At 41.8% G+C, this 144,179-nt stretch overlaps 2 protein-coding genes, 1 non-coding gene and 1 pseudogene across 3 annotated transcripts; 2 read left to right on the top strand and 2 right to left on the bottom strand.

Moving 5' to 3' along the window:
* Window positions 1-14,858: 14,858 nt before the first annotated feature.
* On the bottom strand, window positions 14,859-15,125 carry LOC118974840 (ATP synthase subunit f, mitochondrial-like). The gene is given in 2 exon segments (XM_037028420.1): window positions 14,859-14,908; window positions 14,911-15,125. Coding segments are annotated over 2 exon segments (261 nt in total). The 5' UTR covers window positions 15,122-15,125.
* Window positions 15,126-50,094: 34,969 nt separating this feature from the next.
* LOC118974835 (protein S100-A10-like) lies at window positions 50,095-50,424 on the top strand (annotated as a pseudogene).
* Window positions 50,425-54,878: 4,454 nt separating this feature from the next.
* Window positions 54,879-140,027, bottom strand: OTOA (otoancorin). The gene is made up of 28 exons (XM_037028424.1): window positions 139,940-140,027; window positions 139,563-139,591; window positions 139,437-139,467; window positions 139,292-139,319; window positions 137,488-137,575; window positions 118,286-118,417; window positions 114,958-115,193; window positions 112,115-112,218; window positions 105,799-105,899; window positions 104,100-104,239; window positions 102,133-102,256; window positions 100,596-100,811; window positions 97,846-98,013; window positions 96,932-97,072; window positions 95,865-95,923; window positions 95,583-95,700; window positions 93,613-93,686; window positions 90,666-90,801; window positions 89,346-89,536; window positions 87,652-87,745; window positions 86,947-87,076; window positions 83,402-83,589; window positions 81,040-81,195; window positions 63,954-64,096; window positions 63,565-63,701; window positions 62,978-63,075; window positions 59,955-60,147; window positions 54,879-55,439 (listed from the first exon to the last, which is right to left on the bottom strand). The coding sequence occupies exons 1-28, from the start codon at window positions 140,025-140,027 to the stop codon at window positions 55,372-55,374; spliced, it is 3,411 nt and encodes a 1,136-aa protein (XP_036884319.1). The 3' UTR covers window positions 54,879-55,371.
* Window positions 99,399-99,502, top strand: LOC118974846 (U6 spliceosomal RNA). The gene has a single exon (XR_005063963.1). It is a non-coding gene; the product is annotated as a U6 spliceosomal RNA (small nuclear RNA).
* Window positions 140,028-144,179: the final 4,152 nt, after the last annotated feature.

The following is a 144,179-nucleotide window of genomic DNA, read 5'->3' as shown; positions in this document are numbered from 1 at the left end:
CAAAGTTCATAGAAAATCCACCCAGCACTATCTTTACAGACTCAGAGCTGTCACAGTCAATGGCTCTGCCAAACAACATTGACCGCATCCTCAGGGAAGGCAAGGTAGTATCCTGAGAGGAGCGCAGGCTTCAGCAAGTCAACTTCAACACACAGCACAGGAACCTGCAAGCTGGGAGCCCAGAACAAGCCCATCTAACCCAGTTCATTTATTTGTAAAATGGTAATTGATAATACTGACCCCATAGTGCTGTGAGATGCAAATGAGAAAAGCAGCTAGAAAAGAATCTGCCATAGAAAAGGAACTTGATTCACGGTGCTTTCCTTACCACATTTCTTTTAACTTCCTTCTTCTGGAAAGAGGAAAACCAATTATTAAAGGCCAGTGGAAGACATTCATGTTTTCCCAATACTCCATGAATTGTCCACAGGAGGGTTATCCAAGATAGAATTTGGAGACAGATGTTTCTCTTTGTTAATCTTTTTGTAAGGTGGCTACCACTGAACAGACTCTTACCTCTAATCCCAGATGCCATCCCAACCAGAAAGCATCTCCCGGAACTCGAGGCTAAAGGTAGAAAATGGCAGATATGGTTTTTGCTACTGTAACCTGGGTTATGGGCACAATCTCTGTGAGTCCCACATGATCAAATACTAAATTATATAGGATTCAAATTAATCACACAGACAGGCATAAAACACCAGACTCTAAATATTTACCCTGCATCAAACAGATGTTTGTTTCCAAAGCTACAATCTCCACTAATTGGCCAAAGCTGTGCTGCATAGACTCTAATGCAAGCTTATGTTCTCTAATGAATGACAAATGCCTAGAAGAGTCCTCTGTGAATTGGCAGCCTCCCCTCCAGCATGCAAATTACATCAAAATTCCATCAGCAAACACAGATAAGCTCATCTGCATGATGGACAGATGAGTGGATAAACATACCCATAGATTCATTGTCCAAATTCAGTGTGGTTAGTTCATTTCTGCTTTGAATAATCATTTCTTTGGTCATTTATTCATTTGGCCAACATTTATTGAGGAGCTCTTCCAGCAAAGGCACTGTCTTGGACTTTAGGAATATATCCTATGGTCTCTTACCTCAAGAAGTGCACAATGAGAAAAAGGAGACAAGACTGGTTAAGTAAAACAGAAGATGTGAAAGGTGCAGAGTAGAGGCATGAGCAAGCATCCCTGGTGAGACAAAGAGGGAATAACCACTTCTGCTCTACAGACTTTCAAGACAAAACTTAAGGGAAGATTTTAGAGTCAGTTAGACAGACAGGGCATAGAAAGGGAGGTTACAATTAAGAGGCTTGCAAAAACATTTGAAAAAAACACGTCATGTTTTGGGACCCACAGGCAGTTTGAACTTGCTGAGCATAGGTGTAAACATCTGCTCCATTTTAGCTCCTTAAAAATGCACGCAGGTAGGCACACAAACAGCACAACCCCTTTGCAGGGCAATATGGCTATATCTACTGAAACCTCAAATGTACATGTTTTGCTTGCAGTAGCAAATGGTAGCGGGAAAAGTGATTCTCTATAAATGACTGGTTAAGTACACTGTGGTACATCAACATAAATACTACACAAACAAAACACCTTGTAAAAAGGATGGGTATGTGCTCTGTATAGAAGATTAAAGGTTATAGGAAGATCTCTAGAATATATTGACATATACACATATCACATTGTTTTTTCACTTGTCAATATATTGTGTAAGGAAAGAAAATAGAAATATATATTCTTCTTTGCTTTATTTTTATAAAGAAACACTGAAAGCATAGATAAGAAACTAATAACTATAAGGTGGGAGAGGGCAAAAGAGATTAGGAAAGAGGTGGGAGAGAGTTTGCAATGTATACCTTGCATATTGTTTTTGAATTTTGAATCATGGCATAGTCAAAAAGTAGGACTGAATCTAAAAATGTATCTGCCTCATGGCCTGACAAGTCTAGTCTTGGTGTCAATCACAGAGAATCACTCATACATGTGCAAAAGGGGGTATGTATAAGGATATTTGTTGTAGCACTGTTTATTGTGGTGAAAAAAATGTTCATTAACAAATGTCCATATTAGAATAGTGTACAACAGTGAAAATAATTAAGTAGATCTATGTCTACTAACATGGACAAATCTCCAAGACCTACTATTGCCTAATTTAAAAAAAAAATACAGAAAGACATAAACCTTTACTGGAATACACACATACCCCAAATACTACAGCGGTATATAAGCTGAGAGAATTCACACCAAACTGGTAACAGTGCTTAATCCTACAGCAGTGGTCAGTAATCCTCTCCTGCATAGGGAGAAATAGTTAACATTTTAGGCATTCAGGCTTTATGGTCTCTGTTGTGACTAATGAGCTCTTACCTTGGAGTATAAATGCAGCCACAGACAATTTACAAATGAAAGAGATGTGTACCAATAAAACTTTATTTCAGAAACAGAGCCAAGTGAAAACAAGGCCCCTCATTGTTATCCTGGCTGCTGGCAACCTGGGGTCTACAGGTTTCCCCTTCAAACGTGGCGGTCTCCACCCTTATGAACTCATTTAACTTAATTACCTTCCTAAAGGCACTGCTTTCACTCACAGCCTAAGAATTTGAAGGGGACAGAACAGTGGGTCAAGATGTATTTCCTATAATAACAATACACTCAGGCTCCTCTTCCCAGAAACCTGGAGAAATCAGTCAAGATCATGATGGTTCTCAACACCAGGAGGCCCCAGCCAAGTGTTACACCTTCCTCCCCCTAAGAGAGTGCTCTGTCCTGCTTAGGTAGGAAGTCTTTACCTCTCCTTACTCCCTCTCTCTGGATTCCTCTTCATCTGTCTAACGTGCTAGAAAGGCAGGTGTTAGGAGAGAACTATGGCAACAGATCCAGAAACCCCTTGGGACTTACATATATATGTATATATCTATAACTATATATTTATAACTATATATCTACAACTATATATCTATATCTATATATTTTCTATTGAAAGAGAGAGAGAAAAAGATTATAAGGGGGGACTTGTGTAATTAAAGAGCATAAGATGCCCAGAAGTTTGGGCCTAGGAGAGTTAATGATATAGTCCCAGTCTGAGTCTGAGTTTGAATGCAAAAGACTAATGTCCCAGCTTAAAGACAGAGAGGCAGAGAGGTGTGTTAGGAACTGCTCTGCCTGGTTTCAGGAGCTGTAACTGCCCCCCATGGCTAAGGCTGAGTGAGTGACCTCCAGAATGTGAGCCACTAAGGAGACAAACCTTGTCTCTGCTTCATCCCCTGCCCCCAATGCTTGGTCAATTAGTCAGTGACGGATAAGACCCCTCAGAGGAGGGGCAACCTAAACCAGACATGATCACTCAGGAGGCCTTCAAGGAAGGACTCGGGGGGCTGCAGCAAAGAGGGAGTGATGGACCCTTGCCCCCCTCCTGGCTATTCTGACATAGCCTGAGTCCCCATTTCTGTCTGGGAGAAGAGCTTCCTGGCTCTAATCCACTTAAGCCTAAAACCTATGATGGGGGGAGGCAGTGCAGCCCCTTCCCAGATAGGGTTCCAGGGTGATAGGGCATAAGAAAGAGTTCCTAAAATCCTGTGAAACCTGCTTTGCTAAGAGTGATTTTCATTCGTATGATAAGGGTCCAAGCGGGAAATGAGTATGCCTCCCAAAGTTTTTGCAACCCCCTTACCTGACAGACACTGACTCAGATTAAGCCCTTAGATTTCTTTGAAATGTTGTCTATTGTTTGATCCTTGTCACCTGGCATTGATTGATGAGCTTTACCTATATTCTGTGTACTATAACCCAATACAAGCTGTCGAGGAAGGGGCTCTTGATCTTCTGAGACATTAACCACCTCTCCTCCCCAAGCAGATCATGTCTTGGTAGTTTCACTTTCATTCGTGACATAAGGGGGGACTTTGCAGGCAAAGTTGCCCCCATAGAGGTAGATATAAAGATAGGTAGATATGGAGAGATATAGAGATACATAGATATATTGATATCTTTCTTAAGCATTCTTTTATTCTCTTCGGGACTTCAATGTGACTGGATAAAGCCCACCCACATTTGGGAGGGCAATGTGCTTACTCAATCTACTGAATCAAATGTTACTCTCATCCAGAAACACCCTTGCAGACACACCCAGAAATATTTTTTCACCATATATTTGGCCCTTGTGGCCCAAATTGACACATAAAATTAACTGTAAGAGCAAGTGGCTGTAAACAACTCCAGTGTCCATTTGTAAAAGATAAGTGAAATAAATCATGGGATAGCCACACAAGGGAACACTGAGAAATTGTGGATTTAAAAAAGAAAACAAATGAAGAAGTTCTCTAAACACTGTCATAATCAGAAGTGAAAAAACAAAGTACAAAATATGTGTACAATATGGCACATTTGAGGGGGAAATACCATTTATATTTTCTAAGAACACCTGGAAGGATTCATAAGCAACTAGCAGTGATCTCCTACAAAGATACAAACTAGACAGGTACAAGACAAAGAAGGGAGGGGGAATTTTTGCTGACTATGTTTATACTGTTTGGATATTATTTATGAAAAAGTAGTATCAATTCAAAAAAATTTTAACTGACTGAGTTGTCATCACACAGCCAGCCAGTGGTGAAAGCCACAACGATGAAGTCGTCCAGGCAGGTGGAGAGAGAAGGAAAATATATGAGAAAGAGATCCTGGAGTACACTGACACTCAGGTGGGGAAGAAGGAAAAACAGCAGAAACAACCAGAAGAGAACAGGAGGAGCAGGTGGTCTCAAAGGGTATATACACAATGGTCTCACGCCAAGAAACAAAAGGCAGACTAAAGCATCAGTGGTTGCATTTCTGGGATGGTATATTTAATGAGATTATCTGTGTTATGTTTGCATTTTTACATTTCTCCCCTGAAATTCCTTTTCCTGCCATCAGTTCAACCTGATTTGAGATGTAAATACATACCCTGCAGAGACAACCCCAGGATATTGGCTGACTCAGTTCTGCCACCTCCCCAGACAGGCATTGATGATGGATGGTGCAAGACCACTGCATAATTTCTCCTTTTTTAATAATCAATTATCATGTCCCTCATCTTCCCCCAAACCAATACTCAATACACTAAAACCTCTTTGTTCTTTCTTCAATGCTTGTATCTCCATTGTATCTCCTTTAATATTGTTCATTATTCAGATGAACACAGAAAAACAATTACCCAGGTGGCAGCAGGAGTTGGGTGCATGCCCACTCAGCCACACTGAGAGCCTGAGTCCCTGGAGAGATCAACAAGAATTCCTCACCACAGCCAAGCCCCTCACTTCATGTCAGGTTCCTGGGAGCCACCCTGATCAGAACACCAGGCTTTAGACAATGACGTGCAGTTAATTCAGTGCATGCTTGTTGTCACAACGTGCTATGAGAGGCCCAGCATGTCTGAAATGCCAGGCCAGGTAGCTGTGAACACAGCAGTTAAGAGCACAGACACGGAGAAAACCTGAGCTCAAGTCGTGGCTCCACTAATAAAGCTGTGTGGGTTTGAACAGATTCTTAACCTCTTAGCACCTCAGATCCTCCTTTGTGAGGTGGAAGTAATAATTGTACCTGGTGCCCTGATCCGTGTCCCTCAGTTGGTTGGGCATCATCCCCCAAAGTGGTAGGTCACCAGTTGGGTTCCCAGTCAGGGAACATGCCTAGGTTGTGGGTTCAGTCCCTGGTCAGGGTACATCCAAGAAGCAATTAATTGATGTTTATCTTCTTGCATCTATGTTTATTTCCCATTCTTTCTCTCTCCCTTTCCCTATCTCTAAAAATTATTAATTAAAGAATAAAATAATTGTACTTGGTTAAAATCATGTTTAACTGTGGCCCCAAAAAAGATACAATGATGTCCAAATTCCTGGTACCTGTGAACGTGAACTTTATTTAGAAATAGGGTCTTTGCAGATGTCATTAAGATGAGGTGATACTGGATTAGACCCCTAATGCAGTGACCAGTGTCCTTCTGAGAAAAGATTTGGAGCCACAGAGACAGACACTCAGGGAAGAATACCATGTGGTGACAGAGGCAGAAATCGGGGTGATGCAGCTACAGTTGTCCCCCCCCCTTATTCACAGGAGATATGTTCCAAGATTCCCTGAAACTATGTGTAGTACTGAAACCTGTATATACTATATATTTCCTATGTACACATATCTATAATAAAGATTAATTTTTAAATTAGGTACAGTAAGATAGCAACAATAATAACTGCTAATAAAATAGAACAATTATGAACAAAAGTTCTGAATGTGCTCTCTCTCATGAACAGAACATTTACCCTCATTGCGATGATGTGAGATGGCACAACACCTACAAGTCAATGAGGTGAAGTGAGTGAATGACATGGGCATTGTGATAGACACATCAGGCTACTGTTGACCTTCTGACAATAAGGGTCACTTGAACACAAGTTCTGCCACATGACAGTCAATCTCATAACTGAGGTAGCTACTATGTGACTGAAGGTCAGAAGAATCTACAGTGGGCCAACCACACAAAAGGATGATTCACATCCTGAGTGGCAAAAGCAGAACTAATGAGATTTTATCATGCTACTCAGAAGATGCACAAGTTCAACTTCCAAGTTGTTTATTTATGTAATTTTCCATTTCATATTTTCAGACTGGATTGACCACAGGTAATGGACATAACTGAAGGCAAGCTTGCAGATAATTGATGATCACTATATGAGCCAAGGGACACCAACAACCACTGGGAGCCAGAAGAGGCAAGGAAGGATCCTCCCCTCCAGCTTTTGGTGGTAGCTTCACCCTGCTGACCTCACATTTTCAGCCTCCTGAACTAAGAAATCTTTTTGTTGTTTTCAGTCTTCTGTTGTTTACATTTGTGGCAATTTGTGAAATGAATACACTCCTTCAAAGAGTTATGAGGAATAATTAATTATACATGCCATACATACAAATTGCTTAAGAGGTGTCTAACATCTAGTGAATCATATAGCTATGTATAGTAATTGTTGATGTTATTAGTATTATGTTGCTTTGTCCCATAAGAAGGCAAGTGTCCCTAGTCACCTGGACAGACTAAGTGCTGACATGGACAGATCGGGTGCCTCCCACCTTCACAGAAACTTGGACTTTCTGGTTAAGTAGGTGCTCAGTAGTCCACCCTGGTGCACCTGAAGCAACCAAGCTCTCCTCTCTACATTACTTGAGTCACCTTGGCAGGGATATTGTGAGAGGGAGGTCATCAAGAGCACTTGCACAGGTTGACAATTTTCTAAAATTGGGCTAGTTTTACACTGAATCATCCAGAGTGACGAACTAATTCCTACCCAAGCTAATGGGGACAAAGGTGGCACTGTAGTCAGGTATGTGGATCTTGGAGTCAGAATGTCAAGTTCAAATCCCACCCCCTCCATTTACCAACTCTGTGTCCTTCCACATTCTTAAACTCTTTGGACCTCAGTTTACTCATTGGCAAAGTGGGCAAAGGCTAACATAAGATGTACAAGATGAACATTTGAGGGATCAAAGAGGATGGGAAGGGCAGCTCCTGCAGGACCAGCACAGTCTGTACTCTGAACATGCATGCACACACATATGCACATGCACACATGTCCAGTGGTACTTCTTTGGTCACTCTCAGCACTACTGCAATCATCTGTTCTTTTGCCTATTTTTCTGCTCTGTCACCAGGTGGTGCCACCATATTATTAATCTTTGAACTTTTATTAACTTTCTTGTGTACTCTCCACTATATCCCTTGACAAAAGCAGGTTGTACTCATCAAAAAAAAAAAGAAGAAGACAAAAATTCCAAGGAACTTGTTGGGAACCGTTCTGCCTGGTTTCAGGAGTTGTACTGCCCGCCTCTCCTCCTGTGGCTAAGGCTGAGTGAGTGTCCTTCAGAATGTGAGCCACTAAGGAGACAAAGCTTATCTCCCTGACAGTAACACTGCTGTTGCTTCATCCATCTCTGCCCCCAGTGCCTGGTTGGTTAGTCAGTGATAGGTAAGACCCCTCAGAGGAGGGGCAACCTAAACCAGACATGATCACTTGGGAAGCCCTCAAGGAAGGACTCAGGGGGCTGCAGCAAAGAGGAAGTGTGGACCCTTGCCACCCGGCTATTATGACATAGCCTGAGTCCCCATTTCTGTCTGGGAGAAGAGCTTCCTAGCTCTAATCCACTTAAGCCTAAAACCTATGATGGAGGAGGCAGTGCAGCCCCTTCCCAGATAGGGTTCCAGGGTGATAGGGCATAAGAAAGAGTTCCTAAAATCCTGTGAAACCTGCTTTGCTAAGAGTGATTTTCATTCATATGATAAGGGTCCAAGCGGGAAATGAGTATGCCTCCCAAAGTTTTTGCAACCCCCTTACCTGACAGACACTGACTCAGATTAAGCCCTCAGATTTCTTTGAAATGTTATGTACTGTTTGATCCTTGTCACCTGGCATTGATTGATGAGCTTTACCTGTATTCTGTGTACTATAACCCAATACAAGCTGTCGAGGAAGGGGCTCTTGATCTTCTGAGACATTAACCACCTCTCCTCCCCAAGCAGATCATGTCTTGGTAATTTCATTTTCATCCGTGGCAGACAGCGGAACTTGCTGGCAAAGTTGCCCCCACAGGGACTTCCAGCCAAGATGGAGGACTAGATAGATACACTTTGCCTCCTCACACAATCAAAAGCAGGACAATGACAAATTTAGAAACAAAAAATTACCAGAACTGCCAGAAAATCAAATTGTATGAGAGTCTGACAACAAAGGCACTAAAGAAAAAGCATTCATCCAGACCATTAGGAGGGGCAGAGACAGGCAGCCAGGGTGGAGAAGACTCATGGCAAGGCAGCACCTGGAGGACAAGGCAAGGAGGTAACTAGTGGAGCAGGAGGTCCCACATTTCCATGCAGATAAAACAGCAGGAACAACTGAGAAATGAGACAGTCTTCACAACTCAGGGTCCCAGCACCAGTAAATAAAGCTTCAAAACCTGACACTGAAAAAACCTGTGGGGATTCAGGCAGCAAGAAAAACCATGAGCCTCACAGGAGAGTTCATTGGAGAAACGCACAGAGTTAGAATGTACACAAAACCACCCACTCTGGAATCAGCACCAGAAGGACCCAACTTGCTTGTGGGTAGCAGAGGAGGGGACTGAAAGCCAGCAGAGAGCTGAACAAGCAGCACTGTTACCTCTCAAACCCTCTCCCCACATACATTGCCACACGCAGTGACACCTATTCCTCTGCCCTGATAAATACCTAAGGCTCTGTTCCTTACTATGTAACAGGGGTGCTGAGACAAACAAAAAAGGCCCAAGTGAAAGAACAGATCAAAGCTCCAGAAAAATTACAACTAAGCAATGAAGAGATAGCCAACCTATCAGATGCACAGTTCAAAATACTGATAATCAGGATGCTCAGAGAATTGGTTGAGTATGGTTGCAACATAGAGGAAGAAGTGAAGGCTATGAAAATTCAAATAAAGGAAAACGTACAGGGAACCAACAGTGAAGGAAAGGAAACCAGGACTCAAATCAACAGTTTGGAACTGAAGGAAGAAATACACATTCAGTCAGAACAGAATGAAAAAACGAGAATTCAGATAAACAAGGAGAGGCTTAGAAACCTCTGGGACAACTTTAAACATTCCAACATCTGAATCATAGGGGGGCCAAAAGGACAAGAGGAAGAGCAAGAAATTAAAAACTTATTTGAACAAATAATGAAGGAGAACTTCCCCAATCTGGCAAAGGAAATAGACTTTCAGGAAGTCCAGGAAGCTCAGAGAGACCCAAAGAAGTTAGACTCGAGGAAGCACACATCAAAACACATCACAATTACACTATCCAAGATTAAAGATAAGGAGAGAATCTGAAAAGCATCAAGAGAAAAGGGGACAATTACCTACAGAGGGGTTCCCATAAGACTATGATCTGATTTCTCAAAAGAAACCTTGCAGGCAAGAAGGGGCTGGAAAGAAGTATTCCAAGTCATGAAAGGCAAGGACCTACATCCAAGATTACTCTATCCAGCAACGCTTTCACTTAGAATGGAAGGGCAGATAAAGTGCTTCCCAGATAAGGTCAAGTTCAAGGAGTTCATCATCACCAAACCCTTATTATGTGAAATGTTAAAGGGACTTATCTAAGAAGAAGAAGATAAAAAGTATGAACAGTAAAATGACAGCAAACTTACAACTATCAACAATCAAACCTAAGAAAACAAAGACAAAAACAAACTAAGCAAACAACTAGAACAGGAACAGATTCACAAAAATGGAGATTACATGGAGGAATACTAGTGGGGAAGGGAGAGGAAAATGGGGAAAAAGGTACAGGGAATAAGAAGCGTTAATGGTAGCCACAAAATAGATAAGGGGAGGTTAAGAATACTATGGGAAACAGAGAAGCCAAAGAACTTATATGTATGACCAATGCACATGAACTAAGGTGGGAAAATGATGGTGGGAGAGGGGGTATAGGGCAGAGGGGAATAAGGGGGAGAAAAATGGAACAACTATAATAGCATAATCAGTAAAATATGTTTAAAAATGAATAAATAATAAATAATTAAAAATCAAAATTCTAGAAGGTATACCTTGCCAAGTGCTTGAGAAAACCTTAAGCTTAGCTAGTTGAGGAAGTATCAAGAAATAAATGCATTAAGCAAGTTCTGTATTCATTGCTTTTACTTTTATGTTTGAACATACATGGGACTTTAAAGCCATAGTGGTTCTGAGAATGCAAATTACTGGTCAATTGGTCTATAAACAAACACAGCTGAAGGAGCACCTTCCCTCACAGCATCCCCATGTGGCCTTTTGCAGTGAGAAGAAAGTTGTTTTGGAAAAGGATGGAGCAGCACCTGGACTTGCTTTTCTCCCACCCTAAAGCCCTATCTTGGAACATTTCACAATGTTGTCTCTCAGGTTGCCAAACCACAGAGTTTCTGTGCTACAGGGAATATCTTGGAGAAGGCCTGTGCCCAAGTGATGATCAAACTGGTTGATGAGTTGGAGCAGAGATCCCCATAAAGAGGCACCTCCATCAAATAACTTCACTTACTCTAAGAGATTATCTTTTTCCTCCTGATACTTGACAGCAGGATTTGCAGCAATTCCCTGTCCCTTCAGGCTGCAATTGTATGAAACTGCCAACACGGTTCACCTATTATGTGCACTCTGGTGTCATCTGAAGGAACATTTTATTTTGGTGGGTCCCTGTGGAAACATTAATGGCTGAAGAGTTTATTTTTTTCAGCTACAACTTTAACTGAGAAAAATGTCTGAACATGGAAGGAGTGTCTGGCATGCTTGACCACACACATGACATCCTCACTTTGGTGGTGACATTGTACACTTCAGAACTGTCTGCATCAGCATCAAAGATTTGACCCAAATCTTGTAAGGAGTCCTGTCTAGCATTATAAAAGCTGGTCTTCAGAAGTGATTTTGTCACAAAATGGATGCATAATACTATGTTTTTCTTATTGAAACCCAAGTTTGTTGCCTTTCCAAAACACAAATCCCCAAGCTATTGACTGAACACTGGACAGAATTTACATCTTTATGAGGGAATGGAAGCCCCTTGCAGGAGAGTTTGGCAGCAAATTCTTTCACCGCTGGACTTACTTGGAGGGCAATATTGGCCACATAATGAAGCAAATATTTCCATTTGGCATCCTTCAGTGCCATTACAGACACTGCAGAAAAACCATGAATTTGGCCAAACAAGTACCCTGCAGGTGGACAACTCTCCAAACTTTGAAAGGATGAAGGAAAGTTCTTCTGAAGATTGGCATTGAAAATGATTGAGCCTGATTCATGTCATTCTGCATCAAAATTTGAAAACACAAAAAGCATGACAAACCCACTTGAGTGTTACTTGCACTAAGTCTCTCTTCAAATTTAATTGTGATTTACATGTCTTCTCTCATTGACCCAGGCTTATTAATGTAAGGACAAAAGAAAACAAGCAACATGAAATTCAATTAAAAAAATCTTTTGGAGATTGCTCCAAAATGCTCTTTTGGAGCATTTTGTTTTTACTGACACAACCCCACCCTTAGCTGGCAGAGTGTGTTAATTTTTCTTTTCCTATGCATTTTTGGGGTTCAAGGTTTTGACTCTTGGTACCACTTAAATAAAAATCTGAAATTAATTTGGTATTGGAATAAAAGACCACTCACTCCATAATTCCAACTTTTATACCAGCCAACCAATCACTGTATTCTCATTAAAATGTGATTATAAGAAGATTTGAAAAATTTTGCATTAGGTGCAATTTTAGATCTGTTCCCTCTTTCACTCAAATAGACCTTGAATCTTAAAATAAGTTACAAACAAATGAGACCAAGATGTTTTAAAAACGTGCTTTTAACTTCTCTGTATGTGCAGGCATTAAACACCTTTGCAATGTATAAAAAATGTAAATGCAAAGGGTTTGGTGTATGTATTTCTGGGTGGGGTATTTTTCTGGGGAGGAGGGGCACAGCTTTCTTCAACTTTTCAAAGGAGTCAGTGATGATCACAAAGAAAGGAACTGTAGCATGTGGCCATTTTGGTTGCTCCAACTTGTTCCACCTAGCTCTAGTTACTTTCAATCATTGCTTGGGCTGTTGAGTCCCTAGCACACCTTTGCACCCCAAATAGCTACCATTTTAAAACAAAAAATGTCAGAGAGGTTAATCAGTCCAGTCTTTGGTCTTTAGATCAATAAGCCCTTGAGTTGCGCATGGATTTTCCAAAGGTAAACAGATTTCTATTTAATGTTACCATTCTCATAAGCATCAGCCATGTTTATTATAAATGTGCTGAACTGTTCTTTTCTAATTTAATTTTTAAATTATGCTTCTCACTTCCAGATGTTGAGCAGAAAATTTGGGGGGTTCCCAGTGTCCTTTATTTTTATGCCTTTATTTACTCAGTCTGTGAGAAGCCTATATGGCCTCTCTCCACGGCCCCTTTGCCTATGTTCCTTCCCTCTGATTCCCTGCTCCTATAAATCCTGGTTCTTCTCCTGCCTGAGTGTTTCTTCTTTGACGCACTTGCTGTCATCTTCCTCTTTCCACATGCATACACAACTGTCCTTCAAGACCCCTCTGCTTGTTTGTGTCCACATTTGTTCCTGTAGAGCCAGTCTCACCCTGCCACCTCCACCAGTCCTACTCATGCAGCTCCACTGAAGCCTGGCTGCAGGAGGTGCCATGCATTCTTTCAGCTGGTATGTGGTTTATTTTAGTAGTTACATACTTATCTGATTGTTACCTTCCATCCATGGCAAGAAATACTGGATTCAGTTCCATTAGTTATATAAAGTTTCCTATTTAAAAATACAATTAAAAAATGAGTTGGAAAACAGAGGTCGACAAAATTTTATGTCAAGCGGTCAAATGGTCTTGGTTGCAATCACCCAGTTCTGCTGTGGTAGATCAAAAGTAGCCACAGACAGTTCATATAGGAAGGGTGTAGTCACATTAGGCTTGCAGGCTGTCACCTATGGGATTCTCATTTAAAGAAAATTACTGAATTGGCCAAAATTTCCGTATGCTTTTTCCATAAAATAAAAGACACATTTTTCATTTTCATCAATAACTTGACTGATTTGCATATTTTGAGTATGTCGGCTATCTCCCACCTGGTAGAATGTTGATTGTTCTCGGTTAATGTCTCAATTACATCACTATCAACTTCAACTAGTGTGCCCAACCATGGAGCATTGTCCAGCAAGAAATTTCCAGAATGAAATCTCAAAAACCACTTTTGACATGTTCCATCCATCATAGCACCTTCTCCATACACCGCACAAATCTTTTTTGTGTATGTTTCAGTCAAATATTTTTGTGTGTGTGTGTTCCAGTTGTGTTTTCACCTTTCTTGAAACAAAGCAAAATATTCCAAATATGTGTATTTTCTTCCATCTTTAATACTAAAATGGCTGCACAAAAATTCACCAATTTTGATAAGTTCTTTAAAAAGGCACACTAATACAACAACTGTCACAATACGACCTAACAAAATTGTTTCAAATGAAGTTAAAGACAACTGTTACTAGAGTCATCTTACAGAAAAAAAAACAAGTGAATGTTTTGACCCATCCAATGCTATCAAAATAAGAGTTCAAGAAGTGAGTGTATGTAGCAGCAATCATAGGCTGGAATGTACATTCATTAAGACTTGGTCTAAGCTTCACTGTGTTCAACTCTTTTTTCAACTACTATGTGTCTTCAGAGTGCTGGGAACATGTATCCCCTGTCTTGAGGTGTCACCCACCACTGTGGGTCGCTCTGCCCAATGTCACTCCCAGCAACAGGATGGAAGCAGATCAGAAATGTGATTCTTTGGCCAAGGGATACAGGACAAGCTTGGGCTCAAGGGTGCCTTTTTCCCAATTCTGGGGAATTAGGAGAGTCTTAAAGGGTTGGGGCTAGGCAGGTTCAGAGGTGGTGATTTCTGAGAAAAGAATGAAGAGTTCTTGGATTTCCAAGAGAGAATGTGCCGTTCCCAGACATGCTTGGGACATGCCTAGACATACGTCGACCATCTCATTTTAATGTTAAATCTCTACCCTCTGTGCAAGTCTGTTAGTATGCCAATGAAGAAAAGTTTGTCTATCAGGTATTTGGGAAGCAGTTTTAGGTACCATCTTGGATCTTTATGGTGCAAATTTGTTTCTTAGTTGTGGTCCTTGGGGTTTCTTATCAGTTCCTGAAAGCAGGCCTACCTAGCCACCTTGGAATTTTCTTTCCAGTACCAGTCATCTTTTATTAGGTGTTAGTTACAACATGAAAGGATTCAGAGGTGCTGTGCAAAGATAATGGTAAGGAATATGGAGTCCACACTTGTGGTCAGTGTGGTACTTCAGTGGTACTTGCGTTGCCACTCATGTTTGAGCTACTTATAAGAATGCAGTAGTTAAAAAGCATGTAGCTGCCAGCACCATAGACTCCAGCAACATTCCCTTTCTTCACATTGACATATGTGTTGTAGTACTGGTAGTAACCTCTTTGAAACGCTCCACCAATGCCTTTAAGGATGAAATCCTGCATCAGTATCCAGCTTGGCAGCTCCCATAGTTTGATCTCCATGAGTGTCTTCTCCTTCAATGGTATGACTGATGCCATCTTGAAGTTCAGGGTCAGAATTTTGAAAAAAATATGCTTTATTGACTATGCTATTACAGTTGTCCCATTTTTTTCTCCCCTTTATTCCCCTCTGTTTGTTTTTGGTTTTGTTTTCTTAGGTTTGATTGTTGATAGTTGTAAGTTTGCTGTCATTTTACTGTTCATACTTTTTATCTTCTTCTTCTTAGATAAGTCCCTTTAACATTTCACATAATAAGGGTTTGGTGATGATGAACTCCTTGAACTTGACCTTATCTGGGAAGCACTTTATCTGCCCTTCCATTCTAAGTGAAAGCGTTGCTGGATAGAGTAATCTTGGATGTAGGTCCTTGCCTTTCATGACTTGGAATACTTCTTTCCAGCCCCTTCTTGCCTGCAAGGTTTCTTTTGAGAAATCAGATCATAGTCTTATGGGAACCCCTCTGTAGGTAATTGTCCCCTTTTCTCTTGATGCTTTTCAGATTCTCTCCTTATCTTTAATCTTGGATAGTGTAATTGTGATGTGTTTTGATGTGTGCTTCCTCGAGTCTAACTTCTTTGGGTCTCTCTGAGCTTCCTGGACTTCCTGAAAGTCTATTTCCTTTGCCAGATTGGGGAAGTTCTCCTTCATTATTTGTTCAAATAAGTTTTTAATTTCTTGCTCTTCCTCTTGTCCTTTTGGCCCCCCTATGATTCAGATGTTGGAATGTTTAAAGTTGTCCCAGAGGTTTCTAAGCCTCTCCTTGTTTATCTGAATTCTCGTTTTTTCATTCTGTTCTGACTGAATGTGTATTTCTTCCTTCAGTTCCAAACTGTTGATTTGAGTCCTGGTTTCCTTTCCTTCACTGTTGGTTCCCTGTACGTTTTCCTTTATTTGAATTTTCATAGCCTTCACTTCTTCCTCTATGTTGCAACCATACTCAACCAATTCTCTGAGCATCCTGATTATCAGTATTTTGAACTGTGCATCTGATAGGTTGGCTATCTCTTCATTGCTTAGTTGTAATTTTTCTGGAGCTTTGATCTGTTCTTTCACTTGGGCCTTTTTTGTTTGTCTCAGCACCCCTGTTACATAGTAAGGAACAGAGCCTTAGGTATTTATCAGGGCAGAGGAATAGGTGTCACTGCGTGTGGCAATGTATGTGGGGAGAGGGTTTGAGAGGTAACAGTGCTGCTTGTTCAGCTCTCTGCTGGCTTTCAGTCCCCTCCTCTGCTACCCACAAGCAAGTTGGGTCCTTCTGGTGCTGATTCAGAGTGGGTGGTTTTGTGTACATTCTAAGACTCTGTGCGTTTCTCCAATGAACTCTCCTGAGAGGCTGGAGTTTCTTCTGCCACCTTAACTCCCGCAGGTTTTTTCAGTAGAGGTTTGAGGCTTTATTTCCTGGTGCTGGGACCTGGGTTGTGAGATTTATCTCATTTCTCAGTTGTTCCTGCTGGTTTATCCACATGCAAATGAAACAGCCCAGTCTACCAGCCACCAACTCACTCACCCCAGTCCTCCAGATGCTGCCTTGCCATGAGTCTTCTCCACCCCATCTTCCTGTCTCTACCCCTCCTGCTGGTCTGGATAAATGTTTCTTCTTTAATGTCTTGGTTGTCAGACTTCCATAAACTTTCCATAAAGTTTGATTTTATGGCAGTTCTGCTAATTTTTTGTTTTTAAATTTGTTATTGTCTTTCTTTTGGTTGTGCAAGCAGGCAAAATTTTTCTACTTATGCCCTCATATTGGCAGGAAGCCCTACCTTCTATAATTTCTACCAATAAGAAAATAACCTAGCCATTGATCTGTAATGATTGTAATCTCATGCATTCTAGTATGTGTTAGAATCCATTCAGAACCCATGCTATAGGGATACAAAACCAATCTACACACTTCTATCTTTGTATTATAAAAATTCTTTTAGTAAATTTTGAATTTCCAATTAGGCCAAATTGTGCATCTCTATTTTAGTATTTTGCTCGCCACTCTCCAAGTGTTGCCATTACTTGGTGGTGACTAGATATACTTCAGGGAGGGGGTTTTCTCCACCCTTTTCATATTTAAAAATTTCTTCCTTGAGAGAACCTCAAATTAGCATCATTAGAATTAGAAACCTCCCCCATGGGAATGGTGGCATTATTGTGTTTTGGAACACAATGTGTAACCTAAGTGCTCAACTTTATAACAGAATTGTCAGACCTCTTGTGCTAATAGCAGATACCTCATATCATGGGACCTTGGAGCCAACCATGAAAAGCACTAAGTGAAAACATAGAGGTTGATTATTTCCTGATGGAGAGAGAAAGTTTCACGTATCAAGCACTTATGAAAGATTTGTTGACTTAATGGCCCCAGGATACGATATTTGATAACTGATTATATAAAAGGCAGAGAAAAGGAACAAGTTAAAAACATTTCAGAAATCATGAATGAGAAAGTTTCCCTGATGTCTTTTATCTGCACCTAAAAAAATTTGTGATGAAGAAAACCATATTTAAAAAAAAAGTTTGGGTAGTGAGACATTCAGGAAATCAAAATATAGCAAGCCTGTCCTTGTTAAGACAGTGTGTAGAAATAATTCTAAAAAGATTAAAATCAGTGCTGAAACCAAAGAATCATTTTTTTCTATATCACATTGATTATTCCAAGTGGAACTGTTAGCTCTCTTAGAAAAATTGTGTTTCTGAATTGCTTTTGCCTCTAACTCTGAACCTCTGTTCCTAAAGGATTATTTCCTGAAGGAAACACTCAACTGGAAATTTTTGGCCCATCAGAATCTCTCTGAAGATTAAATCTCTGTGAGGGCCCAAATGTCTAAATTGAAGATTTTTTGCTGTCACACTCAGGTAGGAGTGAAATACTTCATATCCTCGTCCTTTCTGTCTGTCATTCACCTATGTCAACTATTCCCTCAGAAGTAAATAAAATTAAAGCCCATGACACTGACAGTTAATTATGGAGGAACATGTCACCATGTTTGCCTTTGCTGATGTGTTTCTAGAGATACTTGTCTCACACCAGGTCTCCACTGTACTTCCTTTCTACTCATTTTCACATAACCCAACAGTCACATCTCAGGTTCCCAGTTTCCATTGGTCCTGGCCACCTCTGTGCCTGCTTGAGAGGTGTCTTACTTAAAGGATCATCCTCCTCTCCGGACTGTGTGGACTGACTTTCTTCCCATGTGGGGTTGCTTGGAACAAAAATAACTATCTCAGCTCCTTGTCACTAAAGTATGAAAAGATGGAATTTAGTTTCTTAGGACAGATGTCATTACAAGTTTTCACTATCAGCTACAGGTAATACATATTTGGGTGGCCATACTCTGCTGACCTTGCTACATGGTCATCCTAGGTCTGGCATCCCAGATCCGAGAGTGTCACCTGTACAGGGACTCAGAGTATGGCAACTTAATGATGATGAAACACAGGGATCTGGGCTCCCAGCTTTAGGGACTCTGTGGGTAACTTTTCATAGCTCTGCTTCCACATAAGGAATGTAGAATTTCAAAGCGGAGGCCAACCTTCCCTATTGTTGGTTGATCTGAATATGTTAAAACTCATCCTGCAACAAGTGCTCAGCCATTAACTAGACTTCAGGTGCTGAGGAGGGGCCAAGCTGGCCTGTTCCCTTTGGAATGCCATTAATATCACAGGTGAACCTGGGAGTATAAGAGATGGAGGACATCAGATTGAGAGGCTTTTCTAATCTTCTCTCTGTCTTGTTTCTTCTTTGGAACCAAGATAGTTTCCCTGCTAAAAGAGCTAAGGCATGTCCGCCTAACAGGCTAGGTAGACACACCTTAATTCAGTGCTTTCAAATTCTCATTACATAACACCTTCACTGTTTTGATTGTGTACCAGTTGCCTTATTTGCTTCACATTGTTCTTTTCTTTTTCTTTTTCTTTCTTCTTCTTTTTTTATTTTATAATATGTTTTATTGATTATGCTATTACAGTTGCCCCATTCCCCCTTCATTCTCCTCCACCCTGCACACCCTATCCCACCAACATCCCTCCCCTTTAGTTCATGTCCATGTGTCATAAGTTCTTTAGCTTCTACATTTCCCACACTACTCTTGTCCTTCCTCTGTCTATTATCTCCCCACTGTCTATGTTACTTATTCTCTGTACCTTCTCCCCCACTTCTCCTCCCACTCCCCTGTTGCTAACCCTCCATGTGACCTCCATTTCTGTGCCTCTGCTCCTGTTTTAGCTGTCCACTTAGTTTGCTTTTGTTTTAGGTGTGGTTGTTAATAACTGTGAGTTTGCTGTCCTTTCACTGTTCATCTTTTTTATCTTTTTTTCCTTAGATAAGTCCCTTTAACATTTCATATAATAAGGGTTTGGTGATGATGAACTCCTTGAACTTGACTTTATCTGCCCTTCCATTCTAAATGAAAGCTTTGCTGGATAGAGCAGCCTTGGATGTAGGTCCTTGCCTTTCATAACCTGGAATACTTCTTTCTAGCCCTTTCTTACCTGTAAGGTCTCTTTTTAGAAATCAGCTGACAGTCTGATGGGAACTCCTTTGTAGGTGACTGTCTCCTTATCTCTTGCTGCTTCTAGGATTCTCTCCTTCATTTTTAGTTTGGGTAATGTAATGGTGATGTGCCTTGGTATGTTCCTCTTTGGGTCCAACTTCTTTGGGACTCTCTGAGCTTCCTGGATTTCCTGGAAGTCTATTTCCTTTGCCAGACTGAGGAAGTTCTCCTTTATTATTTGTTCAAATAAGTTTTTCACGTATTTCTCTTCCTCTTCCCCTTCTGGTACCTCTATCATTGGGATGTTGGAATGTTTAAAGATGTCCTGGAGGTTCCTAAGCCTCTCCTCATTTTTTTTAATTCTTGTTTCTTCCTTCTTTTCTGTTTGGTTGTTTCTTTCTTCCTTCTGGTCCGCTCCCTTGATTGGAGTCCCAGTTTTCTTTCCATTACTATTGGTTCCTTCTGCATTTCCCTTCATTTCACTTAGTGTAGCCTTCATTTTTTCATCTAATTTGTGACTAAAATCAACCAGTTCTGTGAGCATCCTGATCACCAGTATTTTGAACTGTGCATCTGATAGGTTGGCTCTCTCTTGGTTGCTTAAAAGTATTGGCTCTGGGACTCTGATTTGTTTTTCTGTTTGAGCCATAATTTTTGGTCATATCATGCCTGTTACATATGAGGGGCAGAGCCTTAGGTGTTCACCAGGGCAGGGCAACCCAATAGCTGGGTTGTGATGCTGTATGTGGGGGCAGGGTCAGAGAGGGAACAATGGCACTTGCTCACTCTCTCTCGGATTTCAGTCCTCTCTGCTTTCCACAAGCAAATTGGGCCCTTCTGGTGCTGGTTCTTGGGTGGGTGGGCTTGTGTATGTTCTAAGATCCTGTGGGTCTCTCCAACAAACTCTTCTGTGAGGCTTGGAGTCTCTCCTAGCACTTTTTCAACTGGTACTTTAAGGTTTCACTTTCTGGCGCTGGGGCCCTGGGTTGTGTGGTTTGTCTCACTGCCTGTTTTTGCCTAGTTTATCTGCGCACAAATGTGTGACCAGGGTAAACCAACTGCCTCGTACGCTCTGCTCATTTACTCCCCACACCTGGAGTCTGCTAGCCCCATGCTTCCTGTGCTCCCAGGTCTGGCAGCCACCACCTTTTCCTGCAGTGACCCCTCTCTGCTGGTTGCCGACTGCGCCCCTCTTACCGGTCTGGTTGAATGGTTGTTGAACTTCCATACAACTCAATTTTCTGTCTGTTCTGGTTATGATTTTGTTTCTAAATCTTTGTTGTCCTTAATTTTGGTTGTGTGAGGAGGCACAGTATTTCCATCTATGCCTCCATCTTGGCCAGAAGTCTGTTTCACATTGTTCTTTAATTCAGTTCATTCTTAACTTATTTATTTAATCTTAAGCAATACTATATAACAGCTAATGAGTTTAGTGTGTTCATTATCTATTTCTTTTCATAATTCACATTATGCGAAATAAATACTTATTCAAATACTTTTTTTTGCTTGTTCAAGTTTTTTTATTATTATTTTTATTTAATTCTTATTCAAGTACAGTTTTCTATTTTATATTCCCTGCCCTGCCCCCAGTGCTCCCCACCTCCCTCCCATTTCTGCCCCCCACCTTAATTATTGTCCATGTGTCCTTTATACTATTCAAATACTTTATCAATGTTCAACGTGGTATCATTTAAAATAATCTTATACACCATATGTAACAGTCAAGATTCAGGCAGAACAACAGAAACTGCACACGTTTATTTTTGTGGCACTTTTTAAACAGTATGGGAGAACTAAAAATGCAAAAAGGGTACACTTGAGTTAGCACAGAAATAGTAATTGTATGAAGTAGTTACCCTCCTGAAGGACAGAATATGGGGTTACTGGAACCTAGAAGCTTGAAAAAAGAGCTCCTTGGAGGTTAAACTTCTGAGAAGGAGATTGTGCCCAGACAATGCTGGCTTCTCTGAGGGCCTCCTGAGGCTGGTTTTGCAAAGGTGGGTGTAGAAATGGGAATTGTGTCAACTGCTGGTGTAAGTTACTTTCCCACCAAGGTATACAACCACTGCAGAAATGATGCTAACTAGGAGAGCAAGCAAATAGGAAGGAAAGCATTCCTTCTCCTTCCCCTCCCTTCCAGTCTCCCTACTGACAAAATGCCCAGCTGCCAGAGGAGAAAGGTGGTCCACAGATCCCCAACCCCAAAGTCACAAAATACAGTCTAGACAGATGGATTCGTTTAGAGACAATAACTTAGCAACCAGCACACCACACTTGGAAAAATAATGCCCTAAAAGATGCTGAGAAGAGAAAGCCCAGTTCAGGCAATTACGGTTGTGTGTTGTTAGAGAGTTAAGTTAGGACAGGCTTTTCAGGACTCCTCGAGGCCCAACAAACAAATTATAATTCAGGCAAGTCTGTGATTCTTCATAGCTCAGCTTGTGGTTAAAGTGTTAGCTTCACAACTGAAAATAAGCTAAGCTGTCTATAAGGAAACCCTCTCAACAACACCTTGCTGAGGAAGCCTGGAGATGCTGAAAATAAATCTTTCCATTATTATTTCCAGCCAACGGGAATGAACTGGCAGATAGGCACTGGGTCCAGCCAGACCAATGAAAAGGATACTACAGACCTACATCCAAAAACTCACACCCAAGATAACAAGGTAAGACAAACCCTCAAGACATAAATGGCACAGCCCCAATCACCTTGGTCATGTACCCTGTTATTACTAGTTCCTGCTTAAAAATCTCCTGTGTTCCAATCACACAAATTTCTTATATGATTCAAAAATGTCCTCAACTGCTCACCCCTCCCTGTATCTCACTCTTTACAATGGAACTTTGCAGCTCCTTCCACCTACAGGTGGATATTATTTCTCTGTTCCTGGGTTGAGCTGGCTGTGTGACGTGCTCTGGCCAGTAGAATATAGCAGAAATGATGCAGTGCCAGTTCTGAGCTTAAGTCTCAGTGACCTTGCCTGCTTCCACTTCCTCCTAGAACCCTGCCACCATGTGACCAAAACCACCTGATGTAGCCTAGTGGAGTGTGAGAGGCCACATGGAGCAGAGCTGTGGTACCCCAGCAAACAGCCAACTTGCCCCCACAAACAGAGGCACCTGCTGATCCATAGCTGACTGCAGATGAAAAAGGGAGCTCAGCCTAGATCATAAAATGACCCAGCTGAGTCCGGCCTACATTGCAAAGCTGCTGAGTCATAAATGAATAAGTTACTGTCATTTCAAGCCATTACCTTTTGGAGTATGCAGCTAAGTAATGCATATGGTCTGTAAGGCTATAGGACATCTTTCCCTGCCTCTCTCTCAAGCCACATACTTCATTTCTCTCCCCCTCATTCACCGTTCTACTCCCTCCACCTAATTCACTCTTTCCCTTCCCTTATCCACCAGGCAACTCCAACACAAGGACTTTTTAGGTCTCTGTTTATGTAATATTTACCCTGAGACCTCCCTCAATCTCTAATATAAGTTAGATCTATGCCTCACGCTCCTCCACAAAATAATGTGCTTTTTCCTTCAAGGAGTACATCATAATTTGTAATTATATGTCTAGCTGTGTGGTTCTTTGACTAATGCTTACTTTCTCCATTTTCCTAGAAGCTCCATGAGGATCTCTCAGCACCCAGCACCTAGGCAATGACTGGCAGGGACTCCATTGTCTGTCCAATGACTGACTGGCTTTCACATCACAAAACTGGCCATCCTGGATACCAGGCTTGAATTATCAAAGAACAAATTGGTGCCAGATCCTCTTCCTCACTATTTTGCCCATTCTTGGGACCAGTTTAGGATACTTAGAATGGATGGAACTGATGACAGATGAAAAATTATTATCTTTCTGTATCTGTCAGACTCTGAACTCAGGTGGCAGAGATGGCTAATTCCTCCAATATCTACTCCTCCCCATCCCACCAAGGGTTTTAACAGGGTACACAGCCACAATATCAGAGTCTTACTTCTCAGCAACTAAATATAGCCGTATAAGTAAATTCTCACCAAGGAAATGTGAATGAAAGGGATGTATCAGAATCTGCATCATTTTCCTTAAAAGGAAAAGTAATGGTCTTAACAATTGTTGGTTCTCAACTTCTTCTCATCTTTCCTATGAACTAGAAAAGGGATATGGTGCTGATGAGTCAGCTTCAATCACATCAATAAAAGCCAAACCTCATGGGGAAGGCAAAGCAGTAAGACAGAAGGAACCCGAGACTCTGGATGAGTTCATGGAACCAAGCTTCCTACCTTGCTCTTGACCAACCTGAACTGCAACACAGAAAAAAATTTAATCATGTTTTTGAATCATTGTATATTAAGGTTTCTTTGTTACAGAAGCTCAGCCTCTAGTCTAACCAACATACCTCACGAAATTTTTTGCTCCTGGAGGAGTCAAGAAAGGAAACTGAGTCTCAGAATATCATCTGAAACAAATGGATATAGAACATCAATTATGCCAGCCTTGTCCAGAGCTCAGAATCTTCCAATGTTTCTTCCCCACATCCCCCCATCCTAATCCTGTGATCAGACAGGTCAAATACTCACTGGTCCTTTTCCCTCATGGCTGTTGCATTAGAAATGGAAGCCTGGGTCCCCTTAGGACCTCCTCAGGAAAGTGGGACATGCAATCATTCCTGGTACAGCCTTTTGTCTTGCTGGGATGGACAGAGTCTAAGTAATGATGGAAATTAATACATCCTGATCACCAACTCATATTAGCACAAAAAGAAATTATTTTCACTCATTATACATTTTAAACTAAAACAGACTTAGTATCTTAACCTAAACAGACTCTGTACTCAGGAAATTCCTTACACTGGTGAACAACTGCTGTCCTGAACTTTTACCCAAAGGTGTCTTAGAATTTTGCACAAAGTAGCCCTCCACACATGGGGGATTTCTTTAAAGTAGTATATATTTTTCTTCAAAATGCCAATGGAAGTTGTTTATACATTCTGCTTGTTTAAATATAAGGCCACATTTTTTGTTTGTCATCATTTTTAAGCAGTTGAAAATATGTTCTGCCTAGCTTATAATAAAAATAAAAGCAAATTAAAACTACGATGACATATTTTTCACCTATAAAGTTGGGAACATTTTTTAAACATGATCCTACACTGTGTTGACAAGGGTGTGAGGAAACAATTGTCCCCTCCCTGCTGGATGGGACTGCATACCCACACGAGGGGAAGGGAGTTAGATGACATGTATCTGAAGCTTACAGGCAAAATTGGAATTGACTCACAATGCAATCTCTGGGAATCTATTCTCCAGATATTCTTATACATGCGTGCAGACATGTATGCAAGGATATGCATTCAGCACTACTTGTAAAGCAAAAGACTGGAAGCAATTTTGGTGTCAGTAACTAGAAGACTGAAGAGATGACATGAAGATCCCAGGACAGAGTACAGAAGGTACACGAGGAAGTAACAGCTGTGAAGGAAAAGGAGAAGGAACAGGATTGGGTAGGGCAGCAGCCATTAGAGCACAATTTAGAGCTGGCAAAGTCCCAGCCAGCCCTGAGGGAGACAAAGACTGTCTGATGGAAAAACAGGCAAGGCTCTTGCCCCACTGCATTGCTCAGTCATGGGCGAGGTTGCCTGAAAGGAGCATGACCCCAACTCAGAAGTTGAGGGGGGCCCTAAGAGGGCTGCCAACTTCAGGCTGTCAGCCTCCCATTCCTTGCAGCTGAGCAACAAACTCTTTATTAAAAGAGGGTCAGAGCAGCTCATCCCAGGTCTGGCACAACAGTAAGCCACAGAATAAGGAAAAAAGAGAGAAATCCGTATTTCATAGTATGGAGGAATCTTCAGAATATATTGCTAAGTGAAAAAAAATAATGGAGTGCAAAAGAGAGCATGATGTTTTGGAACTAGATAGAGATGGTGGTTGTACAACACTGTGAATATGCTTAATGCCACTGACTTGTACAGTTTAAAATGGTGAATTTTATTATGTGAATTTTATCTCAAAATTTCAAAGATTTTATTTATTTATCTTTAGAGTGGAAGGAAAGGAGAAAGGGAGAGAAATATTAGTGTATGGTTGCCTTTCATGTGCCCTGACTGGGAATCAAACCATGATCCTTTAAGTTCACAGGCCTGTGCTCAATCCACTGAGCTACCAGCCAGGGCTCAATTTTTTTTAAAGAGAGAGATTATAGCATGCTCCCATTGTGTTAATCAAAAAAGAAAACACAGTTATGTGCATGCATACACAGAAGGGTGTGAAAAAAATCTGTGGGAGGAACTACAAAACCCTGGTCTGTGGTCACCACTGAGGAGAGACTTAATTTTCACTAAACACGTTTGGTACTACTTAAATTTTTACCATATGCATATAATTACCCCCTAAAAAGAACATTATTAAGGTTGATTAATTATTCTGATGAGTAAATAAATTACTTACCATCAGGAAAACAAATAAAAATTTCTCTGCAAGATTATTATCAGCAAGACACTGATATATTGATCTTTCAACTTCTAAAACTTCAGCCTTTCCAGATGCATAAACATTACATGTCAGGTTCCTTCTGTTCCCCTCTCTCTAGGTCAAAGTACTTAGGAACTTGTACTTGAAAAAAAATTGTTTCATGCTGAAAATTCTGAAGGAATTTTCCCAGCTGCTACACCATTCAGCATTGAGCAAATTAGCACACCTTCACAGACTGCATTATTTTAAAGATGGTAAAAAAGCCAAAACACTGACATTTCCCCTTGTATCACAACTTAAAGGTCTGGCTGCCCCTGGGACTCTCCACCAATTGCTCAAAGCATACCTTTTGAACCCATTTGGTGGTGTCACTTAATAAGGGCACCTTTTTCAACTTAGCTGCCTCTTTTTGACCCAAAATAATTTCAACAATTTCTATAGCTCCAGGCTCCACCAGGGTTTCTATCATTGTATCTAGCTTCCATGGTGATTCTAAACTGACCTTGAATGAAAAGACAAACAGATTATTATCTGCTTGTTTGATTGTACTTCCCAATATACTGTTCCAAATCAGGACTTTTCTTAAGAGTTGCAAAAAACACTAGTGTGTGGCCTCCAAAGTCACACAGGTGGCTTTTCAATGTCTCTGCCAGTGTTGTGCTTCATGTAATCCACGCTCAGACTATTCTTGATGAAGAGACATATGGTTTGGGACCATTTCAGCAATGCTATAATAAAAGCCATTATATAAATAAGCAGCTAAGAATATCTTAAGCTTTTAAGATTGACACCACTGCTCACTACTCTATTGCTACTTGTGGCTAGTGGTGAAGTTGGCCTTTTTGTGGTCAAGTTCACTGTGGCAAACTCAAAGGCAATGTCATATCACAGCTCAAGGACATTGGCTGTGTGGAATTTGTTCATTACATGTCATATAGCACTGATTTCAAATTTGTGCTTCAAACTCTTACAACTTTTAAGTGAAAGTACAACTTTAAACTTACTGCTTTTTGAGAAAGTAAATGAAAAATGATACTAAAAGCCAGACTTGTCAGCAATCCTATACAGATTCAGTCATTCATACATTCATTCAGTAATTCATTCCTTTGAAAAATTTTGTCAAGTACCTGTTTACATGCCAGGTACTGCTTGGGGCCCTGGAAATACAATGGTGAGCAATAAGAACAAGTCCCTGGCCACATAGATCTTATGATGTAATAGGAAAATATAGTTATTAAGTCAATCATTGAACAAACATATAATCACATATTGCAAATGTGTTCTGAAGAAACATATACTACTTTAAATGAGTATAGGAGACCTAATTGAATTTTGAGAGTTTGAGAAGTGATATTTTAGGTGAGTCTTTGTCTTACTTTATTTGGGCTGCTGTAACAGAATACCAGAGACTTGGGTGTCTTGTAAGTGACAAAAATGTATTTCTCGCAGTTCTGGAGTCTGGAAGGCCAAGATCATGGTGCCAGCATGGTCAGGTTTCAGTGAGGATCCTACAGATTACCATCTTTTTGTTGTGTCCTCATGTGGCAGAGAGCAGGGAGAAAACTCTTAAGGGCACTAATCCTATTCATAAGGGCTTCACCCTCACGATTTCACGTAATTCTATTTGCCTGACAAAGGCCCCACCTCCTAATACTACCACATTTCTGGGTAGGGTTTTAACATAAGAGTTTTGGGAGAACACAGACATTCAGTGCACAACAGATCTGATTTCAGTGGTGAGAAGTGAAGGAAATGTGTTCTAAGTAGAGGCAACAACAGATGTGAAGATCATAAGGAAGGAAAGAGAGGATGTATTTGGAGAAATGAAAGACAGTTCCATGGCTGGGAGATAATTGAAGGTGGTGTAGAAATATCCATGCAGAAATCTGTAGGCCACAAAAACGGTTTTGGATGTTATGGTCACTTTAAGGAAGGCTTCAAAGGGAATTGCTTTAGCAGATACGTATTTGTCCAAGGTTCCTCTGGCTTTTTTTAGAAGAACTGTCACCATTCTCCTAGGCAGGAGGCAAAAAAGAAGTGAAAGGATGAGCTGTTGCCAGATACAATTGAGTTGTGATGGTAGCTTAGAATGATGACAGAGGAGATGAAGAAAAGCAGATGAGTTAGAAGCATGCTTTCAGAGACTAGACTATCCTGGGAAAGAGAGTTGACTGCATAACAGAAAAATGAGAGTGTCAAGAATGTCAATAGAATAGCTAACCACATCCCCTGTTTGAAATGTATCCTTCTCTGACCACCTCCAATATTATATTCAAGCCTCAGCTTCTTCTCTATGAGGTAAGAACACTACTACTTACCTTCTCAGCTTGTTGTGTTGACTGACAGGGATAAGACACAGAAGCATCAATGGGCAGTGATCAAAAATGGCCCTCTTGATTATCCCCTTTTTGCCCACATCTTCAGCTTTGCTCTTTGTATTATGGCTATTCTTCAAGTGGGCTAGTTTTTGCCCTCTCTTTGCCCATCCACTCAGTGCCACCCAAAATGCCTCTTCTTTCCTTTGGCATAATACTAAATCACTCCTTCTCAGTCCCTATAAGTCACCCAGTCATCAGCTTTCACATGCAGGGCAATTCCTTTCATACATGGAGAAGCTGAGCAAAGAGCTGGGATCTCTTCTACTATCAGCAAGTCTATTAAATATTATTGTCAATTTAACAGTCCCTCATCTTTTATTATCTTTGATGATAGTGGGATGAGCTTGACATAATTTTCTTGGTCCGCATCATGGCTGCTACTGCATTTGCTAAACAAAGGATGAATAAAATACCCTCTAGCAAGCTTGTCTGGAACCACAATCATGGTTTTCAAGAAAGAGTGGCCATGGTGAGGAAATCCACACATACCCCTCACCATTAGGGTGTCACCATGGCAATTTCTAAAGTATAAACTCTTGGCTATTTTCATAGAGCCTGATTGCACCTTTGTGGGCCAGGAATTTCAAGGTTTGAGATAGCTGCTTCTGGATAATGCCCATATTAAACCAGTTAAGCAATTAATAGGTTAATTGGAATAGTATTATGCCAACATCCATTTCCTGGTTTTGGCAATAGGGTTATGTAAGTATTATTGGGGGAATCTGAGTAAAGAGTATACAGAAAAGGTGTAAGTCCTGTGCATCTTACACTATTTTGAAATAAGAAATTATAATTTTAAGAATCAGATGCAACTTAAAAATTAATTATGGCAATCAGTCTGGAAACACTCTGTGTCATACTTTGACATGCTTCAGGGAGGAGCAAAATGCTCACAATTTATCAAAGCTGCAAGAGCAGAATATAAGTCATATGAAAAGCCAGGTAGACCCAACACCTCCATAGACAGAGTCTGAGTTGCAATTTGATTATCTCAGAAACCCAAGTGGTAGCTAGTCCCCATCTCTTGTGGCAAAGTTATCTCCTATCATGGGCTCTCCTAGGGCCCTTAACTCCTTCCTCAGCCTAAATCCTTAAAACTTCACTGAGCCAGAAAGCCAACCATGCATTTATTGTCCTATAACCTTTGGAATACACATCCTCCAATATACTGGGGAGCTTACAGCAGTCCTGATAATAAATAATGACAGTAGCTAACACTGACTGGATCTTTGAAGATGTTTTTATTTATGATCTTGCTCAATTCTGATCATGGCACCAAAAGTTACATAAAATAATCAACTGTTAAGCCAACAATCTGATCCCCACAACACTCCCACATGGTTTCCTGCAATTAGCGTCTCTCTCCCCAACCCCCACCTTCATTTCTAACCCTTCTGGAAACTTCTGCCCCTCCTCCTCTGAGATTGAAGACTTTATAAGTGAAAAATCTCCCATGCTTCTTGTTTTTTTAAAATATATTTTATTGATTATGCTATTACAGTTGTCCCACTTTTTCTCTGCTTTATTCCCCTCTGCCTGTAACTGCCTTCACCCCATCATTCCCCCACCTTAGTTCATGTTCATGGGTCATACATATAAGTTCTTCGGCTTCTTCATTTCTCATACTACTCTTAACTTCCCCCTGTCTATTTTGTACCCATCATTTATGCTTCTTATTCCCTGTACCTTTCCCCCATTTTCTCCCTCCCCTTCCCCACTGATATCCCTCCATGTGGTCTCCATTTTTGTGAATCTGTTCCTGTTCTAGTTGTTTGCTTAGTTTGTTTTTGTTTTTTTTAGGTTCAGTTGTTGATAGTTTTGAGTTTGTTACCACTTTACTGTTCATATTTTTGATCATCTTCTTTTTCTGAGATAAGTCCCTTTAACATTTCAGATAATAAAGGCTTGGTGATGATGAATTTCTTTAATGTGACCTTATCTGGGAAGCACTTTATCCACCCTTTCATTGTAAATGATACCTTAGAAATATTCCATTCTAAATGATAGCTTTGCTGGATAGAGTAATCTTGGATGTAGGTCCTTTCCTTTCATGACTTGGAATATTTCTTTCCAGCCCCTTCTTGCCTGCAAGGTTTCTTTTGAGAAATCAGATCATAGTCTTATGGGAACCCCTCTGTAGGTAACTGTCCCCTTTTCTCTTGCTGTTTTCAAATTCTTTCCTTATCTTTAATCTTGGGTAGTGTAATTATGATGTGTTTTGATGTGTGCTTCCTCGAGTCTAACTTCTTTGGGTCTCTGAGCTTCCTGGACTTCCTGGAAGTCTATTTCCTTTGCCAGATTGAGGACATTCTCCTTCATTATTTGTTCAAATAAGTTTTTAATTTCTTGCTCTTCATCTTGTCCTTTTGGCCCTCCTATGATTCAGATGTTGGAACATTTAAAGTTGTCCCAGAGGTTTCTAAGACTCTCCTTATTTTTCTGAATTCTTGTTTTTTCATCCTGTTCTGACTGAATGTGTATTTATTCCTTCAGTTACAAACTGTTGATTTGAGTTCTGGTTTTCTTCCCTGCGCTGTTGGTTCCCTGTACATTTTCCTTTATTTGAATTTTCATAGCCTTCACTTCTTCCTCTATTTTGCAACCATACTCAACCAATTCTGTGAGCATCCTGATTACCAGAATTTTGAACTCTGCATCTGATAGGTTGGCTATCCATTGCTTAGTTGTAATTTTTCTGGAGTTTTGATCTGTTCTTTCATTTGGGCCATGGGTGTTTTTTTGTTTGTTTGTTTGTTTGTTCTTGTAGCGCCTGTTACATAGTAAGAGGAAGAGCCTTAGGTATTCGCCAGGGTGGGGCAACCCACATTGTGTTGTGGTGCTGTGTGCATGGGAGGGATCTGAGAAATAACAATACCATTTGTTCAACTCTTGGCTGGCTTTCAGTCACTTCCTCTGTTACCCACAAGGAAGATGGGCACTTCTGATGCTGATTCCTGGGTAGGTAGGTTTTGTGAACATTCTAGGACCCTGTGGGTCTCTCAAAAAAACTCTCCTGTGAGGTTGAGAGCTTCTCCTGCATCAACCCCAACAGGTTTTTGTCAGTGAGAGGTTTTGAGGTTTTATTTCCCCACACTGGAACCCTGGGTTGCCCTGTCTGTCTTACTCCCCAGTTGTTCCTCCCAGTTTATCTGCACATAAACGTGGGACCAGGTGGTCCTCCAGCCGCTGCCTTGCTGTGAGTCCTGTACACCCCAGCTGCCCAACTCCACCTCTCCTACCATCTGAATGAATGTTTCTTTGTTAACTCCTTGGTTGTCGGACTTCCACACAGTTCAATTTTCTATAAGTTCTGGTTGTTTATTGTTTTTAAATTTGTTGTTACCCTTCTTTTGGTTGTGTGAGGAGGCAAAGTATATCTACCTACACATCCCTCTTGGCCAGAAGTTTCACACCCCGTGTTTCTGAGGTGTGGAAGGAGGGGAACAATCACCCCAATTTTCAGCTAATAGTGTGAGAAATAAACTTAACCAAATCTGAGGTAAATTTCTAAATGCCTCTGAAAAGATTTATAAATTAAATAGCATTTGTTCATCCCTCTGCTCTTCAAAATTATCATGCATGCACCTGAGAGTTAAGCAAAGAAATCCATTAGACAACATAAAAACATAAAACACAGATTTAGAGATTTATCCCTTCATGCTAATGAATGTCTAATTCAAAATGCCTTTTTGTCTTCAAAGAGCCCTGAAGGTTCTTGCCTTTGTTATCTCTCTGTACTTTTAGCAGAAATATTACATTTTTCAAAAGAAGAAAAACATTATTTCCAGAGTTAAAACAGAAAAGGCTTTGAACTATTTAGGCCTAAATTAACTCATAGTTACCAACACACCAAAGAGAAGAAAAGAGATTATTTCAAAATAAGCAGGTCTCTCTTACATATATTCAAATGTAGTTTCCAAATCAGCCTAGAATACACACAAATATATTTAAATTCTGCTAAAATGTCACAGAAGCCCCTGTTTAACCAGTTAAATCATTCAATTCCTTCTCTAAGGAAGGAACCAGGTTGTCAGATAAGCCAACCTCAAGTAAAGTGTCTAGATCTTAATGCAGGTAATCATTACTAGTTCCATGTGACCTCTTTTACCAGAATGCCATTCCTTATCATTTATACACAAATTTACCTGAACTTAATTTAAATTTTAAAATGCTTTTCTCAGTGAGTTGCTGAGTTTTTTAGTGAGGAGGAATAACAGATATTCTCAGGACCTCCAAACACAGTTAAGCTATGCGTGCACTGCACAAAGGCACCTAGCAGCAGTGATGAGTGGGGGCAAAGCCAGTCCTCACCCTGATCACTAGTTAAGCCACCTGGCCTGGCCCAAAGGGCTTCAACCTTTTGGTAGTTAGCCCACCCTACAAAGAAGAGGTACTTTTTGAAATTCATCAGGCCTGAAGTAATTCACCTAAAAAACTGTAGTTCTTTTGTAATCCACCTGATAGAACTGTAGGTGCCAGCTCTGGCTCTGGACATCACATAGCTGTATCCAAACCCCTTGCAGTGACCTATACACACCTGTAGTAGAACCAGGCTTTTGTCTGCAGCCATCCCTGGGTCCAGCCCTTCCCTACTATTGTCTCTCAGCCTTCACCCTTCGTTTAAACTTTGGATTTAAAGTTCCATGTAGTGCAAGTACAAGACCCATTTTTTTCTCATTCTTATTTTACTTAGAAATTATAGTACAAATGTTCCCTGGAATACTCAATCCATGACATACTCAGATTGCTTTCTAAAGTGCCTAATACAATTTCAGAGATGAAGAAAATGCAGCTTTATATGCACACACTCAAAATAATCTGGTGGCCAGATGAACACCAAAGAATCTTGGTATTAGTAAACTTAAAACTGAGTTTCTGTCTTACAGTGTCATATAAAATGGTGGACAGATTTTCACCAAGGTGAATGTTACATTTGTGCTGGGTTTGATTTAAATAATAGGGCATGTGGCACATGAGGGATTCACCTCGGGGTCTACTGGAGAATCTCAAAGAGATAGATTGTTAGACTGGAGTTTTATGAGAGGCCTCTCTGATCCAGAGACACATGCCATATATTCAACATGCCACCAATAGCATGTGGACAAAAAAGGGCCATATATTAAAATTGACAAGCTCAGGGAAGGCCTGTGTGGCAGCCTTACAAACTCAGACCTAAAGTAACCACATGGAATAGTCTGAAATGAAAACTTAGTAACTACAAGTATGTTGTGGCAGGTAGTCATGTCCTAGACCAGTATCCTCACTGACAAAGGTCAATCTTCGCCTTAACCCGAGCCTGCCTATTGTCTTTTTGAATCTACTGTAACATGTCTTTGGAATGTCAGGGTAATCCCCTTAGTCAACACCCCACAGGGCACAATCGCCCATCAAAGCAGGAGACCACAGACCCCTCATTGTCATTGTTATATGCTCATTATTGAGTGTTAACTACCCTATATCCACAAATGTAAAAGATGTGTCTGTTCTTTTTACTTTTACCCTGTTCCAGAGATTTCTCCACTTTGCTTTCTCTTATCTCCCTAATCTGCCACTAATGACTTTCAGGTAACCCCCTGATGCCTGCTGCCTCCTTTGGTTGTAATGTACAAAATAAGATACAAAACTGCCATTCTTAAGAGCATTTTCTCAGTCTGTTGAGATTTTGCTTCTCAGCATTGTCAGTTCAGCCCAAATAAACTCATTAAACTTCTTACAGGTTTGGGCATTTCTTATGTCAATATGAGAAAGCCATGTTTTACACAGAAGCCCTAGTCTACCATATTGACTCAGAAGACCTTCTTCTGTTTCTTTTTCTGTAAAACATTCCTTCTAGCTTTATTAAGGTATAAGTGATAAAACTGTACACATTTAAAGTACACAACATAATGTTTGATATATGCATACATTGTGAAATGGTTACCACAATCAAGCTAATTGACACAACCACCTCATCATATAGGTACCTTGTGTGTGTGTGCATTGGAACACTTCAGATCTACTCTTTTGCCAATTTCATGTACACTATACAGTATTATGAACTATAATCACCCTGCTGTACATCAGATCTCCAAGACTTAGTCGTCTTGCATAACTGAAACTTTGTACTGTTTGACCATCTTCTCCCTATTTCCCCACCCCAATCCCCAGGCAGCCACAGTCTACTTTCTGCTTCTACAGGTTCAACTCTTTTGGATTCTACCTATCAGTGAAACCATACAGTATGTGTCTTTGTATCTGACTTATTTCAGTTAGCATAATGGTGTTCCAGGTTTATCCATATAGTTACAAATGGCAGGATTTCCTTCTTTTTAAATATTAAATAATATTCCATTGTGTATGTATTGAAGAAACCAAAATTCTGCCACCCTGAAGCTTCTTTCAAGGATATTGATTTTAAGCTGTCTATTAAGAAATAAAAGATACAGGACTTCTGCCAAGATGGAGGCATAGGTGGAAACACTGTGCCTTCTTGCACAGCCAAGTTTGAATACAACAAAGGTTTGGAGAACAAAGACACACCCAAAGACCAGAAAATGGAATTATACGGAAGTCCAACAACTACAAACCGTTCAACGGGGACGGTAAGAGGGGCGGAGCCAGCAGTGGAGCTGGGTCGGGCAGGACAGATCCCCAGATCTAGGCGCACAGGCAGCCTGGAACCAGTCAGGGTGTGGGGCATACTGACCGCGGTCGCACATTCAAGCACAGTGAGACAGACCACGCAGGCCCCAGGGGGCAAACCAGGTGGTAGAGGGCTGACGGCGGTGGCACACTCATGTGCAGTGGAATGAAACTCGTGGGCCTGGTGATGGTGGCGGCTGAGGCGCAGGTGGGGGCCGCGACGGCAGGCGGCAGACGGGACACAATTGTTCCTCTTAGATCCCGCCCCCACATACAACGTCACAACCCAGAGACTTAGTTGCCCTGCTCTAGTGAACACCTTAGGGCTCAGATCCTGCTACAGAACAGGCACAAACAGCCCAAAAGATGGCACAAGAAGAACTCAAAGTCCCAGAGCCAATAACTCTCAGCGACCGAGAAATTGCCAGCCTCTCAGAAGCACAATTCAAAACACTGTTTATCAGGATGCTCACAGAACTGGTTGATTATAGTCACAAATTAGAGGAACATATGAAGGCTAAACTAATTGAAATGAAGGGAGATGTCCAGGAAACCAATAGCGATGGAAAGGAAACTGGGACTCAAATCAATGGAATGGACCAGAAGGAAGAACTAAACATCCGACCAGAAAGGAATGAAGAAATGAGAATTCAAAAAAATAAGGAGAGGCTTAGGAACCTCCAGGACATCTTTAAATGTTCCAACATCCGGATTATAGGGGTACCAGAAGGGGGAAAGAAACAGCCACAAATGGAAAACTTATTTGAACAAATAATAAAGGAGAACTTCCCCAGTCTGGCAAAGGAAATAGACTTCCAGGAAATCCAGGAAGCTCAGAGAGTGCCAAAGAAGTTGGACCCAAGAAGGAACACACCAAGGCACATCATAATTACATTAGCCAAGACTAAAATGAAGGAGAGAATCCTAGAAGCAGCAAGGGATAAGGGGACAGTCACCTACAAAGGAGTACCCATCAGACTGTCAGCGGATTTCTCAAAAGAGACCTTACAGGCAAGAAGGGGCTGGAAAGAAGTATTCCAAGTCATGAAATCCAAAGACCTACAGCCAAGATTGCTTTATCCAGCAAAACTTTCATTTAGAATGGAAGGACAGATAAAGTGCTTCTCAGATAAGGTCAAGTTCAAGGAGTTCATCATCACCAAGCCCTTATTACATGAAATGCTAAAGGGACTTATATAAGAAAAAGAAGATGAAAAATATGAACAGTGAAAGGACAGCAAACTCACAGTTATTAACAACCACACCTAAATCAAAAGCAAACCAAGAGGACAGCTAGATCAGGAGTGGAACCATAGAAATGAAGAACACATGGAGGGTTAGAAACAGGGGAGTGGGAGGAGGAGAAGGGGGGAGAAGGCACAGAAAATAGCATAGATGGTAGGTAGAAAATAGATGGGGGGAGGGCAAGAATAGTGGGGGAAATATAGAATCTAAAGAACTTGAGACACGTGGTTATAAACTAAGGTGGGGGGAATGGTGGGGGAGGGAGTGTGTGGGTGGAGGGGAATGAAGGCGGGAATAGAACAACTGTAATGGTATAATCAATGAAATATATTTTTTTTAAAAAGAAATAAAAGATTCAGAAAAAAATTGATCCCCCCTGCTTTCCTGCCCAAAATATGCAGAGAAACTGTTTCACGAAGGCTATCTTTGGATGCTGTCTCAGCCTAATTTGAATTAAGTGTGGTAAACAAGAGGGCTCAAGCAGGGACCTGTTAGCTAACTACCCCCACATCCCATTGCTTCTGAGTCACCTAGCAAGGATTTTCCCACCATGTTTGTTCTGCTCTGCCTCAAATACCCATAAATCGCTCATTCCCACTTCTGAAATTTATTATCGTGTTCTCCCCTTTTTACCCTTTGTCCAAAATGTCTTATATGCGCAATGCTGTCTCACTGTTTTTGAAATTTTCATGGATTTACCACGTCTATGTGAATTTCCCATGCACATGTATTAAACTTTTACTTTCTCCTGTTAGTCTGTTAATTTGGTGATTGGTTCAGCTACAAGAACTTAGAAGGTGAGAGGAAGAGCATTAATATTTTTTAAGCCCACACTGTATAAACCATGGTTTCTTTTTGCTTAAGATTTTATTCATTTTTTAGACAGAGGGAAAGGGCGGAAGAAAGGGAAAGAAACATCAATGTGTGGTTGCCTCTCGCACATACCATACCGGTGAACTTCCTGGCAGCCCAAGCATGTACCTTGACTGGGAATCGAGCCAGCAACTCTTTGGTTTGCAGGCTGGAGCTCAATCCACTGAGCCACACCAGCCTGGACTGAACCACAGTTTCTTTATCCATTCATTCATTCATTGATGGACACTCAGCTTGTTTCCATGTCTTGGCTATCATGAAGAATCCTGCAAAGAACACAGGGTTCCAGGTATCCCTGTGAGATGCCGACTTTATTTCCCTTGGCTATGTATGCAGAAGAGAGGTTGCTGGATCATAAGACAATTCCATTTTTAATTTTTGAGGACTCTCCATACTATTTTTCACAGTGGCTGCACCAATTTGCAACCCCACCAACAGTGCGCAAGGGATCCCTTTTCTCCACATTCTCACCAGCACTTGTTGTTTGTTGCTTTATTGATAATAGCCATTCTGACAGGTGTAAGGTAACTTCTCATTGTGGTTTTGATTTGTGTTTCCCTGATGACTAGTAACGTTGAGCATCTTTTCATATGTTTACTCGCAACCTGTACGTCCTCTTTTGGGAAATGTCTATGCAAGCCCTTGGGACAGCCACTCTTAACTGTTAACTTGGAATTTAGCTGCATCTCATTTGGACAACTGTATATGCTAGGAGAAGAGCAGCAAAGGCTCACTTATTAAATGATGTTTAACAATTCTCCAGGCAATTGCCTGAGAGATAAAGTGGGGAAACTGTACAAATAAGGGAAAGTTTGCCCTGATTTGTGTATGTTACCCTCAAGGGTCTGCAGTGTAAAAAGAACATTTTAATCTAATTGGCAACTTGTGTGGCATTTTCCTACACTGTTTGCAGGAGGTTGGTATTTCTTTAATGGCTACTATTTTCCTCTGCCACATGGTAGCTTTTCATTCACTCATTCAACAAATAGTTATTGAACATCTATGTACCAGACACTGTTCTAGGTACTGAGGATACCGCAGTTTTTAAAAAAGGACAAAAATTCCTGCCTCAGAGACCTTGTAATCTGCTTGGAGATGGAGAGTCAGACAATAAGCCAAAACATAAGTAAACTACATAGTGATTCAGATGTGCTACAGGGAAAATTAAGCAGAAGAGAAAAAAACCTGACAATATCACAAATGTGCTTTCATATAGGATGGCCAGCGAGATGGCTAAGTGACACTAGAGAAAACACCTAAATGAGGAGAGTAACTAAGCCATGAGGAAACATGATGTGAGCACCTTGCATGCAGGGTGAAGGGCCATGGCAAAGACCTGAGTCAAGAGCATGTTTGTGGGTACAGAGGAGCTGGAGGAGGCTGGAGTGGCAGAGAAAGAAAGGGAACTTCAGACAAATGGAGTCTGGAAGGCAGTGCTGAGCCTTGAATAAAAAAATTTTTTTAAAGATTTTACTTATTTATTTTTAGAGAGGAGAGGGAGGGAGAAAGAGAGGGTGATACATCAATGTGTGGTTGCCTCTCGAGCTCTCCCTACTGGGAACCTGGCCTGCAACTCAGGCATGTGCCCCAACTGGGAATTGAATCGGTGACCCCTAGGTTTGCAGGCTAGCACTCAATCCACTGAACCACACCAGCAAGGGAAAGATTTTTAAGAACTTTAGTTTTTCCCTGGCCAGTGTGGCTCATGGTTGGAGCATTTTCTGAAGACATGGGTTCAATTCCCCATCTGGGCACGTGCCTAGATTGTGGGTTTGATCCTCCACTTGGGCACATACAGAGGCAACCAGTCGATGCTTCTCTTTCACATCAATGTTTCACTTCCTCCCTCTCTCTCTCCGTACCCTCTCTAAAAGAGAAAAAAATCAATAAGCATGTGCTCAGGTGAGGATAAAACAACATTTTTTTAAAAAGAATTTCGGTTTTGACATTAACGTAAAAAACCACTGGAAGGTTTTGGGCACAGAAATGTCATTTTTCTTTTTCACGTGTCCCTGAAGCAAAATACTTCTTTGACCCTGTCACCATCTCTATCTTGGAAAGGCTATGGTGTGTTACTAAATGCTGAGAATTGTTTACTCTTCAATGAAAAAGTTACCAAACTGAGCTTATTATTATTCAAGACTACATAGGGCCTGACTAATCTGGACACTCCGAAGTTCAAATTTTTCATACATGTCTTCTTTTTCCTAGTAGCTGAAATTGAGGTATAATTCATACACCACACGATTTACCCATTTAAAGTGTACAAGCCGGCCTGGCTGGCGTAGCTCAGTGGATTGAGCGTGGGCTTGTGAACCAGAGGATCGCGGTTCAATTCCCAGTCAGGGCACATGCCTGGGTTGCAGGCCAGTCCTCAGAAAAAGATGCACCAGAGGCAACCATACATTGATATTTCTCTCCCTCTCTCCTTTCCTTCCCCTCTAAAGATAAATAAATAAAAAATCTTAAAAAAATAAAGTGTACAAGCCCATGAATTTGTACTATATTCATATAGTTGGGCAACCACTACCACATTCAATTTTACAACATCGTCATCACCCCAAAAGGCAACATTGTATCCATTAGTAGTCCTGGCAATCACAAACCTGCATTGTAGGGATTTTGCACATTTAATGTAAATAAAATCGTACAGTAGATGGTTTTTGTGACTGGCTTTTTACATAACATAATGTTTTCAAGGCTCATCCATGCTGCAGCATGTGTCAGTATTTCATGCCATTGTATGAGCAGACTACATTTTGTTTATCCATTCATCAGTTGATGGACTTTTGGGTTGTTTCCACCTTTTGACTTTTATAAATAATGCTCTGACTTACTTTTTCTTAAGGATCATTTTGGTTGTTGTGTTAAAAATAGCCTTCAAGGGACCCATCTGAGACAGGGAAAACATCTAGAAGATTCTTGCAAGGATCCAGGTAAGAGCTATTTGTGGCTCATACAAAGGTGAAGAAGTCAGAAATGGCCACGTGCTGATGCACTTTTACATAATTTGCTTCCAATGTTTTTCTTTCTTCTTTTTATTTTTCTAACCATCACTATATTTTCACTGCATTTTTGCAGATAGATAACATGTTTAAAACCTTGATACAAACACCTACATTTATCTTTCTTGTGGGGACTGTGTTGGGTATTTAACAAAGTCTTAGCTCTTCCAGGGTTTCTCTGTATGAAACAACAAAATCAAAATCTGCAAATTGAGAACTCTGCTGTGTTTTTATAGCTTCACTATTAAGATTTACCGGTCTCAGCCACTAAAATTATTTCATCAAGTTCAATGGATAAATGATCTTCAATTCTTTCCTAGCTGGTATTTTTTCCAAGAATGTTGCTAACCATATTTCTGCAGGAACCCTCTTGTCTAAGATAACTAATTGAAATGTCAGAAAGCACAGAGTTTACAAAGCTTGTCTTCAGGGGAATGTACTTCTCCTTCACATGTAACATGACAGCTTGAGTCAAACAATGTCATCAGGGCATTTTCTTTGCTATATTAAAATACCGTTTGCATGCATTGTTCAATAGCTTTAAGCTGTTGAAGAACAATATATACAAGAAGAAGCTGAGAGATTTATGTAACAGGTATTTGATTGATCTATATAACCCACTTCACTCCTTAAGAAAGGTGTCAGGGCTTAACTGAGAGGGCTTTGTTTTTCTGCTGGACACCTACCTGGAGGGGTTGTCAGCAAGGTCAGGGGTAGGCTTCAGAAAGAACTGGAATTCCCTGCAAAATGAACAGGTCAGGTTCTGTCAGGAAGGACAGCACACTTGAATGGTGTCATAGAGGACAGTTGAATGAAGGGATTATTACAGGGGTGTGGGCAGGGTAAAGAGAAAACATGGGATATGAAGTACCCTGAAACTGTCAGTAGGAGGAAACCCTTACCACCAGGTCTAAACTAAGGGAGAGAGAGGTTTCTGGAACCAGAAAAAAGTCACCCACCAGGATGTGTGGCCTTCAAGAAGGAACACAAGCCCTTAGTCTGGCAGGAGGGGATTCAGATCCTGTAATCTCCTGTTTAGCCTCCTTGGCCAATTCCACTGGAAGCCAGAGACAGAAGAGCAAAGTGGAAAAGAGGGGAGAGGACAAGTGGAAGGTATTCAAAACAAACAAAAAGCCAGGCAACTTGATCTGAACTTTAAATAAACACAGAAGTCATTAAAAATCTCCTGAGAAAGAAGAGCAGATGCCATAGGCTCTCAGAAGCTGCTCTTCCAACTAGAATGGAAAAACCCCAAATAGCTTTTAAAATGAAGGTCTTCTCGGGAAAGGAAAAGGAATGCATGCCTGGCAGTCTGCTTAGGAAGATTGAAGTGCCCACCCTCCCTCTGATACAGGGTACAGCCAAGAGGGCCCCCCCAAAAAAAGATTTGGAATGGTGTTCAGAACTCAAGGTATATAGGAATATTGGAGAGACATATAAGATGTCCTCACCCCTTCCCCCACAAGCATGAGTTGGAGGAAAGGACACATGGAGCAGCAAAATGCAGGGCTGTTTTGTACAGCCAGAGCCTTGCAGCTAATCCATGGCATGGTCATTTGGCAGGTCTATCTAGAGCCTTTGGCAGGTCACTTGGATATGTTAAATGGCTATGGCCAGGCTTGCAGCTAGGGGGATGAAGTCACTTCCTCCCAAGATGTGACTGGGGGGGGCAGATCCCCTGAGTTACAGTGCCTGCATGGGAGCTTGGAGGAGATTGGCTCTAGGACATGGGGCCATACATACCCAGACTAACAATGGCAGCCCAGTAAACTTGTAATAATACAGAAATACTGGCAGGTGTAACTGATTGTGGGAGGAGTCAGAAATAGAGGTATGGAGGAAGATTGGCACAGGGATTTAAACCCAGACACGACAGCCATTGGGGAGAGAGCCATGCAGTTTTGGAAGAATGTAGACCCCTGCAGTCATATAGGAGACAGCTATGTGGTTTTGGACAGAGTGAGGACCCCCTCTTGGCAATGTGAAAGAGGGAGCCACGTGGTTTTGGCAGAGTGCAGACCCCTCTTTCCCAGGTGAAAGGGAAAGCCACGCGGCTTTGCCAGAATGGAGATCACTGCAGCCAGGTGAAGAAGAAAGTCACGCACTTTTGGTGGAGTGAGGACCCCTGCAGCTTCAGTAGAAGAGGCCCACATGGCTTTGGGGTGCTCCCTTTGGCCACGTGACATGGAAAGCAGGAGAGACTTTGACTGGAACTTGGTACAAGGAATTCTTGCCAGTGGAAGATGCTGCGTGACTTTGGATTAATTGGAGATCCTACCTGGACGTCAACACAGCTGACGATACCCGTGGCCTGGAAAAATGGACGTGTGCTCTTTTCCTGACTTACAGTACCCAGAGTTAGGACAGGGGGAGAAGGGAGCCCTGTATGTGTGTGTGTGTGTGTGTGTGTGTGTGTGTGTGTGTGTAGGTGTATACCCTAAAGGACTTTGATATTTTAATGGAGGCGCTAGGCCTGAATAGCATTAAATAAACATTTCATTTCCTTTTCACAAATCTCTGGCATTGAGAGATGTCTTTCCAATTGGCAACAGACGATCGGGCCCAGTAGAGCGGTCCAGACGGTATTAGTATACCATCCTCTGGAGTCTGGGGCCCCTGTGTATCTGTTCTTTAACATTTTTGGGGGCATCCCTGGTTGTGCCAAATATTGCCCCCCCTTGGATCACCTCTGCTTGGTAACACCCCCACCCTGATGTATCTGACCACAGCCCGAACCAAGGCAAATGTTGGAGCCCCTGAAAGAAGCTCTGACTGCCCCAAACTAGAGGTATTACTGGTAAGTGCAGTGCCCAGCCCTGGAGAGAATTTGACAAAAGTCATCTCCAGAACAAGGCCAGTGCTCAAGGCAAAAATCTTCGGCATTATTTTTCTATTCTAATGTCTGTGTAAAGACAGTTTTGAAAAACAGTATCCCTTTAAACCATTACTCAGGTTCATCTGGGGCAGATTCAGGGGAAAGCTTGGGGCTGTTGGGGTCTTTGTAAGGCCAAGATGTCCATAGCAATTGGTTATAGAGCAAATGACACTTCATAATCAGCCAAACCCACCATAAAAAGCAATCTGTGGACACCAAAAATTAAGAATAAGTAGGGAAGAGGAGCCATTCCATCTAATTGTAGGTATCAGAAAGTTGTTCTTTACATATGAATGGTCCAGGGTACAATTGCAGGTATGGTTTGATCCAGGCTCCAAAAACTTGTACTAGACCTGGATTTTCTCACACTATTTCTTACCTCTATTCCTCTTTCAATTCTTAATTCTATTCCTTCAGGCAGCTTCTCCTTTTACAACTTCAAGATGACTGGCCAGTTCAAGTCCAGAAGGAAGGAGCTCCTCCCATCCCCTGGCCTTTCCTTTAATGGTTGAATAAAAATCCAGGGCCTGACTCTCATTGACCCATCCATGAATCAATCACTGTGGCCTGAGGAATGGGATGTGCCAATTGGTTTAAGTGAATTGGAGCCTGGACTAGGAGCCAAAAGTGGTATCAATCCCACCTAAGCCACATAACTAACAGTCCCAGAGGAATGTTTCCATTAAGGAGATTCACAGCATTGTGAGGAAGGAAGAATTAATGGTAAGTCACTATAAATGACAAATGCAAAAGATAAATAAACATACCAGGCCTCCCTTCCTACAAGAAGCAGAAGATCCTAGACAGACTGAAAACAAATAGAATGATCACCCAAGAAAACTGCTTCCCAGACATCCAGCCAGGATGGTGACATAGGTAAACACACTGCCCCTCCTCACACAACCAAAATAAGGAAAACAACAATTTAGAAACTAAATAACAACCAGAACTGACAGAAAATTGAACTGTATGGAAGTCCAATCACCAAGGAGTTAAAATAGACATATTCATCCAGACCGGCAGGCGGGACAGAATCGAGTGGCCCAGCAAAGAGGGGTCGCAGCACAAAAAGCAGTGGCACCAGGCACACAAGGCACCCAGGCACACAAGATGGCAGTGGGTGGACCCTGGGTGCAGGGTGGCAATGGGCAGACCCAGAGAGGTGGCGACTGTGAAGCAAGGCACTGTGTAGGAGACAGCTGGCTGACCAGGCGGTCCCACATTCGCATACAGATAAGCCAGGTGAGACTGGGAAGTGAGACAGACTATGCAACCCAGGGTCTCAGCACCAGGAAATAAAGCCTTAAAACACTGATTGAGGTGCAGGGAGAGACTTCCAGCCTCACAGGAAAGTTTGTTGGAGAAACCCAGAGGGTTGTAGAACACACACAAGCCCAGCCACATGGGAATCAGCACCAGAAAGGACCAGTTTGCTAGGGGAAAGCTGCAGAAGAGACTGAAATCTGAGAGAAAGCAGAGCAAGTGCCATTGTTCCCTCTAGAACCCCTCTCCCACTTACAGTGTCACAACCCAGCCACTGGGTTGACCCACCCTAGTGAACACATAAGGCTCTGCCCCTCATACATAACAGGCGCCACCAGACCCCCCCTCAAAGAATGGCTCAAACAGAAGAACAGATCAAAGCCCCAGAGCCAATACATATAAGTGACCAAAAGGTAGTCAACCTATCAGATGCACAGTTCAAAGCACTGATGATCAGGATGCTCACATAATTCATTGGTTTTGGTCACAGATTAGATGAAAAAATGAAGGTTACACTAAGCGAAATGAAGCAAAATGCACAGGGAATCAATAGTGATGGGTAGAAAACTGGGACTCCAATCAATGGAGTGTACCAGAAGGAAGAAAGAAACATCGAGTCAGACAATAATGAAGAAACAAGAATTCAAACAAATGACGAGAGGCTTAGGAACCTCCAGGACATCTTTAAACATTCCAATATTTGAATTATAGGGGTACCAGAAGGAGAAGAGGAAAAGCAACAAGTGGAAAACTTATTTGAACAAATAATAAAGGAGAACTTCCCCAATCTGGCAAAGGAAATAGACTTCCAGGAAGTTCAGGAAGCTCAGAGAGTCCCAAAGAAGTTGGACCCAAGGAGGAATACAGCAAGGCACATCATCATTACATTACCCAAGCTAAAAATGAAGGAGAGAATCCTAGAAGCAACCAGAAAATCCTAGAAGCAGGAAGGAGACAGTCACCTACAAAGGAATTCCCATCAGACTGTCAGCTGATTTTTCAAAAGACACCTTGCAGGCAAGAAGGTGTTACCAAATAGGGGTCGGGGGGCGGGGGGCAATGCTTGGCCCACCGAGGGATGCCAAAAACTGCTACAGAAAACAGAGGCCCCTCCCAAGGAGGGTATATTAATATCTACTGGGCTCTTCTGTCCACCGCCAATTGGAAAGACATCTCTCAATGCCAGAGATTTGTGAAAAGGAAACAGAAAGTTTATTTAATGCTATTCAGGCCTAATGCCTTCCTTAAAATATCAAAGTCTTTAAGGGTATATACCTACACACACACACACACACACACACACACACACACACAGCGCTCCCTTCTCCCACTGTCCCAGCTCCAGATATCGTTAATCAGGAAAAGAGCACACGTCCATTTTTCAGGTTACTGGCACTGTGAGCTGTGTCGCCTGTCCAGGCAGGATCTCCAATTAATCCAAAGTCATGCTGTACCTTCCACTGGCAAGAGTTCTTTGTACCAAGTTCCAGTCAAAGTCTCTCCTGCTTTCCAGGCCACTTGGCCAAAGGGAGCTCCCCAAAGCCGCATGGGCCTCTTTTACCAAAGCTGCAGGGGTCCACATTCCACCAAAAGTGTGTGTCTTTCTTTCTTTACCTGGCCACAGGGATCTCCATTCTGGCAAAACTGCATGGTTTTCCCTTTTCACCTGGGCAAGAGGAGGTCTTAACTCTGTTGAAACCACGTGGCTCTCTCTCCTAATGGCTACAGGGGTCTACATCTTTCCAAAACAGTGCGGCTCTCCCCCTCACCTAGCCAACAGGGGGTCCTCACTCTGCTAAAGCCACATGGCTCTCACGCAGGCACTGTCCCAGAGGATCAGTCCCCAGTTACATCCTGGGTACAAACCACTCATTTCTCCTTGGCCCAAAACTTGGCCACAGCTATTTAACATATCTATGAAACCAGTTGAAGGTTATAGATAAGTTAAATGACCATTCCAGAGGTTAGCTGCAAAACTGTTGCTATGCAAAAGAGCTCTCAATGGCCCTGCTCCATTTGTCCCCTCCCCCAGCTGACACCTGCCGGGGAGGGGGGGGCCGCTGGTGAGGACATCCTAATATTTCCTCCAATATTCCTATACACTTTGAGTTCTGTACACCATTCCAAATCATTTTTGCCCCCCGCCCCTTGGCTACACCCTGTATCAAAGGGGCTGGAAACAAGTATTCCAAGTCATGAAAGGCAAGGACGTACATCCAAGACTGCTCTATCCAGCAAAGCTTTCATTTAGAATGGAAGGGCAGATAAAGTGCTTCTCAGACAAGGTCAAGTTAAAGGAGTTCATTATCACCAAGCCTTTACTTTATGAAATGTTAAAAGGACTTACTAAGAAAAAGAAGATAAAAAACATGTATAGTAAAATGATAGCAAACTCACAATTACTAGCAACCACACAAAAACAAACTTAAGCAGACAACTAGAACAGGAACAGAACCACAGAAATGGAGATCATATGGAGGGTTAGCAACAGGGGAGTGGGAGGAGGAGAGAAGGGGAAAAGGGACAGAGAATAAGTAGCATAGATGGTAGGTAGAAAATAGACAGGGGGAGGGCAAGAATAGTATGGGGAATGTAGAAGTTAAAGAACTCAAGACACATGGACATAAACTAAAGGGAGGGAATGTGGGTGGGAGGGGGGTGCAGGGTGGAGGGAAATGAAGGGGGAAAATGGGATGATTGTAATAACATAATCAATAGAATATTTTTTTTAAAAAATGATAGGCACACACATGCTCATTGCAGCATTATTTACAATAGCCAAGACATGGAAACAACTTAAGTATTCACTGGTGGATAAATAGATAAAGAAAATGTGACCTATCTATCTACCTATTACATGTATTATATGAATGTTATATATGGAATATTATATACATTATGTAATGAAATATTATAAATATATGGAATATATATTTGTAACAACATGGATGGACTTCAGAGCATTATGTTAAGTGGAATTAGAAAAAGAAAAACAAATACTGTATGATCTCACTCATATGTGGAATCTAAAATAAATTTTTAAAAAAAGAAAAGAAAAGAGAACTGCTTCCCAGCATGGAGTTAATGGACATGGACATTTTTCCAGGCTAAGTTTGAATTCCAAAGCTAGTCTAATTCAACCATAGATGTCTGCTTGTGTCTCAGCTCTTTCTTTCCCCCCATTCTGTGAATTGGTTTTCCATTACTACAACCCAAATTGACAGAAACGTAGCAGCTTAAGTAACACACATTTATTACTGCACAGTTCTGTAGGCTAGACGTCTGAGCACAGCTCAGCTGGATCCTCTGCTCAGTAGTCTGAGGTCTCATTTTCCAGGATTTCTGATTGTTTTCAGACTTCAGTTCCTGTGATTGTATGACTGAGGTCTCCGTTTTCTTGCTGGTTATCAGACTCCACCTCCCTCTTATCTCCTAGAGTCCACCCTAGTCCTTGCCATGTGGCCCCTCCATGAACTCTCTCACACTCTGAATATCTCTGACTTCAGGAAGGGCCTAGTCCCTTTAAAGGGTGTACCTGATTAGGTCAGGCTCGCCCAGATAGCTACTTTTTGATTAAGTCAAAGTCAACCAATTAGCAACCTAATCACAGGAGTGACATTCCATCACACCACAGGTTCTGTCTGCACTTCAGTGTGAGGAGATTTCACAGGGCATGCAGATCAGGGAGTTTTGGGCCATCTCAGAATTCTGCCTACCACGGTTTGGTAACTGAACTCTAGCAGAACCAGCCCTTTCCTGTTCAGTCAGTGTCATCTTGGGCAATCTCCTGGCCTGGGATTGGCTAATTGGTGTGTTCCTTTGTCCTGGCCACACTGGTCAGTTGAGAGATGGGCACCTGCCTCAAGTAAGCCAAATCAAAGCAAATCCAGGGACCTTGGCTGACATGAGCAGAAAAGACCAATTTCCCTCTCTCGCAATATTGCTAAAATTGTTAGGCTATACATCTAAAGCTGACAGTGGCCACCACAAAAGGAGAACCCACCTAAAAAAGAAGCCAGACCTAAAGGAGGCAGAGCAAAGAGACAGGAGAGAGAAACCAACTCCTGGGGATGCTGTTGGAGCCCTTGGATCCAGCCCAATCTGAATCCAGAACCTATCCTGGCTCCTGGCAGGGACATGAGTCAGGAGGGTACCAATATACCACCTGCAGGTGACACAGAGGCAGCTGGTGTAAGGAATAGGAGGGAACCTGCCATCAGCAATGAGCAGCATGGAGTGAGGATAAAGCCTCTCTCTCCGTGTCTACGGTAAAGGGAAGGACCAGAAGACAAAATCTCAAGGTAAATCTCCTACTGTAACAGGGTGCAGCCAAGAGGGGGCCCCCAAAAGGGATTTGGAATGGGGTCCAGAACCCAAGGTGTCTAGGAAATATTAGAAAGACATACAAGATGTCCTCACTCCTTCCCCCACCACAGGTGTGAGTTGGAAGAAGGGACACATGGAGCAGGAACAGGCAGAGTTGTTTTGTACAGCAACAGCTTTGTAGCTAACCTCTGGCATGATCATTTAACATATCTATAACCTCTAACTGGCTGCATAGATATGTTAAATAGCAGTGGCCATGCTATGAACCAAGGGGATAGAAGGGACTTCCCCACCAAGATGTAACTGGGGGCAGGTTGCCCAGGACAGAGCACCTGTGTGAGACCTTAGACAAGACTGGCTCCATGCCATGGGGCCACACCTGCCCAGACTCACAGTAGCAGCCAAGTAAAGCTGGAAGGATACAGGAGTGCTGGCAAGTGTAGCCGACTGTGGGAGCAGTCAGAAATGGGGCTGCAGTGGGGGATTGGCTTGGGGATTTAAACCCAGACTCAGCAGCCAAGTGAGAGAGAGACACACATGGGCTTTGGGCCAGAGTGGAGACCCCCACAGCTTGGGTGGAGAAAATCTCCATGCAGCTTTGGCAGAGAACTGCCACTTGGCTTTGGCAGAGTGGCGACACCCCCACCCTAGTGTTGGCAGAGAGAAGAGGACCGTGCGGTTTTGGCCAGAGTGGGGACCGCTGCAGCTTTGGTAGAAGAGGCACACGAGACTTTGGGGTGCTCCCTTTGGCCACGTGGCCTGGGGAGCAGGAGAGACTTTGCCTGGAAGAAGGGTGAAAGAACTCTTTGCCAGTGGACCATGAGAGGGTGCCACATGGCTTTGGATTAATTAGAGATCCTGCCTGGATGGTGGCACAGCTGATGGCGCCGGCAACCTGAATCACAGACACCTACTTCTTTTCCTGAGATACAGTACCCTGAATTAGGGCAGGGGGAGAAGGAAGCAGTGTGGGCACCTGTGGGTATCCAAAAGGACTTTGATATTTTAATGAAGACATTAGGTCACTACTTTAAGCCTGTATAGCATTAAATAACCATTTCCTTTCCTTTTCGCAAATCTGGCATTGAGAGACATCTTTCCTAAGGCGGCAGATGAACAAACCTAGTGGGGGAGTCCTTTCAGTAATAGTCTATTGTAACCCCCCTTTGGCCCCATGTGTGTGTGCCCCTGTTCTGTAGCAGTTTTTGGTGTCCCTAGGTGGGCCAATAATTGCCCCCTGCCCCACCGGCCTTGTTCTGTAACACTACCATAATGTTCTTCAAACTGAACTGACACAAGGACCACTTTTCAAGGAGACAACAGGATGGAAAGTAAGGGAAGCCAGACAATATGTAAAGAATCTAAGACAGAACTCAGAAGAGTCCCAGGAGCCACAGTCACTTTTTCTAAGAAGCCTTGCTGCTAGAAGAGGAGAGCTATAGAGGGCAAAGGTCCAGAAAGGTCCTGCCATGCCTCTGGCCAAGACCTCATCAAAATGCCATCTGAAATGGGGCATATCATAGAAACCATGATGCCCACATTTCACAAGTTTTTCTGGAGTAAAGGGTACTTAACAAAGAAAGACCTGAGAGTAACCATAGGAAAAGAGTTCCCTGGGGTTTTGGAAAATCAAAAAGACCCTCTGGCCATGGACAAAACAATGAAGGACCTGGACCAGTGCTGAGACAGCAGACAGGGCTTCCAGAGCTTCTTTTTGCTAACTGCTGCAGTCACTATCATGTGCAATGCCTATGTTGTAGTACACATGGAGCTGAAGGGAAAGACGTATGTAGGTGGTGCTGAGCAATTACTCACAACTTCATAAGAGTTTCCCCAATGGGTTGCTTAAGGAATCTCTTCCCCAGAGCTTCCCTGTGTAAGGATTTCATGAGCAGATTGGGACCCTTAGAAAATGTGCAAATAACATCCCAGCCCCATTCAACGATAGGAAGAAAAGCCATTAAAGCCACATAAGCTTTTGATTTTTAGATTGCTTGTAACCTCTTGCCCTCAATAAGCAAATTTCTCTTTTAGACCCTAATTTGGTGTGGGGGAAGGCAAAGATCCTATGTGAGTTTCACCTCATCCCACTTTCATTTTATTCAGAACCATGAGACAAAGCCCTATGGTGACCACAAGGTACTGCCTGATCTGGCCCCCCACCATCATCACCTCTCTGGCCTCATCTCCTGCCTCTCCCTACCCCACTCCCACTGCTTTGTCCCAGCCACCTGCCACTCCAGCAGTCTGTAAACGCCCTAACCTTTAATCCTGCTTCTGGGATTTTGCAGTTGTTTGTCCTTCTGCCTGAGATGATGATGACAGGCATACATATAGATATAGATGGATACATAGATAATAGCTAGATAGAGTGTTAGATAGATAGATAAAATAGATGGGATAGATGTAGATACACGTGAACCACCCCCTNTCTCTGGCCTCATCTCCTGCCTCTCCCTACCCCACTCCCACTGCTTTGTCCCAGCCACCTGCCACTCCAGCAGTCTGTAAACGCCCTAACCTTTAATCCTGCTTCTGGGATTTTGCAGTTGTTTGTCCTTCTGCCTGAGATGATGATGACAGGCATACATATAGATATAGATGGATACATAGATAATAGCTAGATAGAGTGTTAGATAGACAGATAAAATAGATGGGATAGATGTAGATACACGTGAACCACGCCCTGCCTCCCTCAAATCTTTGCTCAGTCATCCTCTTTTCTGTGAGGCTTCCCTTGATCACCTGATTTTTACTTGAAACATGTTCTCTGCCCTCCTCACCTCCGCCATCTGAAGCTCCCAATTCCTCCCTCCAGATTTATCACCCTCTGATATGTGTGTGTGTGTGTGTGTGTGTGTGTGTGTGTGTGTGTATTACCTGCCTCCCCCAGTGCCCAGCAGAACTCAAGCTCCATGATGGTGGGGCTGTGTACTCTCTATCCATAGTGCCCAACACAGTGCTAGTAGAAGTAGGTTCTCAACAAGTTTTTGTTAAATGAATATATTCTGATCATATTTCCCCCAGCTCCCCTGGAGCTGAAGTTTCCCAGCATTTGCCTGATCAAAGATCCTACTGAGTTCAGTTTAGTGCAAGGAGGGAAGTGGTTTCACTCCTACACTGAACAAATATATAACAAACACAAACCATGAACCAGCCTAATGGGTACTGCTGAGCAGTAGAAGCATGGCAGTGAACCTGACAGACAAGGCTCCTGCCCACAGCTGCTTATATTCTCATGGGGATACACGCTGGTGAGTTGCCATATCCATTCCTCTAATCTCAAATCTTTCTGGGTGTGACAGGTCCTGGAACAGGACTGGACATCACTGGGAATCAGAGCCTCAGGTTTCCTGTTCCAAGACCTCAGGGAGGACCATAGAGAAGTACAATAGGGAGTGGGGTTTCTGTGCACCTGATGTTGCAGGGAGCAGATGAAGATGCACTAGACCCCCAAAGGAAGGTAGTTCAGTCACTTCAAAGGGTCTTCCAGCCTCCAGTTGTGCAGAAGAGATGACCACGTACCTGGGGGAGAGTCACAGGTGTTTCCAGGACATTCTCTCTTGAGGATGGGCTGATGTGCCTACCACATGTGCAAAATCCTTCCGGGAGACTTCCAGCCCCCATAACACCATCTCAGTGTCTGGAGTGGTCCTGAAGGGGAGGGTTCAGCAAAAGGACCTAGCTGGGGAAAATTTCAAAATAACCAGCATGGCACAGGTCCTGAACAATCAGAACCATGGCCAACACCCTGTAACCTGCATGTAAGTGACTGTGATCTCTGCATCCATCCAGCTGGGGAAATGTAGAAGATGGACTATGGGAATCCAACAGCAGGGTTGACATTGAAAGGCACCTGCCAGCACAGCCCACTGCTTTCCAGTGTGCAACGGATTGCACATTTCAACCTGAGACCCTGAGGGTCCTGCAGGGCACAATCTCAGTTTGTCTTCTTGCCTGAAGCCATCACCAATTATCCGTGCTGTGAGGCAGCTGGCCTCCTGCCAGAAGAAGAGGTGAAGGGATTTATAGAATTTCTTTCTGATCTAACTTATTAGAGCAGTAAAGGAGGCTGCACAGTGTGAGATTTTAAAAAAAAAGTCAGCATTCAAATTCTGCTATCTGACAGGACTTTGACGAGAATTCCTTAACCTCTCAGTCTCAGTCCCCTCACCTGGAACATGGGAATCATAGTGGCACCCACCTGGCAGGGTCATGATGATGATGACGTGAGCTAAGGGCACAAGTAAGGCCTCCAGAACAGTGCCCAAGGCAGAGCTGGCCCTCCAAAACAGGAGCCATGATCATCATCCAGGATGGGAGGGACAATCCAGGAAATAATCAAAATACATGAGGGGACGGGAAGATGAGACCCAAAATTACATGACAGTGGCAGCATGAAGTCTGCCTCAAAGAAGAGTTGTTTTTGTTGTCATTGCCAGGACAATCCAAAGGAATGGAATAATCAGAGATAATACTGAACGAGATTGAGGGCCTTTCTGATCAAAATGAGCACAGACACATTCCCATCCAGCATCCCTCTCCAAGCAACTGGCCCAGCCCAGGTAAATCGGCAGCTGGTGTGATTTGTAACAAGATAAACAACTGGCTGGTGAAGCAACATCAGCACCACTTTCCCGCCAATGAAAGAAAACTAAATCATAGCCTAAATGACATTGTTGCCAGTAGTAATGGTTCACAGACTCACAAGGAATGCATTCCAGGGACCCACACATGGGAGGATAAGGTGTGGTAGTAAGATTTATTGTAGAAGCAAAATTAAAAGGCTGTCCCAGGTTCAGCTCTGCCCCACTGTGAAAGAAGTCCAGCCTTGTTTTCATCAAGCCCAGAACAAAAGCCAGTGTCCAGAAATTCTGTGCTATTGGTTCAGCCCAGTTCAGCCTGTTCCCATTTGGCTGGCCTAGTCTGTTCCTGGCTATGCTCCGGTAGACACTGTGTTGCTGTCTCCAGGCTCGTGCTGGGACCTGTACTTGCAGTACGCACAGCTGCTGGGCTGCAGGCAGCTGCTAGGGCCACTAGAAGGAGCTAGTGTTGGTGGAGGGGGAGTGCTAGCGCTCACCTTTGTGAGGCTGATGATACTATACTATTTCAGGCTCAAGAAGGACTGGACACTTTTCGAACTAACCAATCAATTTCCTAATCCTTCACAGGTTTCTGATGAGCCCTCTCTCTAACCAATCCATTCCCTAGATCTTCTAGGTTCTGTATCCAATCCAATCCTTTGCCCAGGCTAGACTGAACGGCCTCCACCGTGGCCATTGTGTCTCCTACTGCGCATGCCTCAAAGTGGTAGCACCCCCCCCCCCCACCGCCCCACCATCTTGGCTTCTACTGGGCATGCTCCTGACAGAGGACTTCCCCCTCCTCCTTCCCTTGATTATTTGGTACCAGGCCAGCAGTTCCTCAGGGAGATTCGGAAGGTAGTACTTTCTACCTACACCAGGGAGGGAGTGGTGTTAATACCCTTGGCGGGGCAATGCTGCCATTCCCCTAGGCAGTGTGTAAAGTTGTAGCTTGCCAGTTTATTAGGCTTCCTAATGTCTGATTCCCTTTGCTCCCTTTATTACTATCTAGCTCCCTACACTAACAGTACCTGCAAGGCCATGCCTTCCAAACCCCGGACTTTTAATTTCTTGTCATAACACCTGTGACATATGAGAAAATGCCAGTCTCTATAACACCTACCGATGCTACTTTTAAGAGTCCACCCACCTCTTAGGGAACACTGGAGAGCTTGGGAACTCAAGCAGCCTTTCTTCTTACCTCCGGGTGTGTGCAGGAGGAGAACTCAGGATGCCTAACTTGCTACCACAAAACCCTGTGAAACAACTTTGATGGCTGTCTTTAAGCAGGCACAACACGTGGGAGGTGGCAAAGCACCACTGCTGTTGCCCCTTTCTGAGTTTTGCTTCCCTGAGCCGAAGGTCAACAGTGTCCTGCAAATTTCCAGAAGTAACTCTATCCCAGCCTCCAAAAGAATTGGGCCAGTGGGGTGTGTCTGCTCTGCTGTGCCATAATCACATGGGTCACTAACTTCCACAATGTATTTTCTTTTATTTCAACCCATCCCCAAAGCCCAGAGCAACTTGAAACAGAAAGAGCCACCATGTCCACCAAAAAAGGAATTTTGGGAAAGCTTCACTGATAACAGCTGACTCCTGGTGGAATGGAAGGTGTCTGGAGAATGTATTTAAAAATTGATTTAACATTGAGCCATGTTAAATGTTTTAATTCCCAAGCAATGAAATGCCCACCAGAACATCAGTTAGTCCCAGCAATCAGGCAGGAATATTGGCTTCCTGTAAGGGATTCATTTATTTCAGCTCTGCTAAATGTCTAAGAAGAAATCCAATGTAGCTTGTAGCTCTGAAAAAGGGAAATTACGGCAGAGTAGAAACCATCAGTAGAAACCTGACTAAAGTGATGTTTTTGCCTGAAACCATTGCTCTGGCCTCTCTGAAGAAAGGGCAGTAACTTGTATGCAAGGTCCTCATGCTGTTGACAGAACCGCCCACCTGCTTCCTGAACAGCTTCTATCTCTAGGCTGGAAAACAAGAGAGGCTGAAATGGGGCAGAGGATGTGTCTCAGCTGAGTGAACAAGGCAGCTTAAGAATTTACAAGATCATTGTTAGTAATTTTTCTTATTTTTTGTGACTTTCCAGTTTCAAGGCCCTGGTCTCCTGGCCCTGGTCTCAGATCAAGGTCTTCGGCCAACAGCTTCAGCACTGGGGAGTGATGTGTGCTGGCCACTCACCACATGAGCTGGGGCACTAGAACCAGCAACGGGCAGCCAGGCCAAAGACCCAGGAGAATGGAGGCTCCTAAAAGGAAGCACAAGAAAGTACACAGTGGGGATCTCCACAGCCCGTGAGGGTGGATGCATTTTATCCAACTCCCTGGGTTGGGCCCCTCTGGAGCCAATCATTTGACCTGCTGAATCTTGCTTTGCTGTCTCTTAAGTGGGAGTGATGACCCCAAATAAGAGGTTGGGGTGGGGAGAATTAAAGATTGTGGGAATCAACAGTACCAGAGAGGCCTTCATCAAATGAGTCACCTGGGGAGCTGGTTAAAATCAAATTCCAGGACCCTCCCCTGCAGATTCAGATTCAGCAGGTCTGGGACAGGCCCCGGAATCTGAATTTTAAGCACCAGTCCCAGGTGATTCAGATTATAAAGCACGTTTAGAAACAAGAAATTAAACTCCTGGCCCACACAAGGTTCCACCCACTGTCAGCCTGCTCAGGCCTGAGGGATGAATGGAAAGAGAAAGGATTGTGCCTGGCTGAGGACTTATAGGAATACCTTTTTAAGGTGCTCTAGCTACTTTCTGACCCTACTGGTTTAAGGGAAAATTGGCACTGCCCCTCTGCTTCTCTGCCAGGGATGTGGCAATATCCCTTAGTATTGCAAATGCACAAACCTTCTGCCCTGTCTATCCCACTCAAAGAGTTTATCCTGCAGAAAACTTGAACACATGCTGCCATGTTCTTTGTAACAGTAAAAAACAAAAACAAAAACAACAAAAAAGAAACAGTGATGTGTCTGTCTACAGAGATCTACTTAAATAAAGTTATGGCAGCCCGAAAACCAGCAATAGAACAGCTCTATGTACAGACATGAAACAGTGTCCAACATTCTCTTTACATTGTTAGGTAAAAAATGCAAGACCTAGAATGAAGTGTATAATAAGCTTCTGTCAAAGTGCAGAGATAATCTAGAATTATCTCTGGGCAAATGCACAAGAGGCTGGTAACACTGTCTGCCTCTGGGGAAGGGAACTAGGTGACTTGGGGGCAGAGGACCTAGGGAGATGTCACTGCATTCTTTTTCAGACCTTACATGTTGTGAACCATGTATGTTATTTATTGTTTGTATTATACACACAAAACACTACAACATTTAAAAATAATTTCCAAATATATACACATTATATTTTAATGAAGAGGTTTTGCAGGGATTTGTGTAAGTGTGTTTTATCCTCACCAGAGAACATTTTTTTTCATTGCTTTTAGAGAATGAGGAAGGAAAAAAGAGAAACATTCATGCAAGAGAGAAGCATTGACAGGTTGCCTCCTGTACACACCCAGGCCAGAGAACAAACCCCCAACCTAGGTACGTGCCCTGACTGGAAATTTAATCTGCAACCCTTATGTTACAAGTTGATGCTCTAACCAACTAAACCACACCAGACAGGGCTAATGAAAAAAAATTTTAAATAATCACAGTAAATCAAAAGGCATGACTCCTGTTCATTAGTACCATCTCTGGACACTGGCAGCAGCAGAAATTGGGAGTCTTCTAATTTGCCGTCTCAAACTGAAGGCTAGTGTGAAAAAGGGGCTACATACTAAACCTGACAAGCTCAAGGGAGGCCTGTGTGGTGGGCTTACAAACTCAGAGACCAAAGTAACCACATAGGATGGTCTGAAATGAAAACCTCCTAACTAAAAGCAGTTCAAGACAGGTAGTAGTGTCCTAGGCTATTGTCTTCCTTGGCAAAAGTCAATCTTTACTTTAACTGAGCCCGTCTATTGTCTTTTTGCATCTAGGATAACATATGTTTGGAATATCAAAGTAATTTCTTTTTTCTAGGTCCCTCAAAGCATAACCATAACACCCAAAGAGACCACAAAATACCTCATTATCATTATGTTGATCATTAACTGTTAACTATCCTATAACCACAAGTGTAAAAGAAAAGTATGTGTCACCCTGGCAGGTGTGGCTCAGCTAGTTGAAGCAGTCTCCTATAACCAAAAGGTTGTAGGTTCAATTCCAGGTCAGAGTCCATGCTTGGGTTGCAGATCTGATCTTTGGTCCGGGCGTGTACCGTCCCGGGGCCAGACGTGTAGGGGAAGTGGCCAATTGATACTGTAACAGTGTGCAGCCAGGAGGGGGCCCCCCCCCAAAAAAAAGATTTGCAGTGGGGTCCAGAACTCAAGGTGTCCAGGTAATATTAAGATTTCCTCACCACCCCCCAAGTGTCAGTTGGGGGAAGGGACAAATAGAGCAGGGCCACAGAGAGTTGTTTTGCATAGCAACAGTTTCACAGCTAACCTCTCAATTCTCATTTACTGTATCTATAACCTTTAACTGGTTTCATAGATATGTTAAATAGCTGTGGCCATACTTTGAGCCAGGGAGAAGTGAGTGGCTTCTACCCAGGATATAACTGGGGGCTGGTCCCCTGAGTTACAGTGCCTGCCTGAGAGCTTGGAGTTGATTGTCTCCACACCATGGGGCTATACCTGCCCAGACTAAGAATGGCAGCCCAGTAAGCTTGTAATAATACAGAAATACTGGCAGGTGAGACTGATCAGGGGAGGAGTCGGAAGTGGTGCAGAGGATTGGTGCGGGGATTTAAACCCAGACACAGCAGCCATTGGAGGGAGAGACACGTGGTTTTGTCTGAGTGCAGACCCCCTTTTGCCCAGGTGAAGGGGAGAAGCACGTGGTTTCAGCAGAGTGAGGACCCCCTCTTGCCCAGGTGGCAGAGAGAGCCACGTGGTTTGGGTCAGAGTGAGGACCCCCGCAGCCATGTGAAGAAGAAAGTCACATGCTTTTGGTGGAGTGCAGACCCCTGCATCTTTGGTAGAAGAGGCCCACACAGCTTTGGGGTGCTCCCTTTGGCCACGTGGCCTGGGAAGCAGGAGACACTTTGCCTGGAAAATAGGTACAAAGAACTCTTGCCAGTGGACCGTGAGATGGTGCCCCATGACTCTGGATTAATCGGAAATTCTGCCTGGATGGCAGCACAGCTGATGGTGCCAGCAGCCTGAAACACAGACATGTGCTTCTTTTCCTGAAATACAGTACCCCAAATTAGGGCAAGGGGAGAAGGAAGTGCTGTGGGCATCTGTGGTTATCTTAAAGGACTTTGATATTTTTATGGGGATATCGGGTCACTGCAGCAGATTTTGGCATTCCCTCAGTGGGCCAGATATTACCCCCCACCCCTTGGACCTCTTCTCGGTAACAATACTTCTTTCTCCCTTACTCTCTCTCTCTAAAAACAACGAAAAAAAATGTCCTTGGGTGAGTATAAAAAATTAAAAGAAGTAGGTGTCTATCTGTTTTAGTTTTTATCCAATCTCAGAGAGTTCCCCACTTTGCATTCTCCTGCCTCCTTAATCTACCACCAATGAATTTCATGTAACCCCCTTACATCTTCTCCTTTGAATCTGATGTATAAGATAAGGTGCAAAACTGCCATTCTCTGGAGCATTTTCACAATTTGTTGAGATTTTGCTTCCCAGCAGTTGTCATCAATTGGGCTCAAATAAACTCATAAAAGTTCTCTACAGGTTTGAATGTCTTATGTCGGCACTGTTAAAGGTATAGTGGAGGTTTAAGTGCCAAGTTCTCTTTGTTCTCTGGGTATTTACTCACACTGTTCCCTCTACCTCGGACACCCTCCTGTGTCCTCTGGGACACCTGGCTGAGTCCATCTTCTCCCCATCTTGGGTAGGGCTTAGACATCACTATCTTTGGGAGACTTCCCAGGCAACTGCCCAGTGCCCCTTGAGCCTAGGTCAGCTGCAGCTCCCATGTCCCCTCAGTGTGTTCCCATCATAGCACCTATCATACTGCCTCATGATCACCTGGATATGTATTCTTCCCTTGCCCTTGTACTCAGTGAAGATGGAGGACAATTGTGGTTTGTTCACAACTGTCTCCCCACATCTTAGCCCAAAGATGCTGCTCACTAAAGACAGAAGGAATCACAAAGAAGTGGGAGAGTGAGGGAAAAGGAGGGGAGGAGTAAGAAAGGCAAGGAGGAAAAAGGGGGAAGGAAACCACATATTCCTATTCCCCTCTTAGCTCCACCCTCAGTCATCTCACCTCCCTGGCTTCTTTCCTTCCCTGCTATTACCAGCTATGAAATCATCTTGTTCACAAGAGAGCTGGGCCTGTCTTGCTCACCTCTCTGTTCCCAGCCCCTACAGCAGGCCTGGCACATAGTAGTTGTCTAATATATATTGGTTAGATTTATTAATTAACACTGCACAGTGAGAAGGAAGGAGGAGGCAAAAAAGAATCAGTGAAATGAATTTAGTCCTGAGAGACTGATTCGACAGGTTCTGGGTGGGGTCCGCAAAACTGGAGGTTTTTAAAGGGCCCCCACGTGACTTTTAAGTGCAACTGGAGTTGAGAGTCATTTATACATGTTTAGTAAAGCCTTTGGATTTTTCTCTGAAGACGGAATTCCCTTGACTGTCAGAGACCCCAGCTTGAATCTTAGAAACCTTCCTGCACCAGGCCCAGCAAGGCGGACCTACGGATAGGAATGCAGGGTGGGGAATGGTGGGTGAGCAGGGGGTTTTCCTGCTCACCTGGAGAATGCGAGGAGGGGGTCCGGGTGGGGCTGGAACTGGGGGACGCATCTAGCCAAAGACGCATCTTGGCGCCATCTAGCGCCCACTGGAGGCTCTGCAGTTGCGGCACGCTGAGCTGGCCACGCTGGGCCGAGGTCACAGCCGCGGCGTTCTGGGGACCCAGGGCGGCAATCTGATCCGCTGAAAGCTCCTGCAGGGGCAAGGGGGCAGAGCCATCAAGTACCATTTTATGCTTATCTACAGTTTCTTCTTAAAAATCAGATTATATTTTGGTGGCGATATTTTATAAATATTTATTTATACAAATATAAATATTATATTTATATTTATATAAATATTTATATAAATATAAATATTTTGGTATTTTCGTTACCAAAATAAATTTATTTTATAAATAGAAATTTCTAAAAATGGAAAACCAGGCTGAGTTGCCATCAGTAACCATTATAAACAAGCCAAAAGAAATAAAAACAACAGGGCTGATGGGTGTGGGTTGAGGGTCCTCCTGCAAACAAAAAGGTCTTGGTTAGGTCCTGGTCAGGGCACATCCCTGGGTTGTGGGCCAGGTTCCCATTTGGGGGCATGTGACAGACAACCTATCTTGAGGTTTCTCTCCCGCATCCTTGTTTCTCTCTTTCTCCCTTCCTTCCCCCTTCTCTAAAAATAATAAATAAAATCTTTTAAAAAATGAAAACATTATAGAATTCTAGCTAGATTTGTTCACTAACAACAGCTGAACCTGAGGCCTTAAAAAAAAAGAGGGGGGATTTAAAGGTGTTACAGAGGTGTTGAAGACATTTTAGCTTCAAATTGAGACATTGAGACTTCCTCTTTAAGCAACCAGTATTAAAGGTGAGTTGAAACAGGAACCTGTGACTTCTCATTGTGTGTTAATGTTGCTCAATCCTGTGCACAATGCCTCCTCAATGCTTCTGGTGTGTAGAAAATGCATGCTTAAAGGCCACAGAGCTGAATCTGTGTTCCGGCTCTGCTACACCCAAGCGGCGTGATATTGGGCAAGTTACATAACCTCTCTCGGCTTTTGGACGAGATATGGGATGGCACAGAGGACTCATCTCCTATGCATATTCTGATGTTTTGGCATGACTGCCAAAGCACCATGAGTCCTCAGAGGAGGGAGAAAGGGGGATCTATTAGTGATGTCTGCCCTGGACACTGGAAGTGGGAAATTCCTTGGTGTACACTGTGTCTTTAAGGACCCTAAACAAGAGGCTTCTGGAATCGCTTCAGTCAGAGGACATGGTGACTTGTTCCAGTGGGTCTGGAACAAGATGGGATGGCAGGATCCTGCATTTGTGGGAAGGCCTCTAAAGTAATCTGGCTTGTTTTCTAAGGGCCCAAAAGATTCTGAGAAAGAGGGTCAGAATCTATCACTCCTTTCTCTTCTCCTTTACCCTCTTTCCTGCCTAAAGAGATATGTTCCTGGATGCATATAGACTCTTTCTTGCCCGCTCCAGGACATAGCTCAAGCTCCTCCTGAATGTGGCAATGAGGCCCCTGGGCCCTGGGCCCTGCCCATCTCTCCCGCCACTTCCCCCAAGCACTTTTCACTCAGGAGAATGACCAGCCATGCGTGCAGCACCCCTGAGTCAGCACTCTGCCAAGCTCTTCCTTCTGTCTGGACAGTGTTCTTCCCTCTCCACCTCTCCTGCAAGATTCAGCATCATCTCCTTTTTCTCACTGTCCCCCACCCCACAAGCACAGTATAAGTATTCTGGCTTCCACCTTACATCTACTATTAACAGAGTCTATCATAAAAATTATCTATTTTTCTAATGTTATTGACTTGTCACCCACAAGCCAGATTCAACTCTAGGCCTACTGCACTATATTTTGAAAAGCAAATTCAGAGTTGTTGCAGCCCTGGCTGGTGTAGCTCAGTGGATTGAGCGCAGGCCTGTGAAACGCACAATCACGCTTTGATTCCCAGTCAGGGCACATGCCTGGGTTGCAGGCCAGTTCCAAGCAGGGGACTCACAAGAGGCAACCATGCATTGATATTTCTCTCCTTCTCTCCTTCCCTTCCCCTATAAAGATAAATAAAATTTTTTAAAAAAGTTGTTGCCAACATTTAATTATCAGGAGATTTCACAGTGAAAATGGAGATTTCTGACTTCTTTTTTTAAAAGATTTTATTTATTTATTTTTAGAGAAGGGAAGAGAAGAAGAAAGGGACTGAACACCAGAGTCAGTCCCCATAGAGCAGGCTGTCCTAAACACTCCCCTGATCTCACACATGGATGGGAAACAGGGACTTCTCACTGGATACCCTGCTTCTTTAACTTCAGTTGATCCAATTCCACCCTCTCATTTTTTTCCATAGTATTTTGTCACCTGTCCTACTGTGGTTTTTAAAATATTTTTCTTTAAATTAATTCAAGTGTTTTTGCTGAAATATATTTTGAAAGGAAATATCCAGGTCCATAATCCCCCATCTGCAATTCTGAAGTCCAAAAAGAGTCTGCAAGTGGAAAGTTTTTTTCTAAAGTTTAAGACAAACTTATTTGTTAGCAAAACCTGACCTAAACTGATGTGAGGCCATCTCTATTTATTTCAGTTAGTGAGACTTGTCACCAATTTCTTAAAAGAAACATGAATGTGTTTGCTTATAGAAACTTCCCAAGACACAGCCATACTGTGCAGTCACATAGTGATCTTTCTAAAATCTAGAAAATTGTGAATTCTGAAATATAACTGTTCCCAAAGATTTGGGATAAGGGAATTTAAACTTATCATACCATCATAAATAGAAATTAGTGCCACTCACTATGAAAATAATGCAACCATAAAAATTAAAACATAAGTTAAAATTTTAAGAAAAACTCTTTTAAAATCCTGAAATTATCTTGTGACTTGTCCATTGTCAGCATACAGCTCTCCTCTGGCACAGTGAGCAGAAGCCCAGTTGTGCCCCTGGAATACAAGACCTGCCATCTGCTTCCTGCTGTGATATGAAATGGGGTCAAGCTCCAATTCTCCTTCAGGAACTGAGGACCTACTTTGAATATCTCATCAGGAATGCATCTGATTGCTGATGGTTGGAAATATGGCATCAAATCCTCATCAAGCACTCGGAGCTCTTCCTTAGTTAATCCAGCTGGGGAGAAAAAGGAAACATGAGGGTTTGGTTCAACCCAGCAGAACTCTACTTATTTTATTAATGATGCTGCAGGATGCACAGATCTGCGTGTCTGAGGCATGCATAATTCCTTACAGAAGGACCTGAAAATCTCACTGGGAACTGAGTTCCCTAATCAACTCAGAAGAAAAATGTGGGTCATATTAGCCCTGATTGGTCTCCTACAATAAAATGTATACCCAGAAGGTGCATTTTCATATTGTGTACAAACCAATTTAGGAGCCAATTCAATCACATTCTAAATCACTTTCATGTGCATAAAACCACCAAGAGAGCTTATTCAAATGGCATATTTGCAACCCCACCATCTGCAACTTCATGTGCTAAAATTTTGGTTTTACTGTAACTACATAAATATTTGCTACACATGACCAAGGATCTTTTTTTTTCCGTTTCCAGATTTATCATCAAAAAAAGAGAGAAAGGCATGTTCAAGGTGCTTCTTACCTGCAATGGTTCCGAGTTCCTGCAAGACAGAGCCAGACCATTCTGTGGGATTCCCAAACACAACTTCTGCCTTCCTCTTGAACTCTGCCAACACATGAATGCCGCAGAGCAGGTTCCCAATTCTGGCAATGACCACCCTAGTTAAGAGGTAGGGATATAGTGTGAGCCTGGAAGACTCTCTAGCCAAAAAATGGTGTGCATTCATCATCAATGGTGATGCTGAAGTTAGGTCAGCTCAGCATCTAAGAAAGATCCAGCCAAGCCCACTCTGTTTTAGATCAGAAGGTGGCCTGATCAGAAGCATCAGAAACATCAGAAGCAGAGGACATCTTGCTGAGGGTACAACCCACAGATCACTTTGCCATTTTTCACACTAGTGTTTTGGTTACCTGAATTCTGAGATCTTTATACGTGAGATTTCAGTGATATTCATGTCACATAGAGTTGCACCAAGTCCTACCAAATGGAAGCTCTTCAGATCCTGGATGCAATAGCCTGAATCCTCCAGAAATCCTCGAAGGATGGATTTAGCCTATAAAAATAAGGAAGGTTACGAGATGAACTATCTAGGGATGATTGTGATCACAGAGCCAGAAGGGATAATTCAGCAGCCTCCTAACTGATCCCCTACCCTACTCCTCCACACATGGTTCTCATTCCAAACCACCGTAGACACTGCATTCAGGCTAATCTCCCCAAGTCTGTACTCTGACCACAGAGGTGTCTTTATACAGTGAAGCTCTTGTAGCCTTCACCAGCACTAAAGAAAGAGTGTCTTGTGTCCATTTCTGCTGGCTCATTTCCTTCAGATCTTCAAACAGCTTGGACAGTTAAGTTCTTCTACATCAAGATTCAAACTTTTCCAACATCTGCTTCCACAACTTTCTGAGAGAACCATGTAATCTGCCTTTGTGCCTTTGCTCAAATCAGTCATTCCATCTGAAATGCCATTTATTCATTCTCACTGTTAAAATTCAACCATCCTTTTATTTTGCAGGTTCAAGTCCAATGTCACCTTCTTCATTAAGTCTTTCCTGACTATGTCAGCCAGAATGAATTTTTCTTTCTCTAAGATCCTACAGAAAAGTTTTGGACCTCCAGCCAACATGGTGTAGGTAGATACACTGTGCCTCCTTGCACAATCAGAAGAACGACAACAAATTTTAAAATAATAGACAATCAGAACTGACAGAAAATTGAACTGTAGGGAAGTCTGAAAACCAAAGAGTTAAAGAAGAAACATTCATCCAGACTGGTAGGAGGGGCAGAGACAGGCAGCTGGGCAGAGAGGACTCATGGCAAGGCAGCATCTGGAGGACCAGGTGTTCACACATTTTCACGTGAATTAACAAGGAGGAACAGCTGGGTAATGAGACGGACCACACAACCCAGGGTTCTAGTGTGGGAAAATGAAGCCTCAAAATCACTGACTGAAAAAACCTGTGGGGGTTAAGGCAGCAGAAGAGGAGAGTTCTCAGAGGAGAGTTCTAGCCTCATAGGAGAGTTCATTAGAGAGACCCATAGGGTCTTAGAATGTACACAAAACTACCCACTGTGGAATCATCACCAGAAGGACCCAACTTGCTTGTGGGTAGTAGAGGAAGTGACTGAAAGCCAGCAGAGGGCTAGGCAAGCAGCACTGTTACCCTCCCCCCACATACAGTGCCACATGCAGTGACACGGGTTCCTCTGCTCTGATAAATACGTAAGGCTCTGCCCCTTACTATGTAACAGACATGCTGAGACAAAAAAAAAAAAGAAGGGCCCAAATGAAAGAACAGATCAAAGCTTTAGAAAAAATACAACTAAGGAACAAAGAGATAGCCAGGTCAAGATGCACCTATCAGATGCACAGTTCAAAACACTGGTAATCAAGATGCTCACAGAATTGGGTGAGTATCATCACAAAACAAGAGGAAACAGTGAAGGTTACGAAAAGTCAAATAAAGAAAAATGCTCAGGGAACTAACAGTGAAAGGAAGGAAATTGCGACTCGAATCAATGGTTCAGACCAGAAGAAAGAAATACACATTCAACCAGAACAGAATGAAGAAACAAGAATTTTTAAAAATGAGGAGATACTTAGGAACCTTCAGGACTACTTTAAACATTCCAACATCTGAATCATAGGGTGCCAGAATAAGAACAGGAAGAGCAAGAAATTTAACACTTATTTGAACAAACGATGAAGGAGAACTTCCCCAATCTGGCAAAGGAAATAGACTTCCAGAAAGTCCAGGAAGCTCAGAGAGTCCCAAGGAAGTTGTACCCAAGGAGGAACACACCAAGGCACATCATAATTACATTAGCCAAGATTAAGATGAAGGAGAGAATCCTGGAAGCAGCAAGAGCTAAAGGAACAGTCACCTACAAAGGAGTTCCCATGAGACTGTCAGCTGATTTCTCAAAAGAGTCCTTACAGGCAAGAAGGGGCTGAAAGAAGTATTCCAAGTCATGAAAGGCAAGGACCTACATCCAAGATTGCTCTATCCAGCAAAACTTTCATTTAGAATGGAAGGGCACATAAACTGCTTCCCACATAAGGATAAGTTTAAGGAGTTCATCATCATGGAGCCCTTATTATATGAAATGTTAAAGGGACCTATCTAAGAAAAAGAAGATAAAGAAGTATGAACACACACACACACACACACAAAAAGAAGTATGAACAGTAAAAAGACAGCAAACTCACAGATATTAGCAACCACACCTAAAACAAGAGCAAACAATTAGAACAGGAACAGAACCACAGAAATGGACATCACATGGAGGGTTAGCAACAGAGGAATGGGAGGAGGGGGGGAAGGGACAGAGAATAAGTAGCATAGATGGTAGGTAGAAAATAGACAGGGGGAGGGCAAGAGTAGTGTGGGAAATGTAGAAGCTAAAGAACCTATGACACATGGACATGAACTAAAGCAGAAGAATGAGGGTGGGAAGGGGTGTGCAGGGTGGAGGGGAATGAAGGGGGAGGAAGGGGGCAACTGTAATAGCACAATCAATAAAATATATTTATTTTTTTCATTTTTTTATTTAATTATTGTTTAAGTACAGTTTTCTGTCTTTGACTCCCATCCCAGCCCACCCCCCCATGCTCCCCACCTCCCTACCATTTCCACCCCCCTTAGTTGTTGTCCATGTGTTCTTTATACTAGTTCCTGTAAGTCCTTCCCCTTTTCCCCCTGAAATTCCCTCCCCTCTCCCCTCTGGTCACTGTCCCCCTGTTCTCTATTTCAGTGTCTTTTTTATTTTGCTTGTTTGTTTCTTTTGTTGCTAGCTTCCTGTTAAAGGTGAGATCATATGCTATTTGTCCTTCAACACCTGGCTTATTTCACTCAGCATAATGCTTTCCAGTTCCATCCATGCTGTTGCAAAGGGTAGTAGCTCCTTCTTTCTTTCTGCTGCAAAGAATTCCATTGTGTATATGTACCATAATTTTTTGATCCATTCATTTTCTAACAGGCACCTAGGTTGCTTCCAACTCTTGGCTATTGTAAATTGTGCTGCTATGAACATTGGTGTGCATAGGTCCTTTTGGATTGGTGTTTTAGGGTTCTTAGGAAATAATCCCAACACTGGAATTGCTGGGTCAAAAGGCAGATCCATTTTTAGTTTTCTGAGAAAATTCCATACTGTTTTCCACAGGGGTTGTACCAGTCTCAATCCCACCAACAGTGGATTAGGGTCCCCTCTTCTCCACAACCTCTCCAACACTTGTCTCTTGCTTTGTTTATGATGGCCATTCTAACCGGTGCAAAGTGGTTATCTCATCGTGGGTTTAATTTGCATCTCTCTGATAGCTAGTAATACTGAGTATCTTTTCATGTGTCTCTGGACCTTCTGTATTTCCTCCTTGGAGAAGTGTCTGTTCAAATTCTTTGCCCAGTTTTTAATTGAGTTGCTTGTCTTCTTGGAGTGGAGTTGTGTAAATTCTTCGTATATTTTGGAGATTAAACGTTTGTCTGAGGTATCATTGGCAAATATGTTTTCCCATACAGTTGGTTGTCTTTTTATTTTAATACTGTTTTCTTTAGCCGTTCAAAAGCTTTTAATTTTGATAAGATCCCATTTGTTTATTCTTTCCTTTATGTCCCTTGCTCTAGGGGACATATCAGTAAAAAAGTTGCTGTGTGAAATATCTGAGATTTTCCTGCCAATGTTCTCCTCTAGGACTTTAATGGTGTCATGGCTTGTATTTAAGTCTTTTATCCACCTTGAATTTATTTTGGTGTATGGTGTAAGTTGGTGCTTGAGTTTCATTTTTCTGCTTGTAGCTGCCCAGTTCTCCCAACACCATTTGTTGAAGAGGCTATTATTAGTCCATTTTATGTTGCTGCCCCCTTTGTCAAATATTAATTGACCATAGAGACTTGGGTTTATTTCTGGGCTCTCTGTTATGTTCCATTGGTCTATGTGCCTGTTTTTATTCCAGTACCAGGCTGTTTTGATTACAGTGGCCTTGTAATACAGTTTGGTATCAGGTATTGTGATCCCTCCTACTTTGTTCTTCTTTCTCAAAATTGCAGCTGCTATTCAGGGTAATTTATGGTTCCACATAAATTTTTGAAGTGTTCTTTCTATGTTTGTGAAGTATGTCATTAGTACTTTAATAGGTATTGCATTGAATCTGTAAATTGCTTTGGGTAGTATGGACATTTTGATGATGTTAATTCTTCCAATCCATGAACATATTATATGTTTCTATTTGTTTGTGTCTTCCTTGATTTCTTTCTTCAATGTTGTGTAGTTTTCTGCATTGTAGTTTTCTGTTGTGTAGTTTTCTACAGGTCTTTTACAGCCTCGTTTAAGTTCATTCCTAGGTATTTTATTTTTGTTTTTGCTATATCGAATGGGATTTTTTTCTTGATTTCTGCTTCTGCTGATTCATCATTGGTATAAAAAAATGTCTTTGATTTCTAGATATTGACTTAGTATCCTGCTGTTTTGCCAAATTCATTTATTAGGTTGAGCAGTTTTGGAGTAGAGTCTATAGGATTTTTCATGTACACTATCATGTCATCTGCAAACAGTGGCAGTTTTGTTTCCTCCTTTCTGATTTGGATGCCTTTTATTTCCTTTTCTTGTCTGATCACTGTGGCTAGAACTTCTAATACTATATTGAATAGAAGTGGTGAAAGTGGGCAACCTTGTCTTTTTCTTGATCTTAGTGGAAAAGCTTTTAGTTTTTGCCCATTGAGTATGATGTTGACTGTAGGTCTCTCATATATGGCCTTTATTATATTGAGGAATGCTCCCTCTATTCCCACTTTACTGTTTTTATCATAAATGGGTGTTGTACCTTATTAAAAGCTTTTTCCTCATCTATTGATATGATCATATGATTTTAGTCTTTTCTTTGTTTGTATGATGTATTATATTTACTGATTTGTGAATATTGAACCATCCTTGCATTCCTGGGATGAATCCCACTTGGTCATGATGAATGACCTTCTTAATATATTGTTGGATGTGGTTTGCCAATATTTTGTTGAGTATTTTAGAGTCTATGTTCATCAGCGCTATTGGCCTGAAGTTTCTTTGTTGTGTCTTTATCTGGTGTTGGGATTGGGATGATGCTGGCTTCATAAAGAGAGTTTTGGAGTCTTCCATCATTTTGGATTTTTTGGAACAGCCTATGAAGAATAGGAGTTAGCTCCTCCTTAAATGCTTTGTAGAGTTCTTCTGTGAAACCCTCTGGTCCACGGCTTTTGTGTGATTTTTATTATTGCTTCATTTCATTTCCTGTTATTGGTCTATTCAGGCTTTCTGTTTCTTTTTCACTGAGTTTTGGAAGATTATATTTCTCTAGACATTTGTCCATTTCACCTAAGTTTTCAAATGTCTTGGCATACAATTCTTCATAGTAATTTCCTAAAATCCTTTGTATTTCTGTGGGGTCAATTGTAATCTCTCCTGTTTCATTTCTGATTGTGTTTATTTGGGTTCTCTCTCCTTTTTTCTTGATTAGCCTACTTAAAGGCTTGTCTATTTTGCTTATCTTTTCAAAAAACCAGCTCCTAAATTCATTGATCCTTAGAATTGTGCTTTTGGTCTCTATGTCATTTAATTGTGCTCTGATCTTGGTTCTTTCCTTCCTTCTACTTGCTCTGGGCTGTCTTTGTTGTTGTTCCTCAAGTTCTTGCAGGCATAGGGTTAGGTCATTTGTTTGAAATATTTCTATCTTCTTTAGGTAGGCCTGTATTGCTATGAAATTCCCTCTCAAGACTGCCTTCGCTGGGTCCCATAGTTTGGGGTTGTTGTGAGTTCATTTTCATTTGCTTCCAGAAACATTTTTATTTCTTCTCTAATTCATTCCTGATCCATTCATTGTTTAATAGCATGCTATTCAATCTCCATAATTTTGGCTTGGTTTCCAGTTTTAGTCCCTTGTGATTGGAGAAAATCCTCAGGATGATTTCAATTTTCTTGAATTTGTTGAGGCTTGTTTTGTGACCTATCATTTGGTCTATCTTTGAAAATATTCCATGTGCATTTGAAAAGAATGTGTATTTAGCTTCTTCGGGATGAAGGGTTCTATATATATCAGTTAAGTCCATTTCATCTAGGATGTTGTTCAATTCCACAATATCTTTCTTCATATTTTGTTTGGAAAATCTATCCATTTTTGACACTGGGTTGTTAAAATCTCCAACTATAATTCTGTTGCTATCAATATGTTTCTTGAAGTCCTCTAAGATTTTCTTTATATTTGGGTGTTCCTATGTTGGGTGCATATATATTTACAATGTTTATGTCTTCTTGGTGGATTCTTCCCTTGAGTATTATTATATGACCGTCTGGGTCTTTTTTATGGCCCTTTTTTTGAAGTCCATTTTGTCGGATATAAGTATTGCTACCCTGGCTTCTGTTTACTGGCTTTTGCTTGGAAAATATGTTTCTAGCCCCTCATTTTTAGTCTGTGTAGGTCTTTTTTCCTGAGGTGGGTCTCTCGTAGGCAGCAAATGTGTGAGTCATGCTTTCTTGTCCATTCAGCTATTCTATGTCCTTTGATTGGCACATTTAATCCATTTATGTTTAAGGTTATTATTGATAGTTACTTATTCATTGTCATGTTTATACCTGTTCTTCTCATTGTGTCTCTCTTTTTCTTCCTTTCCTTAAAGCAGACCTTTTAGTATTTCTTGCAAGCTGGTTTGGCGGAGGTGTATTCTTTTAGACTTGTTTTGTCTTGGAAGCTCTTTATTTGGCCTTCTATTTTGATTGAGAGCTTTGCTGGATAAAGTTACCTAGGTTGAAGGCCTCTGGTTCTCTTTACTTGGAATAGTTCTTGCCATTCTCTTCTTGCTTGGAGTGTTTCCATTGAGAAGTCAAAAGCTAATCTTATTGGGGCTCCCTTGTATGTTACTTCCTTTTTCTCCCTTGCTGCCTTTAAGATTCTCTCTTTGTCTTGGAATTTTGCCATTTTAATGATGATGTGTCTTGAAGTGGGTCTCTTTGGGTTCCTCTTGATTGGGACTCTGTGTTTCCTAGATTTGTGTAACTTATTCTTTCATCAAATTAGGGAAGTTTTCCATCATTACTCTTTCAAAGAGGTTTTCTATCCCTTACTCTCCTTCTTCTGTTTCTGGTATCCCTATTCTTTGGATGTTTTTATGTTTCATATTGTCTTGCATCTCTCTTAATCCCTCTTCATTCTTTCCGAGCCTGTTTCCCTTTTCTTACCCTTTCTGGGAGTTTTTTTCTACTTTGTCCTCCAACTCACTGATTTGATCTTCTGCTTCATCGATGCTATTTTTGATTCCTTCCACTGTGTTCTTCAGCTCTGAAATTGTATCCTTTATTTCTTCTTGGCCCTTGCTGATAGTTTCTATTTCCTTTTTCATGTTGACATAGTTTGCTGTGAGTTCATTGTAGCTCCCCTGTAATTTCTGGTAGCTCATTGTGAGCTCTTTGAACTTCCTGATAACCAGTGCTTTGAATTCAATATCTGATCACTGACTTGCCTCTATTTTATCTAGCATTTTTTCTGAGGCTTCCTCCTTTCCTTTCATTGCGGGGGAGGGTGTTTCTTTGTCTTTCCATTGTTTGTGAGACCCTTCTTGTTAGTTTCAGCTTCTTAAATTGATTTGTTCTGGCTTCCTGGATTTATGGTGTGAATTTCTGTGGTATAATACATGTGAGATTCAGTGGTGTAGTCTCTTTGATCTCCCCAGCTTGCTGGTCTTGGGCTGTCCTTTATGTTGGTGCTGAGTTTGTCTTTAGGTTTTTGTTGTTTCTGGATCTTTTTTTGTGTGGGTCCTTCCAACCAGCTGGTGAACTGATGATCCCTCTGTCCACTACCTGTTTTAATTTGCTGTGCTGGTGAGGGTAGGTTGCGTTGAAGCTAGTTCTTCTGCATGTACAGGGTTTTGAGGATCCTCTTTTGCTCTTGTTCAGTTGTTTGCCCAGGGTAGTTTCTCCTCTGTTTAGTTGTATTTCCAGATAGGTGTTGGGTTGAGGTTTGTGCAGTTTCTATTCCCTCCTCACCTTCCTCTGTTGTTATTTGTTGGTGGTTTATTTGTTTTGGGGTTTCCTCTTCCTTTGGGTATCCTGGTGTTCACCACTTCCTACTCTTTTTTTGTGATTAGTTGGAGGGGAAGGCAAAATGGTTTAAGACAGCAGGAGAGTATTCTGTGATATTTACAGTAGCAGCTGGTAGAGAAGAGATAGGTGATCCCCAGACTATGTACAGTGATAACCGTAATCTTCAACACAACTAGCCACTTTTTAGAATGAATGGAAAGAAGATAAGGCTCTTTTGGGGGAGAGAAGATTTGTGATTTGGATCTAGAAAGGAGTGAGGTTGAGGGAGGTCAGATTCTGAGGTAAAGTGAGAATAAAGGATGGTAAATAGGCGTAGTGTGAGAGAGAATAGAGTTAACCACTACAGTATTATAGTTCAGGCAACAATGAAGTGGGCTAAGATCTGGGCGGGGGGGGGGGGGGGGANTTTGGCCGGGGGGGGGGGGTGTAGTATTCACAATAGTATGTAACAACTATTATTTACAATAATATTAGAGCAACAATTGTATGACAGCATCTATGATATACCAAGATTAGGAAGTATTGGACCTTCAATAGTGTGCTAACTGGGCAAGGGGAAGTAAAGGACAATAAATTAGCAATACACTATGATTGAGGGGACAGGGGAAACCTGTCAAGTGATACAATATATACAATATATATTAGTAATACACTATACAGAAAGAGGAGGAATACAAAGATACTATTAAAATAAAAGATGTGAGAATGACAAAATAATGAAAAAATACAAATATGCAGTAACTTGTAGCTTTTCTGTTATAGCAAAGTGAATTTTGTCTCTCTGTCTCTACTATTGAAATGCCCCCTCTTTGAGTCCAACTCTGGTCTTTTCACCATTCCAAGTCTTTTGTCTCACTTGGGGGGGAGGGGGCAAAAGGAAGAAAAAAAAGGCAGCAGATGGGAGGAAAAAGCGGTAGGTTTGGAAAGAAAGGAAGAAAGAATGAAACAAGAAAGAAGAAGAGAGAGGGTAAAAGTACTGAAAGATAAAACAATAATAAAGTTAAAGAAATAAGCCCTGGCTGGTGTAGCTCAGTGAATTGAGCACAGGCCTGTGAACCAGAGGATCGTGGTTCAATTCCCAGTCAGGGCACATGCCTGGGTTGCAGGCCGGTTCCCTGCAGGCCAACTCCTACCAGGGGACGCATGAAAGGCAACCATACATTGATGTTTCTCTCCCTCTCTCCTTCCCCTCTAAAGATACATAAATAAATAAAATCTTTAAAAAAAAGAAATAGAAATTTATTTAAACAAAACAAACAAACAAACAAAAATACTCTTGTTGATTTCCAGCTGGTCAAACCTTTTCTCTGGTCACACTAGCTGCAGCAGTCTGAGGGGCGATTGGTATGGCCTTCCTCCCTTCTCAGTGAACTCAGCCTATCTCACCAGTGCCCTCCCAATATCCAATCTGGTGCGTTTCTTCAGTGCCCCACTGAGAGCAGATTTTCCCCACGATTCACAGTCCTGGCCTGGGGTGTGGGCACGCACTCCTGGCCAGGCTTCCCTGGTCTTGTAGGCTTGGACACGAACCTTTCCCATTGCTATGGAAGAATGCACAGGGTGACCCTCAATTCTCCCAAGCTGGTCAGCACAAACTCCACGGGTGATCAGAGCTCTCTGGTTTGCTTCCTAGTGCCCACTCCTGTCTCTGACATTCCAAACAAACAGATCTCTCCTGGCATTTTTCAATCTGTGCCCAGACAGATAGGGAGGGAGCTGATAACCGGCTCTCTCTCAAGGACCTTGCTGCCAGCCCTTGGCTCCCAGAGACCGAGGCAGACTGGCCCAGGCCCTGGCGCTGTCCAGCAGAGGGCCTGCAGCCTCTGCGCTGTTTCCTTGGACCTTGTTGACCTGCAGTCATCTCCTCTCCTCACCTTCTGGTCATTCAGAGTCCGCTCCATGTCTGGAGTCCTACCTTCCTATACACTGGGTCCCTGTTGGCTATACGCTGCACTCCTCCTCAGATCAGCCCAGTTTTTCTCCAGCCCATGGGGGGAAGCGAAATCCTTTGTCCTACTCCGCCGCCATCTTCTCTCAACCTCTCAAAAAATTTTTTTAAATAAAAATATTTAAAGAATACTTAAAAAATATCCTACAGAATATGTTTGCCCCTTAATCTTTCATTCCAGAGAGCAGTACATCAAATGCTTTGGTGTTGAAAGTCGCACAGGATCTCTTCAATAAATTTTCATATAAGGAAGCTGATGTTTAGGGCTCCTGAAATTGTAGCATAGTGGCAATTCATTATTCATGACTTTCCTGGAGAGTATTCTCAGTTCCAGGGGTGATTCTATGGCCCAGTCCTGACCAATCAAATCATCTCTCAGCCTGACTGCAGTAATTCGTCCTAGACTGGGCATGTGATCCAGTCAAAACCTACCAGGACTTTAGCTGGAATACTTAGGAGAGCCAAGCCTTCTTTACTCTGGACTGAACCTGGGAAATAAACACTTGAATCTCCTAGAACTACCACATGGAAAAGGCCTGCCTCTGAATAAAGCCAACAAAGCAAAAGCTGGGCCAAAAATGGTGGGAGACAGAGTCCCGCCATCTTTGAACATCCTGGATCTAGCCACACCTGAACTCTACGCTTGAACTTGTTAGCTATGAAAATCAATAAATTCCTTTTCTTGCTCAAGAAAAGCCACTTTGTGTTGGATTTTCTGCCACTCATTTGTAACTAAATGAGCCCTGTTGTATTTGACCTGCTTATGTTGCACCTGAGGAAGGATTCAAGTCAATCCATTGGAGGTGAACTATATGATGAAGTCTGGCTCCCTCAGTGATCATGAGGGCAGGTGCAAACGATTACTAGAGGATAAGAGTTCAGAAGGCAAAGGTTGGGAGGAAACAGCCAAGGATGGACATTTCTTGAATGGGAGTCAGGATCACAGGGACATAGAGAACTTCCCATTTTTCTTTGACATCAGCCCATCCCCATCACACAAATAACATCATTAAAGTGTTGGGAGAAAGTTTTGACAAAGATTGTGATGTGTTAAAAAAAAATTGTGATTATGCGACAATAGGATTCCACTTTTCATGTGGCTGGTGCTTTCCCACTTCTCTGCTCTGTTTAAATGCTACCTCTTCAAAGATTGCCTGGATTCCCTCATCTCAAGTAGACCCCTTCCCTACTGGTTCCATGAGCACCTTGACTACTTTATGTTTATCACACATAACAATTAAAAAATTTTCACCTTAATCATTCCTTTCTTGTCTGTATCACCAAGTAGAATCCCCAAAGACACACACTGTTTCCAGCTAGTTCACTATTGTATCCTCAGCACCTAGCACAATGCCTGGCACACAGTAGGGAGTCACTAACTACTCTACGAATGAAGAATGAATGAACAGCTGCACGAGTGATCTATAGAAGTTGTAGAAGTACATGGAGGAAAGCAGGAGTACATGGTAGGCAACACATACTTCTTTACAATGGCATCCAATTGCTGCTTTCATATGCTGGATTTGCTTTGGGGAGATTTCCCATGTTGCTGCAAACCAGATTGGTCAATGTCTTCAGGAAGCTGCCCGCAATGATTGCCACCTTCACACGTTCCACAGAAGAATTTCAGTAACACCACATTCATACTTCAATGTCTTGGGCACTTAATATGCACTGAAAATAATAACTAATAATCCTGAACACCTACTGTATGCCAGCACTTCAAATACACCACCCCACCTAATCATCACAACTACCACATGGAGTATTAATATTATCCCTACTTCACAGATGAGGAAGCTGAGGCACAAAGAGGTTAAGAAACAAAACCAAGGTTGCATATCTAGTAAGTAATGGTCCTAGGATTAAAACCCAGGCAGTCTGACTCCAGAGCCTGTGTTCTTAGCCAGTGAAGACATTCAGGCTGTAGAAACAATAGAGATGAACTCTTTTTATTAAGTCTTCACAGTCAGGTTTCACTAGTTGATTCATAGCAATATGTGCTCCCCCAAATATCAGGTATGCCCATTTTTAAATGAAAGTGCAAAAATACAATTCAAATAAAATTACTTTGAAGATGAGATATTTTTTATTTCCATTGTTGACACTATTACAGATGTCCCAATTTTCCGGCACCCCTACCCTTGGCCTACCTCCAAATGAGCCCTGCCACCCTCCCTCTGGCTATCACCAAACTGTTGTCTGTGTCCATGAGTTATACAATCATGTTCTTTGGCTAATTCCTTCACCTTCTTTCATCTAGTCCCCCCCACTCCCCTCTGACGCTGTCAGTCTGTTTCATGTGTCCATGCCTCTGTTTCCATATTGTTCAGCAGTCTATTTTGTTCAGTAGATTCCACATGGAAGTGATATTGTATGGTATTTGTCTTTCTCTGGCTCGCTTATTTTACTTAGCATATTATTCTCCAGATCCATCCATGCTGCCACAAAAGCTAAGATTTCCTTCTTTTTTACTGCCACATAGTATTCCATTGTGTAAAAGTATCACAGCTTTTTTTATCCACTTATCTACTGATGGGCACTTGGACTGTTTCCAGATCTTGACTATTGTAAACAATGCTGCTATGAACATAGTGGTACATATATTCTTTCAACTTGGTGAGATTCTTAGGATACACTCCCAGAAGTGGAATTGCTGGTTCAAAAGGCAGTTCTGCTTTTTATTTTTTGAGGAAACTCCATACTGTTTTCCACATGGCTATACTAATCTGCATTTCCACCACTGCATTTTTTCTCCACATCTTCATCAGCACTGGTTGTTGATTTATTGACAGCAGCCACTCTGACAGGTATCAGGTGATATCTCATTGTGGTTTTAATTTACATTTCTCTGATGGCTAATCATGTTGAGCATTCTTTCATGTATCTGCAAGCTATCTGTATGTTCTCTTTAAAGAGGTGTCTGTTCAGGTCCTTTGCCCATTTTTTAACTGGATTGTTTGTCTTCCTGATGTTAAATTGTCCTTGTCACTGGAACCTGGAAAATGCAAGCTCAGCCTGCCAGGTGACAAGCCAACGTAAGTTTAATTGAATGACTGGACCAGTGTATCTGCAATGACTCCAAGACAATTAATACTAACACTTTTAGGCAGTAATAACCACTGAAAATGAATAACTATAACTTTCAATCTCTCTGTTTGTCCTGCTGGGTTCTAGAATAGGTTCTTTTTTTATACTGGTTTTTAAACTGAACTCTCTGTTAATGTAATTCCACCAGTTCTATTAATCTAGATACATGCATTTAAGGGTTTGATTGGAAATTAAGTTTGAGGAACTGAGTGCAAATAATATATGCAAATGTTAGGTTTTCATGTCCTCTTCAAATATATTGACAAATCTTACCAACACCCATGGAAGTTGAAACTACTATAAAAGGAAAGAGATACTCTAGCTTCTAAGTTGGGTATGGTTTTTTATTTCCTCCAAGACTGTGAATAGAATGATTTTTAATATAGTAAATGTGATGTAGCACTTCTCAAACTAGTCAAAATCAGTCTTAGAGCCTCAGGACTATAGAACACCAGAATGGAGAACACCTCAGATTTCTGGGTCTAACTTCACAAATGAGGAAACCCTTCAATTGCCAGGAAGAGAAAGTGTGATGAGGATGATGATGATAACAATGACAATGAAAACCACTAATTTTTATTGAATGCTATGTATCAGGCATTGTTCAAAGTGTTTCATATGTATTAACTTTTTTAAAGGATTGTATTAATTTAGAGAGAAGGGAAGGGAGGGAGAAAGAGAGGGAGAGAAACATCAATGTGTGGTTACCTCTCAAGAACACCTACTGGGAACCTGGCCCAAAACGCAGGCATGTGCCTTGACTGGGAATTGAACCAGTGACCCATTGGTTCATAGGCTGGCACTCAATCCACTGAGCCACACCAGCCAGCGCTGTATAAAATTACCTAATCCTTGTGGCCAGTACCTCCACAATGCCCAACTTTCCCCCTTTCTAGCAACATAATGGATTAAATTCCTTCCCAATTGGAACAAATTCTGAAGAGAACTTTTTTAGCGCATGAAGGATGAATTGTTCTCCTACAAAAAAAAAAGAAAGAAAATTGAACAAATTACATGAAATAGTAGTATTCAGACATTGGACAACAAGGAGCACAGAACTATATTCCTGAAAAAAAGGAAAGCAAATAAGGAACACCCTAAAATTGCCCTTGCTTACTGCCCAGAGGCTCTTTCTAGGCCATGAAGTGGGAAAGGGAACCCAAACAATCACTGTGGTCCAGCGAACTTGAGGATACAGAGGCCCAAGAGGTTAGGTTCAGAGAGGTTAGGGAACCTATAATTTGCAGGGAAGTACTGGAGAGAAAAACGCACACAGACAGAACTCACTCCAGAAATCTGCAATGAGGTTTCCTCAAGTCTGACTGAGAACTGATCTACACAGGCTGGAAGTAAAACTGCACGTAAGTATCAGAACAAAGCATCACCAGACTTCCAGCCAAGATGGAGGTGTAGGTAGACACACTGTGCCTCTACACACAACCAATATGAGGACAACAATTTAGAAACAAAAAACAACCAGTACTGACAAAAAAATTGAACTGTATGGAAGCCTGACAACCAAGGAGTTAAAGTAGACATATTCCTCTAGACCAGTAGTAGGGGCAAAGTCAGGCAGCTGGGCAGAGTCAGGCAGCTGGGCAAATAGGTGGCTGGCAGACCCTGGGCAGGCAAGGCAGCAGCTGGCAGACCCAGTGAGGCAGCGGATTGTGGAGAGGCATGGCACACAAGGCAGCTGGTGGGCAAGACAGTCTCACATTCATGCCTACATTTGCACCCCATATTTGCATGCAGATAAGCCATGCAAAACTGAGGAGTGAGACAGACTGCACAGCCCAGGGTCCCAGCGCAGGGAAATAAAACCTCAAAGCACTGATTGAAAACACCTGTGGGGATTGAGGTGCTGGGAGATTCTCCCAGCCTCACAGGAGAGTTTGCTGGAGAGACCCACAGGGTCCTACCACATACATAAATCCACCCACATGGGAATCAGCACCAGAAGAGTCCAACTTGCTTGTGGGAAGTGGGGAAATGGACTGAAATCCAGCAGAAAGCGGAGCAAGTGCCATTGTTTCCTCTCAGACCCCTGCTCCACATACAGAGTCACAAAACAGCTACTGGGTTGCTCTGCCCTGGTGAACACCTAAGGCTCCACCCCTCACTACACAACAGGAATGCTGAGATCCCCCCAAAAAGGCCCAACTGAAAGAACAGATTAAAGCTCCACAGCAAATACAACTAAGTGACAAAGACATAGCCAGCTTATCAGATGCACAGTTCAAAACCCTGATAATCAGGATGCTCACAGAATTGATCGAATTTGGTCACAAATTAGGTGAAAAAATGAAGTCTATGCTAAGTGAAATAAAGGAAAATGTACATGGAACTAATAGTGATAGGAAGGAAACTGCGATTCAAATCAATGGAGTGGACCAGAAGGAAGAAACATCCAATCAGAAAGGAATGAAGAAACAAGAATTCAAAAAAAAATGAGGAGAGGCTTAGGAGCCTCCAGGACATCTTTAAACATTCCAACATCTGAACCATAGGGGTACCAGAAGGAGAAGAGGAAGAGCAACAAGTAGAAAAGTTATTTGAAGAAATAATAAAGAACTTCCCCATTCTGGCAAAGGAAATAGACTTCCAGGAAATCCAGGAAGCTCAGAGAGTCCCAAAGAAGTTGGACCCAAGGAGGAACACACCAAGGAACATCATAATTACATTACCCAAGACTAAAGATAAAGAGAGAATCTTAAAAGCAGCAAAAGAAAAGGAGACAGTTACCTACAAAGGAGTGCCCATCAGACTGTCAGCTGATTTCTCAAAAGAGACCTTGTAGGCAAGAAGGGGCTGGAAAGAAGTATTCCAAGTCATGAAAGGCAAGGACCTACATCCAAGTTTGCTCTATCCAGCAAAGCTGTCATTTAGAATGGAAGGGCAAATAATGTGTTTCCCAGATAAGGTCAGGTTAAAGGAGTTCATCATCACCAAGCCCTTATTATATGAAATGTTAAAGGGACTTATCTAAGAAAAAGAAGATAAAAAAACATGTACAGTAAAATGACAGCAAACACAATTACTAACAACCACACCTAAAAGAAAAAGAAAAACAAACTAAGCAAACAACTAGAACAGGAACAGAACCACAGAAATGGATATCACATGGATGGTTAGCAACAGGACAATCAAAGGAGGAAAGAGGGGGAAAGGTACAGAGAATAAGTAGCATAGGTGGTAGGTAGAAAATAGACAGGGAGGGGGTAAGAATAGTATGGGAAATGTAGAAGCTATAGTACTTATAAGTATGACACATGGACATGAACTAAAGGGAGGGAGTGTGGGTTGTGGGGGGGTGCAGGGTGGAAGGTAGTGAAGAGGGAAAATGGGACAACTATAACAACATAATTAATAAAATATATTTTTTAAAAAGATACTTGAACATCAATTAAAATAATAATAATGATAAAAAGAACAGGCATCAGAAAGCAGTAAGGTGGACAATTCCCAGAGCTCATACAGAGCTGGAAAGAGTTCACATTTCCACCAGCCAGAGGAGAGAGGTCTTGAGATACACAGAGCATTATTAGACAGTGTTCTTAGAAGGACCATATCTCAGTCATTGGGATAAACTAACTACAGAATAAAAGTCACTCTACAGTCTCCCTAGTCACTCTCAAAAGGAAGCCCCCAAATCAAACTGATCTGAAGGTAATTTAAATGTATTCCAGAACAAAGCCCAATACTCTTCAAAGGAGTATAACTAAATCAAGCTCTCAAAAATATAAAGTTCACACTGCCCATCAGCCAGTCAACATTATTAGGATTGCAAATAAGAAAATATGACGCACAATTAAGAGAAAAATTACTAAATAGAAAGAGACCAAAAAATTACAGTGATGATGGAACATTGAAAAGATCCAGCAGCATCTACCTACCTGTCCTGAGGTCCATTCTGACTGCTGACTTAGGGAAGCCACAGTGTCAATGGAACTGAGATCCAGCTGCTCCAGCTCACTCTCACTAAGAGCCAGAGCAATGCGGCCGAGCGAGACAATATGGTGTTCTCTCCAGTAAGAGGGCCTATCCCAGACCTTCAGATGGAAAAAAAGCCAGATTAGACTGACCATTACTGAAAGTATTTAAACCAGACATAGAGTAAATCTCCTTAACATGTAAAGTTCTTTTGTAGGACAATTATAAAAAGATGACTATATTTGTTTTAAAGAATAGACAATAAGACATAAACAGAAAATTCACAAAAGAAGAAATAAACATATGGGGAAAATTTAGTCACAGTCATAATTTTAAAATGTACATTAAAAACAATCAAAGAATACCATGTTAGCTGATGACCGTTTGTAACCACCCTGCCTGGTTTCAGAAGCTGTAACCCCCACATGGCTAAGGCTGAGTGAGAGACCTTGGGGCCCTAATCCACTAAGGAGACAAAGCTTATCTACCTGGTGTGTGTGGGGGGTGCCTCTGCCCCCTTTACTTTACCCTTCCCGGCCCCCAGTGGATGACCAGTTAGCCAATGATGGGTAAGATTCCTCAAGGGAGGGACGACCTAAGACAAGCGTGGTCACAAGAGGGACCTCAGGGAAGGACTTGGGGGGCTACAGCAAAAGGGGGTGACAGACTCTTGCCCCTTGGCTTTGACATAGCCTGAGTCCTCATTTTGTCTGCAAGAAGTCTTCTAATCTCTTGGCTGCCTTACTTCCCCTGTCTGACTTAAGCCTGAAACAATGCCGAAGGTGGGTGCGGCCCAGTGCTAGAAAGGGCTGGTTCCCAGGCAATCAGGCCTAGAAAAGAATGCATAAAATCCTGTGCAACCTGTTTTGCTAATACCCTCAATTTAAATGATAAGGGTCCAAGCATGAAATGAGTTTGTTTCCCCAAAGTTGTATGGCCCTTTAGCTATCTGACCCTGACTCAAAATAAGCCCTTAGAGTTCTTTGAATGTTATCTATTCTTTGATCCTTACTGCCTGACAATGATGGATGAGTTTTATGTATATACACCATATATTCTTATGCAAATGAACCCAATAAAAACCCATTGAGGGAAAGGCTCCTGGCCCTTCTCCTTTGAGAGATTGGCCACCTTTCCTCCCCAAGTAGATCAGGTCTTGGTAGACTTATTCTTATCCTAGCAGTCTCCCCACAGATGATACTGATAAGGAGTAAATAAAATGACTATTTATGGTGCTGGAAACATATGAGGTAAAGGATACACCCATTTGCTGATGTTGATAATATAAATTGGTACAGGCTCTTCAGAGGGAAATTTGGTTGTATGAAATGAAAGCTTTTAAAATATTTAGAGTCTTTGACCTATAAATTCCACCTCTGGGAATTTAACCTAAGTAAATAATGAGACAAGTGCCCAAAGAAATATGTACAAATATGAGCCTTGAGGCATTAAAAAATATAAATAATCTAAAAGCCTACCAATTAGCTAAATAAATAAGAACCAGACATAAAATAAAATATTATGTAGCTATTTTAAATACTGATGTAGATTTATATTTCTGATATGATAAACGTGTATTGTATAATGTTGGGTATGGGCAGAAGTTATTGAATAGCAGGTGAGTGTGTACTATCTTTTGGTAAATATATATGTTAGTATACATGAAATACATGTATGAAATATATGAATATTGCATATTTTACACATATACACAGAAAGCTTGTAAGCTTCAGGCAAATATACCAAAATATTAACAGCACTTATCCCTGAGTAAAAGATTACGCCTGATCTTTATTATTTCCTAACTTTTCTAAATTCAAATTACTTATTAAAATAGTTATAAATATAATGTTATAGAATTTAATGTCTTAACCTATCAGGGTAACTACATTCCACAACTATCATAACAGCTGAAACAAGCCACTCAAAGGGATCTTTAAAAAGTTGGCAATTCTTCTGGTCCTCTGTTTTACTCCTTTCTTCTAAGTTTCCAGATGGATTTGCAAAGTCTGTGAAAAGCAGCTTCATGCAACAGTTGGGTTATTTAGGTGGAGAAAGAAAAGACACAATTCCTAGAAATGTCTCTGCCAGAGACCCTGGAATATCCACAGAATCTGATTGAGTGCCCATTAAATGCCAAGACACACCTCACTCCACTTCACAGCAGCCCTAAGGGGCAGGAACTGGAAACTTTGTGCAGTGAAATTTCCACAAGAAAACACAATGAGAACTCCTTGAAGAGCAAGCACTCTATGACAGAAGTGCTGTTGGTGTCGTACTGAGTTTTCCCTCTTTTATATGCTTCTTCCCACAGCTGGGCTTTACCTGTACCGCCTTTTCCTTTAGGGCCGTGAGCTGAGGATGGCTGAAACCCCTGACAGCCCCCAGAAGGTCCACATTCCTGATGAATGTGTCTTCCTCCATACAGAGTAGGTGCTGGGGGGCCCAGCAGGCATTGGCTTCACCCAACCTGAAGATGTCATCAGAAGAGGGAATCTCAACTCCAAGGCAACCTGAAAATATGGAGATGCAGGGAAGAAACAGAGAAAAAGAATTTCAGGAAATGTTAGTATGTTTCTTTATTCAAATAAATAATATTCTTCTCCAGTCAAGTTTATCCACGAGAGGCAGTACAATGTGGAAACTGACAGCAGGGACTCAGAGACCAGTTTGAATACCACTTCTCCCATTTCTTGCTAATTACCTGGTAGCAAAATCATGAAAATGCCAATGTTTTGCATAGCCACATGCTCAGAGTATGAGTTTTGCAACATTACAGCTAGACTTCAAATTGCCTTGAGGGCAGCAGCAGCTGGTGATGAAGAGTTCTGGCTGTAAATTTAAAACCAAAGCTATTTAACCCTTCTGTACCTCATTTTCCTCAACTATAAAATGAGGAGAAAGTTTTTGTGAAGACTAAATGTGTTACCATATATAAAGCACTTAGTGTCAGGTCTACAGTAAATATTCAATACATACTTTTTATTACTTAAGCCACCTGCTGTGACCATCCCATATATTTGGATTTGAAACCCAGAATTAGGGTTCCAGAATTATGAGGAAGGATCACTCCTAAGAGTGGAGAAGGAGGATGGTTTGCCCTCCATAAAAGTCATGGAGAGATTATAGCCTTTCATCACAGGAGAGAGGAGAAATTGACCTGTTGCTTCTTTTGCAATAGGAGTAACCACCCATTTTTTTCTTTGAATAATTTGAAACTCACCTGGTCAAACCAGCTACCCACCCTCAACACAGAAATGAGGTATTGTCTTTGCTGGCCCAGATGTGCCCAACCAGGGAGAAAACCCAAGGCTTCTTGTTTTAAGAGCAATCCTGGACTTTCCCTACCTTGCCTGGTGCTGACAGTCACCAGCACCACCCTTTCCCAGGGTACTTCCCAAGCCCTTGGCCATCCCCTTCTCATTGCATCTTCAATGAAAATTAACTGGACTCCAATCAAGAAGTAAAACTGGATCAGGTCAAGAGTACTCTGTAAATTCCTCAAACATCATTATCATAACCCACTTGTAGGGGACAGAAGACCCATCCTTCTTAGACATCCCCCCTCCCCACTTGCCAATGAAAGCAGAATTCGGGGACAGGAAAAAACTAGAGGAACAGAATGGTTAAACAGTGCAACAGGAACTTGGTCCTATCACTGCTGTTTTCAGGCCTGGCACAGAGCAGGTCTTCAGCAAATATTTGTTGAATAAATCACACACACATACAAATTAACTAATATGAAACCAAATAGTAATTCTGCTAATCTATCAACTACTATAAGCATGGCAGAAATTAATACCCAGAACCACTAATGGCAACTCTGGCTACACATTGATAACAGTGTCCTCTCCTGAGTGTGGAAAGACAAGAGGTGTTGCAATGTGACAACTGGACAGTAAGGCTGTAGAAAGTGGTCAACTCCACCATATTTGGGGACAAATCCAAGAGCTGCCACTTATTAACTTTGACTTTGGCCAAGTCTCTTCATCTGTCTGAATTTCAATTTCCTTCATCAATAAAATGGGAGAGGTCATAGTGCCCACCCCACAGGACAGAGGTGAAGATGATATGATGCATGGAGTAATGATTACCCAAGACAAACAAATTGAATCATAACATTTCCTTGTTCAATACCCCCTGAAACCCCTACCCAGGGTAAAAGCCAAAGTCCTTAGGGTTTCTTTATGAGGCCCTGCATGACTGGCCTTGTGTCTCACTCCACTTCAACACACTGGCCTCTCATTTCCCATCCATCTCCCACTCCTGTCATGCTTCCTTCTGTCTGGAAGACTCTAAAACTCCAAACACCCACAGGCCCTCTCCCATATTTCCTTGGGTCTTTACTCAAATGTCAAGTTCTCACTGAAACATCCCTTTTCAAGTTAGAGTCCCCCACCCATACTCCTTGATCCCTTCCCTTGTTTATTTTCCTTCTTAGCACTTATCATCACACAACATACTGTAACAGTGGGGAATTGTAATTGTGGGAAATTGTAACCCAAGCCCACCATTCTTTTGACATTGTTTATATAAATGCTGACCCTGACTAATAAGTAGATAAACAGCATGTTTTTATAAGAATCTTAGGCTTAATGCCAGAAGATACAGACCTGGACCTTCAGGCATCCCAGCTACAGGAGACTTCCTGACCTTCAGTTGTGGAGCCAGGATGGCATGAACCCAGGATGACTAAACCAGGATGATGCACATTGGGCCATCACTTGACTTATGGGAATGGACTGTGCAAGTCTGCACACACAGAACTTTGCAACCGGCTCCCTTGATCTCTTTGTTCTGTTTCCCTCTCCCTCCTTATAAAAACCTCTGTCTGTACTGAGAGGTGGAGGTGGGCTTTGCAACATGAGTCCCCCATCTTCCAGCATGACCATGAGTCCCCCATGACCAGCATCTGCAAATAAACCACTTTCCTTTATATGAGCACTTGTCTCTCAAGTACTGGCTTTCATAAGAACCAGGCAGCTGGATCTGTGTTTGGTTACAGTTTTTGGTAACTCAGCCAGGACAACGTGGACTCTTGTAAGGTTCAGGGTGCCCAAGCTGGAGTCTCAGCTGACCCGTGTTGTGTTGCAATAGGACTGTGTAATTTATTGTCTGGCTACTCCCCCACCCCAGCCATTTGACAGGAAGCTCTGTGAGGACAGAGATTTTTGCTTTTTGTTCATACATCCTTGCTCAATGATTATTAGTTGTAGGAAAGAAAGGAAGCACTGACTGTCAACTATTCAACTTTATTATACAAAATAATAATTATATAATTATTACAATTATTATCAGGTCTGATTAACTTTATCTCCTCCTGCTTGGCACAAGTCTGTGCTGAGTAAGTATACAATAATAATAGAAATGCCTAACACTTACCAAGCATCTCCTACATGCCAGGCACTATTGGGAACATGTTAGAGGTTTAAACCCATTAATCTTCACAATAACCTAATCTTGCACAGACTTTATTGTCCTTGTTTTACAGAAGACAAACATGGAGACACAGACAGGTTAAAAAGCTTACCCAATCACACAGCCAGGAAGCAGCAGACCCAGGGTTCATAGCCAGCCAGCCTGGCCCCACCCAGCACTGCAAACAGCCGCTCCGCCATTTTGGTCTCATTATGTCAAATCATTTTGAAATGCTTGTTGCGTGTGTCCACCATTAATCAACTAGTCTGGGTAAGGCATGCAGAATGTGCTTCCAAATCACTTTACAAAGGTGTAGTTCACTGGCCTATGGGTTTTGCCTATTGCTTTGCAAACACTTCATTCAGTCCCCTAGACAAAGAGGCTCCTGGGTGCCAGCAATGCAGCCTGACCCTGCTGCCATGGTAGGGGTTCAGATTCCCAGAAACACTCACCAGGGCTGGAGGCTGTGCTGGGGGTCCTCGCACTTCTGTCCCGAACAGACACAAAGACAGCCCAAAGGAAATCTTTGGAGGGCAAGACTCCAGTCATCTCAGAAGCTGTTTGTTGAAGGATATCAGGAAACTGTTGGGAGGAGAGAAGATAAACGAGGAGGAGCAAATAATAGTTAAAGCACAGTAAACACAGATTGAAGTCAGAGTTTAAGCTATAACAGTACTTACTGCCTCAGGGTTTGTTTGTTGTTGTTTTTTTTCCTTCATGGCAGCTTCTCATGTAAATCTAATCCCTAACCCAGCTAACCTGGTCTTTGTAAAGAATCACATAAAATGATACTCAACCTCGATAATAATTCAATGAATGCTCAATAATATAAGTATAGGTCACTTACACAGGCTGGTCATGTGCATGTGCATATGGCAGCGGCACATGTAAGACTTAGAACAAACACATGTGTAGAAAGAGCAGAGTGGTGGCTGAGTCATAGCTCACAGGCCATGAACCTCTACAAGCTGGCCACGTGAAAATGTCAGAGTTCAGTTTTCTGCTGCTCACTCTCCTTTCCTAAACAATGGGCATTCTGGAGTGCAGCTAGAAACATCAGCCCTTTAGGGCAGGGAGGAAGGTTCCAGAAAAGCAAGCTTGCAGCAAACCCAGTGGAGTATAATGAACTAAACTTTAATGATAGAACATAGAGATACCTTTGTGGCAACAGAGCTTAATTCATCTCCTGAGAAAAGTACTAGAAAGGGTCTCAAGTCCTTTGTCATCTCAGCTGTCCAGTTCTGGGGGAGACTAAGAAGAGATAATAAGCAACAAATTAAAACCATCCAGTCGTCCTCATCTCCTGGTATCCCTTTCTTTCATAAATGGACTTTCTTCATATGTGGAGACACTTTATATGTCGATCACATGGGCCAACTTTCCAGGCCAAGGCAATGTGCATGTGATACAGACTGACCAATGAGAACCATCCCTAGGAATTTTGGTAGAACTACTAGAGAAGCTCTCTCTCTTCCTTCTGGTATTCCAAGAAGTAAAAAGAATATTGGAGGCCATTCCTATCACCAGTGGAGATAATAAAGCCACATCTAAGAACATAGAGCTCAGGGATGGGAGGAAAATTCCTGATGACATCATTTGAGCTTCTGGATCCAACCATACCTCTAGTCCACCCTGGAGTTTTCCATTACATTCAATTTTTAACTCAATAAATCCCATTTTATAGTTTGAATTGAATTGGTAAACTTCTGTCATCTACATCACACTTTCTCATTAGAACAGTAATTATCTGTTTCTTTAAAATACCCTAAGAGTCTTCTCTCTTATAGCAACACAAAATTTCCTCTTGAACTTGACATGATACTAACAGTACTAACACAGAATTTACTGTTGCTCTTATAGACATCACAAAGGTCTACAGTGAAGTGCCTCACACCAAATTTTGTGACATCTCTAAAGGAAATCTGTTCAGTTAGCAATGATAACCCCTTTCTTAGGACTGAGGCCAAATCCACTCTGGCCAAAAAGCTCCTCCCTTATCTCTTTGATGTTATGCCTCTAGACCATAAGCTCTGTGAGGACAAGAGCCACACCTTTCTCACCAACCACTGCATCTTTGGTCCTGTAGCAGCAGAACCATTGCCACACACTCAGTACTATGTGCTGGGTACTGTTGTAAGTCCTTTGTGTGCATTAACTCAGTTAGTCATCACGACAATCTCATGGGGACTATTACTATTCCCATTCTACAGATGCAAAAATAAAGTACAAAAATATTAAGTAACTTCTCCTAGGTTACCCAGAGAGCAGATGACAGAAACAAAATTTTAACTCAAGGAGTCCGGGCTCCCAACTCCATGCTCTTAAACACCATATAATATTACAGTGCATGGGATACAGTGATATCTCCAAAAATGTTTGTTTTCTAACCACTGACTCATGGTTGTGGCCTTCTCAACTCTTTGACCAAAATGCATAGAATTCTACATGGAAAAGAACAGTTTTGTTTCCCCCAGGGAGCTCTCACTTGCCCAGTGGGTTGACAGCGCTTCAATCATTTATATCTTCATCATTGTCATTATTATTGTTCCATGACAAAAATAATACTACCACCTCCTTGCATTTGTAAAGTGCTATCTTTCCAAAACTACTTTCCTTTCCACATGCCAAGATGTTTGGGGACAACCATGTGAGGCCTGAAGAGCAGCTACCCCTGTTCTTAGTTTGAGGGGAATCTGAGAACAAAAAAAAAAAAGGTCACATTTCCAGAGTAAATGTAAGCCTCAACTTGTTCTGAGCTAGAGACTCTAGGTTTCAAAAGCAGAAGAGCCAGGGCTGGTCTCCTCTTTGCCAGTATCCCCCATGCCTGAGGCTGAGCCCTGGGCCTCCTTACCCGTGATGCTCCAGGAGCCTGAGCCTTACTGCAGCCTTCTGCTCAGGACTGAGGTCTGCACAGTGTCTGAGGCCATGCAGGGCAGTGGCCCAGGCCTTGGGGGACACTCCGTGGTGGATGACAGCTGCCGGCAAGTGGCAGAGCAGGTTCCCCATGATGTCTACAGTGTACTCATCAGCAATGGAGTTGTTCTGAAAGTGACAAGTGGAGCTGATGAGAATGCCCAGTAGGACTCAAGATTGTGATCCCTTATAGACACGTCCCAACCCCAAACCTCATAAAAATTCTGGGATGTATATCACCTGCCCTTCCATAAACTGGTGAAGATAGCACGGGGCCTGATTTTACCTAGGGGAGGCCTAATTTTACCTCTAGGGAGACCCAACGGGGAGTGAGTGTGGACAAAACTCGGTAGATGGTGAACACTAGATAAGTGAGGGCTGTCATTGTTGTCGCTGCTTTGAGCAGACCCCAGAGTTCAACGACCATTATAATAACAGTGCATAATGACAAAAATAGCACCTCAAAGTCTGTATGGCCCTCGAAAGTCTTCAAAGATTTTTCTCAACACAACAGAAGGAACTAGCATTTATTGAGTGCTTACTGTGATCTGGGCACAGTTCCAAGTGTTTACAGGTCTTGATTCATCATCATCTTCAAAGTAATTATAAGAGCTAAGGACTAATATTATCCCTTTTTAAAAATATTTTATTTATTTATTTTTAGAGGGGAAGGGAAGGAGAGAGGGAGGGAAATATCAATGTATGGTTGCTTCTCCTGTGTCTGGCCTGCAATCCAGGCATGTGCCCTGACTGGGAATCAAACTGCAGTTGTTTGGTTCGCAGGCCCGCACTCAATCCACTGAGCTACACCAGCCAGGGCCTCCCTTTTTGAGATTAAGAAACTACTAGCTAGTGGCTGGGATGGTCTTCCCTATGGGCCTTGGTATTAAGTAATTCCTTGCTTATTTCATGCCCTTGATAATTTCATAAGGGAAGTTCTCTTATACCCATCTTACAGACTGAAGCTCTGGAAGGGGAAGTACTTCCCTACAGCCACATAACTGATCACTAGCACACATGCATGTCTAGACCCCACACTGTGTGCTGCATTCTTTTCAGTCCCCCAGAACAGTCTCCCCTCATTCAGGCCCCAGAATGGCAGTCTCCAGAACCAAGGGCCAAGACTGTCCCACCTAGTGGATCAGAGCTAGCTCTGAGACTACCAGCAAGCTTGAGATCCCAGCCAGATCCCCTGAGGGCTCCAAGGAGGACCACAGATACAAAGTCACTCAAAGTGTCACCCAGAAAGTTTCCTTACCAGACACTGCTGCACTTTCCTGAGGACCACACTCTTTTTGTGGGGATCCAAAACCCAGGAGTCCAGTTGAATCTTCCCCAGGCTGATCAGAAAGGGCACACACTGAGAAGCTGGGACAGAAGCCAGGTAGTTAGCCCTGGAAAGAGATGGGGAGGCCAAGGGAAGGAAGACAATGGTTGCTTTGGATTACCCCTGAAGTCAGGGTCTGATGCCCAAGAACTTATCACAGGGCTGTTCGTTAAATGTTTGTTCTCCCTGTAATGTTGTAGCTCTTGTGCACAGGTAGCAAGCCTCCCATCCATTGTGCTCCTCTCCTATAGGTGGGAACCAAACTTCCCATCGTGCTCCTCTTCTATGCCTCAGCAACATTGATCACAGAATAGTATTTCTATGAACACACGTTGAGTAACGGACCTGGTAAGGAGAAATGAGGAGAAAAGGAAAAGTAGAAGGAAGGGACAAACAGGAAAGAGAATAAAATAGAAAGTGAGAAAGGAAAATGAAAAGGAGAGCATGAAGAGAGCAAAAGAAATGACTCCCAATTTCTTTGTCTCTAGTCCAGGACTGCCCCCCTAAATTCTTGAATGTATATTCTCAACAGATGCAATATTGCCCCCCAATGGGGAAGAAACTGGTTCAGGGGGAAGAAGAGAGGGATTGAAAGTAATCTGTTACTACAATAATTTACACTAATCTGTTACTACTACAAAAAGTTCAACCCTACTCATCAAAATTATTCCTTATCATTTCTCTCATTAGGGAGAAATAAAATTTTTCTTCTTAGGGAGTCAATAATGGAATGAAAGTTAAGAAATACTTCTCTAGACCCATGTACCATCACCACTTGACTGTTTCAAAACCAAATTCAAAGTATTCTTCTACCCTTTTTCCCTTGACCCCCAAATGTCACTGCTCTCTCCTTACTACTACTCAAATCTGTCCTTGCCTCTCCATTTGCAGTACCACTGTCTTATTCACATCTTCATTTGTTCGTTCATTCATTCTGCAGGTATCTACAGAGCATCTACTACATACCAGTACCAGGCTGGGGACCAGCTACAACCATGAACAAAAACTGAGGGAGAGGTCCTAGCTCTCAGGATCTTCCATCATAATTGTAGGGGAGGGAAGAGAAAACACTGAAACTAGTGGATAACAGGTGTTTCACCTCACGATAAATGTAAGGAAGATAACAAAATAACTCTGTCATAGAGAATATGGGGGGACAGCCAGGACAGGCCCTACTAAAGCAGTGCTAATTGAGCTGAGATTTGGATAAGTGGAAGGAGACAGCCTTGACAAGGTCCAGATTGTAAAAATAAGCTCCACTGTCCCCCTCCTCCCAGCTGAGCCCCTGCATTCTGTCACACAGGCAGTGGTGATGATCTTTCCGAAACTTAAATCTGAGGGCTATGCCCAGGACACAGATGAAACAACTGTGGACATCACATAGCCCCTCTCTGATCTGACCATCCCTTATATCTCTGGCCTATCTCTCTAACAACTACTCTTCAGATACATGCCTTAAATTCTTCTGAGCACTTCACTTTCCTTGTCTCCTGCTGGACTGAACATCCCATGTGCCCCTGCCTGGAGTGTCTGTCTTGAACTCTCTAACCCCACCTCATTCTTCAAGCTTTAGCTGGTCTCTACAGTATGAAGAAGATATTCTCTCCTCTGTTCCCAGGGTCCATTATCCCTTCCCATAGTATACTGCATTGCTTTCTTGGAGAATCATCCTTTCCCTCTGAGTCATTGTGCTTTGGGGTGGAACCCATTTCACTGTTAGTTCCAAAGTTATCCAACCTCCCAATCCCAGTGATTGGGTCAAGGAGAGCAAATTGGCCCAATGTAGGCCAATGAGAATCAACCCAAGTCTTATAGAGAAGAATGAGAAAAGAAAGTCTTTCTTTTGCCTGATTATGAAACCAGGAAGATGTGACCTTAGATCTGCCAGAGCCCACCATAAAGAAAGAATCTGCCTGACAGAGATGCTCCCAGAGGAAAGCTGGGCTAAGAGACAGATGAGATCATTCTAGCTCCTGGATCTCGCCATGCATGAAATCTAGCCCTGGGCTTTCCAGTTATCTGAACCCAAAATTGCCTTTCATTGTCTAAGCCAGTTTGAGTTAAGATTCTGTCACTTTCAACCAAATATCAAGTTGATATTATAATTGGCTTCATGCTTGTCTATCCCCTCCCCCCCAAGACTGTAAATTCTCATAAGGGGAAATTTTAGTTACGTCTAAGAACCAATCCATAGTAAGCGCTCAATATTTTTCTAATGAAGACAATAACAGCAAGAGAAGGAAAAGGAAAAGAGTGTCCATACCATATTTTATTTTATTTTTTATAGATTTTATTTATTTATCTTTAGAGGGGAAGGGAAGGAGAGAGGGAGAGAAATATCAATGTATGGTTGCCTCTCATGAGTCCGCTGCCGGGAACCGGGAACCAGGAACTGGCCCGCAACCCAGGCATGTGCCCTGACTGGGAATCGAACCATGATGGTGTGGTTCACAGGCCCACGCTCAATCCACTGAGCTACACCAGCCAGGCCCATACCATATTTTAAAAGCAGGGCTGTCCCCTAGGCCTGAGGGCCCACACATACTGGGGAAAATGCCTACATCTCATATCAGCCCTGACTCCCCTGGAGCTTGGGCACAGCTTTGAGGCCAGCCTAGCAGGACTCCTTCGCTGGGCTGGGTTACTTTGGCTTTAGTTTTTAAACAATAAAACCCAAGGGTCTAAAATATCTATATGGGGCTCACAATTTAAATCCCAGTTCTCAAAGACTTCACTGTCTAAGGCACCCTCCACTCTGCCTCTGGTTCCTCACAAAAACCAAAAACCCATGGGGAGAGAATCACTTTGGCTTGGGAAGTCCTACAAATCCTATTGCCGAGCCAGTAAGGGGGGTGGGGGGAGGTCAGTGTTCACTTACGGGAGCACAGCCAAGAGGAAGGGCTTCATAAAGGCCCTGGAAACTTCCCAGTATTTCCACGCCAAACAATTAACCTGAAAGATTAAAAAATTTCTAGGCATTTACTCAAATAATAATGAAAGCAAGCAAGATTTTGCTTTCTGGTGCCAGGCACTGCTCAAAGCACTTTATACATGTTTATTTATTTAATAGAACAACCAGTGCTGTAGGTACCACTGCCGTACTCAGTTTATGGATGAGAAAACTAAGGCAATAGAAAGATGAACACAAAATTTTAAGTTTGAGAATGCTCACCACAGTTTTGTTTATAACTACAATAAAGTGAGGTACTACCTTAATGTCCCTCAGTAGGGGATTGGGTAAGTAAATTGTGGTATATCCATACAACAGAATACTACACAGCTATTTTGTTTCCACATGATAGACTTAGATATATTAATACAGAATGATGTCTATGCCCTATTTTATATACATACACATGTATGTTGTATATAAAGTTAAAGAGAACCATGTATATTAGTGTGTGAGTTCATTCATGCTTTTTAAGTTACATGTAAATATGTTTTATATACCGAAAACCTCTCAAAGTCAAGAGCCAACTCTTTCCTGCAGTTACCCCTGGAGCAAATGGTCTCAGCCTCAGCACTATTGGCATTTTGGGTGAGGTAACCCTTTATTGTGAGGCTGTTGTCTTCATTCTGGGACATGTTTTTAGGAAAAATAGAAACAAAAAAGGCAAGTTTTCCAATGAACTTGTATTCGAAGGTTCTAAGAACTGGGGAAGTCAAGGTAAGGAGCTCCCCGGTTGGGACAACTGTTCCTGCTGGGATGTGTAGGTCTTCCTCTAACCACTGCATCACTTACTGACTTCCCTCCATACCTGGGTGAGGCATTCCATGTAGTTCCATTGTTCTCACCACAGAATTGGTTGAAATGTAAACTATAGGGCACCACCCCAGACCTCCTTTAAGAGAAAGTCTGCAAGTGGGACTCTGCAATCTGTATCTTTTTAACAGTTTTATTGAGGTATAATTGATATGCAAAGAACTACACTGCACTTTTATGTGTACAACTTGATGAGTTTAGACATATGCAAATATCTGTGATACCACATCCTCAATCAAGGTCATAGACATGTCCAACACCTCCCAAAGTTTCCTTGTGTCTTTTTGTTTCTGTTTTCATGAGATCATGTAACTGAGATATACTCTCTTGAATTCTGAAGTGCACAAAACCACATGTTAACTATAGGCACCACGTTGAACAGCAGAGCTTTAGAACCTACTCATCTTGCAAGCAAATGAACAACTCAAGCCTTCCTGCCTTTGATCTTCCCAAGTGTGAAAGAATGTCCATAGCCATTTGGAAAAGGAAGGTTTTTAGTTTTTTAAAAGATTTTATCTATTTTTAGAAAGAGGGGAATGGAGGGAGAAGAAGAGGGAGAGAAACATCAGTGCATGGTTGCCTTTTACATGCCCCCTACTGAGGACCTGGCCGGCAACCCTGGCATGTGCACTGACTGGAAATGAAACCAGTGACCCTTTGGTTCACAAGCCAGTGCTCAAGCTACTGAGCCACACCAACCAGGGCTGAAAAAGGAAGTTTTAAGTGAAAAAGAAAATACTCTTAGAGCAGTGTTCTGTTCCTGGTCACCCCTTGAAAGGACAAGAATGTTGGATGAGGAAATGGTCTTCTCTCTCAGGAGAACATAATTTTGAACGTGCAAAATGCTGTACCTTCTAATTGTATTTGAAGGTTCAAATGAGCATACAGGATACCCAGGCTATGGACACTCTGGCTGGGAAAACATGGGTATTTGAAGCATTTAAAAAAGAAGCTGGACAAAGCCTGGCTCAATATTTGGCCCCACATCATCACTCAATCAGAATAATCCTGGCATGAATATCTTAAGATGCCAGTCAAGGCAGGGTCAGCAGCTAGGGTAGGGAGAGACAGAAGCAGGAAGGTACCTGGTATGGTGAAAGCAGAGAGAGGTTATTCTCGAAGTACTGGAAATGGGCCAGGAAGGAGTCGGCACTCAGGGCATCAATGTGGGAGCATGTCATGCCTTTGACCAGCTGCCCTGCACTAGAAAACAAGACCAGAGGCTGGTGGAAGAAAGGGTTGGGTAAGACAAGAGAGGAGGAGAAAGAAAAGGCAGAGCTGATCTGACATAGGCTATCAACTCTCCCTGCTGGGAAATCAGACTCCAAAGAGCTGGTCAGCTCCCAGGTGGAGTTACAGTCTTCTACCTCAGGAGCTCCTCGGGCCTTCTGGTGGTCTTTGACAGAAGCTCATACAGGAACAAGGCCTGAGGGATGAGAATGATGGCCAATGTTGATGGAGCACTCGGTCACCGTGCACACATGGTGTGCCCAGCATCATGGAGCCCTATGGGGAAGTCACACCATAATCCCCCTTTATAGATGGGAAAATAGAGGTTTACCAGGTTCTGTCATTTGCCTGGGACCACACAATTGCTAAGTGGCAGAGCTGGGATTTGAACTGGTGGTAGAGCACTCACAAAACCCATGCTCTCACACCCAGCCATTCCCTGTGCTCTAAGAGGTAAATGAGTTAGCTTCTGGGTACTTCCTGTGCTGTATGTAGCCGCTGCCCAGTTGAGGACCCTCTGCAGCCCCTATTTCCATTCCTACGTGGTAGTTCCTGACTATACAACATCCCAGAAAGCAAAAGCAGATGAAATGGCTGAATAGACCAAGATGGGCCAGTGAAGCCAACTATATGATTAGAAGGCGGGAATTTTCAGGGCCAACCCCTGATCTCCAGGGAGAGGGGGCAGCCTGGGAGTTCCATTAATCACCCATGGCCAATAATAGGGCTCTGAGAACTTCCAGGTTAATGAACATGTGAGGATTTGGGGAGAGTGGCATTTGGAAAGAGCATGGAAGCTCCACATCCTTTCCCCAACCTTGTCTATGCATCTCTTCCTTCTAGCTGTTCCTGAGTTACATTCTTTCATAATAAACTAGTACTCTAATGAGTAAAATGTTTCTCTGAGTTCTGTGAGCTGCTCTAGCAAATTAATCAAACCCAAGGGGGGCATCACTGGAACATCCAATCTATAATCAGCCAGAAGCATAGGTGACAATCTGGATTTGCAAGTGGTATCTGAAGTGGGGAGAGTCTTTCAGGATTGAGCTTTAACCCTGGAGGTCTGATGCTACTCTAGGTAGGTAGTGTCAGAATTGAGTTGAACTGTAGGACCTCCCCAACTAGTGTCAGAGAAGTCCCTGTTGGTGTGGGGATACCCCTCATACACATTTCAGAATTGGTGTCAGAACCCTTAGTGTCATACTTGACTCCTCCGAAGCTCCTTTTCCTTTAGGACAGTGGCATTGAATCCAGGTTCCCTCCTTAAATCGAAGAGAGACACTTCCTTAAAGAAAGCTCCTTGTATTTCCACAACACTGGAGGTGGCATCTCCTGCTTCAATAATCTGCCAAAAGTGACAACAAACATACTAAGAGCTTTGTAAGACAGTACACCAAGCCTTGGGTAAAGGCCAGGCACTATGCCAAGTGCTTCTTGGGCAATAAACCTATTGGATCTACTCAGCTAACCAAGGAAGTGGGAACTATCATTATCCCCACTTTTCAGCCAAGAAAACTGAGGCTTAATGAGTAATTGGTTGATAAGCGAGATTCAAGCAGACTCTGTCTTATTTCAAAACATAGACTCTTCATTTTAACCATATGTGCTACTACTATCTACAAGGCATTGACATTTGGGGCCAAACCCCTTGTGTCTTGTTTCTTAACAGACTTTGCAATTGGAAAAGTCAAGTCTGAGAGACTAGCATGTCCCAAAGACCCTTTGCAAAATGAGAAAGAGGAAAATGGCATGACTTTGAACAATGGAAGAGGCTTTCAGAAGCACTCCAGGAAGTTCAGAGTTCATTTTTAGATTGGAAAAAACTTTAAAAATATTATTATATCGAGAATACTAATTTAAGAAGTCTGCCCAATTTGATTTCCTAGAGAGAGCACTGGGGTCTTAGAAGAAATATAACATGACCCTGAGGGCTCTTTCTAGAAAGGAGGCAAGGCAGGCATCAGAAGAAGGCATTCTCCAGGCTCAGAACACTCCCCACCAAAGGTTGGGCTAACCTCAGCCCTGAGTCAACATCTTAAAGTCATAGCCCAAGCACAAAACCACAAAACCACATATTCTGTGAGCCATATGGGTGAAGATCAGATATCTCCCTCTCACCTTGCTGAGGACACCTTGCTGCTGGGCAGGCGACAGATCAGACATGTGCAAGGAGACAGCACTTCTCAGGACCTGCATGAGGTCCCTGTGCTCCATACTGTAGAAGGCCTGGGTACTGACCCCAGGCAGCAGCACACCCATCTGGCTGACATTGTCGAAAGACAGCACCTGGGAGAGGACAGGCCAGGAGGGTGTGAGGCTCTGCTGTGGCCTTTCACCTTACGGGCACTTACCAGTCCCACTGCATGCTGGGTACCAGGATGGGCACCAGAGGCAACCCTGTAAGATGCTTGCTGTCCACCCAGGCCTTCCTTTCTTCTATTGAGAAAGAGTTAAATACCAAAATAGGACACAAGTGTTAACTGCTCCACAGGGGGAAGTATTTTGCTGTCTGAGGCCACAGCACAAATATCCAAAAGCAGTGGCCCGTGCACCACCGCTGGCAAACAGCTGGTTTTGTGTTTAATTTGAACTAGCTTTCAACATTCAAAAATATGGGGAATTTCCATAAAAACCCACATTCAAATCTCTTTTTTAAAAAAATCTGAATATCAGGTGATATAGACCCATACTGGTAACAATGGAATGGGCAAGAACTACCTCTCAGGTAGGCCCTGGGGCCCCCAGTTCACTCAGTCCTGACCCCTCTTGCAGTGCTTTGAGGCAGCCACAGCTCTCATTACCTCACATGACAAGCTCTGTTCTAGGGGAAATTTTATTTTCTTTCTATTTTATATAATAATTGTGTGTTTTTAGGAAAAATATAAACAAAAAAGGCTCTTTCTGACATAGCAAAAGCCCCACACTCACCTATCTCCAGGAAGAAATTTTGGGTTAAAATAAAGATATGTTTCAGCATATGAGTCTGATATTTTACAACAAATATAACTGTAGCTGGCACCCTATCAGAAATTATACATTTTCTCCTCCTCCTTTGGAGTGAAGATGCTAGATGGTTTTCAATATAAACAGGGACATTCCTTGGTTCTACAAAAAGACAGTTGAGTGGTTTCCCTTAGTTTTGCTATATAAAATGGATAATCTCTTACTGTCCCCAAAGACAGCAAGACTTTCAAGCCCTTGGCTTCTTAGTAAAAGTCACCTTGCCCCACTGTAGGCAGAGTTGGATACCAGGAAAGAAACAAGCCACTTTGTTCAGGGCTGGGAGAGAACAAGACAGTCTCCCTCAGCTCCCTAATATCAAATGCACCCAGATGGCCCCAGTCAAAACAGAGAAAGGCTGCCAAGCCTTCAAACTGAAGTCACCACAAGGCTAGACAGGACAAGATGAATGGGCTAGCCTTGGCCTGGCGTCAGAAAGTGAGAATGTGTTAGACAATGGTCACAGCACCTCGATGGAGGTAGTTAGCATGGGAGTTAAGCAAGCAGGCTCCGAAGCCCAATATCCTGGGTTCATTCTCAACTGTGTCCCTTTTACGCGTTCTTGGCAATTCCCTTTATACTTGGTACCTCACATGAATGACCAGGAAAGTGAAAGTTGTAACTCTATTGACCTCATAGGGTTGTTGGGAAGATTAAGTGATTAACTGACTGTGCTCACTTTGGCAGCACACATAATATTGGAACAGTGCAGAAAATATTCACATGGGCCCTACACAAGGCTGACATGAAAATTCATGAAGCGTTTCATATTTGGGGGGAAAGAAGGGGAAGGGTTGTCAAGGCATATGTGTGAAGGGCACATGGACAAAGCCAAAGGGGAATAGAATCAAGAGTGGGAGGTGGGGTTGGGTAGGTTGGGGGTGAGTAGGGAAGGGAAATGGAGACAACTGTACTTGAACAACAACAACAAATAAACATCATTGTATTTAAAGATTTAAAAAAATTGTTAACTCACTTAGAACAGAACCTGGCACACAGTAAGCACTTAATAAATGTTTGTTGTTGTCATATTGGAATTGGTCCCAGTCCAATACTCATGAGCCAGTTTGCTTCCTGGGAAGTAGCTATGAATATGAACTAGAAGAGTAGGACCCAAAATGTTTAAAAAACAAAAGATTTATATGCTGTGAAGAGAAACCAAAGTATGGGATTCAAAATGTTTAGAGCTCAGATCTCTGGAGCCTTTTCTACTGGGCCCAGCACAAACAAATACCCCAAGAAAAAGGCCCATTTCAGACCCCAGGAGCAGCTAGGACATAAAGTAGATACACGTTTCCGTGTATTGCCAAGGCCACATACAGGAGTCAGAGCTGGGGATTAAACCAAGGGCATCTGGCTTCAGAGCCTATATGCTTAACTCCCTCCTTTGTCCTTCCTTATGTGAGGACAATTCCTTCTGTGCAGTCCAAGACTGGAATAAAATAGCGTTATCTCTGATCCCAGGATGAGGGATGTGTTAGAAGTCTCAACAACTGAAAACAAATTCTTGAGATGAATCCCACACTTTGCTCAACAACTCTAGGAGAGTTCACACACACTGAATTCACACTCTAAGTCACGTGGTGATCCAGCCTCTTCCAGTGTACTGACTACATAATCCTCGTGGCCACCTTATGGGATAGATGCTATTGTTACCCATATTATCTTACAAATAGGGAAACCCAGGCAAAGAGAAGTTAAGCCAATTGTCTAAGGTAGCAAATGTCCAGGTAGCAAATGGCAGAACAAGGATTTGAATCCAGTAGTCCTTGGCACTATCTTCTTACTGATTGGATGCCCCTGCTATGTGTGCATATTAGGTCCTTGGTTGTTGAGGTATTAAAAAAGCATTCAGAGCTCCAACTAACCTTCTCATGGGCCAAGTATTTGGCAGACAAGATGATGACCTGGCTCTTGGCCCAGCCTGGCACCTGGTTGAGGGTAGAAATGGCACTGTGCACAGCCTCAGGGGAGAGGGATTCCAGCTGACTGTGGGTCAAGCCCACAACCGCATCCGACAAAGAGCCCAGGGTCTCATTGAGGGTCTGGTTCTCTGTAGCAATGTTCAGGAGGTCGGTTTTAAGCTAGCAGAGAAGCAAGCTGGAATGAGGTCAGTAGCAAGTGGCACGGTAGTTCCTTCTGACAACTTGGGGTATAAGGGCCCCACAGCACCCTTCCCCACCCTGCCTCACCAGTGGGCGAGGAACTGCAGCCAAAGGGAGAGGATTCCCGCCATGCCCACAGAATGAAGCACCCCACCGAGAACACCACCTGTGCTAGCTTTGACCTTAATGTCCTGCAAATTGATTTTGCACTTTATATATTAACTTGTTACTAGTCAACCTTAAAGGATGGCATACAGAAATTTCATCCACTTCACCCATAACACCACCACACTTTCGAAGTATCTCTTTTCCTTTTGTGACTTTGAACCCGACCACTGTACATATAGCTGTTTTCCTTTTATCAAATACCCGGGGGGGAACTTAATGATAATATAAAATCTATATAAAAGTAATTCCCATTGGTAATAAAAAAGTAGGTCTCCTTGAAGATCTTATATCATACAAATAACTGTGATTAGTAATTGGATGTACATAGACTTCTAAGACCTCTTATGCCTTTCCAAATATGTACTTTACAAATAAACTACAGTGCATAGTTTTACATAATTGTAATATGAACAGAAGTGCACTTTTCTATATTTTTCACTTAAAATGATGTCTTGTACGTTTTCATGTTTCTGTGATCAACCTAACACTTATTTCATTATGATATATCCATCTAGCTGTAGTCAAGCATGTTTCCCAATTGCTTCCATGTTACCTCTTATAACATGAACTCTGCATGAAAGAAAGAAACACAAACACAGTTCATGTTTTAACACCTGAATTTGTATGAACAATACATGTATGTATTCGTTTTAGATGTTTACTGCGTTCCATGCAATATTCTAACGGCCACTGGGAGGCAGCAGAGTGAAGTAAAGGAAGGAGCTCTCCCAGCTCTGGTACTCCCAATTCAGCCCTTTCCCTTCTCTGGAGCTGGGCAAATAAAGCAGTGGACTAGAGCAGTGTTTCTCAAAGTGTGGCCTTTGACCAGCAGCATCAGCATCACTAGGGAACTTGTTAGAAATGCAGTCTTGGGGCCTACCCAGACCTACTGACTCTGAATCTGCATTTAAAAGCCCTAGGTGACCTTTATGCCCCTTTAAGTTTGATGTGGCTGCTCGGACAGAATTTTGATCTATCCCAACTTCTCTACACTGTTTTGTATTGCCTCTGCTCTTGGTGGACCTAGATCCTTATTAACCCTTCATGTTTCTCTCAAAGGCTGAGCGAGACTGTTCTCCCCATTCCTCTGGCTAAAACTGAGGCCAAGGCCCAGTCCATATCCCATCTACACCTTTTGAACATCAGCCTGAAAGCCCCGCAGATGGCTGCACTTGATCATCTGGTGAAGAAGAACTTGGGCCATCCTGGCGTCCAGCAGCTCCAGGTCACTATAGAAACAGACCAGCAGCCCGAGCCTGTGTGAGAAGACAAGGAATTCTTGCAGAGGGTGCAGTGACTTGGGCAAGTGACTTGCTGAAGACAAGTAGTGGAGCTGGGACTTAAATCTAGAGCCATTCAAGTATGTCACCTCTCCTCCTGGGACAGTAAGGGACACGAGAAAAGCATGGTATGGGGTTAGACACAGAAAACTCCCATTTCCCACCTCGATACAATGTGTTTGTCCACCAAGGCAGTCTTTGGGCAGAGATTCATTTCCAGGATGCTGTACAGCCTATACACCCAGATGATAATGACTTTGAAAAGAAAGAAAGTGACAAGACAGTATAGGGGCAGAAGTGGGACCTGAACCCTGGTCCAGCTGGGACCACTATACCCAGTGGTTAAGAGCATGGCTTTAGGCCAATGGGAGTTTAAATCCCAGCTCTATGGAATCTCCAGCAAGTCACTTAACTTCTCTGCTATGTTGCTGTACACAGTTGTGCAGTGCATACTCCTGACTACTGTACAGAGTGGGCCAGCTTCTCTGAACCTTTATTAAAGGGGAGGTTTGCTTTGTTTGTCAGAGCACATCATAACAAATTTGATGAATGTAGAAATGAGGAGTACTGTGAGAGTTAAATGAGAATCAACTCACCAAATGGTTAACTCGCTTCCTGGCAGATACCAAGCACACATTCATTAACGGATGCTCTTAGCATTAGTATGACATCTATTTGACTTCACATGGCCAGATCGCCTAGCTGACTATGCTCAACCTGGCTCCACCCTCTTGGAAAGACTCTGACCTGCTCAGATGTGTCCATGGGAGAGCAACCAGGTCAGAGAAAGGATCTGAAATTGTGTCTAATGAGATGACTTGGGATAGGTGAAGACTAAATATTAATAACCATATTAAGAATAATATCTCTTGAGCACTGAATTGTGTGTCAGGTGCCTATAATCCTTCCAAGGGCCTTAATGAGGTAGGCAGATTATTATGCCCTATTTCACAGACAGGGGCACTAACATGGCCAAAATCACACAATGCACAAGTTGCACAGCCAGGATCCAACCTAGAAAGTCTGGGTCCAGGTCCCGTGTTCTTAACCACTAAGCAATTTTTTGTGTGTAACCAGAGAAATATGGGACCCATGCTAATAGGTGAAAATTATTAGGGATAGGAGAAGAAGGGGTAACAGTTTTATATAAGAATATTCTCTATTAGTGAGTTTGAAAAATTTAAGGTACTACAGTAATGTCAGAGTAAGTAATATCAGGTAATATCACTGTGACAGTAAGGCCCTGAGAGATGAAAAGAAGGTGACTGAACAGTGCTCCCCACCTGTCCCCACTGCATGTCTCATCTTCCTAACATTCAAACCTCTCCTGGGGTCACAGCTCATGGCTGTCCCCTGCTGGAAATGGCTCCTTAGGGGATCAGGCTACAGTCACTAAATTCTAGAGCTCATTTCATCTGCGTGGGGTTAGGGGGCTAGATAACCCATCTGAGAGTTTAGGTAACCAGTGGTTCACAAATAGATAACCCAGGAACTCTTTTCAACACCTGACCCAACCTTATAGGAATCACACATTTACTTTGGGATGGACAGAATACAGAGCATTTAAACCTTAGCACTTACTAAAGTTCATAAAATGCCTGTCATACAGGAGGTGCTTAGAGAGCATCTGTCCCCTTCTCCCCTTCAGGAGCTCTTTAGGGTGTCTCTTTGGGGAAACACCTGCCCTCACATGCACAGAGAATCTTCATAGACTTGCCACCCCCCTCCTGTCCAGGGACCTTTTGCTGCTCAGGGGAGCCAGATGCTCAGATCCCTTCCTGGGAAACAGTCCTGAAGGCCCAGAGCCCTGGCCCCTTGCCTGTGGATAGTAGAGGTATTCCTCATGTCAAAGTTGGAAGAGCTGATCCTCTCCAGAAATGCCTGGGCTAACTCAGGCGTGATATCATAGACTGTGTCCAACTGCTTGGTGGCGTTGTCATAGCTGATAAACAGCCCAATCTAGAGGACAAGGACAGGAAGATCAGTAAGGAGGACTGATGTGGCCCCGTGCAATACCACCATGGTGCAAGTGCTGTGCCCACCCCAGATACTTGGACACACCTACTTCTTGTTGTCACAGATTTCTTAAATATCTGTCACTGCTGTTGTAGTTTCTTCTTCAACCCAACCATTATTTAAGGAAGTATCATTTTTTAATATCCAAGAAGCCAAACTTTTTAAAAAGCTAATATTTGCACATTTACTTCTAGATTTGTTGTAGTGAGGTTAGAGGATGTGGTCCACAAATTTTCTGCTTTGGGGACTCAGAGATTTTTTAATACATGAGTTTAAAAATGGCCCTCAGGCAATAAAAAATGCATGTTCTCTTTGTAAGATTAAAAAGCAAATAAAAATAAAAAGAATCTAAGTAGTATATTCATATCTTTCTATTCTTGTTCACTTTTTGCCTGTGTCCAAGGATGTCCACATTGACATCCCCTATATTTCAACAGTTATTCTTTGTGCTTAAAAGACTTAGACAGAAGGTTGCCTCTCCCTGATAGATTGCTCTCTGTCTGTATAAAAATGCCCCTTAATGTTGGCATTCTTATTTCATTTCCCTTTTCTACACTTTTAGACAAAGGAGAGAAGTTGCAAATGGACTCTTGATCTTAGAAATTGTGTCCTAATGCCTAGCTTCCCCAGAATTTAACCTCTATCTACTTCCTGAAATTCATCCAGCACTGGCTGGGTAAAATAGAGGTTTAAAATGGAGAGACACTGGACATATTCCCAGCCTCCTAGGTAAAAAAGAGTAACCTAGTGTTGCCTCTGATTTCAAAGTAACCAGGCAGCGTTGGGTCAGCTGGCCCATGAACAATCTGTCATTTGAGGCAAAGACTTCTCTCGCTGGCAAGGAGACAGCCAGGGCACATGGTAGAAAAACTGGAGGCGAGCCCCAAGCTCCTCAAGAGTGCCTCCGTGCTGGCAGCTTTCTCTGCAGGCTGCATTCCAGAGTCAGAGCACCCAAGGAATTTTAGTGTCACTGGATCAACATCGGGAGGAGAGAAACAGGCTGACCACGAGTTAAGTAACCTTAGAACAGACTTAAAATGCAATCATTACTCCTGCTAAAGTAACAATAAAGTAGCAGTAAAAGTAGCTATAAATAAACCTAGCTATTAATCCATGTTACTTTTGATTTGGAATCAAGCTTCCCAGGGCTGGAAATGCAATAGCTATTGTCCTTGGCCTTTTTTGAGGATAAAAATACTCTTAAGTGATTTTTGGATCATAGCCAACATTCTCTTTCTATCATGTTTGTTCCCATCAGAGCTCTCAATTGATCACAATTCTTTTTCTTTTCTTAGTTCTCCTATGCTAGAACACAATCCAGCGACTGACCACTGAGGCCTTATTCTAGAGTTTTCTTTAGATACCCAGATATATTGGGTTGAAGCAGGCATCCAATTTTCAGGGCACCTCACCTGGCTGGCTGAATATGAGAGGCTTAAAATATACCTTACCCTAGATGTACTGTATTAGTGAGGGGCATTAAGTGTACTTTCCCAACTTACTTCTACAGGACTAATTTTTATAATTTCTTCAAGTGATAGGTGAACCATATATCTGCCCAAGATCCATAAGCTTTCTGCGCTGACCCATGAAACAGAGTCATCTGCAAGAAAATAAATAAATGGGTGAATTAGTAAATAAATAAATAAAAGCCTCTACACTAGAATGTGACTGTCAAAAGCATCTTTGTTATTAGGACCTCCTTGTTATATTCCTTAATTCATCAGTTCATTTGATGGCCATTCACAGACAGCCTCCTACCCACGAGACGCTATACCACACGTCAGGAAGCACAAGTGCCTGCCACATGAACACTCAGTAGAAATATAGCTTACTTGTTAAGACTTAAGACCACAAAATAGACTTCCAGCCAAGATGGAGACATAGGTAGACACGCTGTGCCTCCTTGCACAACCAAAATAAGGACAACAGCAATTTAGACACAAAACAACAACTAGAACTGACAGAAAATTGAACTGTATGGAAGTCGGACAACCAACGAGATAAAATAGACACATTCATCCAGACTGATAAGCGGGGTGGAGTCAGGCACCTGGATGAATAGGGATCACAACACAAAAAGCGGTGGCACTGGGAGTGAAAGGCACCTTGGGCATGCAAGACTGCAGCAGGAGGACCATGGGCATGGGGTGGCAATGGGCAGACCCAGCAAGATGGCAATTGTGAAGCGAGGCACTGTGTGCAAGGCAGCTGACCAGGTGGTCCCACATTCGCAGGCAGATAAACTGGGCAAAATTAGAGAGCAAGACAGACTGCGCAACCCAAGGTCCCAGCACATGGAAATAAAGCTTCAAAACACAGGTTGAAAACACCTGTGGGGGTTGAGGTGCAGGGAGAGACACCCCGCCTCACAGGAGAGTTTGGTGGAGAGACCCACAGGGTCCTAAAATGTATACAAGCTCACCCACAAGGGAATCAGCACCAGAAAAGCCCAGTTTGCCTGGGGGAAGTGGCAGAGGAGACTGAGATCCAACAGAGAGTGGAGCAAGCACCATTGCTCCCTGTTGGACCCTGCCCCCACATATAGCATCACAACCCAGCCATTGGGTTGCCCAGGCCAGGCAAACATCTAAGGCTCTGCCCCTCACAGGTAACAGGCATGACAACACACACAAAAATGGCCCAAATGGAAGAACAGATCAAAGCTCCACAGCAAATACAACTAAGCAACCAAGAGATAGCCAACCTATCAGATGCGCAGTTCAAAGCACTGGTGATCAGGATGCTCACAGAATTGGTTGAATTTGGTCACAAATTATATGAAAAAATGAAGGCTATGCTAAGTGAAATGAAGGATAATGCACAGGGAACCAATAGTGATGGGAAGAGAACTGGGACTCCAATCAATGGAGTGGACCAGAAGGAAGAAAGAAACAACCAAATAGAAAAGAGTGAAGAAACAAGAATTCAAAAAAATGAGGAGAGGCTTAGGAGCCTCCAGGACATCTTTAAATGTTCCAATATCCAAATCATAGGAGCACAAGAAGGAGAAGAAGAAGAGCAACAAGTGGAAAAGTTATTTGAACAAATAATAAAAGAGAACTTCCCCAATCTGGCAAAGGAAATAGACTTCCAGGAAGCTCAGAGAGTCCTAAAGAAGTTGGACCCAAGGAGGAATACACCAAGGCACATCATAATAACATTAGCCAAGATTAAAATGAAGGAGAGAATCCTAGAAGCAGCAAGAGATAAGGGGACAGTCACCTACCTACAAAGGAGTTCCCATCAGACTGTCAGCAGAGTTCTCAAAAGAGACCTTACAGGCAAGAAGGGGCTGGAAAGAAGTATTCCAAGTCATAAAATCCAAAGACCTACGGCCAAGATTGCTTTATCCAGCAAAGCTTTCATTTAGAATGGAAGGGAAGATAAAGTGCTTCTCACATAAGGTCAAGTTCAAAGAGTTCATCATCTCGGATCCCTTATTATATGAAATGTTAAAGGGACTTATCTAAGGAAAAGAAGATAAAAACATGTATAGCAAAATGAGAGCAAACTCACAATTACTAACAACCACACCTAAAAGAAAAACAGAAGCAAACTAAGCAAACAACTAGAACAGGGACAGAATCACAGAAATGGAGATCACATGGAGGGTTAGCAACAGGGGAGTGGGAGAAGGAGAGGGGGGGGAAGGTACAGAGAATAAGTGGCATAGATGGTAGATGGAAAATAGACAGGAGGAGGGGCAGAATAGTATGGGAAATGTAGAATCTAAAGAACTTATGACACATGGACATGATCTAAAGGAGGGGATGTGGATGAGAGAGGGTGTGTAGGGTAGAGGGGAATGAAGTGGGGGAAATGGGATAACTGTAATAGCATAGTCAATAAAATATATGTATTTAAAAGACCACAAAATACAGTTTTATTTTTAGCTCACTTACTAAATATTCTGGCAATTTCAAATATATACTTGACTCTCTTTTATTACTATAGTAACAATCATGACCATCCTTGCTAATTAACACCATGTTACTATACTTGAGCCAAACAGAACCACTGGTCCTTCCTTGCAAGCACCCTGAACATTGTGTAAACCTTCACTCACTCCAGCCCTTCTCATGACCTAGAGTACCTCTCACCTAACTAATCCTTCTCCCAACCCCTACCTTCAAGACTGAGCTCAAACGTTTCTTTCCTTAAAGCCTCTCTGTCTCTCCAGCTGGCAGTAAGTTCTCTCTCCTCTGGATTCCCAGAGGACTCTCTCCCAGTCACTCTGTTCAAGCATTTTAAATTCCCCATTAGAGGGATGTCAATGGGAGTTGAAGAACCGTCATGTGTAGAAAAGGGAATCCTTGTGCACTACTGCTGGGGCTGCAAATTGGCGCAGCCACTGTGTTTTCCACACTGTGGAAAACAGTATGGAGTGTCCTCAAAACAGTAAAAATAGAACTACCATATGATCCAGCAATCCCTCTCCTGGGTATTTATTTGAAGGATATGAAAGCATTCAAAAAGATATCTGTACCCCAGCATTATTTACAATAGCCAACATATGAAAGCAGGCTAAGTGTCCATCAATAGATTACCGGACAAAGAAGAAGTGGTATATATACACAATGGAGTATTGCCAGCCATAATAAAGAATAAAATCTTGCCTTTTGTGGTAACATGTGTGGACCTAGAGGTCATTATGCTAAGTGAATTAAGTCAGATAGAGAAAGACAAAAAACATATGATTTCTCTTACATGTGGAGTCTAAGGAACAAAATAAACAAACAAAAGAGAAACAAACCCATAGTCACAGAACAAACTGAAGGTTGCCAGATGGGCTGGGGTTAGGGGTGGGGAGTGAAAAAGGTGAGGGAAGTAAGAAATACAAATTGGTTGTTACAAAATAATCACAGGGAAGTACTGTACTGTAAAGTACAGCATAGGGAATGTAGTCACTAATATTGTAACAACCATGTAAGGTGCCAGATGGGTACTCAACTTGTCAGAGGGGATCACTTCATAAGTTATATAAATGTCTAATCACTATTGTTGTATACCTGAAGCTAATATGATATTTTTAAAAGAGATTTTATGTATATATTTTTAAAGAGAGGGGAAGGGAAAGAGAAAAAAAGGGAGAGAAATATCGATGTGAACAAGAAACATCAATCGGTTGCCTCTCATACAGGTCCCAACTGGGGACTGAACCTGCAACCCAGGCATGTACCCTGACCAGGAATTGAACCAGCAGCATTTTGCTTTGCATGATGACACCCAACCAACTGAGCCACACTAGTCAGGATTAATATAATATTTAATGTCAACTGTAATTGATTTTTTATAATTTAAAAGAGCTGTTAAATCCAGGATGCAACTTTGTTTCCCTGAACTAGAATTAGTCACCACTGCCCCAATCCTTCAATAAAAGACTTGTATACAGAAAAACATTGCATTGTTGGCATTTTGGGGTAAAAGAAAGAAGCAGGAGAGCATTTGCAGAGAGCAGTAAATCAGTCACTAGGAGCTGGTACTGGAAGCCATGGGCAATGATGAAGTCACTGATGCAGCCACTGAGTCACAAGAACAGGGTGACTCCCCTACCCAGGAATCAGAGCTCTGGTGTGAGCACATGTAAATACTATAGGATCCCCTAGATGGGGACTCTGAACACTTGACTTGGTGATTAGAATGGCAGTCCCAGAAGGCTAGCGAACTGGGGACGTGAAAACCAGCAAGAACCGCAATGGGTTGTTCTTTTTAATTATTACATATGAACTGTCTCTCTGTAGGCCCGTGCTCCCCAAGCTGGGAATATTTTTAACTCCTAAAGTATTCCCACTCACCTCAAGAAAATTTATGAAAAAATACAAAGTTTAAAGTATGAGTAGAATACATTTTCACTCACTCTAGTTTAATAATGAAACACCTGCCCTGGCTGGTGTAGCTCAGTGGATTGAGCTCATGCCTGCGAACCACATGATCGCAGTTCGATTCCCAGTCAGGGCATATGCCTGGGTTGCAGGCCAGTTCCCAGCAGGGGACTCACAAGAGGCAACCATACATTGATGTTTCTCTCCTTCCCTTTCTCTCTAAAGATAAATAAATAAAATATTTTAAAAAATAATGAAACACCCAATAGGAATTTTAGAAGGAAAGTCTGTCTCTAGTTAAATATGGCAATGAGGACTTAGGGAAGTGTAGAGGTTAGGTGGTTTTCTAGGAGTTTTACTGTATGAGGTTCATAACTCTGCATCACACAGAGGGAATTTTGTATGCGTGGAAGACATTGATTTGTATGTCATTGAATGCTCCTTACATACAAATCTCAGAGCTTCCTTTTTGCTCCCCCAGCTCAGAAAGCTCATGCCCACCTCAGGGCCTTGTGCTTGCTGGTCCCTTTGCCGGAAATGCTCTTCCTCCTGAGCCTGTGTGATTGCTTCCATTTCCCATTTTAATCTCAATTGAAATGTCAAGTCTTCTCCCACTCCTTAGTCCAAGGGTTGGAAAACTACAGCCCATGGGCCCAACCAGCCCACCATCTGCTTCTGTACTGCCTGCAAGCTTGGTTTTTACACTTTTCAATACTTGAAAGAAAAAACAAAAGAAAAAATATTTTGTGGCACATGAAAATTATATGAAATTCATATTTCAGTGTCCATAAATAAGGTTTTATTGGGACATAGCCATACTTGTTCATTTATTGCTTATGTCTGCTTTTGCTATAACATCAGAGTTTAATAGTTGAGACAACTAAAATATTTACTCTGTCACTTCATAAAAAATATGTGCCCAGCCCTGTTCTCTCTCTCTCTTTCTCTCTTTCTCTCTCTCTCTCTCTCTCTCTCTCTCTCTCTCTCTCTCTCTCTCTCTCTCTCATTCTCCCTCTCTCCCACTCTAATTTACTTGTTTGGACATTTTCTCCACCCACTCTACTACAATAAAACAATAGCTCCATGAACAAACACTATGTTATGCTCCTCTGTATCCCTAGTGGCTGACAAATGATAGGCTTTAAAAACTGTTTTAAAAGTTTATTCTGTTTACATTACTGACATTAAACATTCAACAAGTTAAAGCTTACCTTAAAAATTGTTTGTATTATTAATCTACAGAGACAATCTTTTTTCTATATTTCTCTTCTCTCTTTTTTTTTATTGTGATAAAGTACACCTAACAAATTTCCCATCCTAACCATTTTCAGTGTACAGTTGAGTAGTAGTAAGTACATTCACACTGTTGTGCAACAATCACCACCATCCATCTCCAGAACTTTTTTCATCTTGCAAAACTGAAATACTACTCCCTAAACACTAACTCCCCACCCACCTCCTCCCAGTCTTCACAACCAACATTCTACTTTCTGTCACTATGAATTTGACCCATCTAGAGGGACATAGCAGATTTTTAATAAACATCTCTCAAATAAATGAATCCTGATCTATTTCTGTTTTGGTTGCCAAGAAGCTTAGTGCTAAATTTTTGCATTTTATTTCCTATATTTTATTTAAAAAATTATCTTATGTCACTTTAATACAGATGTTTTAATACAGATTTTGAACCTGTACCCTTATTCTAAAGGTTCTCATCAACTCTCAGATGCCATCACTGTTTGTATCCTTCTAAGAAACCAGGCAACACAGCCAACTGTGAGGTATGATACATCCTTAGTTCAGGCTTCCACATGTGAAAAGGGCACGTGTTTCATTTCACAAGTCACACCACATTGTTTCTGGACATTGGAGGAGGGGCAGATTAAAATTATAAGTAACCCTGAAATCAAATCTGTCTTCAGAGATGAAGCACCTCCTTTTTTAAGCATGAACACCCCCTAAAAAGCAATGCCACTTCAAAACACAGGCTCACCAGTGGCTTTGGAGGATGTCTGCAAAACACCAGCCATCCAGGAGTAGAGAGCTTGCTGGGAATGGGCCGAGGTTTGGTCGTAGAGGTCTCTGAATACTGCAGATCTGAAGGACACAAACATGGGGGGCAAGTAAGGAACAGACAGGTGGAGTCTCTCTTGTGTTAATAAAAGCCCTCCTCGTTCCCTTGCTATATGGGGCACTTTACCCATTTCTCCTTGGCCCCTCAGTTAAATACATTCCCAAGACTAGTCTCCACTTCCTCACCTCAGAGTCACTTTTTTTGGTAACAGCTTTATTGAGATTATAATTCACATACCATATAATTTTCCCATTTAAAGTGTAGATTTTAGTGGTTTTCAGTCTATCCATAAAGTTGTACAACCATCACCACAATCAATTTTAGAACATTTAAGCACCTCAAAAAGAAATCTTTAGCTATGAACCCTCAATCTCTAGTCATCCCCACTTCTACAAACCACTCATCTACTTTCTGTCTCTACAGATTTGCCTCTTCTGGACATTTTTGAGCAATAAAGTCAGACAATGTGTCATCTTTGTGACTGATTCCTTTTCTTTAACATGAGATTTTCAAAGTTCATGCATGTTATAGCATGAGTTGGTACTCATTCATTTTCATAGCCGAATAATATTCCACTATGTGGATAGATCACATTTTGTTTATCTATTCATCAGTTGAAGGGCATGTAAATGGTTTCCACCTTTTTCCCATTGTAAATAACACTGCTGTAAATATTCATGTACGAGTTTTTGTGTGGACATGTGTTTTCATCTCTCTTCGACACATATGAAGGAGTGAGCTTCCTGACTTAAGTGAAAACTCTACATATAGCCTTTTGAGAAACTGCCAGACTGTTTTCCAAAGTAGCTTCACCAATTTACATTCTCACCAACAGTGTGTGAAGGTTCTGATTTATCCATATCTTGACCAACACTTTTCACTGTCTGATATTTTGTTTGTAGACATCCTGCTGGGTGTGAAGTGTCTAGATCACTTTTAAGCCCCTGAAATCTGGCTTCCTCACCACCACACCACTCCTTGTGATCCAAGTTACTAGTGACCCCCTCGGTACCATATCCAGTGGTCTCATTTGGTCCAAATATGAGCCAACCTTTCATAGCATTTGGCACGGATCACCATTCTGGCTTATGCTGCAAAGCAGCTGAGTTTCCTTGTCTTGGAAATCTTCCTTCACCCCTACCCACGGCCACTGACAATCAATTCACCAAATGACCAATTCATAAGCCTTTGATAAGTTTAAACTTCATCCTTTTCACTCTCCCAGTCACTTCCTACATGAACAAGCCAACTTTCCCTTAAGTCCATCTTAATATCTTATTTCTGCACTTTTCATTTACTTATTTTTGCTGTTTTGTTTTTCCATAGCTGAGTAGGTAAAAATGACAGGACACAGACATAGTTCTGGGGAAATAGTAAACATTCTTTATGGGAAAGCCTGCCCATTTGCAAAAATGCTGGCTCTGGTATTCCCCAGTAGTCTGACCTACTGATTAAATTTTAAGATTAAATTTTGCATTAAGCTTGAACGTTCCTCTGCAGAAACTATTCATGTGATTCAAAAAGACTTCAGCTATGGGCCACTGGCGAGTGGCAGGTTCATCATGACAACACATGCACTCATGCATCATGTCTTGTGCAGCATTTTTTGGCAAAACATAAAATCACCCAGGTGACTCAGCCCGCCTACAGCCCAGGTTTGGCACCCTGTGACTTCTGGCTTTTCCCAAACCAAAATCACCTTTGAAAAGGAAGAGATTTTAGACCATCAGTGAGATTCAGGACAATAAGATGGGGCAGCTGATGGTGACTGGGAGAACTAAGTGAGATGCTAAGGTGCCTACATTGAAGGGGACTGAAGCATCATTGTCTTATGCACAATGTTTATTGTATCTTGCACCTTCCTCAATAAATGTCTCTATTTGTCATATTACATGGGTGGATTCCTTCTGGACAGACCATATGTGTGTATGTGTGTGCACACACGCATATACACAGTTTCTCCCAAGTTGTTGTCATCATTGGTCTTTTCCTTCTTGTAAGTCATTTTTAGATTTAGAAAGCCTCTTTTAGGGCCATAAAGTGCTATAATTAGTAAAAGGATGAAGTTAGTAGTGATCACAATCCCTATGGGCTTTTAAGTTCTGGAAACAAGCTTCTAATTTGGTATCTCCCACCCCCCAGTGTAATACCATGTAGGGTGTGAGGCTAACACATTGACTGACACAGCATCTCAGAGGAAAAAGCACTTCCTCTTCAGTGCTTTGTCAGTCCTCCCACCCCTCAAGGACAAGGTCTCAGTGCCAGTGAGTCTTCAACAACACTCAGCTCCTTTTCAACCAAGAGAAAAGACCCCAGGCTCAGAGCCTTGGAAAACCAACACATCTACCTAGGATTTGGTGGCACTGTTTTTCTTTTTTCTTTTATTAATGTATTTATTTTATGATTACTTTTACTCAAATAACGCTAATTTCCCATTTACAGTAGTAATATCAAATTTGCTGTTTAACTAAATATGAAGTAAAAATATTAAGTCACTATATAGAAATAAGGAATAAATAATAATGAGGTATGTATAGATATGGCAAAAATTATGAGGATGGGACCAGAATGACTGAAATTTGGGAGACAGTGTTTTAATAAAATCATCTCTAAACACAGATTTTAGGCTTCTGTTCCAGACCTCACATACTAACCTGTCCCCACATGCCTTCTCCCATCTGCCACGTACTACCTCCTTGAATTCTCACAGCAGCTTATGAGGGGTAGTGGGTGGAGTGAAGAGGGCTAGGAGGAGCACTCACAGGTTCTTGAAGGTGTCCTCATGCAGGTCCTGGGGAAGCCTATCTGTGATATCAGGCTGCAGGAAGCTCCCTGAGGACCCCCTCAGCACCTTGCCCAGGATCTCTACACAATCCAGAGAGTTCAGCACCTGGAAGCACCTCTCCAGTGTGATGAGAAATAGGCTGCGATTCACGCCTGGGCTCTGCAAGGCTTGTTTCCGAATCTCTCTCAAGTCGATAATGATATCTTCCAGTTTCTAAAGGAATAAAAGAAGCTAAGCTTGTCTTGAGAGCAGTCTTCAGATTTGGAGGCCCTGCAGGGACCACATTTGGCAGCAGTGAGGAAACTAAGGACCAGTGTGTAACGCTGCTACATCGCACCTTCTATAACTTTGCATCACCTACAGAACAAAATCAAGGCTTTCACCAGCTTTATTCACACTGTGCCATTCTTTGCTCTGAGACACACCATGACTGTCACACCTCAGGTCCTTTCTCTAGCTGGAATTCACTCCCCACTTCCTTCTCCCAGCAAAACCCAGCTCATCCTTTAAGTCCAAGCTCAGTCATCACACAATTGGTGATGCCCTCTCTGATATTCTCCTGTTTCAGTCAGATCCGAGCATCCCAAACCAAACCCTATGGTGCATTAGAGATGCTCATGGTACTGTCTTTCCTCCAAGCTGGTGGTTCTCAGCTCTGCCTGCACATCAGCACCACTGGGGTAGTGATCCCAGCATCCCCAAAGAAGCTGATTTAGCTGGTCTGGGGTGAAGTGCTGGCATCTGATTTTAGTGTGGGGTTGAACCAGGAGAGTCCTTCAGGCCCAAGCCATAAGCCTAGTGGAATACCTGGTACCTAGAAGACATTGAGAAATAACCCAATAAATGAGTGAATGTATGAAAGAATAAAATGAAGTGAATGAATGGATGAATCCTGTGAATCATAGAATCCAGTAATGCTAACAGGGTTGTCACAATCTGACTGGGTCCTCTAAATACACTAGAGGAGAGCCAATACACTCTCCAAAAATAAAAATCACCATTTACTAAGCATTTGCCTCACAACAGGCACTGTGCCAAGCATGGAGTAAACATGTGTCTTCTCAAAAATTCCCACCACAGTCCCATAGTTTAAGCCTATAGGCCTAAGGATCAGACATTCTTAGATTTAAATCTCATACCCTCCACTTATTATCTGTGTATCCTGAAGCAAATTACTTTCAAATTACTTATCTCTTTTAAGTCTCAGTTTCTTCCTCTTTAATGGAGATAAAATTAGTGCCTACCTCTTAGATTTACATAAGACTTGAATGAGCCCTGACTGGTGTGGCTCTGTGACTTGGGCATCATCCTACAAAGCAAAAGGTTGCCAGTTTGATTCCCAGTCAGGGCATGTCTGAGTTGCAGTCCAGGTTCCCAGTTGGGGGTGTGCAAGAAGCTACCAATCGATGTTTCCCTTGCACATCAATGTTTCTCTCCCTCACTTTCTCCCTCCCTTCCCCTCTCTCTAAAAATAATTTTTTTTAATCTTAAAAAAAAAAACCAGGAGGGAATAAGCAACCTGCCCTAACTTATACAGAGATAGAATCTGAGTTCAAGCCCACACTTCTCAGCTACCTTCAGTCTCTTACCACAGGAGCAAAACTGTGCAGTTAGTAAGTGCAACTTAGGGGATCTTAAGCAGGGGCTTGTGGATAGAATTGAGGACATTCATTAACATTTTGGGGGAAACTGTGCCCTCATTTTCACTGACATAGAACTGACATCCAGCATTTCATTCAGGGATAGACTTGGGCAACAAGTCACCAAGGCGGTATCAGGACCTATGATTTGGCATCGGTAGGAACCACAGGCATTTCTATTGTCACAGTTGTTGCTGACACACTGAAATCTCATTTATACTCAACACTCCCTCAAAATTGCAGAGGAGCTATTAGACCTGCTGCTAGATCTTGTTATCGGATGTGTTAAAGAAGCTCATAAATGATCATACTCCAATTTTTAAAACATAAAAAAATGTTTAAAATGTAAAAAATGTTTGATTAATGTCTTTCAATACAATTGGCTTCCTTTGTAATCATTTGTATTTTATTTTATAGATTTTAACATGTTATGCTGAGAAGAGGCCCTTGGGTTTTACCAGATGCCAGCAGGGCTCAGCTGGAATCAGGAGGCCAGTGTCCAACCTCAGATTTGCCCCTTCAAGGTGTATAATCCAAGTTCACTTCACAACCTCTCCAAGCCCATTTCGTCATCTGAATGTTAAAGTGGTAAGATTTGTATTATATTTATTTCAGAAAGCCTTAAGGGAATTCAGTGGATCCATGCATGTTACATCCTTACAGCACCGTTGGCAAAACTGTGGCCCAGAAGCCCAATCTGGCACATGACCTGTTTTTGTGAATAAAGTGTTTTTGGAAGATGTCTACACCCCTTCACTTACCTACCATCTAAGGCTGCTTTCCTGCTACAACGACAGAGCTGAGTACTTGTGACTCAGAAATTATATGGCCTTCAAAGACTAAAATATTTACTATGTGGCCCTTCACAGAAATAGTTTCCTGGCCATTCCCTTAGAATAATGCCTGACACATAGTAAACCTTTAATAAACATTAATCAGTATCATCTTCACAGACCACCACCCCCATTTTGCCATTATCTGGCACTTTGTTTACTATTATTTACTTCATATTTTTTAACTAACTTTTTTTAGTTAAATTAATTTCAAAGGAAACATTACATTTCTACTACCAAACTCACAGGTTTGATGTGTCCATTCTATTTTAATCACAAATACTAAAGTACATCTATTATTATTAGAATGTTTAAATGATCCACCTCCTATTGGGAAACACTGCTGCACACAAATGTGTCTGTGAAAAAAATGAAACTCAAAACCTCCCATTTCTAAGTCCAGTGGATTTCCTGGGTCTGAGGCCTTGATTTCTCTTACATCACCAACTTTGTTTTATGGAAATGATCTGTTTCTGTTTTTTTGTCTCCCCTCCAGACTGTAAACTCTTTGAGGTCCAGGACAGTCTTTTATCTCTGAACCCATTGTCCCCAGGTGCATAGTAATCATTCATAGATGTTTATTAAGCCAAACTATTGGAGGCCCTCAGTGCCACTCGTTTCTTAGTAGCCATAAAAGTGTGAATCATAAGGTTCTTCCTTTGAACTTTGGAGAAAATTCGAGGTCCAAAGCTCCAGGAGGATTGGGGAGGGAGAAGAAGTCAGGGAGACAAACAGAAAGGTCAGGGCCTAAATCAGCCTCAGTTCATTTCAGCTCAACAAATGCCAGCTGGTCCTGGACCTCCCCTACTCCATGGATGCAAGAGCTCTTCACCAGGTGGTCCCTCTTGTCTTCCCAGAGGTACTTCATGGCGGTGCAGAACTGCTGGTCGTCTGCTTCCCTCAGGTCCTGCAGTAGATTTTGGGGCTGGTACAGACGCTGCTCCAGGTGGGTTTCCATGGTTGCCTAGACATGGAATGTTGGGAGAGTTAGTGAGGGCAGTCCAGGAAGCATAGACAGCACCATGACCAGCAGCCAAGCCCAGGCTCCTACCTTGCAGAGACCACAACCTAGCAGCCTGCACACTAGGCTAACTGTGATAGGCTAGCTGTGACATTTTTCATTAGCTGACAACATTTAAAAGAGGGTATTCCTCACAAAAGCTCAGATTTCCAACTTCTCTCGGAAAACACAAAGAATTGGGAATGCTGAGCACACGTCCCCTGACATAATAATCACCTCACCACCCATCCAGCCAGCCTTCTCCATGACCTGCCTGGCCTCTGTAGGTAATTGAGGTTTCAAGTCCAGAAAGTTTACCCCAAGGTGGGCACTCTCTCATGCCCCAAGCTACCATTACAGTCTCTCCTGAAAAAGATTTCCTTTGCTATATGTAGAGTTACTTTCTAAATCTCCCTTAAACGGAGCTGCTTTAGAGGGGCAGCATAGTGTGATGTTGTAGGCAAAAGGTGGGCTCTAGAACCAGACAATCTGTGTACAAATGCCCACCTTCTCTCTTACTAAGCTGAGTGACTCTGGGCAAGTTATTTAACTAGACTTGCTAGATAAAATACAGGATGCCCAGTTAAATATTAATTCCAGATGAGTAATAAATTATTTTCTAGCATAAGTATATCCCCAATATTGCATGGGATACACCTATACTCAAAAATTATTCGTTGTTCATCTGCAAGTCAAACTTCACTAGGAATTTTGTATTTTTTTATTTGCTAAATTGGCAATGCCACCTCTGGGCCTCAGCTTTCTTCAGCTGAAAATAGAGCCAATAATAGGCAGTATTGTTCTGAAGATCAAATGAGTGTATAAAGATTTTTCACTAGTCCATAGCATACAGCAAGTAGTCAATAAGTAAGTGTCAGCCATTATTCTCTATCCCAAATGAGCCCACTACTTACTCAATGTCTCTTCCCCTGGAATGAAAGGCCCACATGGAGTGACATGACTGTTTATTCTCTCTTAGTGTCCAGTGTCTACAACTGTGCTTGCCTTAGATAGATGGATAGATAGATAGATAGATAGATACACAGATAGATACATAGATACATAGATAGATACACAGATGCATACATAAACAGTATGTCTACTAATCAGGTTAAAGTATTTTTCCTGAGAAACCAAACTGCTATGGAGAAAAGCATCACCACAGATGGTGACAGTAGAAAGAAAGCAGATACTGTGAGGCCAACAGCTAGGGGTACCCTAGTAACTAGTTAACAACCAGCTCTCTGAGGGCAGTTCAAATGTAAATGTTGGTTGGTATTTTCATTTTCAATAAAAAAGAAGTAAACATGGAAACCATAGAAATATACATCAGTACTTCATCCTTGGCATGAATTCTTTGCTCAATCAAATAGTTCTTGAATACTACAAGAATATTTCCTCAGTTTTCTGAGCTATTCACAGTATAATGGTAAAGACAGAACACACCAGTCCTGCCATGCCCTACTGCTTCTTGAGACACACATCCATTGCCATCTATTAACATAACCGTATAGGATACGGAGGCCCAGTAGGTGGAAGCTGAGCCCACTTGCTTGTGCCTCCAGCATGGGTTTTTGGTTAATCTTCCAAAGAGTGACCCAAACAACCAACAGAATTTCAACTAATATGAATTTTTGAAGACAAGGAGCACAGAAGATGGTTTGCATCTTCCAGTAAGATTTTACATGTTGAGGGGGAAATGCTTTGTGTGAGGCACCTGCAGCAGAGGAGAGATCACACAGAAAACACATTGTGATGGCTCCCTGCCATCCTGGAGTGGGGGCCTTGATCCCACACAGGAAAAAAACCCCAACCCTAATCGAGAGACATTTGAAGGGTGGGAGACTTAGGCTACACACACACAGCAAACAGCACATCCATAGCTGCAACACCAACAGGGAGGGTTCCAGAGAGAAACTCTATCTCCTAAAACTGTGGACAGCCCCAACCAATAGAGACTTTCTGCTTTTAGGCATTGCACAGAGAGCCAACCCATAGCTAGGGGCTTCAGCATGGGTGCCAAAAAGAGATTTTTTTAAAGGGGGAGCTGAGGCAGGGACCCCACGCTCACCCATACAAGGACTCTGCCAACAAAGAAGCCATAGTGAAAATGCAGTGTCCAGCATTTTCTGAGTCCAGCTGCACAGGAAGAACAGAAAGTCAAATGTCAAAGGGACTGCGGGACATGACCCAGGACAGCTGGCAAGCAGCAGGCTGCAGAGTGGAGTGTTTGGGTCTGAGTCTTCTATGTGAGAGGCACACTGGGGATTGGATGGCCAGGAGCTGAGCACCTAAGGTTCATTGCAGCCAGGCAGCTCCACTCACGGGCAGGCATGCCCAACACCCACCTGTGAGATTGCAGTCTCTGCCAGTCAGTGAGGCCAGGTTCAGGAGCCCCCTGCTCAGCACATATCCACAAGGGAAATAAGAAGCTCTGAAAGGGCCCTTTCTGAACTTCTATCACATACTATGAGCTATGCTGGTTCATTGGGCCCTGGCACGGCAAAAGATGTTCAGGGCCGTGCCCAGCCTCAGCTTTTCTACAGAGCTGCCATCAGCAGCAAGCAGGAAAGAGCTGCTCCTTTTACACAGATTGGCCCCTCACAGGAAACAGACAGCTTATTCATCAGAAACTACACATTGTTGGAAATTATCTGCAACAGACCAAGACAAGTGGGGGAGCAGGGGGGTGAGCAGTGAGGAAACCATATTCCCAGCATATTCTCAGAAGACTGAACAGTGCCTCCTGTGGGTGACCCAGGGATTCCACTCTCCCACTTGCACCAGAAACCCCCTTGGATACAGGTGGAAGTAGTGCTTATAGTGCTCTCAGACTTTATATGAACCACTGATTGGCCTTGTGTTGGTGGTAAGCCAACAGGACAGAACAAGGAAGACCAGCCAGGCCTTAAGCAGACAGACACAGATTGTGCATCATTTGTAGTCTTGAACAGGCTGCCTAGGGCCAGACAGGACACCATGACACCAGATGGCTAGGACACCATCTGACATCACCAGGGGTAGATCCAGAAAGAGAAGACAGTGGCAAATACTAGACTCTGCTGAGACAAATTCCACCATGGTCTTCTTCATTATTTGTGTTATTTTTTTCTCTGATATGGCTTGTTGACACTTTCTCCTCAAGTTTGTTCCTATTACTTCACTATTTTTGTACTTTAGTTTTATTTCAAATTTCATATTTTACTTCTCCCTTCTCTTATTCTAATTTGTCTTCTCATCTTTGTTTTAAATTCTATTTTTCCCCTTGGTATGCCTTGTTTTTATTCCACACTCTTACTATTTCTTCTCCTTCCAGCCTCTCAAAACCATTTTTTCTTTTTTTCAAGATTTTATTTACTTTTAGAGAGAATGGAAGGTATGAAGACAGAGAGGGAGAGAAATATAGAGGTGTGAGAGAAACATTGATCAGCTGCCTGTCACACACCCCCAACTGGGGATCTGGCCCATAACCCAGGCATGTTCCCTGACCAGGAATTGAACCAGCGACCTTTTGTTTTATAGACCGGCACTCAATCTACTGAGCCACACCAGCCAGGACTCAAAACCATTTTTATTGCCGCTGGTCATCTCACACTCTTTTCCCCTTTCTTATATCTTTATTCTCTTTCCACCTTTATTAATCTTTGTTCCTTTGTTATTGACACGGTTGTTGTTGATGATTTCTGAAATGTTTTCTTATATGTTCACTATTTTTGTATTTTAAATCTCAAATTTTACTGTTCCCTTCCCCTATTCCATTTTGACTTCCTCCTGTCCTTTTTTTTGTCTTAATTTTTTTCTCTCTCTTAGCCTGTTTATTTCTTACTCTTACATTTCTTCTCCCACTATCTTCTCAAAATCACCTTTCTTTCATTTATACATTTCATAATTTTTTTATTTCTTTTTTTTCATATTCTCTTTCTGCCTTTATTAATCCTTGGTCATTTGACGTTGATATTGCTGTGGCGGTTGTTTTCCTTCAATTTTCTTTTTATTTTTTCATTATCTTTTTATTTTTTTAAACTCATATTATACTCTTCCTTTCTCTTACTTCATTTGCCTTCTTCCCTCCATTTTTTAATTTATACTGTAAATTTTCTTTTCTTTCATTCTTCACCATTTTTCCATTTCCTATTATAATTTCTTCTCCTTCTACCATCTCAAAATCATTTTTCTCTCTATTTGTCATCTCATATTTGTTTTTCCTTTCTTATAAGAGCCTTCATCTCTTTCCACCTTTATTAATACTGACTCATTCATTATTGATAGTGTGGTTGTAGTTGGGCGGGGGGAGATTTTTGGAGGTGTGAGTTTTGTTTCCTGGTTCTTATGTTTTGTTCTGGCAGCACCTGTATAATAGCATACAAGATGTGGTGGGCATCATGACTCTCAGTGAGCCAGCCAAAAAGAAGAAGCCACAAAAGAATGACCCCAAAACAACCAAAATCCAACTATAACAAGAGTACCCATACAAACAGAGCAAAGGGCATCCCAAGAGCATCCAGCTCAGGAGATCAAGAAGATAGCACAACTGAGTCACACAAGTTTCCCAGCATAGAAAGCCAGCCTATGACTCAGGGAGTCAAAGCATATCAATCCAATAAGTGGAAACAAACAAAATGAGTCATCTAAAATAGGGAGACAAAGAAATGAAACCCAATTGAAAGGAAGGATGAATCCCCAGAAATAGTGCTAAATGAAATTGAGACAAATTATCAGACATTGAATTCAAAATAATGGTTATGCTCAAGGAACTCAGTGAGAACTACAAGGAACTCAATGGGAACTACAAGGAGCTTAGTGAAAACTACATCAGCATGAAAAATCACACAGAAACTATGAATAAGAGCCAAGAGAAAAAGAATACAATATCTTGAATGAACAATACACTAGAAAGAATAAAAAGCAGGCTTAATAAAGCAGAGGATCGAATCAGTGAGTTGGAAGACAAGGTAGAAAAAAACACCCAGTCAGAACAACAAAACAAAAAAAAAATCACTCAGGATATTTATTCGGGAAGATGGTGGCGGAGTAGGACAAAGGATTTCACTTCCCTCCATGCACCGGAGAAAAACCAGGCTGATCTGTGGAGGAGCACAGTGGATAGCCAACAGGGACCCAGCATATAGGAAGGCAGGACTCCAGAAAGTGTAGCGGACATGGAATGACCAGAGGTTGAGGAGAGGAGACGACCGAAGATCAACAAGGTACGAGGGAACAGTGCAGAGGCTGCAGGCCCTCCACCGGGCCACGCCAGGGCCCTGGCCGGGCCGCCCCAGTCTCTGAGAGCCGAGGGTGGGCAACAACAACCCTGGGAGAGAACTAGTCACTGGCACCCTCCCTATCTGGCAGGGCGCAGATTGGAAAACACCAGGAGAGATCGGTTTCCCTGTAGTGGCACAGAGAGGAGTGGGCATTGAGAAGCAAGCCAGAGAGCTCTGATAACCCGTGGAGTCAGGCTGCGGTTTCCGGCTTGGAAGAACTGAGAGAAACCCGTGCGTCCCCTGTAGCCAGGGGTCAGAGCCTGGTCTGCCACAGACGCTACGAGTCTTGGGCTACTAGCAAGGCCCCTGGAAGAGAGCCAGCCATCAGCTCCATCCCTACCCAGCCAAGCATAGACTGAGAAGCACCAGGAGTCAGGCTGTGGCTGCCGACTTGGAAGAATTGTAAGTTGCCCTGTGTGTTCAGCCACAGCACTGGGAAAGGTCCGTGCCCAAGCCTGCAAGACCAGGAAAGCCTGGCTGGAAGCGCACGCCTTCACACCAAGCCAGGGCTGGGAAGCCTGCAGAAAAATCTGATCTCAGTGGGGCGCTCAAGAGCAGCGCCAGTCTGAATCTTGGGAGGGCACTGGTGAGACCAGTTGAGTTCACCAAGACTAGAGAAAGGCCACACTAATAGCCCCTCAGGCTGCTGCAGCTAGTGAGACCAAAAGAAAAGATTTGACCAGCTGGAAACCAACAATAAGAGTATGTGGAAGCAGAGAACACCAAGCAACCTGTAGGAGACTGCACCACTGAATTTCACAGGCATCCTACCACAGAAGTTCACACCATAAACCGAGGGAACGAGAACAGATCAATATAAGAAGCTGAGGCCAACAAGAAGAGCAACACAAACAATGGGAAGACAAAGAAACAATCCCCAAATGAAAGAAAAGGAGGAGGATTCAGAAAGAATGTTAGATGAAACAGAGGCAAGTCAGCTATCAGATATTGAATTCAAAGCACTGATAATCAGGAAATTCAAACAACTTACAACAAGCTACCAGAAACTACAGGGGAGCTACAGTGAACTCTCTGGAAATTATACCAACATGAAAAAGGAACTAGAAACCATCAGCAAAGGCCAAGAGGAAATGAAGAATACAATTTCTGAACTGAAGAACACAGTAGAAGGTATGAAGAGTAGGATCGATGAGGCGGAAGACCGCATAAGCAAGATCGAAGACAGGGTAGAAAGAATCTCCCAGACAGACCATTTAATGGAAAAGAGAATCGGAAAAAATGAGGAGAGTTTAAGAGAAAGTCAAGACAATATGAAATGTAATAATATCCGAATAATAGGAATACCAGAAGGAGAAGAACAGGAATGGAAAACCTATTTGAAAGAGTAATAACTGAAACTTTTCCTAATTTGATGAGAGAAAAAGTCACACGGATCCAGGAATCACAGAGGATCCCAATCAGGTGGAACCCAAAGAGGCCTACTGCAAGACACATCATCATTAAAAAGGAAAAACTCCAAGACAAAGAGAGAATCCTAAAGGCAGCAAGGGAGAAAAAGGAAGTAACATACAAGGGGGTTCCAATAAGGTTGGCTACTGATTTCTCAATGGAAACATTCCAAGCAAGAAGAGAATGGCAAGAAATATTCCAAGTAATGAGAAACAGAGGCCTACAACCAAGGCTACTTTACCAAGCAAGGCTCTCAATCAAGATAGAAGGCCAAATAAAGAGCTTCCAAGGCAAAAGAAGTCTAAAAGAATATGCCTCCACCAAACCAGCTCTACAAGAATTACTAAAAGGGCTGCTTTAAGGAAAGGAAGGAAAAGAGAGAGACGGAGAGGAACACAGGAACATAAATGGCAAAGAATAAGTACCTTTCAATAATAACCTTAAATGTAAATGGATTAAATGCTCCAATTAAAAGACATAGAATAGCTGAATGGATAAGAAAGCACGACCCACACATATGCTGCCTATAAGAGACATACCTAAGGTCAAAAGACCATCACGGACTAAAAGTGAAAGGATGGAAACAAATTTTCCAAGCAAATGGACAAGAAAAAAAAAATAAAGCCAGGGAAGCAATTCGTATATCAGACAAAATAGACTTCAAAAAAAGGGCCATAAACAGAGACCCAGAAGGGCACTTCATAATACTCAAGGGAAGAATCCACCAAGAAGACATTAACATCGTAAATATATATGCACCCAACATAGGAGCACCCAAATATATAAAGAAAATCCTAGAGGACCTCAAGAAAGATATTGACAGCAACACAATTATAGTAGGGGATTTTAACACCCCACTGTCTAAAATGGACAGATCTGTCTAAAATGGACAGATCTTCCAAACAAAATATCAACAAAGATATTGCAGCATTAAATGACACCCTAGATGAAATGGACCTAATTGATATATATAGACCCCTCCATCACAAAGAAGCTAAATACACATTCTTTTCAAATTAACATGGAACATTTTCAAACATACTACACATGAGAGGACACAAAAATAGTCTCGACAAAATCAGGAAAATAGAAATCATACCAAGCATTTTCTCTGATCACAAGGGACTGAAATTGGAAACCAACCCCACAGGAAAAAACCCAAAACACCCAAAATCATGGAGATTGAATGGTAGGCTATTAAACAATGAATGGGTCAAGATTGAAATTAGGGAAGAAATCAAATAGTTTCTAGAAACAAATGAAAATGAACTCACAACAACCCAAAACTTATGGGACACGGTGAAGGCAGTCCTGAGAAGGAAGTGCATAGCAATACAGGCTTACCTAAAGAAAATAGAAACATTTCAAACAAACAACCTAACCCAACGCCTGCAAGAACTGGAGGAACAACAACAAAGACAGCCCAGAGCAAGTAGAAGAAAGGAAATAAGCAAGATCAGAGCAGAATTAAATGACATAGAGACTAAAAGCACAATTCTAAGGATCAATGAATCCAGGAGTTGGTTTTTTGAAAAGATAAACAAAACAGACAAATCTTTAAGTAGGCTCATTAAGAAAAAAAGAGAGAGGACACAAATAAACACAATCAGAAATGAAAGAGGAGAGATTACTACTGATGCCACAGAAATAGAAGGGATTGTAAGAAATTACTATGCAGAATTGTATGCCAAAAAATTTGAAAACCTAGGTGAAATGGACAAATTTCTAGAAAAATACAATCTTCCAAAACTCAATGAAAAAGAAGCAGAAAACCTGAACAGGCCAATAACAGCAGATGAAATTGAAGAAGTAATCAAAAAAACTCCCATCACGCAAAAGCCCTGGACCAGATGGTTTCACAGGAGAATTCTACAAAGCTTTTAAGGAAGAACTAACCCCTATTCTTCACAGACTATTCAAAAAAATCCAAAAGGAAGGAAAACTCCTCAACTCTTTTTATGAAGCCAGCATCATACTAATTCCAAAGCCAGACAGAGACACAACAAAGAAAGGAAACTACAGGCCAATATCGCTGATGAACATAGATGCTAAAATCCTCAACAAAATATTGGCAAATCACATCCAACAATACATCAAAAAGATCATACACCATGACCAAGTGGGATTCATCCCCGGGATGCAAGGATGGTCCAATATTTGTAAATCAGTAAATGTAATAAATCACATAAACAAAAGCAATGACAAAAACCACATGATCATATCAGTAGACGAGGAAAAAGCTTTTGATAAGGTACAACACCCATTTATGATAAAGGTACTCAGCAAAGTGGGAATAGAGGGAGCATTCCTCAATATAATAAAGGCCATATATGAGAGACCTACAGCCAATATCATACTCAATGGGCAAAAACTAAAAGCTTTTCCACTAAGATCAGGAACAAGACAAGGTTGCCCACTTTCACCACTTCTATTCAATATAGTATTGGGAGTTTTAGCCACAGTGATCAGACAAGAAAAGGAAATAAAAGGCATCCAAATCAGAAAGGAGGAAACAAAACTGTCACTGCTTGCAGATGACATGATAGTGTATATGGAAAATCCTATACACTCTACCCAAAAACTGCTCAACCTAATAAATGAATTTGGCAAAACAACGGGTTACAAAGTCAATATCCAGAAATCAAATAGGAGAAGCAGAAATCAAGAAAAAAATTCCATTCGATATAGCAAAAACAAAAATAAAATACCTAGGAATGAACTTAAATGAGGCTGTAAAAGACCTGTATGCAGAAAACTACACAACATTGAAGAAAGAAATCAAGGAAGACACAAACAAATGGAAACATATAATATGTTCATGGATTGGAAGAATTAACATCATCAAAATGTCCATGCTACCCAAAGCAATTTACAGGTTCAATGCAATACCTATTAAAGTACCAATGGCATAGTTCACAAACATAGAACAAACACTTCAAAAATTTATATGGAACCATAAAAGACCCCGAAAAGCAGCTGCAATTTTGAGAAAGAAGAACAAAGTAGGAGGGATCACAATACCTGATATCAAACTGTATTACAAGGCCACTGTAATCAAAACAGCCTGGTACTGGCATAAAAACAGGCACATAGACCAATGGAATAGAGTGGAGAGCCCAGAAATAAACCCAAATCTATACAGTCAATTAATATTCAACAAAGGGGGCAATAACATAAATAGCCTTTTCAACAACTGGTGTTGGGAGAACTGGACAGCTATTGTGCAAAAAAATGAAACTCAAGCACCAACTTACATCATACACCATAATAAATTCAAGGTGGATAAAAGACTTAAATATAAGCCGTGAAACCATTAAAGCCCTAGAGGAGAACATTGGCAGGAAAATGTCAGATATTCCACACAGCATTATTTTTATTGATATGTCCCCTAGAGCAAGGGATATAAAGGAAAGAATAAACAAATGGGATCTCATCAAAATTAAAAGCTTCTGCATAGCTAAGGAAAACAGTATCAAGATAAAAAGAGAAGCAACTCTTTGGGAAAACATATTTGCCAATGATACCTCAGACAAGGGTTTAATCTCCAAAATATACAAAGAACTCACTTGACTCCACTGAAGGAAGATGAGCAACCCAATTAAAAAATGGGCAAAGGACTTGAACAGACACTTCTCCAAGGAGAATATACAGAGGATCCAGAGACACATGAAAAGATGCTCGATATCACTAGCTATCAGAGAGATGCAAATTAAAACCACAATGAAGGCCCTGGCTGGCGTAGCTCAGTGGACTGAGCGTGGGGCTGCGAACCAGGCAATCGCAGTTCGATTCCCAGTCAGGGCACATGCCTGGGTTGCAGGCCGGTTCCTTGCAGGCTAACTACCAGCAGGGGATGCACAAAAGGCAACCATACATTGATGCTTCTCTCCCCCTCTCCTTCCCCTCTAAAGATAAATAAATAAATAAAATCTTTTAAAAAAATAAAATAAAATAAAACCACAATGAGATACCACTTAACACCAGTCAGAATGGCTATCATAAACAAAGCAACAAACAACAAGCGCTGGAGAGGTTGTGGGGAAAAGGGGACCCTAGTTCACTGTTGGTCGGATTGCAGACGGGTCAAACACTATGGAAAACAGTATGGAATTTTCTCAGAAAACTAAAAATGAATGTGCCTTTTGACCCAGCAATTCCACTACTAGGAGTATATCCTAAGAACCCTGAAACACCAATCCGAAAGAACCTATGCACCCTGATGTTCATAGCAGCACAATTTATGATAGCCAAGAGGTGGAAGCAACCTAGATGCCCATCGTTAAGTGACTGGATCAAAACCCTATGGTACATTTACACAATGGAATTCTATGCTGCAGAAAGGAAGAAGGAACTACTACCCTTTGCAACATCATGGATGAAACTGGAAAGCATTATGCTGAGTGAAATAAGCCAGGCAGTGAAAGACAAATACCATATGATATCACCATTAACCGGAATCTAAACAACAAAACAAACAAGCAAGCAAAATATGACTAATGACACTCAAATACAGAACAGACTGACAGGATCTAGAGGGGAGAGGGGAGAGAATCATAGGGGGAAAGGGGATGGACTCACATGAACAAGTATAAAGGACACATGGACAATAACTAAGGTGAGGGGGGGGAAATGGGAGGGAGGTGGGGAGCACTGGGGGGCAGGACTGGGAATATAAGACAGAAAACTGTACTGGAAGAAGAATTACATAAAAATTAAAATTAAAAATAAAATAAAATAAAATTATATATATATATATTTTTTTAAAGACTCAGAAAGAACAAAGAGAGTTTAAGGGAGCTTCAGGACAACATGAATTATAATAATATTCACATCACAGGGATACCAGGAGGAGAAGAAAAGGAGTAAGGGAAAGAAAACCTGTCTGAAAAAGTAATGACAAAAAATTTTCCTAACTTGTTGAGGGAAAAAGTCATGAAAGTCCAGGAAGCACAGAGGGTCCCATCAAGAGGAACCCAAAGAGGCCTACTCCAAGACATATCATAATTAAAATGGCAAAACTTAAAGACAAAGAAAGAATCTTAAAGGAACCAAGGGAGAAAGAACTAATAACATAGAAAGGAACTCTGATAAGGCTGTCAGCTGACTTCTCAACAGAAACACTACAAGCCAATGGCACAAAATATTCCAAGTAATGAAAAGCAAAGGCCTGCAACCAAGACTAGTCTACCCAGCCTGCTCTAATTTAAAATGGTAAGTAAAATAAGGAGCTTACACACACACACACACACACACACACACACACACACACACACGACTAAAAGAGTGCATCTCCAGCAAACCAGCACTGCAAGAGATGAAAAGGAACTATTTTAAGAAAATGGAGAGAGAGGAGAGAAAAAAGATATGAACACAGGTACAAAGGGAAACATGGCAGTGAATAAACACCTATCAATGATAACCTTAAATGTAAGCCTTGGCTTGTGTAGCTTAGTGGATTGAGTGAGGCCTGAAAACCAAAGAGTTGCTGGTTCAATTTTCAGTCAGCACATGTGCTTTGGTTGTGGGCTAGGTCCTCAGTAAGAGACACATGAGAGGCAACCACACATTGATGTTTCTCTCCCTCTTTTTCTCCTTTTCTTCCCCTCTCATTAAAAATAAATAAATAAAAGTTTTTAAAAATGTAAATGGGCTAAATGCCCCAATAAAAAGATGCAGGGTATAGCCAAATGGATAAGAAAACATGACCTACATATAAGCTGTCTACAAGAGACTCACCTCAGAAGAAAAGATCTACAGAGGCTGAAAGTGAAGGGATATCCCTGGCTGGTATAGTTCAGTGGATTAAGCGTGGGCCTGTGAACCACACAATCGTGGTTCAATTCCCAGCCAGAGCACATTCCTGGGTTGCAGGCCAGTTCCTAGCAGGAGACTCACAAGAGGCAACCATACATTGATATTTCTCTCCTTCTCTCCTTCCCTTCCTCTCTAAAGATAAATAAATAAAATCTTTAAAAAAAAGAAAGTGAAGGGATAAAAAAATTCTAATCAAACAGACATTTTTAAAAAGCTGAGGTAGCAATACCTATACCAGATAAAATATACTTCAAAACAAAGGCCATAACAAAAGACAAAGGTCACTACATAATACTTAAGGAAATAGTCCAACAAGAGGATGTTGCCCTTCTAAACATATATGCACCCAACATAGCAGTACCTAAATACATAAGAAAAATCTTGGAGGACTTCAAGAAAGAGACTGACAGCAATACAGTCATAGTAGAGAATTTTAACACCCCACTGTCAACAATGGGTAGATCTTCCAACGAAAGAATCAGTAAGGATATGTGGCATTGAATGACACTCTAGATCAAATAGACTTAATAGATATTTATAGAACATTTCCCTCCAAAGAAGCAAAATATACACTCTTTTCAAATGCATATGGATCATTGTCAAAGACAGACCACAAGGTAGGACAAAAAACAAGGCTCAAAAAACTCAAGAAAATTAAAATCACATCAAGCATTTTCTCAGATCACAGTGGCTTAAAACAAGAAAGCAGTCTCAAGGAATAAACTCAAAAACAATCAAATATATGAAGACTGAATAACATGCTATTAAATAATGAATTGGTTAACAATGAGATTAAGAAAGAAATCAAAAGGATCTGGAAACAAATGAAAATGAATATACAGCAACCCAAAACCTATGGGATACAGCAAAGGCAGTCCTGAAAGGGTAGTTCATAGCAATACAGACCTACCTAAAGAAGAGAAAAACATCTTAAATAAATGACCTAACCCTACATTTACAAGAAGTAGAAGAACAACAAACAAAGCCTGGAGTGAGTAGAAGGAAGGAAATAATCAAGATCAGGGCAGAATTAAATGGCACAGAGACTAAAAAACAGTTCAAAGTATCAACAAATCCAGGAGCTAGTTCTTTGAAAAGATGAACTATACTGATAAACCTTTAGCCAGCTCATGAAGAAAAAAAAGAGGACCCTAATAAACAAAAATCAGAAATGAAAGAAAAGTTACCAATACCACAGATCTAAAAAGGATTGTAAGAAATTACTATGAACAACTGCATGCCAAGAAATTGAACAACCTGGGTGAAATGGATAAATTTCTAGAAACATTCAGTCTTCTAAAACTGAATCATAAGGATGCAGAAAGCCTGAATAGACCAAAAACAACTAGTGAAATTGCAGCAGTAATAAAAACAAAAACCTCCTGGCACATAAAAGCTTCACAAGCAAATTTTAGCAAACATTCAAGAAGAACTACCTCTTACTCTCAAACTATTCCAAAAAATTCAAGAAAAGACTCACAAACTCTTTTTAAACACAACCAGTACTATTCTAATTCCAAAACCAGGTAAAGACACAACAAACAGAAAACTATAGGCCCATATCTCTGATGAACAAGAATGCTAAAATCCTAAAGAAAATATTGGCAGTATGTATCCAGCAATATGTTAAAAAGATCATACACAATGATCAAGTGGGATTCATCCCAGAGATGCAAGGATGGTACAATACTCACAAATCAATAAATGTGATACAGCACATAAACAAAATGAAGAACAAAAATCACATGATTATATAAATATATGCTAAAAAACATTTGATAAGGTACAGCACCCATTTATGATAAAAACACTCAGCAAGGTGAAAATAGGGGGATCATACCTCAACATAATAAAAGCCATATATGAGAAAGCTACTGCCAATATCACACTCAATGGGCAAAATCTAAAAACTTTCCTTTTAAGATCAGGAACAAGACTTAGAGTGCCCACTTTCACCACTCTTATGCAACATAGCACTGGAAGTTTTAGCCATAGCAATTAAACAAGAAAGAAAGAAAAAGCATCCACATTGAAAAGAAGTAAAACTGTCATTATTCGCAAATGACGTGATACTGTACATAGAAAACTTTGTAGTCTCTACCAAAAAACTATTTGACCTAATAAGTAAATTAGGCAAACTGACAAGATATAAACTCAATATTCAGAAACTGATGGCATTTTTGTACGCCAACAATGAACTAGGGAGGAAATCTCATTTACTATAGCAACAAGAAAAATAAAGTGCCTAGAAATAAATTTAACCTAAAAGGTAAAAAACCTGTACTCAGAAACCTATAGAACACTGAAGAAAGACATTGAGGGAGACACAAATAAACGAAAGCATATATCATATTCATGGATTGGAATAATTAACATAACTAAAATGTCCATGCTACCCAAAGCAATCTACAGATTCAACATAATTCTGTTAAAATACCAATGACATATTTCACAGATACAGAACAAATATTTCAAAAATTCATAAGGAACCAAAAAAGACCCTGAATAGCCTCAGCAATCTTGAGGGAATAAGAACAAAGTAGGAGAGGTCATAAGACCTGATATCAAACTATACTACAAGGTCGCTGTAATTAAAACAGCCTGGTATTGCCATAAGTACAGACACATAGATCAAGGGAACAGAATAGAGAACCCAGAAATAAACCCAAGTCTCTATTGTCAATTAATATTTGACAAAGAAGGCATGAGCATACAATGGAGTAAAAATAGCCTCTTCAACAAATGGTGTTGTGAGATCTGAATAGCTACATGCAAAAAAGTGAAACTATACAACCAACTTACACCACACACCAGAATAAACTCAAAGTGGGTAAAAGACTTAAATATAAGTTATGATACCATAAAAATCCTAGAGGAAAACATAGGCAGTAAAATTTCAGCTATGCCGCATAGCAATATTTTTGCCAATGTATCTCCTAGGGCAAGGGAAAGAAAGGGAAAATAAACAAATGGGGCTATATCAAATTAAAAAGCTTCTGCATGGCTAAAGAAAAAATTATTAAAATGAAAAGGGAACCAACTGTATGGGAAAATATATTTGCCAATTATATCTTGGACAAGGGTTTGATCTCAAAAATATATAAAGAACTCATACAACTCAACACCAGGGGAAAAAAACAATCCAATTAAAAAATGGGCAAAAGACTTCCAGCTAAGATGGAGGTAGAAACCCTTTACCTCCTGCACAACCAAAAGGAGGATAACAACCAATCTAAAATTGATAAACAAACAAAAATGCCAGAAAATCAAACTGCATGGAACTCTGACAACCAAGGAATTAAGAAAAAATCATCCAGAACAACCAGACCAGTAAGGTGGCCAACTCAGAAAAAACGCAGCAAGACAGCTGGGGGGTGGGGGATGGGGCTGACTGCTGAGCTCCACAGAGCTGCCCAGGAGGGGCTGACCTAAGGCAAAAACTGAGACTCAGAACTGACTGTGGGCTAAGGCTGGGGTTGCCACAGTGAGAGATACCTCCAGTCTGTTGGAAAGTGCACTACAGACAGGATGCATCGTTGCCTCTCTGACCCCTTCCCCACAGGCAGCCCCTAAGCAGCAAAGAGGGTTGCCCCTGCCTGGGCGAATACCTAAGGCTCCACCCCTTAAAACTTAGCAGGTGCACCAAGACAAAGAAATATGGCCCAAATGAAAGAAATAAGCAAAACCTCAAAACTAAGCAATGAGGAGACTGCCAACCTATCTGATGGAGAATTTAAAGCCCTGGTAATCAAAATGCTTACAGAACTGACTGAGCTTTGTCAAAACAATGAAAGAACAAATGAAAGATACCCAAAATGAAATAAAGCAAAATATTCAGGGAACAGTGACAAGAAGAAAACCAGGATTCAAAGCAGCAGTTTGAAACAAAAGGAAGAAATCAACATCCAACTGGGTCAGAATGAAGAAACAGGAACCCGCCAAAATGAAGAGAGGCTGAGGATTCTCTGGGACAACCTGAAATGTTCTAATATCCAAACTATAGGGGTGCCAGAAGGAGAACAACAACAGCAAGAAATTGAAAACTTCTTTGAAGAAATAATGAAGAAAAACTTCCCCAATCTGGTGAAGGAAATAGACTTCCAGGAGGCCCAGGAAGCCCAGAGTCCCAAAGAAGTTGGACCCAAGGAGGAACAAGCCAAGACATATCATCATTAAGTTACCCAAGATTAAATATAAAAAGAGAATCCTAAAAGCAGAAAGAGAGAAGGAGACAATTACCTACAAAGGAGTACCCATAAGGCTATCAGCTGATTTCTCAAAAGAAACCTTACAGGCAAGAAGGGGCTGGAAAGAAGTATTCCAAGTCATGAAAGGCAAGAACCTACATCCAAGATTACTCTATTCAGCAAAGCTATCGTTTAGAATGGAAGAGCAGATAAAGTTCTTCCCAGACAAGGTCAAGTTAAAGAAGTTCATCATCACCAAGCCCTTATTATATGAAATGTTAAATGGGACTTATCTAATAAAGAGAAGATAGAAAATATGAACAACAAAATGACAAAAAAAAACTCACAACTATTAACAAATGAACCTAAAATAAAAGAAAAACAAAAACTAAGCAAACAACCAGAACAGGAACTGAATCAGAGAAATGGACATCACACAGAGGGAGGTCAGTGGGGAGAGGGAAGGGAGGGATGTGGAGAAAAGGTACAGGAAAGGAGAAGCGTAATTAGTAGGCATGAAATAGATGGGAAAAGATAAAAATGGTATCAGAAACAGAGGGCTCAAAGAACCTATATGTACAACCCATGGGTATGAACTAAGGGGGGGTGGATGCTGGAGGGCTGGGTGGTCAGGGTGGAGAGGGGATAAAGAGGAAAAATTGGGAAAACTATAATAGCATAATCAATGAAAAATACTTAAAAAATGGGCAAAAGACCTGAATACACTTCTCAAAGGAGGATATCCAGATGGCCCATACACGTATGAAAAGATGCTCAACATCACTAGCCATCAGAGAGATGTAAATTAAAACCATGATGATATATCACTGCACACCTGTCAGAATGGCTATCATTAATAAATAAACAGAGAATAATTGCTGGCAAGGATGTGGGGAAAAGGGAACCTTGTGTACTGCTGATAGGAATGCAAACCAGTGCAGCTGCTGTGGAAAACAGTATGGAATTTCCTCAAAAAATTAAAAATGGAACTGCCTTTTGACCTAGTGATTCCACTGCTGGGAATATACCCTAAGAACACTGAAACACCAATTCAAAAGAACTTATGTATCCCTATGTTCATAGCTGCACTATTTACAGTAGCCTAGTGCTGGAAACAGCCTAAGTGCCCATCAGTAGATGATCAGTAAATGGATCAAAGAGCTGTGGTCCATTTACACAATGGAATACTACACAGCAGAAAGAAAGAAGGAACACCTACCTTATGCAACAGCATGGATGGAACCGGAGAGTATTATGATAAGTGAAATAAGCCAGTCAGTGAAAGAAAAATACCATATGATCTCACTTATAAGAGGAATCAAATAAATAAAATAAAATAATGAGCAAAATAGACTCAGAGGCATGGAAACATGGAACAGACTGAAAATGACCAAAGAGGAGGTGGGTGGGGAATGATGACAGAAAGAAGGAGAAGGGACTAGTCAAAGAACATGTATGAATGACCCATGGATGTGGATAACAGTGTGAGGATTGAGTGTGGGAGTGGGGGTGAGCTAGAAAGATGAAAGCAAAGAGGGGGAAACTGGGACAACTCTAATAGAATTACAATAAAAAACTTAAAGAAAAAATACTGAAAATAACATGCTTAACTATACACTTAAAAAAAAACATTATTGTGCTATTGCGTTTCTCACAGTATAATTAAAAGTGAAGAAAAATACTTCTTGCATGCATAACTGAGATACTGATAATTATATTCAAAGATCCACTCTCCTGTTTTCCTTGTAGCAACAGAATCCCACAAGTCTAAGCTGAGTTGATGGCCTCTGAGGAAGGACTACAGGAAGATGTGACTATGGACTGGGAGCCAAAGGAGGGTAAGCAGAAGGAAGTGTGGGACTTGCAGGTCATATCCTTAAATAAGAAAGTTTATTATTTAAGCCCTTCACTTTCTCTTTTCCACAACACCCTCCCTTAGGTTAGATAATAGACATGTTGTGTCAGACATGTGGCAACAACTCCCTAGAGAATAATAAAACAACAAGATAGAAGGAACTTGGGCCTCTGGAAAGGCTTTTGAAATAGACCCTCTCACTTAGTAGTGGACTATTACATAAGACAGAAATAAACTAAATTGTTTCAGCAGTGTTATTTGGGGTCTCTTTGTTACAGCAGCTCAACTTATATCCTAATACACTATGTCTCTATCAAAGAGGAAAAAATGAATGATAGACAAAGAGCTTGTATCATGTTTCAAGAAAAACTGTACAGAACACATTTCTTTGAGGAAGTGAAAACTACCTCTCCACCTAGCCCATTTCTCCAACTTACCTGGCCTAAGTTTGCAATCCCTGAGCACTGAGAGGGGAACATATACAGATGGGTCCCAGGTACATACCTGCAGGCTGGGGATGGTGAAGGCAACATTCCGTGAATTCAGGTAGGCCAGGATTCTGTGGGACAGGTCTGATGTCCACATGTGGGAGCTTCCATCAAAGACAGGTGGGAGAAGGTCATGATGACAGTTTCCCTATGACGAGTAGTTCTCCTACTAGCTCAGTGATCATGGGACCAGAGTTCACAGAAGATGGTGAGATGTGGCTAGGGATGCTAGAAACTTTATGTATGAAGGTAGGAGAATTGTTAATCTAGCACAATGGGTAGGCAGTGAGGGGGATTTTCCAATTCTAGAAATCCACCTGGATCCCATTCTCTCAAGAACAATTATCAATCTCTGAGCTTTGCACAACTTTATAATCCCCATAACAGTCAACTTAAATCAACTACAATCAAACAGATGAATTTAGAAAGGTGCCCTTACTAAATTAAGTCTAAAAAGTATATGCTGCCCTGGCTGGTGTGGCTCAGTGGACTAAGGGCTGGCCTGTGAACCAGAAACGTCACCTGTTCAATTCCTAGTCAGGGCACATGCCTGGGTTACAGGCCAGTCCCTGGTTGGGGGTGTGTGAGAGGTATCCAGTCGACATCTCTCACACCAATGTTTCTCTCCTCTTTCTCCCTTCCCTCAAATAAATAAATAAAATCTTTTTAAAATAATAAAAATAAATAAAAAGCAGATGCTGTGTGAACTGTGAGATGCTGGAATAGCATTGTGAAGAGGAGGGGTTCAAAACCTGGACTTAAATGTTGGCTCAATCACTTAATTTTGTGGCCTTATATAATTTATTGAATTGTCCTGTGCTTCAATTTACCTTTTTATGTTATACAGCTAATGATTGTGAGGATTCAATATGCTCACCCATGTAAAGTGCTTAAAGCAGTACCCAATGCATAAAAAATGCACAGTTTGATTCATAATAGCCAAATAATTGAAAACAAATGAAACATCTAACAGGTGAAAGGTTCAACAAATATGGCACACCCATTCAATGGACTACCACTTGTCAGTAAAAAAGAGGTGAGTCAGGTGTTTGCTTCCAGATATAGTAGAATAACTGATGATAAACCCTCCTGCCATAAGCCATTTAAAGTCCTTTTATAATCCCATTTTTGTTATAAGTAGAATAATGAATAAATATTTAGTCTGAAAGAATATATACAAAACTATCAACTGGAGTTATTTTAGGGAGAGGAGTTTTATGGGGATCTATCACTCTCACATAATTGGGTGCTCCTGCCATGAGACCCAAGGCCTCCATTTCTTCTCCTTCAGAATACTCATCATGTTAGAACAATCTATAACATCTCTCTTTCCACCAGACACTCCAGTGCCCTGCCTCATGGCCCGGTATCTAACACTGGCCCACCTGCAGTACATAACAAACCCGGGTGAAGGCAACAGACTGCAGAGCCCAGTTGCTGGGTACATACTGCTATGCCACCACTTCCCTGCTATATGACCTTGATTCACCCTCTTGGGCTTCAGTGTCATCATTCTGTCTAATGGGATAAGAATAGGATCGATCCCACGGTACCTGCAAGAATTAGATGTCTTTCTATGCATAAAGCACTTAGAACAATACGTCCTACACAGTAAATACTCAGTAAATGTTAGCTCCTATGCTACAGCAGAGAGGAATGAAAGTCTGTGGAACAAATGTGTCTACTTGACAAAAGCCACTTGTGCTGTGGTTGACATATTTGTATAAGCATGTATTGCTTTTTACAATTAAGAGACTTTCATTAAGAGTTTTTATTAAAAATCTATTCCATCCCATGTCCTTCCCTCTAGGGCCAGTTACCTTTGAAACTGTATGAGATCCAGTAATGCTATAATAAAAATAAAATGAAAAGACAGTTTAAAAAGGAATCATTCCAGAGAGATCACAGTCACATTCTGTGTGAAATTTTTAGAAGCAGCAAGTAGGAACAGAGTGTAGACATTACCCATCAGATAGTTTCCATCTATTATTTCTTCCTAAAAGGCAAAGAGAAAAGATCAAGTATAAAATCCAAACACAGGCTGTCCCAGTAGAAAAGGTTTGGGTTTTTTAAAAAAAATGGAATACTCACTGCCATTTTTTGCAACAATGGATGCAAATCTGTAAGAAAGCCAATGAATGTATAACTAGAATTATATGACCTTCAAAGATACAAATGTGGGTTAGGAAAAAGAATCCCCCTAAAAAGTCAGTGATGAAGAAAAATTTTAGTGGGTTTTAATTATACCTGCACTTATATGTGCTTAATGTGAGAAAACCTTGGTTTGAAAACCCTTTTAAAATAATTGTGAAAACCCTACATGCATGTTCTCACACATGCACCCGTGTAAACACACTGTCTCCAAAATATTTTACAATAGCACATTACAAACCTAAATTGATCCATCCCCACTTGATTCCCTAAGATGTATGGAAACCATGACAGACTCTTCCTCCCTCGAAACTTACCCTGCCTGGAATTTGGAACTCTGAGACTTGCCACTCCATAGCTCAGAAAAAGGAATAGAAGAGCGTATGTCCTAGGTTCCTGAGACATCCTCCTGTGGTTAATTCAAGCATAAAAATAATTCAAGTTTGATTCCTTAGATATATTTAAGAACATTCAGAAGACAAGAGGGAAAGACAAATAGACCCAGAATCCCTAGTAATTAAAAAAAATAACTTTAAAATTCCATCTACTTTGCTCCATCTAAACCCCTATCCTAGTCTAAGACATAATCATCTCTCTCCTATTTAAATTCTTTCCCTCTCCTCCATTCCCCTCAAACAAGAAAAGAGGAGTGCTTAAAAGCATGGGTTCTGTTACATCAGACAAAGGATTTATATCCAGAATTTAAAAAGAACTCTTCCAATTCAGTGAGAAGAAGATAAGCCAATGGGGAAAATGGAGAAAACTTAAACTTCATTTTAAAAAATACAAATGGCCAATAAACACATAAAAGATTATAAACATCATTAGTTACTGGAACATGAAAATTTGACCAACAATGAGCTATCACTACTTACCCACTAGAATGACTAAAGGTTTAAAAGACCGATAATGCCAAGTACTGGCGGTAATGTAGAGCAACAAGAACTCTTATGCACACATTGCTGATATGCTATGTTGGAGAACTGTTTGGTAATGTCTTAAAAGTTAAATATACAATACTGTATGACCCAGAAATTCAACCCCTACATATTTACTAAAGAGAAGTTAAAACATATGTCCATACTTGTCCAGTTTCATTCATCAGAGCCAAAAACTGGAAACAACTCAAATGTCCAACAACAGGTGAAAGATTAAACAAATATGGCATATTCACTCATGAAATACCACGCATCAGTAAAAAAGAAACAAGTTGAGCATATGCTTTCAGCTATGATGGAGTCATTGGCAGTAAATAAAACCTCCTACTTTGAATAATTAGAAAACCAACCAAAACATACAAAGATTTTTAGAAATTGGACAATAGGTAGCACAAGACTGAGATTCCTGAGAGAAGGGAAACTATGAGATAATAAAAAATATAGATCAGTCTCTGTCCCTGGTTCCTGCACAGGGTTCCTAAAATCCTTGTAATTTCCTGAGTGATGAGAGCACTGGGAGCATCTTTCGTTCTGTTAGATGACTTTGGGTGGGCTTCTGGATGGGAGATGGTCACCACAAACCCCAAGCCATGATTGAAAGCTTGGAATTTTCCCCCTACTCCTGATCTTCCAGAGAGGGGAAGAGGGCTGGAAATGGAAGTTAATAATTGATCATACCTGTATGAGGAAGATCCCAATAGTAGGTGGTTCAGAGAGCTCCTGAGTGGCAGATGCATCCCCACTGGGAGGATGATGGACCACAACTCCACATGACAAAAATTCTTGTACTCAGGACTCTCCCATACCTCACCCTGGATCTCTCTTCATTTGGCTGCTAATCTGTGTGCTTTATCATCTCATTTAATAAAGTGGTAAGCATAAGTATTTCTCTGAGCTTTGTGAGATGCTCTAGAAAATTAATCAAAACTGAGGAGTGGGTTGTAGGAACATGCAATCTGCAACCCAATCAGACAGAAGTTGTGAGTAACTTGGGGATTTACTGCTTGCAATTTGTATATGAAATGGGGTAAAAGAAGTGTTGTGGGACTAAACCCTTAACCTGTGGGGTCTGACATTGTTTCCAGATAGAGAGTGTCATGATTTAGTTAAATTGTAGGACACCCCACTGGCATCACTGAATTGCTTGGTATGGAGGAAAACCTTCATATATTTGGTGACCAGAAGTGAAGTACTCTGTGTGGAGTGTTTTGTGTTGAGTAGTAAAAAACTCACAGGAAAGAGAACAAAGAAGGAGGTGTGGAGCTGTGTTTTCCCTACTTAGGAGGGAAACAAACTGAGCTCTGCAAGTTCTCCTACCCACTACCTGGAGTCTACAGACCTCAGCACAAGGAGGGAGAGCCTATAGGTCTCATCAAATCGAGGAGACAGTTGGAGGGAAAAGAGAGAGAGCTCTGGAGATTTGCAGAAGAGTCCCTTGAATCTTTGGCTAATATTTGTCTTTCTATGTCTATACATGTGAGAAACCACCTGAGACTGCAGCAGAACACACCTGCAGCAGAACACAACCATGAGTAAGTAGAACAGTCCTTCAAGCTCACACAGGGCAGAGAATAAATTGTACTAGCTGAAGTTGGAAAATCTCCAAGTATGTGGGGTATTATGGAAAGCAAGCCTTGAAAGGATCAAACTGATTCCAATTAACTGGATTACATTCCAGAAAAAACCCCCAGCAATATTTAAAGAAGATCAGAAAATCCAGAAACCAGCAATGTAAATATCCAATACAGCCATCATTCAATCAAAAATTACCAGGCCAAGAGGCAGGAACATATGGGTGATTATCCTAGGAAAAAGTAAATCAACATAAACAAATCCAGAAATGACACAGAAGATAAAATTAGCAGACAAGGATGGCTATTATAAATATCCTCTGTAGGTTCAAGAAGGTAGAAAAAGTATAAACATATTAAGGAGAACAATAGAAGATGCACAAAGAGCTCAAATGGAATTTCTAGAGATGAAAAATATAATATCTGAAATGATTCATACACCAGGAGGGATTAGCAGCAGATTAGACACTGCAGATGGAACGATTTATGAATTTTAAATCATAGCAGTGAGAAATATCCAAATTAAACACAGAAAAAGACCTTCCCAAAATTTAAGAGAGCTCTGGACAATATAGAACATCTAAAATGTATGTAATTAGAGTCCCAAGAAAGAAGAAGGTGGCAAGACAAATATTTAAAGAAACAATGACCAAAATCTTTTCAAGTTTCATAAAACTATAAACCTACAAATCCAAGAAGACCAACAAACCTCTAGCAGAAGAAACATGAAGAAAACCACACTAAAGTACATCATAATCAAACCACACACACACACACACACACACACACACACACACACACAAAATCAGCCCTGGCTGGTGTAGCTCAGTGGATTGAGTGTGAGCTGCAAACCAAAGGGTCACCAGTTCAATTCCCAGTCAGGGACATGCCTTGGTTGCTGGCTAGGTTCCCTGTACAAGGTGTGTGAGAAGCAACCACACATTGATATTTCTCTCCCTCTCTCTCCTTCTCTCCCCCTCTCTCTAAAAATGAATGAATAAAATCTTTTAAAAAACAAACAAACAAAGAGTTGAACCTAGAATACATAAAAAAACTCTCAAAACTGAACAGTGTCAAACATAAATAAACAATCTAATTAGAAAACAGGGAAAAGGACTTCCAGCCAAGATGGAGGCGTAGGTGGAAACACTGTGACCCCTCCCACAACTAAGTTTAAGACAGCGAAGTTTTAGTAACAAAAATGCAGCCAAAACAGTGAAAATTGAACTGTACGGAAGTCCAACAACAATGAACCATTCAACCAGACTGGTTAGAGGGGTGGAGTCAGCAATGGAGCAGAGTCTGCAGGAAAGATGGGTCTGACCAACCCAGGAACAGAGGCGGAGATGGTTGGTGGATATCAGACATGCGGTGGCGACGGGCGGAGGACGTAGGGCGGCTGGCTGACTTCAGTCACACATTCACGGGCAGATAAACCAAGCAAAGGAGCGAACAGTGAGACTGACTGCTCAGGTTAGGGCCCCAGCCACGGGAATTAGAGCCTGAAAGCACCAATTAAAAAGAATTTCTTGGGGTTGAGGTGCCAGGAGAGGCTCTCAGGCTCACAGAAAGTTCACTGGGGAGACCCACAGGGTCCTGGAGAGTACACGGGCCCACACACCCAGGAACCAGCACCAGAGGATCCCAATTTGCTTGTGGGAAGCCACAGAGGGAACAGAAATCTGAGAGAGTGTGGAGCAGAGCAAAGCGCCATTTTTTCCCCTCTCTGACCCTGCCCCCACAAAAAGTGTCACAACCCAGCAACTAGGTCGCCCAGCCCTGGTGAACACCTAAGGCTCCACCCCTCATACATAACAGATGTGAACAGACCAAACATTATGACTCAAGAACAGCTCAAAGCCCCAGAGCCTATAATTCTAAGTGACCAAGAAATAGTCAACCTTTCAGATGCACAGTTCAAAATACTCTTGATTGGGATGCTCACAGAATTGGTTGGTTTTAGTCACAAATTAGAGGAACATATGAAGGCTAAACTGATTGAAATGAAGGGAAATGCACAGGAAACCAATAGTGATGGAAAGGAAACT

Source organism: Sturnira hondurensis, unplaced genomic scaffold, assembly GCF_014824575.4.
Source record: "Sturnira hondurensis isolate 20B ecotype Veracruz unplaced genomic scaffold, ASM1482457v3 Scaffold0019865, whole genome shotgun sequence".
NCBI classification, from domain to species: Eukaryota; Metazoa; Chordata; class Mammalia; order Chiroptera; family Phyllostomidae; genus Sturnira; species Sturnira hondurensis.
This window is presented reverse-complemented; position numbering and strand designations above follow the sequence as displayed.

Coding starts and splice junctions, on each gene's coding strand:
- OTOA (XM_037028424.1), bottom strand. CDS start 140,027: ATGTCTCAGGAACCTAGGACATACGCTCTTCTATTCCTTTTTCTGAGC. Junction 98,014..100,595: donor AATACTTGGCCCATGAGAAG/GTTAGTTGGAGC, acceptor GTCCTCTCCCAG/GTGCTGTCTTTCGACAATGT. Junction 90,802..93,612: donor TTCCTCTTGGCTGTGCTCCC/GTAAGTGAACAC, acceptor ATCTCTTTCCAG/GGCTAACTACCTGGCTTCTG.